At 40.4% G+C, this 144,179-nt stretch overlaps 6 protein-coding genes across 8 annotated transcripts; 5 read left to right on the top strand and 1 right to left on the bottom strand.

Annotated features, from left to right (window-relative positions):
- Positions 1-13,806: 13,806 nt before the first annotated feature.
- Positions 13,807-51,078, top strand: eif2b3 (eukaryotic translation initiation factor 2B, subunit 3 gamma). The gene is made up of 12 exons (XM_074651240.1): positions 13,807-14,111; positions 16,087-16,252; positions 18,512-18,669; positions 27,253-27,412; positions 28,442-28,553; positions 36,521-36,610; positions 39,881-40,017; positions 40,343-40,533; positions 40,861-40,923; positions 41,157-41,305; positions 46,323-46,426; positions 50,852-51,078. The coding sequence occupies exons 2-12, from the start codon at positions 16,105-16,107 to the stop codon at positions 50,902-50,904; spliced, it is 1,365 nt and encodes a 454-aa protein (XP_074507341.1). The 5' UTR covers positions 13,807-14,111; positions 16,087-16,104; the 3' UTR covers positions 50,905-51,078.
- A 15,147-nt stretch (positions 51,079-66,225) lies between these two features.
- Positions 66,226-93,849, top strand: ptch2 (patched 2). 2 transcript variants are annotated; one of them, XM_074651237.1, is made up of 23 exons: positions 66,226-66,699; positions 68,561-68,753; positions 77,518-77,707; positions 77,793-77,862; positions 77,959-78,050; positions 80,379-80,487; positions 80,593-80,679; positions 80,800-80,921; positions 81,933-82,080; positions 83,134-83,265; positions 83,366-83,521; positions 83,636-83,728; positions 83,843-83,968; positions 84,884-85,265; positions 85,358-85,882; positions 86,442-86,584; positions 86,729-86,909; positions 87,007-87,287; positions 88,595-88,732; positions 89,261-89,403; positions 92,441-92,849; positions 92,960-93,494; positions 93,674-93,849. In XM_074651237.1, exons 1-23 carry the CDS (start codon positions 66,547-66,549, stop codon positions 93,706-93,708), a joined length of 4,443 nt encoding a protein of 1,480 aa, XP_074507338.1. In that variant the 5' UTR covers positions 66,226-66,546; the 3' UTR covers positions 93,709-93,849. The 2 variants fall into 2 exon arrangements, with proteins under 2 accessions (XP_074507338.1, XP_074507339.1); XM_074651238.1 differs by lacking the exon at positions 66,226-66,699 and adding an exon at positions 68,292-68,404.
- Positions 93,850-113,855: 20,006 nt separating this feature from the next.
- Positions 113,856-123,471, top strand: kif2c (kinesin family member 2C). Of its 2 annotated transcripts, XM_074651235.1 has the most exons (23): positions 113,856-113,962; positions 114,152-114,228; positions 114,323-114,417; positions 114,979-115,083; positions 115,422-115,470; positions 115,556-115,594; positions 116,681-116,827; positions 117,143-117,265; positions 117,605-117,702; positions 117,804-117,899; positions 117,990-118,044; positions 118,183-118,345; positions 119,182-119,272; positions 119,381-119,444; positions 119,690-119,781; positions 119,871-120,013; positions 120,260-120,473; positions 121,441-121,551; positions 121,665-121,732; positions 121,828-121,900; positions 121,993-122,073; positions 122,167-122,260; positions 123,290-123,471. In XM_074651235.1, exons 1-23 carry the CDS (start codon positions 113,871-113,873, stop codon positions 123,349-123,351), a joined length of 2,232 nt encoding a protein of 743 aa, XP_074507336.1. In that variant the 5' UTR covers positions 113,856-113,870; the 3' UTR covers positions 123,352-123,471. The 2 variants fall into 2 exon arrangements, with proteins under 2 accessions (XP_074507336.1, XP_074507337.1); XM_074651236.1 differs by lacking the exon at positions 115,556-115,594.
- Positions 123,472-126,706: 3,235 nt separating this feature from the next.
- Positions 126,707-133,190, top strand: selenot1a (selenoprotein T, 1a). The gene is made up of 6 exons (XM_074651239.1): positions 126,707-126,893; positions 128,964-129,074; positions 130,891-131,017; positions 131,954-132,041; positions 132,152-132,318; positions 132,652-133,190. The coding sequence occupies exons 1-5, from the start codon at positions 126,754-126,756 to the stop codon at positions 132,274-132,276; spliced, it is 591 nt and encodes a 196-aa protein (XP_074507340.1). The 5' UTR covers positions 126,707-126,753; the 3' UTR covers positions 132,277-132,318; positions 132,652-133,190.
- A 748-nt stretch (positions 133,191-133,938) lies between these two features.
- LOC141777032 (uncharacterized) lies at positions 133,939-138,229 on the bottom strand. Its single transcript, XM_074650956.1, has 11 exons — positions 138,211-138,229; positions 138,001-138,059; positions 137,727-137,855; positions 137,551-137,637; positions 137,259-137,470; positions 136,952-137,013; positions 136,646-136,824; positions 135,591-135,673; positions 135,300-135,458; positions 134,785-135,010; positions 133,939-134,701 (listed from the first exon to the last, which is right to left on the bottom strand). Exons 1-11 carry the CDS (start codon positions 138,227-138,229, stop codon positions 134,435-134,437), a joined length of 1,482 nt encoding a protein of 493 aa, XP_074507057.1. The 3' UTR covers positions 133,939-134,434.
- Positions 138,230-140,078: 1,849 nt separating this feature from the next.
- On the top strand, positions 140,079-143,794 carry LOC141777190 (uncharacterized). The gene is made up of 5 exons (XM_074651234.1): positions 140,079-140,379; positions 140,704-140,844; positions 141,637-141,755; positions 142,579-142,859; positions 142,899-143,794. The coding sequence occupies exons 1-5, from the start codon at positions 140,100-140,102 to the stop codon at positions 143,752-143,754; spliced, it is 1,677 nt and encodes a 558-aa protein (XP_074507335.1). The 5' UTR covers positions 140,079-140,099; the 3' UTR covers positions 143,755-143,794.
- The last annotated feature ends 385 nt before the right edge of the window (positions 143,795-144,179 follow it).

Genomic DNA, 144,179 nt, shown 5'->3' with positions numbered 1-144,179 from the left:
CTGTTCTAGGCTTTATAATGTGTGTGGAATTTTAGAAACAGCACTAACTCAGTTGTGCTCTTGCATAGGTGGAAAATGTAGAGGGAAACAAGCAAACCCACCTACTTCACATCATCTTAATGACAATAAATGTTACTACTACATCATTGCAGCATCATTCTCACACCTGTCGCTCCATCCTGTACAGTATCTACAGCATGAGCCTTTATTGTCTTTTATGTGGTGCAACATTTCCATTCCCTCTAGAGCAGGAAATAAAAGTTGGTGGGTAGCATTGAAAATAATTGTCTCTGTGTATGACTTCTCCTGTCCTACTGCTCTCTGTATATGAGTGTCATTCCAAACAGCATCTGTGAATATTGCCATAGGGGAACAAAGTGAACGCGGTGGGTTTATGAACGCCTCTAAAAGTGTCTTCACTGCTGTCCAGGGGCTGTGATTTATCTCCTCTCCGATGTGAGGCGGTACTACCTTCACTGAAACACAATACTCTCAACATCTGGAGCAGACACATGTATCTCTCTCTCTCTCTATGTGTGTGTGTGTGTGTGTGTGTGTGTGTGTGCAAGCATATGCACACCATCTTCTTTTTGATACAGAAACCCTTGAAATGATACTCAGCCTCCTACTCAAAATATATTTCACAAGAAACAAAAAAGTCATTTAGATGTTGTTCTTTCCTCCCTCGGTTTCTCACTGTCTTTGAGACACACACATTTACACATATTGTTGTGCATGCTTGTGTGTTAGATATGTGTGGGCTGATAGATTTAGAGATTAACTAGCTCCTTGGTCTTCACCCTTCAGCACACACGGGATCAAACCTTTATATCATATTCTTTGGTTTTAATAAGAAGAGATTCTGACCCCGCCTCCAGACCATAACTAACCTGAACTAATCCTGATACTGTTCCTATTTTTCTTTCTGTAAACGCTGGGTCAACAGAGTTCAAGCCCAGTTACTATGGCAACTTGTGCTGGGAAACTAACCTAGTTGTTGCTTAACCAAAGTTCCTGTAACACTAACCTGACGGGAAACCAATGATTTTATCACTGACTATCTTGCATGCTGCCATGTTATTTGACTTTATTAACCACTATCAGTCAAAACATTTAAGGTTATAGAAAATCAACTAAGATAAATAAGAAATTAAATAAAATATACAATGATAAGATAGACCTACATATGTGTTTAATATAAATATTTCTATGAAATAATCTATTTACCCGATAGGAAACCATGTTTAAAAATGCATTGGTTCATATATTGGTTATTACATTTGCTTATGTTAAGGCTTTACTCTCTTTTTTGTTGCTTTTCATGTTTGTTTTTTTCCTTTCCTCTCAATTTCATTTAATTATACAAGACACACAAGTCACATAATTTGTATATTTTATTTCAAGTTGAAGCTGCCTGTTGGGGGAGAAGTCATGCAATTAAATGGTGTCAAAAAAACAAATGTGTCATTGTCTTGATTAGTTCTACTTGCATCCTTCTCCAGTTGCTGGATTTAAGTGAAGTAAGAATAGCATGCACACTCATCTTGACTACTTGAACCTGACTCAAATGAATCTGATTGCTCGGAGCTAAATGCTAATGTCAGCCTGCTAACATTCTCACAATGATAATGCTTTTATGTTGATGTAGAGCAGGTATAATGTTACCATGGTCACCATCTTAGTGTGTTAGCATGCTAACATTCGCTAATAAGCATTAAACACAATACAGCCAAGGATGATGGAAATGTCATTAGTTTTGAAGGTATTTGGTAATGAGCTAAAGTATTGGAAAAATAAAACAAATTGACCTGACGATGGCGAGAGGAAAAGTCAGTGGATCACCAAAGTCGTATGGATTTATCGTTTGGGGATCATGAATGTCTGCACAAAATGTCAAGGCAAACCAGCCAATAGTTGTTGAGATATTTCAGTCTGGACCAAAGTGGTGGTCTGACCAAACAACAGACTGACTCAGATTGTCATTCACAGAGACAGGCCGTCAGCGTGGTCAAATTAGAAACACTCATCTTTTAGCCACAAATACTTGCATTTACAGTTCTCTATTGGCATTGACAGTGAAGGATGCCATAAAAACAACCAAATACTCTGATGTTAGCCAAAGTAAAGCAAGTTAAAACAAAAAATAAAATGCAACTCATAGCATCAAACAGCATAATTTGGGTCAGAGGTTGACTTAAGTACAACATTTGTAACATCATTTGAGTGTCCTCGGCAATTGTGTGTGTGGCCATGTGTGTGTGTGTGTGTGTGTGTGTGTGTGTGTGTGTGTGTGTGAATATGCCCGCCTGTATGTGTGTTGCTATTTATTTGTATAATGGTCTCTAAATGCAAACAACTGTTTCCATGTATTTTATAGTGCCTGGCGTTACAGTCCTTTGGGGAAATAACAGAGAAGTGCTGGAAAGGCATTGTGTGCTATTTGTTACTGAGTGTCTTTATTGTTATTAGGGCTGCGTTATTATTGTTTTTACAACATGAGTCTGTTTTATATGCCAAAAGGAAACACATTGCTAGTGTCTAATTCTTTTGGTTCATACATAGTGTAGAAGTATTTAACACATTTATTTCTTCAGTTTATTTCAGCGTGTCAGATAATCGTCAGGGGGATGGGGAGTGCATCGTCGAGCTATTGTGCTGCACCGCAAAATCAACCCTTTCAGATATTCAGCTCTGAATATCTACAGTTCCATGACAACCAAGCAGCCTTCACCTAACTGCTGATGAAGATGACATTAAAAGGCTGCACAACAAGCGAGTAAGTGGACTTCAAGCTGAGATTTTTTTGTCAACTTTTCCAGGTTAAAAATGAACTGTTAAGCTCTAATTTCACAACGGTAATTGCATTTATTCCAAGTGTCATTGCAAAATAAACACTGACAACTAGCTGTGTGAGCGTATAATCAATAGTGGGTGTGCGTCTGTCCATCAGTGGCTCCACTGGGGCCTTCGTCTTTGCTGCAGCTGTATGTTATAATGTTAAAGTTGAAATGCTCCGATGTACATTTGTCCAAATCTCATCACACTTGTACACTGACTTCATGCCAAATGCGAACATGAGGGGTGCTTTTAATGGCCGACCAGTCACAGACCTCTGATCCAATTCTCTACAAATTTCATCTTTCGACTCCCACGATTTAAAGATGTCAAAATACAGCTGCTGTAGTCCAACCAGTTTTGGGAAATGGCACATATTTAAAGGACTGTGATATGTCATCAGAGATTAAGGAAACATGCTGAATTGAAATGCTGGCTTCTCCGACAACAATGCTGCAACCAGTATGTTCTCCTTTGAAATTTCCATTCCGGTTTTTGTTTTGGCCGGTGTGATCCCGTCCACTGCCCATTTCAAAACCAAGTTGCCACATGTGAAACAAATTGGCACAAACACAGCCTCCTGCAGGCATGGAAGCAAGCTAACGAACTGGATCAACAGAGATAACGTTAATGTTTCGACCTGACCTTAAAAGCTTTGGCACACCTCTCTGTGGCCCGTGTGCAGCTGGGTTATCAAGGCAGCGAGTATTTGAGATACAGCTGGTGAAGTGATTCCGACTACTGCTGGTGCAACCCACAAAATTACGTATTAAAGGTATTAAATAAATTACGTAATTAAGGTATTTGTGATACGTAAAGAAAAATGTAATCCACGGCAAAATACGTTTCCTACCTAATGTAATTCGAATACAATTTAGTTGTATGGGAACATAATTTTTAGGAGACAGGCCAGAGGCTAACACGGTCGTGTCTAGAAGGTAACTGCTATCAGGAGCAGACGGGCCACGGCTCCAATGTGTTGAATTTGTCCTGCAGTACCCAGAATTTGTACTGCAGTACTACATATTGTTCATTTAACAAAATACTAAAATGGTTATAAAACCTACTGTAAACATTTAACCTGTCACAGGTAGTTTGGTATGCTTTCTGTAAAGATTACACCAAAAGTATATAAGCTTAAATAATGGAAACCCGTGGCCGTCATCAGCCAATCAAATTCCAGCGTTCCTTTACCATCATTTTAGCGTTGGTCATTTTAACTTGACACCTACAGCACAGTATGTGCCAGCACTGCCTTCAATACCAGCCTTCAAATATGTATGTTTGACTCTTAGGCAGTATTAAAGCCATCCATTTCACTTATACTGTACAGTAGCTCCTCAACCAGTACGTTTAGAATAAAATATCTTCTTTTTATAATTTATGGAAGCATATCACGGTAGAAAGTGACTTTTTAGTTGTAGTTTTGTGTCTGTACACTTTTGTGTTTGTCTCATCATTTCGTGCCGTCTCCAACGGGTCTGCTGACTTTTTCCTTCTTTGTAGAATTTTCTTTTCAACTCTGAAAATATGAATCACAACTTATTTGACTTATTTCATCAAACATGGCTCCACCAAACGACCTACTGCGTTACCTGCCCTCCGCACTATGTCACAGTGTTCCTAAACAACCTTGGATCCAGTAAATTACTTTTTTTTCCTTATTTATCTATCTCTTTCTTCCTTTTTCAAAACTTTTCAGAAGCATGGGTGTTCCTCAGTTCATCGTGTCTCTCTGTCTGTCTCTCACTCACACACATAACCGCACACACACACATCACTGACATGCACGCACACACACCACAGCTCACACGCCAGCAGACAAACACCTTAACCTCAAACCTCATGCTAGGTGCAGACAGGACCACACATACTGTCTCACACACAAAATGTTTGGAATGCCATAAACATTTATTTCGGTTGAAAAGAAGATTTTCTTTTTTGTGTGTGTATGTGCCTGAGTGCGCGCGTGTGTGTCTCTGTGTGTGTATATGCGTGCACTCTCTCTGTTTTTGCTGAAAGGGAAGGAAAGTTTAACTACACATGTAGGCCACCAGATAGAAAGAGATCAAACATGACCAAATATTTTGGGTGTGTTGTCCATAAAACGGGACAGGTTTATACATAAAAAGAGCTAAACCCGTTGCTGAGTCATTGCTTACCCATGAACCATTTCAAAAGGAGAGAGAAGTCATTTTCCAAATCATCCTGAATTGGTGCTTTTCATCCCTTTAGAAGTTTGCTATTACAGAAGAGGACTCAGGATTTGAACAATATTTTGCACGATAGAGGGGTTTTCTCTCTGAATGTATGATGATGTATAATTGCTAATCCTAACAGCCCTTAGAGGACCAGTGTGTAACAATTAGGGGGATCTATTGACATAAATGGAGTATAACATTAATGAGTATTAGTGTATAATCACCTGAAACTAAGAATAGTTGTATTTTCGTTATCTTAAAATGAGTCCTTCATATCTACATAGGGAGCAGGTCCTCTTCAGGGAGACCGCCATGTTGCTCAGGTATGTTTCTACAGTAGCACAGATAACATTACTTGTACACGTCGCCACGGCTCTCTTTCTCTCTCTTGCTTCACCACTCGCTTCTTTACGCACTGGCTCTGCTCCAAATGACCTACGCTTTTCTTACAACCACTGGCTCTAGAGAGGGCCATTCGCGTTTTCGCATCGGCCACCATAGCAATCCTATACGCTTGGCACACGGGAGAGGCTTCATCGGTTTGCAATCTGCAACCTCACCACTTCATACCGCCAGATCCTACACACGGCTCCTTTAATTTGTTGCATCTTTTAATTATTATGAATAACACCGATGCCCGAATTTTCTATTCAAATGTATCATGTTTTTGCACCAAATTTTCTTGTGATCATGATGCAAGAAAATAATGTTCATCCAATACAAATGAATTATTGTTGTTTTGATTGTTTATATGTTCATTTAAACTAATAAAACTACCACTTCCTGTTTGCAGTAAGATTTATCTGATGAGTCCACTGAACAAAGCTTTCATTAAAACGGAATAATATTGTGACCTACATGTGTCACATCAGATTGTGACAGTATGCAGGCTTGATAATATCCCAGGTCATTCCTGTAAGGTCATTTCATTTAGAACAGTTCAACAGTATCCTGGACATACTTTATTTCATCTTTTAAATTGGAAATAAAGCCTGGAGATGTCATTTCCCAAAGCAAAGACATGCTTAACGTAACATTTATTATATCTAACTATCGATATATACAAAGTCCGTCTGTCTGTGTGTGTCTGTCTGTGGCCATATTCTGTCTGACGGACTGTCCACTGACTGGGAGGTCCCTCAACCACACAAGGCTAACATGTAGACACACACACACACACTGAAGACCTGGAAGCTGCTGGAAACGTGTGGTCAAACCACGATGAGATTCCTTTCTCTTACTTATATCTTTTCTTTCTTCCTTCCTTCTATCCTTCATCTTATATCATTCTTTATGTTCCTTATTCCTTATATTTGTCTTTCTCGACTACAAACTTTTCACATTGTGAAATATATCAACAAAGCAACAGCACTTACGCACACATATACAAATGAGGCGTATCCACACCTAACACAGAGGAAGAATATAAGACAAGCCTGATTTTAAGATGACAACCCCGTTTGCAATACCTATATTTGCAGAAAGAAAAAGCAAAAATATACTTTTTTTTAACACCACAAGAGCCATTACTCACACCATTCAATATAAAATGACACCAACTTTTTCTTGAAAAAAAGCATCATATCCTATTTGGGCCAATACAACATAGACAGGTAAGTTGATAACATAGAAATAAATGGCAGTGAGACAGACTGACAACTAATGCAAGTAAACCGAGAGGTAAAAGACAACACACACAGTTAGACAGACAAGCAGCGTATAGAGAAAAGTACCAGCGCCTTGCGGCAGGGAGTTGCCCAACTTTCCCCACTCTGACTCTTCAAAACCCAGCCCAGATATTTCCTGGTTCTGACACCAGCTTGGCTCTCAGATCCCCTCCAGCATGTGGAGAGAAACAAGAGCAGAATTAAGTGAAAAAAGAATGAATTTCAAGGTCTGGTGACGCAGAGTGTTGAACTTTGTGAAGAAAATAAAGAATGCATTTATTTGTGAAAGTCCTTGGAAAACATGCTTCATATCACAGTTGTTTGGGTCGATGACACTTAACGTTTTGCAGCTGGTTTCAAGAAGTGACGGTGAACAAATCTATTCGGTTTGGGGGTTTTGCGCCAATAAGACAATGACCCGTATCTTGTTGAAAAGTTAGTCTACTCCAAAGGCTGAGTCTTTGTAAACAATGAAGGAAACACTCACTGTAATTAAAAGCATGTACGTCTGAAAAGGAATCTCTTTTTACAGTAAAATAAATATCTGTATTGTTAAGCAGAAGTGCAGTGAGACATCTTTATCTGTGGCTTGTGTGTGTTAATCTCTGACATTGGTTGAACGGGCCTGTTTTGGTTTCCACGGCAGCGGTGAGGGCCCCACAGTGCACTGGCCCTGGAAGTGGCGCAAACACAAACCACAGTATAAGTATGTCTGTGTGTGTGTGTCTGTGTGTGTGTGTGTGTGTGTGCGTCTGTGCACATGTGTATGTGCGAGACCACATTCGAGTGCTGCAGTGCCCACCTCTAAACTCAGAGGGAGACTTCACACACGCCCATGCATGCACGCTCACACACACTCTCTGCTCTCTGCCTGGGTGGTCTGTGCTGCAAATGTTTATGATCTAAACCAAGCTAATCCAACTGGCTTGTTTCAGTGAATTGAGAATGATTTACAAGACGCATGCAGCAACGGGGCCAAGGAGGGGAGCAGGAAATCAGAGGAAATCTTAGGGCTCCATTTCAAGTCACTCCGTGTGACTGGACCTGCACACTTGTCTCCGCGTCTGCTCTCAGGCCTATCTCCATCTGTTTCTGTCTCAGAGCTGTGGTATTCTGTGTTTGTGTCTTTTTCATTTGGCCCCCCACTCATTGCTTAGACGGATGTCTTTATTTGACAAATTAGCTGGGCTTTGACGATATGCAAAACACAAGGGATCAGTGGATTTCCAATTGCCTGTGAATGCTCTCACTCTTATTCTCAGCTTTTTTTTTTCTCCTTGTCTAATTTCCCACAGAAAAGGGAGAAAGAAAGTCTTGATAACAATCTGTCCCTGTGTGTTCTCTTCTTATAATGAACATGCCATATGCAGAAAAAGATGACGCAGTAGCATTGTCTTTCCAAGGAAGAAAGGATGTGCCTATACTGTAACAGCATGTGCTGGCAAGTATATAACCAAGAAAATGTGCTTAAAGTATAAAAGTATAAGAATTCATTATGCAGAGAAATGGGCTCTTTAGATGTTACATTATCTTATATTATAATATTAGATTATTATTATTGATGCAGTAACACGTAAGATTCATTTTAATGTTGAAGCTGCTGCAAAAGAGCTAATTTTATTAATTTTCTATACTGTTGGGTGGTTTAATTCACTGTATAACAATGCACTGTATTTCATAAACTCATTATAAATAAATGTAGTGAAAAAAAAAGTATAATATTTCCCTCCTATTGGAGTAGAAAGTAGTATCAAAATTGTACTACAGCACTTGAGTAAATGTACTTAGTTACTTTCCACCACTGATTAATACCATGCTTTGCCAAAAAAAAAAGGGTGCAACCAACAGAGAAAGTTGGTAGCACTAGTGCTACCGGTGGAAAAGTGAGTCTAGAGCCCTGGCTGGCAAAAAAAGACACTCTTGCATCTTGTGAGCTTTCAGTGACACCAGTAAACTGCAGCCCAGTTCTCCCAGTTTAGTTATGTGGAATGTCTCTCACACATCGGCGCTCTGTGGTAAACCAGTCAAGCAGTAATCTCTGTGAGTGTCAGTGGTTTGGGTTTGACTTTTATTGGAGCTTCATTTTTTTTTTTTTGCCAGATCCCTCTTTTTATGACGAGCGAGAGGGATGCCACCTGCACACTGACAACACCTTGTAAACTGGCAGGTAAAGAGGAAAAACAGGAAAACATAAAGGACCTTTTGTAGCTTGAGCATATTGGAAAGTATAACCTGTTACATAGAAATCTGAGTCATTTATAATGGGGCTGTCCTCGACCAAAGACATTCTTAGTCGACTAACACCAATACCATTTTGTCAACTAATCCATTAATTGATTTAATCAACAGAGCTGTAAAACTGAGTTTCTCCACAAAGAATTACACAAAAGCACACATTTAAATCTTGTGTTTACCAGAGATGTGCTCTTAAGTTTCTTGGAAATAAGTCATTCAGCATGAAAAAAGCATAAAAAACAACTAATCGACTAAATAAATCTTAGTCCACTAAGACCAAAATCGACAGATTACTCGACTAATCAACTAATTGGGGCAGACCTATATCAATATTATTTGTCAGATAATATTTCATCTGTTTTTTGTTTTCCTTGGTTATGACAGATTTTGTATAAAAGGACTATAAAGTTACATTTGTCATGTTGCATTGGGAAATGACTTCTTCTCAGTATCTCCTGATAATAATAACAGCTTCAACATTAGATGGCTTGATTTAGGTGTTACAGTAAGTTAGAGTGTTTAATCCTCTCTAAATCAAGTTGATGTCTGTAACGTGTGACAAAAGGCTCCATAGTACTAACACTACTAATCACACATGAATAAATACGTTTCTAAATATATAAATCAAAATGAGCCAAACAATGTCACAGAGTGTGCGAACAATGAGAGAGTTAAAGTGATGTTTTCGTGTTTCAAACAAAAAATCAGGAAATGTAATAGTGAATCTACTGATTTAAAGGTCAATTTACTAGCCAGCCATGAAAATATTTGTCTTCGGTAGCCTTGAAAGAGCTTCATGTCTGAGTAAATAATGAGGTTATCTCAGTTTGGGCTTGGAGAAACACATATTTTTAAGAGAAAGCCTGCATTACTGGGAGGTGGTGGTTTATTGAAAGACTTTTACCAGAGAGGGAGGGTCTTATGAAACACAGCTATTGCTGGCATTGTGGGAAATATAGGATGCAATGTTTTATGAACTTGACCCAGGATATCTTGGCCTCTGCTGCTTCTTTTTATTATCATTGGCACAGCCAATAGGAACGCTCACTCTCTGAAATGACCTGTGATTGGTCAAAATCTCCCGTCACAGGCTAGATTTTTCTAAAGCCTGAAAACAGAGACATGAGGAGGTGCATAAGTCTAGTTATCGCTCAGAACACTTGAATTACAATATGCTGAAAGGTTATTATAGAACTTTTGCCCAATGATGCAAAAAATTGTTGCCTAATGAAGCTTTAATAGACGTGGTTAATCATCCAACCATTAATGCTTGGAGTGATTCCACTATCTGTCTGTCCTAACCTGCATCTCTGTTTTATCAACAAAGCACTGGATAATACTCTAATTATCAGGGTTAGAAAAATCTCACACCTTCATTTTTTTCAGTGAGACAGAATAACTGATGAGATTTTTTTCCTCCACGTAATTTTTAAGAAATTGAAATTGTAACTACATCGTTTTAGCTGGTTCTAATGTAATCTTTGTAGATTTCTTTTGTTCTTCCTCCGGTGTATGTTGTATACACGGAAGTCTATGAAAGTGGATGAATCACTCTCTCTATGCTATGCTGATATAATCATTCAGACATAATGAGCTTTAACTTGCCTTCATGCGTCTATTCAATGTAATACTGAACTCTTACAGGATAATATCATCAGCTGTTCATACAATAATCAAAATGCCTCTCCACTGTTTGGGACATCTTACAAGGAAACCCCACTCTCTCTCTTTGTCTCTCTGTATCTCTGTTTCTTTCACCTTTTTTCTTTTCTTTTCTCCAGCCTTCAATCACTCCTCACCCAGCTGTTTCCCTCCTCCTCATCCTCTTTTTTTCTCCTCATTACTTAAAGACCCTTTTTCCAGGAACCTGTCTTTTCTAACCTATTTTCACTTCCTCCCTCTTCTTCCTCCAACATTTCAACCCGCAAGGCTTCCTCCTTCCATTATTAACTTATTTCATGATTCTGGCATTCAGGCAACAACCGACAGACTGACAAGCTTGTTTGTCTCCTTCTCTCTTTTTCTCCCCCGCTGTCGCCTTCTTCCCTCCTTTCTCTCGCTCTTCTGGTTTCGAGCAAGCAGCAACGAGCAGTCAAGCTCATCTCCTGGCCAGAGCAAACAAAACCAAAGCCACATTCCCCGAGCTCAATTTGCTGTTACGTCTCAGCTCTGTGAATTGGGAGTTTTCAAGCTTGAAGTCTGGAGGAGCTGGGTGGCTTCTGGCTGCTAATCGGCTCACACCACTTTGTGTTTGTGTGTGTGTGTGTGTGTGTGTGTGTGTGTGTGTGTGTTTGTGTGTGTGAACCCAAGGAATTACTTGTACTATGGTCAAGAGGAGACAAAAAATACATGTGTATTTAAAGCTCTTTATTTCTTTTATAGTACTTGTTCAAAAATAGCAACTGAAAAAATTAAAAATTAAACAAAAATGTGACTAATAAAAAACTAATAAATAGAGTTAGTAAACACCTTTTCTATTATTATCATTATTAGTATGGTTACATGGTTGTGTAAGCTGATCATGAGTCTTAACTGGTCTATGGTGGTAATGTTTTTAACCATTAATGATTGGGCTGGATGGTGATGACTGGTTGCGGATGTACCAGATTTTATGTGACACCAAATTATATTTTATGTGAGTTTATGTGGTAGGTTTTTAAGCATTTCTAGCATCAAGAAAGAACTTGTTTTATGTATCTTTATTATGGCTTTTGTATCCTTTGTTCATTAACTAATGATAATAATAATAATCATCATGGTCATCAAGGTTAAATTTATGAGATTCCTTCTATGTGTTAGTGATTCTTGAGTCAATATGAGACAAATATTAACACTATTTCATGAGCGATGATGATGAATAATGTTTTCAGCTCGTATATAAATATATATATGTTCACCTTGATAGTGACCACGTCCAAATCACATACTTTTTCTTTTTACTTTCAGTACTTACTGCAGCTGCTCTTACAAAGTACGTACCGTTGCATGCAGTATGCATACAATTGGGACATATTACTTTGTCATAACATTGCACATTGAACTTTGACCCTCTTGCTCATATATCCGCATACTGCAAAATGCGACCGGATGTAGAAGGACATCCTGGTATTTTTGGCATACTGCATAGACTATGTATTGAAAGATACTAAATCTATTTCTGGTATACTAAATAGTATGGGTATTGGAACCTACAGTATATTTCATGCTTTTTGTCCTGTGTTCACCTGCCTGATACTCTCATCTGCAATGCAGTCATCTGATTTCCCTCACTTGAGCTTCCCCGCCCATGTCTACACCTGGACCTCATCATCCTCATCAGCCACTCATTCTTATAACGGCCCAGAGTCACCAACCCTCTGCCAGATTATCTAGAGTTTCATGCCTAGCTATCCAGCGTTCCCTAGCTTGTTAAATTCTGCCTGCCTGATACCTTGCCTGATTACTGGTTTGAAGTTTTTGCCTACCCCTGCTCAGTTTCGACAGCCTGATCAGACTAATTCAAAGGATTTTGTTCAATCAGCTGCTTCTGAATTTGTGCGTTTTTTAAATTTCAACTTTTTTATTTGAAAGAGCCTGTCAAAACATTGCTCATAAGCATTTTGCTTTGTTTTTAAGTGTACTTATAATTGCTTTATCGTCCTTATGATGAGTTGACATTTGCTATGTCATGCTCACTTACCATTCAATTTCTCTGACATGCTTCATGTAACACTATGCCCTGCCCATATTAGTAACCTCAGACCAATCAAAACTACTCTTACATGTCAACTAGTGTTGTAGCAACAATGTAAGATCAGTTATTGTGATTGGCTGTAACATTTTAAAGGGCTATGAGGCTCCAACCTTATCTGCCCATTTTACATGATGGACCATTTTACCTGACTCCACCCTACGTCTACTCCACTGCATTTCAGGGGCAAATATTACACTCCACTACATTTAGTTAACAGTTATAGTTAGGCCTTCTACTCTTCAGATTAAGATTTCATTTACCTAACGTACGGACTTATTGTACCAGTTTCTAAAATACGATGCATTATTATAGACTGAACTCAGATCTAGCTCCACCTCAACCAAAAAATTGAAGTAGTGCTTATATATTTATACATCATTAAAGGTCCCATATTGTAAAAAGTGATATTTTCAGGTCTTTTACATTATAAAGCAGGGATAAGTGCTGTATAAATACTGTTAAACTATCAAAACGCTCAATATACAGAGAAATACACACAGCCCGTATTCAGAAATTGAGCATTTGAAACAAGCTGTTAGGATTTCTGTCCATTTGTGATGTCACAAATATACAATATTTAGACCATTGCACGGTTTTAAACGTAAACATTCTAAATGGGTCCCAGTTTATTTCCTGTTGCAGTGTATGTAAATAACATCAGCTGACAGAAAGTACACATGGACCCAAGCTGTTGCCTAGCAACGCAATTCTGTTGGAATTCCATTGAAATGCACTAAAACGGAGCGTTTCAGACAGAGGGTGAATACAGGTATATTCAGGCAGACAGTATGAGGAAAATAATGTGTTTTTTGAACATTACAGCATGTAAACATGTTCTAGTAGAAACACAGAATACAAGTATGAACCTGAAAATGAGCATGATATGGGATCTTTAAATAATGATCCAATAATTTTGAAAGCAGGATTTCTACTGGTAATTGAGTATTTCAACGATGTTGTAGGCTATTGCTACTTTAAATTAATTGAATATTTATTCCACTACTGACTGTAAAGTCAAAGACAGATTTTCACAACTGTAGAAGTTGAATTTTAAAATGCAAATAATTAAACACAGACCTGTCCTGCGCTACACTTCTTCTCCTCTTTGTAGGAACCATTTGTACGGAAAGGAAGTAGTTTCCTACACGGACGCATTTCCCTGAACGCACCATGGTGTCATCATACGATGCTAGCTGTTAGCTTCTCTTACCTAAACTCTTGTCAAATAATTTAACGACTAATTTAACTTCTGTCAGCGACGCTTGACCGAGTGGGTGTTTGCTTCTCACCGGACGTGTCCAGCTGCTCGTGAGCTGTCGTTAAAGCCCCGGTACCGGTTGCTGCTCGGTGTTTATCGTTAGCTCAGTGCTAACAACAGTGACAGCTAACCAGCCTTACATGCGTCTACAGCTGCTGTCATTCAACAGGGATCACTGACAGGTACATTTACAATCATTATTCAACCATTGAGCGAGTCAGCTTTGGGGATTTTCTCCTACCTGTTAATGTGTCTAATTTTGACATAATAGAAAGAAATGCTGATTGCCTAATTATTTATTTATATGCCATATTTACAAAATAAAAGACCATGCTTGCATAGTATACAGCACTTACACACCAACAACTGACAATAACTGCACTATACTGTATAGTGACTGTGCAATAGCATTACTACTCAGGTGTAACTCATACTGTGCAATAAAAATGTGCTGTGCAAAAAGCAAATGTTCCAGTTTTCAACACAGCATGTGGTCTTGACAACACATTACAGCCACACAGTACTGCTGTGTATGATAAAACGATATGATGAAATAGGAGCAGTAAATACAGTATTGACAATAAACAGACTATTATAAAATTGCACAAGTGGAAAAATGATATTGTATAGTGAGAATGAAATGTAAATCCACCTGAAAATATTGCACAGTATGAATTACACCTGAGTAGTAATAATGATAATGATATTGCACAGTCATTATACAGTATAGTGCAGTTGTTGGTGTGTGAGTACTGTATACTATGCAAGCATGGTCTTTTTTGTAAATATGGCACATACATAAATAATTAGGCAATCAGCATTTCTTTCTATTATGTCAAAATTAAACAGGTCATCAACACAGCAACTACCACTGACACTTATCGTTTTTACATTTTCAGGTGGAATTTCATTTCATTCTCACTGTGCATATCATTTTTCCACTTGTGCAATTTTGTTAATAGTCTGTTGATTGTCAATACTGCTCCTGTTTTTATACTTCCTTCTATTTAAATAGTTCATATTTTGTACACTTTGTTTATCTCTTTTTACTGTGTTAGCTGATGCATCTTGTTTTTTGCACTATCCCCTTTGCTGCTGTACTCTGCAAATTGCCCCACTGCGGGACTAATAAAGGAATATCTTATTTTATCTTATCTTAACATCCAGTACTTAAATCAAGAATGGGACAATAACAACATTCTGACAATGTAATCATTGCATTTAACATCTCTTATAGAGACAGGAAACAATAAGTAAACTATATAATATTAATAAAACAATTTAAATAAAATTGCAGGGGGGTTTTGAAAAAGCACACTATGAGAAATACATTCACTTATTAAACGATATTTAGGGAGGCACATCCTGGGCAATGACTTATTATATGTTATAACAAAAGGTGATCTTTTCAGTAGTTTTATGGCTTTCGTGTTTTTTTTTTGTTTTTTTTTACAAATTTCAATGATTTGACAAAGTATTTTATTTCATTAATAAACACAGTAGAATTAGGCTTTCTGTTTTTCCATTTAAATACATGAATATGATGCTTTCCCATCAGATTTTCTCTATTAATTACAGAAGAAATATAATAGTTAAGATTTTCCATATAAAATAAGACTTCTGTCAGGCTAGTACAACATCCAGCACACAGCAGTACTGTGTGGCTGTAATGTGTTGTCATGACCACATGCTGGGTTGAAAACTCACATTTGCTTGCTGCCCAAAATACACACAGAAATTAAAAAAAACTGCACTTTTAGAGAGTGTACCTCATGTATATGTATATGTATATGTATATGTATATGTATTTAGTATTCTAATGTAGAGAAAAAAAAACATTGCTTCATTGTGTAATAATCATTTAGCTTTAGTGTTGAGTCACCAACAATGAGTTATTCAATTCACTACCAACAGATGCGTGAAGTGGCTACCTTTGATAAGATAGTTAACCTCAAAGCTGCTTCATCAAAAGTCTCACAAGAAGTTATTCACAAACGATATACAGATTATGCAAGCTTATGTCTCTATACAACATCTAACCACATACAATCATTTATATGTATATACACATAAAAAAAGATTTTGATCTGAGTTGTGGTACGTTTTTAGTTTATATAAATATGACTCTCTGTTAATCCGTGTGTCCCTCTCTCTTAGCCGTCTCCAGCAGACATCATGGAGCTCCAGGCGGTGTTGATGGCCGCTGGCGGAGGTTCTCGTATGACTGATCTGACATATAACACCCCCAAAGCAATGCTGCCTGTCGGCAACAAGCCCCTCATGTGGTACCCGCTGAACCTGCTGGAGAGGGTTGGCTTTGAAGGTGAGCGCTCAAAGTACTTCTTCTGCTACTACAACAATTACATCTAATACCCCTATTACTGCTACACCTGGCTCAATTACTGCTTCAGCTATTACTAAATAATAGGAGAAGTATTATTCATCTTTTCAGCATATCTAAGGATGCTTAAACAAAAATATAAAACAGGTTAAAACAGTAGAAAAATAAGAAATAATTAAGGTCTTTCTCTCTCAGTCTTACTTTTTGTCATCATTAAGGAATGTGTGGAGAATTTTTATTTCACCCTACACATGATTAACAAGTTAAAAGATGGCTGAAAGATTCATTTTAGAAATGCAATGCACTGTCAGCCAGGTCTGATACTGTTTCCTCGTCAGATCTTCACATTAATTGGATGTGATGGTTGTGGCTTCATGTGAGCTGTTGGCCTTCCATCCAGACTGGTGTCAGTGACAGACAGGGGTGGAAAGTGTTACAGGAGTGCACTGGCATTCTTGATTGGTTTCCACATAAAATGTAAAGAAGCAGAAATAAAGCCAGCACTTCTAGAGTGAGTTTATGTGGCCCACTGGGAAAACTTGGAACAAAAAGGTGTGCAAACTTCATTTTAGCATTAATGTGGAAAGAGGAACTTTAAGAGAGAAGATCACCTCGTATTCAAACACAAGGACTATAATTGTTTTTCATTTTAAACACAAGTATTGTATAGGTAAACCTACTGGTTTAAAGACCCAAGTCAAAATTGATGTCCATTATGAGATACCTAAAGAAAAACAGACAATATATTTATTGGAATTACCAAGAAAAACATATCAACTGTGATTGAAAAATAAATATAAATTGCAGTTGACGTTCATTGTGGGTGGCTATAAAGTAAGGGATAATGTACAGCGAGCCGGTCATTGTTGCTGCCGCTTCGCGTCGGGGTCTTGCGTCGTCCTGAAGGGGTTTATTTGACAACAATGACCCACTAGCTGTACATTATCCTGCTTATTACATGACTACTTACTTAAGATATCAATAATTTGACACAAAAATGGTCCTACAGAGTCAGAGATCAGGACTGCATCCATAGCAACGGTATGCTATAAAAATATAACACAACATCGAATGCCTTGATTGACCAATCAGAATCGACGAAGCCGTGTAACACAGGCAGAGAGCAACCAAGGAACTACAAACTATCTAATCTATTGTGATGGATGAATTGCAGAATGTAATGTTGCATGTAGATCACATTTCCTCTGCTTGTCTGTGCAAGTTTGAAACACAAGCAGCTTGGACTCTATTTGATGAGATTTCATCACTGGTGTTGAAATATACTGGAATAAAAAGGAAATAGTTACTTTAAATAAAATGTGGTACACCTTCTATTAAGCATTTTAATAACAAGACCAAATTGTAATTCTTTCATTGTCAGTACCTGGCTAGTAAAGTACGAGTACTTTTGCAAACTGCCCCCAGCAACGTTGCTCCTTTCACTGCATAAAACAAGTTTACAACTGTGCTGCTTTTTCTAGTCGTACTTTCACCAGCTTGTCATCACATCGTCAGCCATTGTCAGGTGTGCATTTCCTGTCTAGATTTACAGTCCAGATTTTGGTGCTGCAGCATGCAGTAGGTCCAGAAACTCTGGGCTTATAAAGGGATTTGTTGCAGTATGCTGTTCTTGCCAGTAAACAGGGCTGTTTGTTATAAAAGCCTGTAGGTCCTCACTAGCCTAAATAAAACTAGCTTTCTATACATAATCATCCTGTGTGGCCGGCAGTTTACTGTGTGCAGCCAGCTAGCCAAAGCCCTGCAATTTGGTTTTACTAGGCTGACACAGCTAGAGTGAACAAATGGCCGGTAGAAAACATTTAATGCAGACGAGGCTAATTAAACCAGACAGATTCTGCAATGCTCTACATTCATAAAGTGGTCTGTTAACGTTATTACCAACTTTATTAAAAAAACAACAACCCTGATTTAAGATTTAGGATGTATCGTAGTCAAATAAACATCTTATGTGGATTTCTTTTTTCTATCTTTGTACTGGTGTTCTCAAAATAAAAATATGTCTTTGTTTTAGGAGCAAACTATATTGTACATAAGACTTAAGGCTTTTATGTGATGTGTTTTAATGCTTGGATTTTATGGATTTCAGTGAGAAAATTATCATTTTAGAAGAAATGATGAGCATAGCTTATTACCAAGAAAGGAGCGCTTAACTTGGCATTTTTTGCAGCTATTTACTGTACATGATGTCTAACACCTTATTCCTGTGAACTTTGTTTTCAGAGGTGATCGTGATCACCACCAAAGAGGTGCAGAAGATGATGAGCACAGACAGTAAAATGAAGCTGGACGTGAAGATGAAACTGGATTGGGTTTGCATTCAGGAAGATGGAGACATGGGCACCGCAGACGCTCTCAGGCACATCCAGCAGAAGATCAAGGTGTGTGTATTTTTTTTATATATGTAGACACAGAGGTGATTGATCATTAACTGCTTTGGGATGTAGCTAAGGTCATGCCAGTCAAATTAAATTCTGTCCAACAGAATAGTCTTTAAAGGTTTATTTTCCCCTCTGATGATCCAGATTTGCAGTGAAAACTTGGAACACTATGTTGTACTTATTATACCTACAGTTAACAACAATTAAAAAAGGTAAGTTTTGCACAATATGATACGTTGTTTTCTATTTGAATGGCAAAAAAAAAAAAAAAAATTTAAATATCCCATTGACCCACTGACATACGAAATATATTTTCTCTTATTGATTCCATTTAAATATAGTCAGGTTTCATGAATCTGTATTTATTGATAAAGCAAATTGGACAGGGATTTATCATAGTAGATACGCAAGTACATCAACCAAAATATCCTCTGGTATTTTTTTTATTTATTAGTCAGATAATTAACTAATAAATAGCCAACACAAAAGTAGAAGAATTCAAATTCAGTACATTTACATGCACACAACTCGATCACTCTGAATAATTAGTGGGGTTTTTTAAATGGTTTGCTGTAACTCTACTACCCCAATATCCTTTATCCTTTAAATGTGCTGTTTATGTCCAGAATAATGAAGACAAAACTTTATTTTTCTACCACTCATCCTGGTGAATGCACCCATTTTCACCCTGTTCACTCTGACCTTTATGTTGTGTGTGGTGAATCAATGCTATAATAGAAAACAGACTGTTGTGAATTAATGAAAAGAGTGCCAGTTCTTCAAAAGATTGAAGTGTTCCAGCGTTGCTGAATAATTATTGTTGACTCATATGACTTTAATTTGAGCAAGATAACATGGTTAAGTTGTTTATAATGAACAACAACAGAGTCTTGCTTTATTATGTGATGCGAAGGGGAGAGCCCAACAATACCTTGTACACTTGCCAATACCAGTGTTCTGTGAGCCAGTGTTTCGTAATGAGAGGGACTTTTTCTTGTGTAACGTCGACCACCTAGAACTAAATTGAGAGAGAGGTTTGGAGGTAGAAAAATGACAAAGATTGAGGGGGAGGTTTAGGTGGGCGTTGTGTGTACTGCTGGGTGACCACTGATCCGTGCCTTTCCCTCCCCCGAATGGTCAAGGCTGCTGAAGTGCCTCATTTCACCTTTCTAAAATACACACAAACATGCACAGACGTACGCATTTACACATGCCGACATGGCATCCACGACCCCCAACCCCAATTTCCAGACCCCCCTCTGTATCCTGCCTGCTGATCCCTCCATCCCTCCCTTCATCCGACTCTCCCTAAACAGATGAGGTCATGGTTAAGACTCCAACTCCCTGCGCTGCCAGTTTACCCAGTGCACCATTTATTCTCATCCTGTAGTCATGCACATCTGTGCAACATTTGTGTTTGGGTATGTTCGGATATATGTCGTCCCTCTTTATATGCCACGGTTCTGACTGACCTCCTGAGACCGTGAAGACGTGTTTCTATGAGGTTTTGTGTAGTTTAGAACTGTTGATGTATTTCTAAAGCAATTGCTCTTGTTTAATGTTTGACTATCAATGACTGCTTAGGGTTGGCTTAGTACTGTTGAGTTTATAGAGATCTGGACTTTATAGTATAATCATTGCTTCCTGTTTAGTTTCTCTATAATTTCTAGGGGTGGGGGAACTAGGCTATTCATTTACCTAAAAATCACAATTATCATCCTCTATGATTTAAGAACAGTGTACGTGAACTACGTCATATTGAGGAAAAAACAGAGACACAACAACTACACACAACTGTGATGCTATGTAGAAGGAAAAATCAATTCAACCTGCCAATCTTCAATGAAGTCAAGCTTTTGGATGCTTTTTCTATTTAATAATCTCCTGGGGAATGATTTTGACATGACTCATTCAATATGCAAGCTTTTAGTGGTATTTCTGACTCTTACTTAGTGCAGTGCAATGTGCACTAAAACAGCAAGGATTGACTATACTGCAGTAAGAAAACATAAGCTTAATGATGTTGATCAAAGTCAACGTCTGACTGAAACATTGATAAAGAAGGCAGAGAAAAGCCTGTGTGTTTTTATTTGAATACGTCAATGTAACTGCAGTCATTTGAAACATTTTACTGGCAGTTCTCTGCAGTGACATTACCAATGCAGTCCTCGGATGAAGCATTTACAACTTTGACTCAAAGATAGATTTTGAATTATATTGTGATCCATATCGAAAATATTTTTGGCAAAAATCTTCTATCACGGCATATGTAATTTTATTTTTTTTAAATATATTTTTTATATACATATATTTAAAAATGGTTTGAAATAACCATACTGCACTTCATCACATTTGATTTTCTTCTTTTATTTGGAACTTCTATACAAAACAAAACCAACGGCCTCACATGAGACAACACTTGAGTTAAAAACAGTAAACTCTAAACAGTAAACTGCCCTGAGAACAATCATTTCAAGTGTTACAGTTTTTAAGGTTAACAGGTGCAAATATATACCAGCCTGACTTCAGTCAGTGCAACTATATAAATCACACAAATTAGTTTTTTAGAGTGTATCAAAAGAAAACAAAGACTGACTTTTCCTGCAGGGTTTGCTCATATTTCAATCAGAAAACCTGGCAAAATACTGTTTAAAGAAACTACAGTGTGCAAATGTCAGGCGAGGATTGCGACATGTTGCGAGGTCATTCGAGAATAGCTACCGCTGGACAACGGTATTGCCAAATTTCGAACAGTGGACATATTTCTACTGTCGCACGGTACATACCGGCATATCGCCTAGGGCTGACCCGAATGCGTCGAAGCTTTGACTGTTACCATAGTAATTGAACTCCAAATCAGTATTCGAATGCTTCATTTTTTTATATATGTAGTATGTTATAATTATGTATAAATCCCCAAATAGCCAATGAAATAAGGAATAATCCCACAATTCATATTCATCATTAAGTATTATTAGTTATTCTCAGATGGATATCGCTGTTTGTTGTGTGTAGAGGTGCGTGTGTGTACAGTAGTAAGACAGCGGCAATGTCTCGGGCACTGAAACGGGGGAGATGGAGACAGACAGAGAGAAGAACATGTCACCGCGCCGTGAAGCGAAGCTTCGAAGACTTTTGAATATTACACACCCAAGCTTTGAAGCTAAAAAATGGTATTCGGGATAGCCTTATCATCGCCCAACCCTACCTGATCCCGAAAATTAAGAAAAATAATAATACAATTCCTAAGAATTCCCTCTCCCAACAGTCTCAGTTGAAAAATCTCTGAAGTGTGCTTCCAGATACCGTCTCTATTTAGAGCGTACAACATCAAACGTACATTTGAAGACATAAGTGTCCTGCCACGGCGGCTCATTACGTTCTCAACTACAAAATCAGCCGGCTTTGCTTTTGAAAACAGATCTAGCAGAGACTTAAAATGCCGAATTTGTTGTGACAAGTGAGTTTAATGTTTTTTTCCTCTGGCATTTGAGTGGGTCTGTACAGATACTTATTATTCTCTTTTGCTCAAGAGTTGTTTGATAGATGCATAGTATAACTACACACACACACACACACATACACACTTAAAGAGGACTAGCTCCAGCATGCTCCCATTGAGAATAGTGGAGTCCCTAATCCTTTGAGCAGCCAGCTAGATTAGAGGCATTGAGTTACACACATACTCACACACTGGAGGGTGATGAGTGAGGAACTGTAACCATGGCCTGCCAAATCCCAGCACAGAGATCACTCAAACTGTCAAACTGATGCATGAGTACAGTAAAGACACACACACTCACTCATCTCTTTACACAAACACCCTCCCATGAGGGGATTTGGTGTAACCTATCAAACAAAATACTTACAGGAACCAGAGTACACTGTGGGTGAGCAGACTAGGTCACTCCTCTTTATTACTGAAAAGAGAGATTACGAGCAGCATATTTTATTTTGTTCACTCTTCAAACAGCAAAGTTGCACAAACATTGAGGGATGTGCCTGATTATTACGCAGGTCTTTCACAATAAGCCAAACTAATGAAAGGAGTACTTTACATGCACTTTTTGTTTTGTATGCGTAAAGCCTCTCTGACATTCGTATTATCATTCAGGCTTAATCATCTGGCAGGATGAGTGCATGCAGGCTAAAAGAACTATATATACATTACTGATTCAAAGGTTCACCTTTAGTCTACATGTGTTAGTCAGCTTGTAAGACTCGAGACAAAAGGTGAAGATGGAGAGAAGAGTGAGAGATGGAGCTGAGGCTTTTCATTTGAGAGGGACACGGCAAACATACTTTTTTTATTTCTTCCTGCCTCTTAATCATCTTGCTCTCCACCCTTTTCTTCCTTCCCGTGACACACATTAGTTTAAATTTCCTTCTCGTGTGTTATGTTAATCCAAGGTTTGGACACAGTTCATGTTAAAAGTGGCCCGCATTACACAAAGGATCCGATGGTTGTGGAAATGCTCTAGTTTGGTATTTGCTGAGACAGCCTGGTCGCGCTAAATGGCGTTTGAATGACACGATAATCGCAAGTCATTTTGCGTGCAATAAGAACGCCGTTCTTGCTTTTGGTATGTCATTTTTATGCCGGTTTATATTGACAGCAATCTCACTCCTCATGCCTAAACCTAACCAATCAAACCAACGAAGTCAGTGACCACGAGCCAATCAGAGGCAGAGTAGTGTGGGCCATGCCTTCGCTATAGCAGGATTCGTAATTTAGGTGAGGGGACATGGATGGGTCCAACAAACACAGGACTGTGAACCAGGAGGCCGCTGATAGTGTCCTAAAGTGTTGAGTTATTTTGAAGTTACGTTAGTGACGTTTTTGACGTGTTTTCCGTACTTCTTTACGTTGTTTCCGTACGGATTTTACTCAGTTTACGTACTTATTTTAAGCCCAACCATGATGTTTTTCCTAAACCTAACTAAGTGGTTTTGTTGCCTGAACCTAACTGCGTTCGTTACCGTAGTTCTCATGACTCATCCATGAATGCCTCCTGGAGAGACACATTCACTCTCATACGCAAAAGTTTTAATATATGGACAGTGCATTTGTTTATTCCTGTTCTCTACAGTTAGTGTGAGTTTATAAATAGAGGGCAGTTTGCCATGGTTTTAAACAAGGGGCAAGGGTTACAGTCGACGTTACTGGCATGCATCAGCCAACCAAAAAACTTAGAAGAAATCAACTGAAATCTGCTTAAAGCTGCAGAACTGTGTTATAATTTACAGTGGTATTAGTAAGACTACTCATTTTATTTCTTGTAAAGCTCAAAAATATTTCTCAATAGAGCTTTAATTTGAACAATTTTGTGGTTTAATATAAATAATGGAAATTATTAAGTGACTTAAAAACCCTAAGTGACAAAGGAGAGACAACAACCGTGCAAACATTATTCGATGATGTTAAAAAAGCCTTCATCAAACATTTCCAAGTATTTGTTAAAGCGGGTCGAGATTGTGTAAGCAGAAGTTTTGGACCACTGGGACAAGTGTGTCAATGTGTGTATGTGTGTTTGTGTGCATCAGTGTGTGTGGTCCTGACCTGTCCAGAGATCGTGGCTGTTGAAAGGCCAAAGTGTCTCTGTCTCTCCAGCTGACTCCACTCTGCTGTCGCCTCAGTGTGTGTGCGTGCCTGTGTGTGTGTGGGGATTGATTGAGTGTATGTGTGCGGCGCGCATACTTGTGTGCTCTGTTTCTGAACATGTGTGCTAGCTTGCCCGTGTGTGTTAGAGGGAGGAGAGAGTTGAAAGGTCTCAGAGTTTCAGTGTCAGTAGATCTCCTGCAGACACCACCAGCTTCGCCGTGGCAGCTTCCTGTCGCCAGGTCCAGACCAGGTTATGCTGGGAGTTACCTCGAGGTCAACTACACGACCTCTGACCCCACTGATACCAGCCATTTCCACACACACACTCGCACGCTCTTCAACATTCAGCGCTCGTTACTTACAAAATCAAGTGAATTCTTTAATCCGTTGTAGTTTCTACAACCCGTAATCCTCATTTTCAAGTGTTTCAAATCAACTGGCGAACAAAAGCAGGTTGAAGTGTGGTACAGGTTACAGCTTGCTTCTTCTCCAAATTCATTAAGAATGTAGAAGACAGAAAAAAAAAGATGTGTACTGCCGCATTTCAGGCTAAACGGTTAAGGCGATGGTTATGTTTTCTGAAATATCTTAAGATGCATCCTTTTACATACGCTTTATACTGTATTACACCTATATACTGATGTGTTTCAGTGAATGCAGATTTTTGCCTCCGATCATCCCTTTTCTCTTCAGTCCTTCCTGCGTCCCTCCTTCCATCTTTGCATTTTTATACTTCCTTTCTTTTCTGTCTTTGTTTTTGACAGTGGCCCCCCTCTTCTCTCACTCTTTCTTTCCCTCCTTCCCTCCGTCACAGACAGAGTAAAGATGTCTCTGTCATGAAAGCGGCTGGTGCTAATGGTGGGATTAGCTCTTATGCTGACAGCCTTCATCACTGGACAGACAGATGGATACCGCACACAGACACACAAATGCGGGCGCACCCACATGTAAACATACGTACACACACACACATGCAGTCATGTAACGTCCATGGAGGCCAGTTAATAGGATCGATGTCTGTTTGGTGCTCTCTCTGTCGTTGGTGGTAGAGTAAGTGATACGTCGATGGAATTCACAAGCTGTGTATTGCGATACAGTTGGTTCACATATTATTCTTATATAGCTGGGATGCTAAACATAGTTTGAGTTTATGATGAAGTAATCTCTGGAGGGTGAAAGACATAAAGAATATTCTTCCTCTGATGATGGAGGGTTTTGTCATTTTGGAAATCAAGCAGCAGGATCCTTTGTGTCATTGTGATGTTTGAGCAGTGCTGTTTTTGGATCAGTTCATAGGAAGATGCTAAAAGCCGGCCAGCCTAGCTTGTTGTTCTTGGTAAAAGAGGGAGGTAGGAAGTTATTTATGGGATATTGTGTCAGTGTCTGCCAGGAGAATGATAGAAAAATGAACCAGGCCTTGATACGGTTTTGATACATATTTGGATTATATTTGCAAAGTTAGAGGTGGCCTTGATTTATTTTACCCATTTCTTTTTTTCAGATATATAATCGCTGAAACAGTGAACACATCAGATATGTCATCTGTCAAGCTCTTAAATGGTCCTTAAAAACAATAAATGGAAAATTACAACTAGTGCAAAAAGAGTAGAACAAAACTTTAGGGCTGCAACTAACAATTATTTTCATTGTCGGTTAATCTGTCGATTATTTTATTGATTAATGGATTAGTTGTTTGGTCTATAAAATGTCAGAAAATGGGGAAAAATGTTGATCAGTTTTGCTCAAAGCCCAAGATGACGTTCTCAAATGTTTTGTTTTGTCCACAACTGAAAGATATTCAGTTTACTGTCATAGAGGAGTAAAGAAACCAGAAAATATTCACATTTATGAAACTGAAATTAGAGAATTTTGACAATTTTTTCTTAAAACATTACTCAAACTGATTAATGGATTATCAAAATAGTTGGCGACAACTAATCGATTAATTATTGCAGCTCTTCAAAATGTCAAATGCATTTAGCAAACAGGTGTGCAGCAGAAAGGCCAGCTACTGTTTGGTCTTTAAAGTATCCTATAAGTCGTTTTTCTGTTGTTGGAAACATTCATCTGTAATTATCGTGAACATGGATTGGTAAATTTTACCACTAGCTGAATATATAATATCTCTTGACTGCATGAGACTCAATACTGCACAACTTTTCATTTTCAGTCATTTCTTTGCATTCATTGCTGTGACGATACTGTACATATAGTGATGTTTATGCAGCATGTATTCAAACCTTTTATATTATAGTACACTTTCAAACAAAAGACTTGGATCAGCTGACGAGAAACAGACACACTCTCAAGCAAAAACAATGAAACGAAGCAGGATTTATTACTTACTGTCACCAGAGTTTAAGTCACTTTAACGCAAGCCCTACAGATGTGTGTGTGTGTGTGTGTGTGTGTGTGTGTGTGTGTGTGTGGGTTTGGCCTGTATACAAGCAATGCTAAACTTGGAGGAGCTCACTGTTGACCAAGAGCAGTTATTTCTTCATTCTCCTCTTTTTCTGTCTATATGTTTATCTCAGAATCCTGCTCAGTGAGCCAGTTTCTGTTGTGAATATTGAACATTGAACACAGTCCAAGCTCTCGTGTCCTGAGGTGTTTATGTGGAGCGTCGTCGCCACATATATTTATGTGTAGTCTACGCGCATGCCGAGATGACTGTCGTGAGTGAGCAAACCTCACTTTATAAACATGACTCGCCCTCCACTAGCTATATTTCATTCATTTCTGTGTTTTTATGGGCTTTTGTGAAGGGGTGACAGTGAAAATGTCTTTAAAATGACAACAGGTGGGAAGATTTTGTTCCAAAATAGAGCACAAAAAGCGAGAAACATCTATATGAAAGCCTGAGAGATTCCAGTATAGTATGGTCATTTTGTCATATCTTACTGTTACACAGTGAAACAAATTGGCTGGTTTGAATGTCAGTCTCACGTTACTCTCTTTGTCTTTCCAAACTCCCTCTTCAGACGGATGTCCTGGTGGTGAGCTGCGACCTGATAACAGACGTGGCGCTTCACGAGGTGGTTGATTTGTTCAGAGCCCACAATGCAACACTGGCCATGCTAATGAGCAAAGCCCATGAATTCACAGAGACAGTCCCGGGCCAGAAGGGCAAGAAAAAGACAGGTAACGGGAAAAACTAATCACAGGAGATGAGACTGTTACTGTTGACATTACATGTATGACATGATTCTGATATGATGTATGACTGGTCTTAAAATTATCATTTTTAATTCATTCATGTCAGTGAAGCTCTTATGGGATAGTTTGAGTGTTTTGAAGTGGGGTTGTATGAGGTACTTATCCATAGTCAGTGTATTACCTACAGTAGATGACGGTCGGCACGCCCCCAGCTTGGAGAAGCAGACAGGAGTTACCGCACAGAACCAAAGCAATGTACTGCTGTGGACGGGGACGACAGCAAAATGTATTTCAGCCACATAAAAAAAAAGGCCCACCTTAAAAAAATAATATCAGCTTAAGTGTACGCTATATTTAGAACATATTTGCCGGTTTACCTTGCCATCAGACAGCCGTTTGCGACGGCAAACCTAAGCCGTGGTATCCAACTATGCTCTCGCCAAAGAGAGAGCCACCAGACTCCATTGGGAAAAAACCTGTAATATTACCTCGCAGGACACGGGTGTTGCTGGTCTACCGCTGCCTCGATTGGTTAGTTTGTTTGTGCTACTGTGTGTTACCTCGGTGAATCCGAACTAACCAAAGTCACACAATAACACAGACAAACTGACCGATCGAGGCAGCGGTAGACCAGCAACGCTGTGTCCTGCAAGGTAAAATTACAGGTTTTTCAATGGAGTCTGGTTGCTTTGGCGAGAGCATCGATAACGGCTTCAGTTCCCCGTTGGAAACATAGACTGTACAGCTGTCTCACAGCTAAAGGTAAACTGGCCGACTGTCATCTACTGTAGGTAATACACTGACTATGGATAAGTACCTCATACAACCCCACTTCAAAACACCCAAACTATCCCTTTAATGTCTATCGTTGTGTTGTGCAATAGCTCCATGAATATTAAAGACAGGAAACAGGCTTCCGCATAAATTAAACCAAAGCAAAAGTGCTAAACATTTTACTTACTGTTTGCCTCCATTGTTTTGTGTTAACATTGAATATTGTGTATTTTCTCCCAGCTGAACAGAGAGACTTTGTGGGAGTGGATCAATCGGGGAAGAGGCTGCTGTTCATGGCCAATGAGGCAGATCTGGAGGACGGGCTCTCAATTAGGAAGTCTATCATGAGGAAGTAAGTCATTTTAAAAAGCCTGGCGGGTGAGTTCACCCACATTACATAAACAAATTTTGTCTCTTACCTCTAGTGGTATACATATATATAACCCATATATAAGATATCTGCTTCCATCCCAATACCATGGAGGTGAATGGAATGGAAGTTTGTGGTGCTCACAGCATTGAAAAATCACATTTTATACCAGGCCTTTGGACACCTCTAGTGCAACTTTGTGGTATATTCATGGCTAAATATCGCTGGGAAGAAAATAGTTTTGTTAATTAGGTGACCTGACCCTTTAACGATCGATGTTTTTGTTTGTCCGTAGTTTCTAGTTTGTTGTCGAGAGCAGATGTTTTGCTTTCTAATCAGTCGGTGTGTTTTACACTGAAGGCTCTGTGTGGGATTTTTGTTACAGGAAAAGTACTCTAGGTAGGTTTTCGTTTCTGAGTCCTAAAGTGCATGTATGTGTGAGAGCGGGTGTTTTGGGAGCTCGTAAATACTTCATGGAGCCAAAGCCACTGTAAATTCTGGCCAATAAGAGGGGGGCCAGAGCAGCTGCTTGCATGCTTCCCTGCACAGAGAAATCTTCAGCCACACACACACAGATACATACAGATATATACATACACACATTCTGTCTTTTTCACACACACAAAAATGCTTACATGAACACACACAGAAACACGACCTCGAGGTGGACATTGATGGAGAGAAAACACTCACACGTTGTCATCGGTGTTATGGAAACACTAGCCCACGGCTAAACATTTATGGCTTACATTGACGGACTTAAAACGTTTAAATCACCTCTGATCATTTATACACACACGTCACACAACCACACGAAACAGATTTCTCTCCACGTACTGTATTTATCGCCTAAGGTAATACATACCAGAATAAATTCCAGAGTTCTGGATTTTTATAACCCTCCACTGGGTAGTTTTACGAGATCTGACTGTTTTGCACATCAGTACCATCCAGGTCACGTCGTCATGGCACATCGTACACACTCTACAGGTGGCTTCCTTTGTAATTTGTATTTTATATGTGCACACGGTCTCATTCATGGAACATTTGTGCTCGCCAGTTTGATCCCAACTTGGGTCGTTTGCACAAAAGACTTAATGCCCAGGCACATCAAACTGACATCAAAGAACTAGCGGCGATGAAGGCCGGCCATTGCATCACCTCATGTCGCCTTTGTCTTGGCCAAAAAGTTGCACTCAAAGACTACAGCCAACGGCGGACTACCACATTCGTTGTGCCTGAGATGAAATAACTCTCCACACCAGCAATTTTGCGGTAGTCTGGATTCGTCATTTGAAAAGAGAAACCAGAAGACCGAGGACAGCGGATTTACAAGCTGTTGTTATGATACGTACATGAAACAAAGCAGCGTTTGCCGACCATTTTCACACCACCCTCACTCACTAGTGAGTGATTTCTCTCACCAAAAAGCTCCGCCGCTGATTTAACATACTGAATTGGCCGAAAAAACCCTGTCACGGGCAGACTACAGCCGAAAAAACTAGAGTGACAGACGCTCACCGACAACCCGAAATTGGTGAGTCAGGGCCTTTAAGTTTGAAATTATTTTTTTATTTTTTTTACTTCAGTACTTTTTGATTTTGTGCTGACAGAATTCACAGCTCCTACTCCTCACAGGGCCCGCCAATCAAACGTTTTATTTTGTCTCAATACAAATTCTTAATTATTTCTCACTCTTCACTTCATTCTTTCAGCTATCTCTCCCTTATTCTGCGCATCCTTCATCCATTCTTTCATTCTTGTTCTAACTCCGTCCTGTGCATTTTTTTTTTCCTCCTCTCCTTCTCTATGGTTTCCACATGGTTGAGGTGTGTTAGCTCAAAATATTCTGCACATGTGAGATAGTTTGACCTGGAAATTGCTTAAACGGTGTGAAAGGACTCCAGCAGAGCTTCCCCTCGTACATTACAGCTCCACCTGTCAGGGTCTCTCGGATACAGGCCTGCAGGAACGGTTGACTACGTGTTAATAGGCAGATTCAAAATCAAAAAAGTTCGGATCACGGGAAAGATTCAAGTAAAACCATTGAGGTTCATGTTAGTTACAGTCAGTATAAAATACATCCATACTTGGCCAGTGCTTCTGCATAATGTGCCTTTACTAACATGGTAACGTGGTTAGGCCAAAACGTTCTGTTTTGATGTTCAAATCATTACATAAACAATCAAGCAGGGAAGTTTAAATAGGCTGCATCTCATTTTTGAGAAGCATATCTAAAGTGCAGTGACCTTTTAAGATATTGGACCAGGAGATGGTTGCATCTGTTAGCAATGATGGCACAAGACAGAGAGGCTAAAACCCACCCAATCAACACAAATACCACATGCTGAACCTTCCAAACATTTAATAACTTCCATTGCAGTTCAACCAAAGGGCAGGATTGCATTAATGCAATAACACATTTCAGAAATAAAACATTTCCTACTGTTTTACAGCATAAATTATGATTATATGCAGTACTCTATGGACTGTAATCAACATATGCTACTAATGTCTATATAGACTGGAAGCCATAAAGAGATAATTTAATAATTATTATATTTTATGTATACTCTCATATATGAGTTTTTTTGTGTATCCGCTTTATTTGTTTTATGGATATTTGTTTACTTGCTGGCTCGTTATAGTTTTTTGAAAATGTCAGAACGTCTGAATCATTTGGCAGGCTCGAAAGCTAAAATCTAAATGTTGGCAGGCGTTTCAGTCTGGTTTTCATTTTCCTTTTTCTGTAGCCTTTCTTCAACATTTTTGATATTTCAAAACATTAATGTTAGGCCCCGAAACGATTACTCAATTAATCCATTAGTGGCAGAAATTTAATGAAATTATTTTGATGATCGATTTAATCGTCATTTATCAAACAAGAATGGCAAACACATGCTGGTTACTGCTTCTCAAATATGATGATTTGCTGCTTTTTCTCTGTTTTACATCATTGTAAATTAAATATTGTGTTTTTGATTATTTGTTTGACAAAAACGTAGTTTTAAGACCTGACTTTGCCCTCTGGAAAACTATTTTTTAGACGTTTTATGGACGAAATAGGATGATCTCGCATACCAAATGTGCTGCTAGGTCATCAAGAGTAACCGTACTACACCAGCAGGTCCATGTGCACTTTAGGCTTATAACACAGGTTCAAATATGTGAGTCAGGTCAATTAAGGAAGCATCTGTAAGACTAGCTTGGTATTAAGGGAATCACACACATTTTATTTTGGAAGCAATAGTTGCATGCCCTGAATAAGTCGTAAGCTCTTCAGCCCGGGTTGGCTCTGTAGTGGAAACCTGACTAATGAGGGTATTAACAGTCAATCTGCTGCGTCTGAGTCATCGTCCGCTGTGGGGTTTTAGTTGTAACTAAATAAGATATTATGCTGTGTGTATTTGAGAGAGCGAGAGAGAGAGTGTGACTCCTCTCTCCCACCGAGGACTTTGGTGGTACTTTAGCCGTCCGTCATTAATCCAAGAAGGGTTGAGTCATCCTCGCCTGCAGAGGCACTAAATTCCTGCTCCCTTTGACACCGAGCTCTACAGCACTCACAGCAACCAGAAATCACATGATGCTGCTGGAAAAGCAACATGTTTACCCTCGTTTGGGAAATGCAAGATGTTTGCTGTAGTTGGATTCTGCAAAATGTGTAAACTAATAAAGTGACATGTGGCCAGTGCTCAGTGTTTTGAATCAGAAGGACAAGCAACCCTTAAAAAATGGGAAAAAATGTTTAAGTGAATACTTTCCTGGTTTTAAAAAATTCCCATCTGATCAGGTGTTCAGGACAATTTAGTTTAGGCTTGAAGATGAAGAGGGTGTGGATTTTGGGGATTTAAAGAAAAAACAATGTTATTCAATTTTCAATTCAATTTATTTTTATATAACATCAAACAGAAGTTGCCTCAAGACACTTTTCATATAGAGCAGGTCTAGACCGTACTCTATAATTTAGAGAGCCAACCAGAGATCCCCCATGAGCAAGCACTTGGTGCAACAGTGGCAAGCAACCTGAGTTATAACCTGGGTAATGTCATCATTAAATAGAAATATACTAGAAAAAGTGAGACATTGCATTTCAGGTTGTGTTCCATTTGTATTGGTTTAGCCGGGAAAAAAAATATTTATTAAAAAAAAAAAAAAATTTGTTTTGTTTTTGCTGGTGAAAGCTAGGAGTGGGGGAAAAAATCAGTTCACCCATGTATTGCAATTTATTTTTTTACGATTTTGAAATCAAGTTTTTAATGCCAGAATCCATATAAGGCCTTCATTTGAGTCTATGCGGAGGTAGAAGGAAATTACCACTGTTATTGTTGTAGTCTGAGTATCATTTTCCAAAGTAAAAGTTCCTAGAAGTGTATGATTCAAGTTTTACCCATGGTCTAGTGACAAAAAAATTAACAAAAATCCCAATAAATCGTAATATCAAATCGCAATACTTGTAGAATCGTGATACATATTGAATAGGCAACCAAGTATTGTGATAGTATTGAATCGGGAGATAGGCGTATCATCCCAGCCCTATTGAAGACTCATATATGCTAAAGTAATATTTCAGTGAAATAAAAGGTCATATATTATCTAAAGGTTACATTGAAGTAACATTTTGGGCTCTAATTTTGATTTGTGCCAGTAGGGCCAGTGTTGGTGTTTTCCTGACCTTGAGTGAGACTTGTGTGTTTTCATGCCCTGCCTATAAGGCACGGCTCCGAGGTGAAGGTCAGAGTATTTTGGAGAAAATTGGGTGTTTTTTCTTTGCACATCTGTTCTATTTAGGTATTGAATGGGTAATTAGACTGACTTAGATCATGTCTAATCTCACTCTGAGGTACTTTCCACTTTGCCCAAACCATTTCCTACACAGGGTGCAGCACCTATACTTTGATACTCCCTCATTGTCCTCATGCATGTGACCCAGCAATTTTCCTTTGACATCATAAAAACAGGCTGTGGCATATTGTCAAATCAAACTATTTTTGCTATTGGTTCGCTTTTTGTACTGCATTAAAAAAAAAATGCTTCTGCTAACATCAAAATAAATGAATACAGTGGCTGGATTAATATAATCAATGGCTTGTAAAACTAACACTTGATTGCGAGACGACTCTGCTGTAAAACGTGTTTTTGTGATGACATTGCATCCCTTATATCTGTTCTTCACCATGCTGCCCTACACTTTTAAGGGCACCTGTTCCTACTCTCTCTCTCTCTCTCTCTCTCTCTCTCTCTCTCTCTCTCTCTCTCTCTCCCCCTCTCCCCTGCCCACCCGCAGGTGCCAAACAGTGATGTCACATGCTGGGTGTTCCCATAAATTCCACTTTAAGGCCCACGATACACACACGCAGGCACACACCTGGGAAATGTTGTATGAATAAATACATTTGACAAACACCCACAGAGCGTGTCTGTGTGTGCACGCACATGTGTTTTTATGCTTTTTAATAAAATAGCTTAACACACACACACACACACACACACACACACACACACAGTTTGATTTATGGCTTTCAGCATCTGGTTGTAAAATATGTGTGACCAAGCAATCCTCCTGAGTCCCTCTAGTTATACCGCGAGCCTGGTGAGGAGAGGGAGAGTTGAAAGGAGAAAGCTGGAAAATTGAGGAAGGAAGTGAGCGGAGGAGAGGTAGAGGTGTGGCATCATTCACTTTTCATTCAATCCCATGCCAGTTTCAATATCCTATCCTGGATCATGACAGATATTTCATTTGACATTTATTAATGCACGGCTCTGTTGAATACTCGATTCTGATTGGTCAATCACGGCGTTCTACGGTCTGTTATTTCTTCACAGCAGACCGTTGCTATGTACAACAGACCGTTGCTATGGACAGAGCTCTGATGTTGGACTCTTGCGGACAATTTTTGTGTCAAATTATCGATTTCTTAAGTAAGCAGCCGTGTAATCAGCGGGATAATGTACAGAGAGCCGGTCATTGTTGTGAAATAAACCCCTTCAGGGCGATACAAGACCACATCGCCCTGTCGGGTGTCAGTTTACTTCACAACAATGACCCACTCGCTGTACATTTATTATACATTTAAATTCTTATTTTGGTGGCACCCACAGCACACACTTGCAGTGTTGGTTCTTCTAGCAGTGGGGTAATTCGTTGTCATTTTAGTTTTTGGCTACCACCCAGATTGTTTGTAACATAACATTGAATCTCAGATTTACTTTCTATTGATTTTAGCATGAAATTATATAAATCTGCGTGCTCAGATCTGAACATCCCTGTGAACATCTGAACATCGTGTCTGCTTTTGATTTTGTCAAAGTTACGTTATTGTTGTGTGCTAATGAGACGCAGACTTTTCAAATCAATCTGCTTTTACAGCTTTAAAAAATCTAAATCAGCAGCATGCTCTGAAAGATGTTTAGCAGTAATGGAAGGTGTATGTGATTTGTAGTAAATGGACTAAAACATGTAAAAGCACTGGTATGATCCTTTTAGGAACAATGCACCCCGCAGGTTTTATTATGTAGTGATTGAAAGGGCAGAGGAAGAGGAGGATAGGTCGTCAGAGAGGATGAAGGGGTGAGCGTGGATTTGTTTATTGAAACCTGGAGGATGAAATGGTTTCCTTTGGCTCTCGCTTCATAAATGTCACATGTTGAAACTGTGTGAATGAGTGAATGCATGGGTGGGTGACGGTGTGTCTGTGTGCATGTGCCCCCCCCCCCCCCCCCCCCCCCCCCCCAGTCAACATAAACCTGTCTCGTGGCAGCAGCTCTGTGGGGCGACATCTACGGTAGCTGACGGAGGACAATAGACAGATGTCACCATCCTCTTGACTTTTATGTGATCTCCTGAATGCGTCTGGTTTTCATCAAATGTTCCAGTCCTATGTGCAAAGCGGAGGTAAATTAAAAGGGCTTTCAGTAAATGAGAAGCAAACTTGAAACATAAAAACAGCAGGTGATGAAAAAAATATCAAAGCAAACTGTCCTCAAAGTAGCAGCTGGGGTTAAACCAGTTGTCACGAATTTGGTGCAGAGCGGTGGGACTCCACAACAACATATTGTGATGAAAAGTCTAATGTTAACTTTCTGCACACATTCATTAAAAAAAGGCTTCAATAGACAACAATATTTAAAACCGTTAATTTACTAATGCATTTGCCAAATGTATTAAATAACTATGATATGTATGCCCTTTCATCCTGATCACTTATTGTCATAATGTGAAATATTCAACTATAAAAACGTCAAAGCCATAGCTTACAATGGCGTATATGAGAATGTCCACATTGAAATGCAACCGTTTTGGTTTTGATTAGTTTTATTGACGTTGTCTATAATGATCGGCTACTCCACCAATTTCTAGTGCCATGAAATTACACATATTTAGCCAATGTTCAGTCAGGAAATTCTTTTGCTCTTTTCTTTTTTCTCTTACAACAACCTCACTGCTCCATGATACACAGTCGTGGCAAGAAGAACCCACAAGTTGCGAAACTCTCGTCTCGCGAGATGGTTAAGGTTAGGCATCAACCTCGAATGGTTATGATAGGTCATCGGACAGCGAGTCTCGCAAGAGTTTCACACAGTTTCGCAACTTGTGGGTTACCATCTAGACACACCTCTAGGCCAACGTATTTCCTTATGTAGAGAAAAAGGGGGCGTGGCAGTATGTTGATTGCAAATAGCCGGCACGCGCCTGTCAATTTAGAATAATTCTGATTCACTAACATAAGCGTTGTGGTGAGAATAAAATTGGCCGGTGCGGACGTGTCAAAAATCCGGCAGTAATTTTGCGTGCACACTTGTTTTGAGCACAAAGTAAGAACATTTCTACGCACACATATTAGTGAATGAGGCCCAATGCTGTTTTAAGTGCTGTGAGTTTTTGCAAAGCAGTGATGAATTTATAAAACGTTCCTCTCTTGACTCTGTGTCTGTCTATCTTTTACCTGCAGACATCCCAGGATGCACATCAAAACAGGCCTGGTGGACGCTCACCTCTACTGTCTGAAGAAAGCAGTGGTGGATTTTCTTGTTGACAACAAGTGAGTTTTTCCAATTATTTCTGACTGTGAATATATGAATTAATATATAATTACACAATTAGCTATACATCCTTTAACCATCGTTTCCAAATAAAATGACCGGTTTATATCTGCAGTGTGAGCAGTGTTGGTATTAGATCCATTCATACACATGGACATGAACCCACACAGTCACACAGACATTCACATTCGCTGCTTAATCTGCAGCAAGTGTTAAACGTGGTTACATGGTGTGTAAGGCTTTGAAAGGACCTGTTAGCAGGGTATTCTAGCGAGGTGTTAATTTGTTTTACTACGTGTCACTGAGGCAGGCTGTTAGGCCTTTAGCCTCTGAACTGAAGCAGTGTCTGGCAATACAGTACACGCATGGTTACACTGGTTAGAAAAATCAAAGGACCTCTATGATATAAGCTTGTATTCAAATTGGTGTTAGTAATGACATAAAGGTATTAGGTAGGGGTGCAACAATACAGTCACTTCATGAGTCAGTCTTTCAATTCACAAAAGGCCTCACGGTTTGTTGCGCTCACTACATTTTAACAAAGTATGAATGAAAATAAAGTATTGCAATAGAAAATTCATTAGTTATTCCTCCTCAAAGTGTATAAAGTTAGTTTTTCTAACAGATTTGGGTTCAAAATCCAAACAATCAACTCTTAAATTAATAAATAAATCACCTTTTTTTACAAGCTTAAGAATATAAGATACGTTGACAAGAATGTCCTCATAGTATAAAGAATAAACGTTGGCTAATATGCTTCAAACTGCTTTGTAAGTGCCAAAGTAAAGTTGGTAATGTGATATTTAGAGGCGGCATGATTGGCAGAAAAAGAAGGAAAATTATACCCTTTTCCCACCAAAATTAAGGCATATGTGCAGGTTTTTTTAAACATGGGGAAACCCCGCTAAAATAGGTGACCTTTCCCATTGCGTATATGTCGTGTCGTTGCACTGGCCTTTCTGTTTTGTTTCCTGGTGTGTCACGTTCGATATCACGGAAGCAGGGTTAGTAAACAGTGAAAACTTTATTTATATCAGTTACTTATTCAGTCTCTCTATCAAACTCTCAAACCAGAGTTGGTGATCGTTGGAACGGTGGAAAGACTAAAAAGACAGTTTTGATGAGTTTTATTTTGTTTTTGTCGAGTTTGAATGAAGTGGGTTTTACAACGATCAGCAAGGTAAAATTACAGTTGTCTGACTGGAGTCTGGTGGCTTTGAGGATAGTTTTGTCATTAATATAGTATAATAATCCCAAATCCCTTTTGATTTTATTTATTATATATTCACTTCAGCCCGCGTCACATAGCATCGCACCAGAAAAGGGGCGAAAAATTAGCGCGTCCACCTGGGTGTCATGTTTCCATCACTGCCGATCAGAGCTGGAGCCGATAAATACCCGTGACTACTGCAGAGTCATTTGTCCTGGGAATGAATGCCGATTGTAACCTTTCCCACTAAAGACAAAAGCCAGATGTTAATGGGTGTTAGTTGGATTTGTGTCCAGTGGGAAACAGACTTAAGACAAAGGAAGAGTTCCTGGTAAGTTTGTAAATCAGTCTTTCTGAGCTGCTTGTCATCACAGCAAACATCAGGTTGTCCATTGACTGCTTGTGGGCAAAAAACACATAGAATAACAACTCCAGCAATGAAAGACAAACATGTTCTTTCATTCTAAATGCAGCGGGCTCATTATCTTGTTGTAAGAAAGAACAGCAATGCAGCAACTTTGACAAAAGACTCTTTATTACACTTCAGTCCACGCTGCCCATTAGGCCAACTGATAAGATTGAACTGATATTGCAAAACATGTTAAAGCAAAATATTGTTCCACAACCACGTTGAATAGTCGAAAACAGACCTGACCAGGTCTTCCCTGGTCTGCCCTCCAGAGGATGTCTTACCTCACTTCTTCCTGACCATTAATAATATAAAGTTTTTGACAGACTGTGCATACTTGAAGAGGAGATCTTGAGTAGCACAAAAGACTGCTGACAAAAATATCAAGCGTGTTTGGTAACGAATGATGATGAATGACGAATTCCAGACAAGGTTGCGAGCTAAGGAACAACGTGGCGCCACGCTTCTCAAAACAGGGTGGCGATTAGACTTGCCAACGTGTGTATTCTGAACAAATGGTCCCATTGAAAAGTGGGCGCTTGGCTAAAGATTGGATTGTGGAAATCTGTCATTACCCAGTTTTAAATCTGAACAATTTTAAATGAAGTGTGACACATAAATAAATCCAAATCCCAGCCAACAAACACAAATCGTCCAACTACGCTCCATCTCCTCGCTCCTGCTGAATAGTTTTGGTTAAGGCGAGAGGTACACTCGAACATAGTAATTTGCCACAGAGATGTAGATATAAATCTTACGTCATTACATCACTAATGCACTCTCTGCCGCCGCCATATATCACCTCTCTTGTTAGATGACTCATTTCTTTCTTCAGCTCTTTTCTTGGACTTTCTTTTAACAGCTCCTCTTTCTCTCTTCCTGTCTCCTCCATGCTGTCTCTTGCTCAAGGAGGGAAATGGACAGAGTAACTGTTGTTTTTCTCCTGTCATTCAGATGGAAATTCTAATCTCCCTTTAAAAGAAAGTAAGAGAGGGCAAGTGAAGGGGGGGTGTAGGGTGGTGGGGAGGAACACTGAGCACAGCACAGTGCAGAGAGGAGGAAAACGAAATTAAGACGGGGAAGTTACCTCCTGGTTTACACAGAGAGAGACTGGAAGTCATCATAAGAAGATGAGGTGCTGATTGTCATTATCTGCTTTTTATGACAATAACTGCATCATTCACTGCATTTGTTTTCATTGCTGTTTAGTTTCTTTTGCCTTTTCTAACAATCTACTCAAGTACAGTAATTGTATAGGAGACCAAATTGGAGAGGGCTGGAGACTAGGGACATTTAGACATCGGGTAACCAGAACAGAGGGAGATGCATGACATTAACAGTGAGTCAAATAACTGCAAGGTCGTGGCATCTCTCAGCTGTCTTCTCTGTGTTTTACATGCACAGCACCAAAAGGATACAAGAAGAAGCTCCCTCACAAACTCATTCCCTCACTTGCTCATTTAGTATTTCGCTCACAGTTAGGCTTTCTTCACCAAGTGACGATTAGGAAGTGTACCATTGTCTAACGACAGCACATTAAACCAGGATCATTGACGTATGTTGGGGCTTATGTGTGATACTGATGTCTTTGTAGGATGCTTAACATGATGTTGACATCATATTTAATCTTTCCCTCTTCTCGTATCGTAGGTCCATCTCTTCGATCCGTGGTGAGCTGGTGCCATATTTGGTGCGGAAGCAGTTTTCCAAAACAACCAACAGTCCGAAAATCAAAGACGACGCCGAGGATCAGAACCAGAAAACGAATGACGGCTCCACGAACCAGGGTCAGTTTTTGCACCGACACATCTCAACTTCATACTTCAAAATCAACAGCCACAGCAGTGTTACTCATTTAGAATACACCGATCAGCCATAACATTAAGACCACTAACAGGGGAAGTGAATAACATTGATTATCTTGTTACAATGGCACCTGGCAGTGGGTGGGAACTTTGTGTGTTGGAAGCAGACAAAATGGGCAAGCGTAAGGATGTGAGCGACTTTGTCAAAAAAGACAGCTCTGCCTAATCCCAGGGCACGCAAAATCCCCCAAAACAGTCATCATTTGAACTCCTAACTCTGCTCTTCCCGTCTATTTTTATCATCCAGAGCTCCTCATCTCATCACGAGACGAGCCTCTCCTCCAGCTGGCCCAGGAGCGCTCCTGTTGGAACGACCACCGCGGTGACATGTGCGAGGCTTACCACGGAGGAAAGCTCCGCTGCTACGTTCACATTATTGACCAGGGCCTCTGCTACCGCGTCAACACTTTAGCTGCTTTCATAGAAGCAAACCGACTGGTGAGTCAGACATGAGCCTGCTCTTTCCAGGGTTTTTTGTTAAATACACATTTGCAAGTGTGCATGTGTAATCTTGTATGATTGGAGGGAATTCAGTTTTATGTGCCTTGATGTGCACATGTATACATGGTTTTACGTTAATTACACAAAGATTCGTTGATTTAAAGGTGCTATTGATAACATTGATAACATTCAGCTACTAGATGTTGCATTCTCCCTCACAGTTACATTGCATTTACTTCACAACAAGTCGTTGCCAGGCGTTTACCATCAAACTCAACCAGTTTTTTTCTCATGTCTCACTCTCTTCCATCTTCTCCCTACTAGGCCCCAAAACTGTTTGAGGAGCCAGCAGTCCACCCGTCTGCTGTCATCTCTGAGAGATGTCAGGTCAGTGTAATGCAGTAGAAGTATGATTAGTCTGTCAACAAGTCAGATTGTTCATATTTCTCTTATCTTTCATTACTCTCTTAATTAGCAGATTTACTAATCATCCTGTATCACAGCTCACTCGTTACTATCTCTTCGAGTCTAATTTGCACTCGATCCTCATTGGAGAGGCCTGTGAATGTATTTATGTCTGAGTAATGTTACCGGTTTGTTTGTGTTCGCTCTGCCAACAGATGGGATCAGACAGTATCATCGGAGCGCAGTGCCAGGTTGCAGATAAGACCTCCATAAAGAAATCAACCATCGGAAACTCCACCACCGTAAAAGAGAAGGTCAAAGTCACCAACTCTATCATCATGCACGGGGTTACCATCGAGGAGGGGTGAGAACACACACATCTGTACACACACACATGCACACACTCGTTGATAACACATACTTTGAAGTGCTTTTGCAAACACATTCATTTAGGCTGAAAAAGAATTTCACCTTCGAGGCATGTTTATGAATTAAAGTTTTAATCGTCACGTCAGCTTTTGCGAGGTGTTCAGTTAGTACATGCATACTGTACAGTGTGTGATAAAACGGTGGAATTTAGTAAACAAAGATTTCAAAATCAGATGATTGACCTTATGCTGCCAGGAAATACTTGTCCTTGCACTACCCCAAAAAACGACCAAACCTTTCCCCCTGTTTTTCCCTGTTCTGCTTTCACATATAAAAGCAGTGGTATGCCTAGCGGTTCATTCATTGCATATCTTTCCATTGAATTCTCTAGGTGCTCCTCTGTGCAAACGTGGGTGTGTGTGTGTGAGGCAGATGCTCGTGGATGTGTGTGTCCGTTGATGGGACGTGTAACAGGTTTTGTTTTCTGCGCTCTATGGGGTCAAACGGGGAGCGCTGAGTTAACAATGCACCTATTGGTGTGCAACCAGCCAGAGACCAGCTCCAAACAAACACAAAGCTGTTGAACTGAAACACACAACATCCATATATTTCATTTAGCCGCTAATTTACTCGCCTATACCAAAGATCCCACTGGTTATGGAATTTGTGGAACACCGTGGGGGTTTGAAAGGTGTATTCCTCACAGCAAAAGTCTGGGAAGTGAGTAGCATTGAAATATTTAATTGATCAGTTTCATCAATACCAGCTAATCAAATGCCAGAAAGAAGAATGTGTCGATATTAAGTCCTTTATTAGGTTAATCCCTTAACCTACAGTTTAGTTTTCCTTTTTTTCCTATTTTAATAAGCAAGCAAACTTTATTTATTTAGCACTTTTCATTGCAGGTGGAGGCACAATGTGCTGAACAACATGTGAGCAGCCACGGAAGTTGCAGCCACTGACATTATATTGATAGTGTAAAGATAAAACATTTTACATAAGTAAACACAATATAAAACAGACACATAAAAACATGTAGGTTAAAACAATAACGAAGTAAGAATAAAATAAAATAATAATTAAGACCAGCAACCAGACTTCTGAAAGGCGTTGCTAAAAAGGAAAGTTTTCAGATTACTTTTAAAGGACGATAGCGTCGGAGCACACCTATATTCCAGCGGCTTGGCGCAGAAAAGCTAAAGGCAGTTTCACCAGTTTTCCTGGAGACCCACCGGGGAATAACCAGACAGCCTCTTCCAGATGACCTGAGGGGTCTAGCTGGTTCGTAGCTCACAAGCATGTCAGAGATATATTTGGGTGCCAGACCACGTAGGGCCTTAAAAATAAGCATTACATTTTTAAAATCAATTCTAAAATTTACTGGAAGCCAGTGTAACGACCTCAGCACAGCTGTTATATGGTCGTGTTTACTTGAAATATTCAAACCCAAAATGCTTTTTTTTTTTTATGGCTGCACCAGATGGAAATGTTCTAGAGATCTTGTACATCACTTTGTACACATTTCCCCAAAATTAAGCCCGACAGATTTGGTGTCCTATGAAACTTTGGGTTCTCTACATTGGTAATAAATTTCTGTGCATTTGAACAAAAGTTGGCTATACAGCATGAGTTTGTAAACAGTGGCTCACCAGCGGGTTAGAGAGGTTTAAGGGGATATCAAGCTTTTGATGAGAACATGAGTACAATAATATTGTTATAATTTGAGTTATTGGCTGTTTGTCATGGTTGCTAGACATAATTTCCAACAGAAAGCAGAAACTACCAAAGGATGTGCTGACAATTCTACAAACGTGCTGCTTTTCTTCTTAGAAATCAGCAAGAGAAGCCAAACTATTCGCGTCATTGCAACTTCTTTTCAACTGAAAAATCACCTCAAAGAACCAGGAAGGATTTTCAAATCCAAATTTGGTGAGGAAACTCCGAGGGACCATGCAGGACATCATGGCATTGCCCAGACCGTTCTCATTCCCAGGGCATTAGTTACCAACGCTTTGTCACGCCCATCGGCGTGTGATACCGACACACAAGGTACCCTATAGTGCCTGTAGGAAAAACACCAGGCTTTCAATTAACTACAATGAATGTAAACCCATTCGCATCAACAGTAAATGCTCAGAAAAAGTGGGCCGGGAGTGGGGTGCCGTAATTTAAAGAGCGAAAAAGAGACACACAGGGCGGATGGGTCCAACAGTCACAATCAGCTGTTTGTTTGTGTCCCTTGTTCTCAACGTAGAGTCACATTTACACTTTACAAACGTAATTTTGAGCCCAACCATGTAGTTGTTTCCTAAACCTAAGCAAGTGTTTTTCTTTAATTAATGTTAAACACGTGTTTACTGCGAACGAAAAGTGACGCCGAGGGAGTGATGTGACAAGTTGGGATGAGAACGTGTTGTATTGCCACATCATGATTTCACTTGGGGAGGGCAGTCTGAATAGTGATGCCTCATGATCAGCCACGTTATTATTACACATCACGATTGTCAAATGTAGCGAGTAGTTAAAGTGGTCAAAATTGACTGCTTTGTTGCAACAAAAGAAGACTTCTTGTACAGAGAGCGCCAGTAGCCACTGTAGAATTAGCATGTAGATTGATCTGCTCAGTCTCTTAGCCAGAAACTCCGGAGGAAAGAGACTCATCTTGGCCTCAAGTCTGGATTTTAATGCACTCATTCACGGGCTCCTTTTCTTTTATCTCAATTTCTTACTCCTCCCTCTCTTTTCTCTCCATCAACGCCATCTCTCTCCTCTCTCTTTCTGTCTCTCTCCATCTCTTCTTAAGCCTTTCAGGGACCCCAGCCAGCCAGCATGGGGACCCTCATCATGCCCATGTAGGTGCACGCACAAAGGCATGAAAGAAACGAGAGAGAAGGGGAAGAAAGAAAGCGAGGGGAAAGCAAGCTAGCACGCAAGAAAGAAATTGCAATTCTTTCTTTTTTCTTTTTTTTTTGAGGACATAAGAAGGAAGGAAGAAAGAAGGAAAGAAAGAGAGCCAGTGTGAGGGGATTAGCAGACCCCGGCCATGTCGCAGAAACCCCTCGCATTTCTGCTCTCTTTGTTTGGAGCTGACCAGAACTTGTTGACAAAGCGCTGCGTGTTTGGGAAGGGGGATAGTAAGGGTCAACTTTACAGGGGGGGGTTGGCACAGGAGGTGGGGGTTGACGTGTGTGTGTGTGTGTGTGTGTGTGAGAGGGAGGATGAGGGGGGGGTCATGGCAAGGAGGAGCCCTGGTGTTAGTAATTAGTGGTGTTTCAGCTCCGAAGCTTCTTTGGTGGTCTCTCTCCCTCCTTCTCTCTCTAATGTTACAAAACTCTGAATCTTGTAATCTCCCATCACCAACTACCACCACCACCACCTCCTAGGTAGTCACACACACACGTCCACACACTCCTTTCTCCCTCTCCCTGCAGGCCTAACCACCTGAATAGAATGAGCCAATACAAACCTGTCTGTGTGTGAGGCGCAGAGGGCCAAGTGTGTGTGCGTCACTGCCTGGGCAAGACCAACATGTGTTCTCCACCGGGCTCCCCAAGCTACTGAGGCACACATTCTCTAACCCACGCACTCACACACACACACACACACACACACACACCCTCACCCTCCACGGTTAGCTGACACAGGACACACAAGACTGTCTGTGTCTCCCCTCCAAGAATTTTATGGTGATGGTTTGGCTGAATGTGAGCACGGTGGGTTGGCACTGCCAGCTCAGGTGGGACTGTAGCACAGGGCCAACAATGTCTGAACACACACACACACACACACACGTGTGCACACAGCGCAGGCTTGCTGTTGTTCTTTAATATATATGTTAATTTAGCGTCATTAAGTTCCGTTGATTGGATATGTTTGAGTGTTCGGAGCAGGTGGGAGGATCCCTGATGGGGCTGAATGTTTCTACTGTCACTTTGACCTCCAGTACGGCACTCACTGCACAGCTGTGCGAGCGGAGACGCTTTAAACAGCAAACAGTGGAAGGTTGTGGCTGTACTGGGCAGCTCCCAGTATGAATGTTCTTGTGTGTACATAAGGTACATGGAGGAAAACTGACTGTGAACCATAAACATGTTTGAATCTCCAATGAAGCAGCGCCGGAAAATCATGTTTTTGCACTACCAAACCTCTCCCAGCAAAATATTAATCTTTAATCACTCAAGAGTTTCCAAACTATCACTTGGTACCACAAATGAGCCACTGGTTCATCGCTTTCAGACCCGTATGAGGTAATTCAAGTTACAGATATTGTTGGGTGGCTGTAAATGTTTCATTATTGATTTTTTTTTTTACTCATGAAGTTTAAACAAACTCTGAATTAGGGCTGAACTACAATTATTGTGGTCAAAAGAATTCACGATAATGACATTATAGCAATATCTATAGAACATTTAAAAAAATAATGATAATGCTATCAGTCAAATTAATCTTTAACTTTGTTTATTGTGCATTTTGTCTCTGTTTTGGCAAATTAATTACACTCCAAATATGAGTGTAGGGAGGTGGAGAGACTGTAACCTTAACTGTATTTATAAAATGATTTAAGAGGCGCTGTATTATTAACATGATATCAATATTTCATTTTTAAATATCATGGTTATCGCCCATACCGGTATATCGTGACACCCTACTCTGAACATTAAACCTTTATGAAGGATGAATTTATTACGGGTTTGTTGTATTAGACTGCATTATTGTTATTGTTTATGTGTACCTAATAAAATGAAGCACCATCTTGTGTAATGAGTAAGTGAGTTATGAGCAGAAAGATTTTTCCCTCTCAGATTGTTTCATTTGAAGTCCTAAAAGAGGTTAAAGTATTAACTATTCTACAGGGATGAAAAAGTTGTTAAACATAATAAGCATGTAACAGAATATGTTCTTCCTATTCCCTTTTATTATCTGGTGGGGAGTCCTGACCCACAGGTCGGGAACCACTGCTGTAGAAAACAAAAGAAGAATGTGATTAATGTAATCGTGTGTATGTTTTCCAGGTGTAACATCCAGGGCTGCGTGATCTGCAGTAACGCTGTCATCGGCCGAGGAGCAGACCTCAAATACTGCCTGGTGGGAAACGGACAACGGATCGAACCAGAGGGTGAGCTCCACGAGCATAAACACACACACAGAAAATAATTGATTCTATTAATTTCTTCTCAGCGTAATTATCAGAACATGATGCTCAACAACCTCTCGTCTCATTACCCAGGCAGGCTGAAAGTACATTTTAGTAGGGCTTACACGACTGCTTCGAAGCTTCGTCAAAAACGGTCCTCCATAGTCCGACATCAGAACTGCGCCCATAGCGACGGTCTGTTACACATAGCAACAGTCTGCTATAAAGAAACAACAGACCGCAGAATGCCGTGATTAACCAATCAGAATCGAGTATTCAACAACGCCGTGTAATACGTATATATATATGTGTAATAACAATGTGTAAATCCTAAATTAGACCGTGAAATAAGGAATAATCCCACAACATTATTAATTATTCATATTCAACATTCATTATTATTAGTTATTCTCGGACGGATATCGATGTTGTAGAGGTGTGTATGTCTGACAGCGCAACAGCGGCACTGAAACGGGGGAGAGGGAGATAGACAGACGGAGAACATGTCAGCGTGCCGCGCTGCGCTGTTCCGCGAAGCTTCGAATACCTTCGAATATTTCTCACCGAAGCTTCGAAGCCCGAAAAATGGTATTTGGGACAGCCCTACATTTTAGGCATTTGAATGTAGCAAAACAAACAATAAGTGAACATTTTGCATCCCGAAATTAAATCAACTGGACACTGAAAGAAAGGACAAAATAACAGAAACACCTTACATTATAACAGCATTCAGTACAACAACTTTACAAACAAACACTATCTGCTTCTCCTCAGCTGACTCAGATAAGGTGTTAATGTGTGCGTGCGTGCGTGCGTGCGTGCGTGCGTGCGTGCGTGGTATCTGTGTGTAAGTGTTCAAGCCAACTAGGAAAGTTTCTTAATTCTGAAGTCTGTGATAGAGAGATTTGTCAGATATTTTTTTATTTCCTTAATCCGCATGTCCCCAAGGCTAGCTGTGTGTGTGTGCGTGTGTGTCTTTCTATGCGTGTGTATGCATGTGCGTGTGCGTGTGTATGCATGTGCGTGTGCGTGTGTGTGCGTGCGTGCGTGCGTGCGTGCGTGCGTGCGTGCGTGTGTGCGTGTGTGTGTGTGTGTCACATTGATGGAGAGGTTAGAGAGCAGGGCCAGAACAGGACCACCCGGAATTCAACAGCAGCAGCCTCCAGCCACATCCAACACACACACACACACACACACACACACACACACACACACACACACACACACACACACACACCCACACACATATAGAGCAATAGAGACCGAGCTCGGCTACCAGACTGAGCAGCCTAATTGAGTGAACAACAGGGTGCTCTAAGTAACAACAGCGTGAATTTGAGCTAAACTCACCTACAAAATGTTTGAGACTTTTTTCTTTTGGAGCATCCAGTGAGTGATCGCTTCGTCAAAACTGATCTCGCTTCAGCTTTTTTTTTTGGCAAATGTTTTCCCCGATGGCCAGCAACGAGCTGCTAACTTTATGTTATTGAACGTTGGAAACTCAGTTGCATAATTGTTTTGCGTGCACTGCATAGCCAAAGTTCAGTCACACAATTGCAAAGTGGCAGCCTCGGTGTCTCTGATGGACAGAAAGTATCACATGAAAATGTCACTCTCACATTCATTGTTGTTTTTCTCGCTTTGATTATTATTTTATAAAATGCCTTGTTGTCTCAATCGACATTATAAAAGGGATCTGCTGTATATAGTCAAGTGAAGTCAAGTTTATTTAAATAGCCCAAAACCACAAGTTTTTCCTCAGAGGGCTTTACAGTGTGTTCAGCATACAGCAGCCTCTTATTCTCAAATTGGATACAGGAAACAAAAAAAGGACCTCAGAAAGACCCTACTGCCGTGCCTGAAGAGGGGATATAACCACATAGGTTCTTGAATCACGGAGTTGTTCATAATTATAGAAATTTGGCGCATTAACTTTCTGGCACTTACGGACACATGTGGTGGATATGAAAATCCATTTCACCCTGAGCAGCAGAGTAAGAAGGAAATAAAAACAAACCTAAACGTTTATCATAATGTTGGATAACACTAATACTCAACAAGTTGTCCACGTCAGCAAATGAGTAATGGAGGGAAGAGGGCTGCAACGGATGATTATTTTCATTGTCGATTAATCTGTTGATTATATTCTTGATTAATTGATTACTTATTTATTCTGGAAAATGTTGATCAGTGTTTCCCAAAGCCCAAGATGACGTCTTGTTTTGTCCACAACTCAGAGATATTCAGTTCACTGTCATAGAGGAGTGAAGAAACCAGAAAATATTCACATTTAAGAAGCTGGAATCACAGAATATTTCTTTTTTTTTAATTACTCAAACTGATTAATTGATTGTCAAAATAGTTCTAGAGGGAAGTAATGTATTTTTTAGTTTAATACATTTTTAAATAATTAGTTTAAAAATATAATAATAATGTTATGTAATCCAAACGCGCCTCAACAGTTTTTTTTTTAAAGTTTCATCTATATAATCCATTGCTCACCTGCGCTCTCTTGTTTTTTTATCATATTGTAAGAAAGCACAGGGTTGCCTCTAGCTACTAATCTAGCTGGCTGACCGCAGGCTGCGAAACACATTACACACCCACTCCACTGCTGAAGCTGTTAGCAGCTCAGGACCACCCTGCTAGTTCACCCTCACACACACACACACCCACACACACACACACACACACACACACACACCTGATAGATACAGGTCTGTCAGGTGTCGATATTTCAAAGATACATACCTCTCCTCTGGGTTCTTTTGATAAATACACACATATGCGTGCATTAAAACAGCAGGCATACATTGTAGATGTCTCTCCTCTTCTTCCCAGTGTCTCTTGAAGATGACACTACGTTCTTATCTAATGGTACATCTTGATAACATTTAAATATTCACCTGACAAACAGCTATAATTGCTTACAACATATGGCTTATTCTCTCCTTTATTTGTTGATTCGGGTCAGCGTTGGCGCTGTATATTGGAGAAATATGTAAATATATATAGTCTTAGTACATTTAAACACTATATTGAGTAACCCTTCCTCGCTTTCCCTCCAGTCTCTTCCTCTCCTTCGCTCTCCTGCTGTCCCATGCTCCATTTGTCCTCCCCTCCAAACTCGTTTCTGAGCAGCAGATTCCTTCACACTAAAACCTGTCTGTGTGGATGGAACATTATTCGCTGCCACCGTTTGCTTTGGATCAGTACCGATGCTCGGAGATGGAGGGATGTAGGGAGGGAGGTAGGAGCGGCGGCTGCTCTCCTCATGCTGAACCAGCTTTGGGTTGAGAGAGATAGAGAGAAAATACTGGCAGACTCCGTTTCAAGCATCATCTATTTCTTTTTGTGAGGTTCAGGGGTAGCGGTCAGGGTGACCTAAGTCTTACCACGCTGACGATTTCAAATAAATTATAGCACCGTACTGTACAGTGGGTTTGCATGTTGTAGCCTGTTAACTACAAGGCAGCCATTGTTTCCCATTCATTTCAGTATGGGATCAAAATGCAGAAATTACATAATGGGTATCCCATTAGAGTAAACACTAATGTGCCTTTAAATGTTTGGTAAACGCTAGGTTACCTATGTCCTGTAATAAACAGGTAATTGATATTTTTGGTAACTGTAAAGGTGGTCTTCAATTTCATTCCAAGTGGCATTAAAAAAGGTAAAAAAAAAACAATGTGAATTGCCTTAAGCTGTAGGAACCCTGAATAAAGTTGCGAACAAAAGACTATTTAGAAAACTTGGTGATGTACTTGAAACTACGACATCCAACAGTTGACCGTCACCTGCCAAACAACTTGTTTTTAATGCCTGAAACTACCGCATTTTTCAAGGTAAAAGTGCAAGACCATATCCAGTTATGGATGGCATGCCTTCAATATGTATATAGCGAATAAAGCTGTTAATTGATTATGTTTAACACTATATTTATATTCCAAGAGACACTGTATTTAATCGTTGCCCTGTCGAAAACGGAGAAAAATATCTACGTATAATTGAAATGGAGTCTTGTATAATAGTAGTAGGAAATGATTAAGCCTCCTGTTGGAGGTAAAGACAAGATAATGTTGCCCACAACTTGGTTGTTCACTTTACTAGCTGTTGCTAGGGGGAGATTATTATTATTTATAATACATTTTAGTGGCGCCTTTCAGGTGGCGCCTTTCAGGACACCTTACAAAGATCAAATAAATACTTGAATAGATAAAAACAGCCAACAGGGCGTTTAAAGCTGAAGGGTCTTACAGATTTCTTAACCCTGAGAGAAAAATCAAAACTTTAGATTTCAGCATAAAACACAAGAATCACCAGAGGGTTTTAAACCACACAACACTTTACACCTTTGGTATCATATTTTCTGTGTAAATTATAAGTTTCTCTCTCTCTCTTCTTCAGCTGAGAGGACTAACGAGGTCATCGTTGGAACGGACCAGCTGATGGAGATCTAGCTCCCACGAGGATAGAGAGTGGAATCCCCTCATTAACCAATCAGAGAGCAGCAAAACACAAGAGGACAACCAATTCATCGGCCGACTGACCAACCAGAAGCCTGGATGCCTCTTTGACGCTTCTTCTCATAGGCTTTTTTGTACATTGTATCCAAATAAAGACAAGTGCTTAAACCCCATGACTCTGCATGTTTTTCTTTTGTGTGCCGTTCATCTTTCAGCAATGGGTCTTCATCGCTTTGAGAAAGAAATCACTGATGACAGCTTGAATGTCACTTCTAGGTAGATCTTTGTAATTGTTTCGCCACACTAGTTATTATCAAACTGTTGCTGTCTCCGATAAAGGCAGGACTTAATTACTCAATTTACCTCGTGTGAGAGGGCGGAGACTTTGTTTGAATGTGTTAGCGTGCACCCTGTGCAGCTGTGAAGACCAGAGATGGAGGGAAAAAGCCGTGGGAGGGGTGACCACAATGGCGTGGGGGTTAAGTTTATTTGTACACAAAAATGGTGTATGTGTAGGCCCCGGACCACCCAGCTTGATCCTGTATCAGTTAACACCGACACCCCACCCTCTCACACAAACACAGCGGAGGAGGAAACTGACTCGCGCCTGACACTTTTTTCTCCTCTTCTTTCCCTCTCTGCTCCCCTTTGCTGTCACAGGATTTATTGCATTCCTTCAGCAGAGCATTTCTTAAATTACAGGTTTGAAGTTCCTTAGCCACGAAGGAAGAAGATGAGGACAGGGATGTCTGCGCGGCTGTGTTGTGTGTACGTGTGTGTGTGATTCTGTCCTCTGTTTCCTATTGTGTCTGTGGCCTTGCAGGAGTCATTTAGACTGTCTCTTGTGGCCTGATTATATGATGTTGCTCTGTGAGAGATTATGATGTCTGCCTTGCATCTCTACAGTCCATTAGATGTACTTGTTAGCCTGTCAGTTAGATGAACATGTTTTTATGATTATTCTGTAAGAAATGACAATTACTAATGTGGCTTTCATCTGTACCATACACTATTTATATTCATGTACAGTACACTGCACCAAAACTGTAATAATGCCGGGTATAGAATAAAGAATAGTCATGAACTCATACAGTTATGTTTTCATCCCCAACACTGTTGAGTGTCCAACTTTGCTGATAATTCTTGAAGTACACAGGATTTTGCTCAAGATACTCTCGAAGCAGAAATCTGTAACACATTTTCACCCTTGAAGGGGAAAACATACTTTTTGTTTATAAAGCAAAGACACTCCAGTTTTCTTCTTTCGAGGGACATTTTATTGATTTTACACATCAAGCTCAGTTTCCCCCATAGATGGACGTAGTCTTTGTGACGTCACCCATAGGTTTCAGCAGTTAGCGACCTGGTACGACACCTACCTGTCCCTCAAAGCGGCCACGCTATGCTTAACTTTAAGCCTTAATATAATTTAAACGGGTGAGTTATATAAAAACTCACCACTTGTCATGAATATGGATATTAGCTATAGAGACCAAAACCATTTATTGTACTAGGCTGTAAACATGTTTATTTCTGCTGTAAAGTTGGGCATTTTAACATGGAGGTCAATGGGGATTGACTCGTGTTTGGAGACAGCCTCAAGTGGCCATTTGAAGAACCGCAGTTTTTGGCACTGCACTTCTCTGCACCGGAAGTTGCCGCTTGGTTTGCTCATGTGGGGTACTCAACCTGTGAAACATTATAAATAATATAGTATAGTATAAAGTCTTCTGTGGCTCTGGAGGAGCTCTCTGAAGTCAAACAATATAACCCTGATGATGTCATCAGGGTTATATTGGTTTGGGATCCCAGACTGAATTTTTTTATCGGAAATCCTGTGTTAAAGTTGCATTATTGGAAAAGTAGGAACATTTTCCAACTGCGTCTCCTACAAAGTACATTTATCAATAGATTTTTGAGTGTGTTGTTGATATAGACCATTTTCCCCCACAATGCAATGCACAAAGGAAAAGGTGCTCACAGCTGGAAAAATGTAGATTGTGTGTGTGGGAGTGGGACAGCTCCACCTACAATCCAAAGATCCTGGAAAAAAAATATTTAGGGAGATATTTAGTTTCGCTTTAAGTTTAATTGGAAATGACGTGTGTTATCATTTCTCTTAAAATGTGAGAGTATTTTTATTTATTTTTTTGTATACTAACGGCATAAACAGTGATGAAGAACGAATTTGGGATAGAAGTCTGCACAATGGAGTGCAAAAACAAGGAGTCACACTCTCATTTGACTGGTTTTCTTACAAGAACACATTCCATAAATGTGAGTCCCACGCGGAAAAGACGAACTAAATAAACAAAGTATTCTGTATTACTGTATGTGGCCCCACCGCTGAATTGTCTTCCCACCGTGTTTACTCTAGATGTGGCTTCACTCCAGACTGAAATACTTCATTGTTCAGTAGTTTTCCATGCCCGTCGTCTTACCTGTGTTGATCTTCCTGTAGCATTGTTCCCATTTCATTCACTTTGTATACATTTGAAGATACCTAGTTCTATATTACAGTTATTGCAACCTGGTGTAGACTTTTTCCTCAGACGACAAGAGAAGGCGAAAAACGACATTTGTCACCTGAGTTTTGAGCTAAAAGTGATGAAAACCACAGTTAAGGTTCACTTTGTCCGTGCTCTTTGTCTTGGCTGTGTTAACCTTTTTAGCGGTCTCACACTCTGACCTCTCTCTTCAACCACATGATGAGATCTGGCAGCCGGGTGTGTTTGGGCAGAGGTTTGTATATTTACCCAAAGACCCCAGAGTCCCTTCAATACAACGCCACCATGGCGGAGCCCGCCTCCCAGCACACATACATGTGTTTGCCAGTGTGTGTGTGCACACATGTGTGCAGGCATACCTGTGTGCGACCATTGTTAATCCTCTGTCACACAAACTAATCAACGCCGTCTCACACCCTCTTTGAGTGAATGCATGCGTGTGCACACATGCGTACACAAATGTGCATGTTTGCTTTGCAGATCTGGAGATCAGATGTCGAGCCACAGATCATATATCAGGCTGTCTGACGGGCTTTGGGTTTTGTAGCCTCGTGTAATTTTTCTGACATCTCTACAGAAGATTTTCATCTAATTATGCATCCCAAACAAATCTTTCTAACATCAGAGAAGGAGAGAAGTGATCTGTAAAATACAACATTTCTATGCACAGATTATCGTCAGTTCCCCGTTTTACTGGCAGCACATTTTGCCCACATGATTTGTTTTAACAAAGATGAAAGCTAGCATAATAAATGAAGATGCTCTTGCACGTCTACGGCGACATTTTTTGTCAAAATAAGTTTTACGATCCCGTTTCTGTTGCACCTACTCAGCTCAATGTTTAGTTTTCTTGTGTCTGTGTGCAGAGTGTTTCATGAAGACATCACTTTTTTAGGACATTAATGTTGTAGACGTTGACAGAAGTCTGGAGGTTGAAAGTCTTGTTCACATCACAGTTTTTTCAGAGTCTGGGACGGGACCCAAAGGGAGTTGGAGAGAATTCCAATGGGTGTCAACATTTGGTGCTTTTAGTCAAGATAAATGCATTATATGACACTTCTGGACATGTTGTCTTGACACTCTCTCGTGTCTCTCATGAACCTCCAAAACACCCTTTTTTTATATAATCCAGATTGTTGGTTAGTATTTTAAAGGCTCAATTTTCCCAAATCATATCAGGCATATTCCCCCACTTATTATAAGTGATGTCTGGCCATGAAGAATTTGGTTTTATTGGCCACCGTTCTGAGATATTGGCCTTTGCAGCACCTGAATACACTGGAGGTGAATGGGATTTTCACAAAATATTGAAAAATTACGTGTAAAAATTCAGCAGTAATGTGTTTTTCCTGTTACTCTGGATAATCCAAATATGCCAAATGTCTGGCAATTGTTTTTATTGGAGCTACTTTCTACTGATGAAGAAGCTGCGATGAAAACCGTCCAAAGTAAAGTCTGAGGACTATCTAGAAAAAGATAGATAAAGTTGCGGAGGAAGTGTTTGACCTTCCTCAACTGTGATTTATGAAGTGAGACGTGCACTAAGAAACAACGCAGAAAAATGTGCAGCCAAATAGTTTGACCAATGTTTCTTTTATTTTTTTTCTCTCTAGTTGAATAAAACAAGCAACATTAACAGTTTAAGCAGCGCCACATTGGTGGATCAGTCATTACCAACTCAACCTTTGAAGCTAAACATTGCTCTAAACCAACAGAAGTTTATTTCAGGTTTTAATGGAGAACCCAAAAAGTTCCACCAAATATGTCATGTTGGAATTTGGGAAAATAATATGAGACTGTCAATTTGTGTAGATGGTTTTAACAACTTTTAAGGCTAAAAGGGAAAAGAAAAAATGTGTGTTAAGGGGCTAAAACGTGAACACGTTGAGCGCCTTCACACTGAGACATCCTCTGCAAACACATGACGTCTTTGCTTTTGCTTCTGCTGAACCCTGAGGGGGGAAAATAAAGAGTCCCAGATAGATAGATGGATCGGATTGGATTGATGGTGGAGACAAATGTGCGATACATAGACATACCCAGATGCACAGAGAGGTGGGGTGGAGTCTGATCTCCGGGTTGGGGTTGGTGGGGGGGGGGTGGCTGAGTAGCTGGGTGGCTTCATGGCTTGAGGGCTGATCGTGGGTGAGCGAGAGAGAGAGAGACAGACAGAGAGAGAGAGAGCAGGCCACCCAAGTGGCAGTCAGTCAGAAACCTGTGTGTGTTTGCTGCTGACCCCTACACATTAGCACAACACTTCCTCAATTTGTCTTCTGTGTTCTCCGGCCACAAATGAATTTCCTCCCTCCGTTTTTTTTCCACACACACTACCTTTCAAGATGCTCACCCCTCCTCCCCCCCACACACACACACACCAACACCACCCATCTCTAACTTAATACATACACACACAAACACTCTTTTTTTTACAAGCTTTAGAGATACAACAGTCGCTTATGTTGCTTAGCCAACAAAGAGTGTGTGTGGAGACACAGATCCCATGTATGGGATAACAACCTCAGTGACATGCCTTACACACACACACGCACACTGAGCCAGATATCCCTGTCTGTCACCGCGGAGGCCCCCCGGCTAATTAACTAAACATTGACTGGGTGGTTGATTGGGATCACATCTTAAATTGCTTTTGCAGTAAAATCACAGGAAGAAGCAAACGACTGACCTGCTTTACACCCTCGGGTGACCTTTTTCTCTCTAATCTTATTAGTTTATAACATCTTCAGCTGTAACTGCAAACAGATCGGCTTTTCCAAATCATTAAAAATAAACTTTTTCAACTGTTTCAAACGTCACTCCCCCTTTAAAATCTCTTTAATCTGTTCAATTTCACACCAAGGCTACTAGTAATGAGCTTAATGGATACAGGACATGTTTAAGTGATTCCTGAACTGTAAGCTATTAGGGATTTTATGTTATAAATGTAAAAGATAAAAATGGTTGAAGAACGTTCCTGTATAATAAAAAACAAAACAGGTTTATTGTCCTGCTACAGTTCTTCATCAAAATATAATTTCTGTGCATAAAAAGACAGCTGAATGTGGTCTCAAAGCGTTTTTTTTTTTGCTCATCATTTGTAACTGATCACAATAGTGCAGAGCTTTTAGAAAAGCTATACCGTTTCAGCCATGTTTGCTCACATATACTCACATATGCACACACACCCACACAGAGTTGTGAGGTTCTTACAGGTCTGAGTTTGCATTACCACCTGCTAGCTGCGTCTGACAATACCTCCGTTACAACCGCACAAACAAAGACTTAAAGAAAAGTGTGTTTCTCTGTCTCTCTCTGTGTTTTGTGTGTTTTTCCCCCAGAAAGGCAACCATTCATTACGATGACAAAGGGGTAAAGAAATGCATTATCATAATTAATCTTGTGTGAGACTGTGGGTGGCAGCTCCGACTCTGCTGCTCCGAGACTGAAAGTGTCTCTCTGCTACCGGGCAACTTTTAGCCTTTTCACTGATATCTGAGAAACGTGTAATTATAGACTAGTAAAGTTGAAAACCCTCTTACGGGTTTTCCCCCAACAATATGACTCTCTGAACTTTAAATCAAACACCCGAAATGTTTTATGGCTGAAAAAAGGTTTTGGTGTATATTTTTTTCCCCCATCATCAAATCCCCAAACTCTTTGTGTGTTTTTCAAACAGCTTTATTTGTCTAGTCTGCCCGGCCCATAGCCAAATATTCAGTTTGATTATCACGAAAAGGACTTGTTCATTTTGATAAGATTTGACCCGAAATGTGTTTGTGATTTGTTCCCTTTTTTGTTATATTTCAGTCTCTTTTTTTAAAGAGCTAGATGTGATGCTCTTTAGTTTTATGCTTTGGTTTGCATAATTGAATTAAATTGCCCTCACACATAGATAAGTATACACAGGGTGTAATGAGAGGGTAGAAAAATGATTATCATCAGACCACCTCAATCGCCTTCAGATTGCTCAGTGATTGTAGAATAGGGGTCTTTATCTTTATTCCAGACCTGCATCAAACATCATTTATTTAGTCTTTTTATTTCATATTCGGGGCCAGATTATTTTCTTTAGAAGTCTAGATCAAGCTTTCATTTAGAATGTAAAAGCTTTATAACTGTGTATAGGTCTCATCCCTCCTGTCTGACTGTCTTGTTTGTTGAGGCTTCCAAGCTTTAAGTCAATTTGTCATTTAGATGCTACATTTAGACAATCATAGGCAAATGTAGAAAGGCTCTTTACAATATATTTCTATAATTATGTGTGATAGCTGTTTGAGCCAGGTACTATTTATCAGGAAACTGGACCTATGAGGACACAATGATATCATATTATTCATTGCTCAATGAGACACAGACCAACATTAAAAGGGGAAAGCGGAAGCTTTGAAAGAAACCACTTCTGATATAGTGTTGTTCTTTTAAAGTGAAGTTTGGTTTCCTTCTTCTTTTTTTAGGAAAAGAGGACCATGTGACAATAGTACAAATACAACATAACATACAACAAATAGTCATCAAATGGGCACTCAGACATGTATTATAGACATTCTCATTTCCAGTTATTCCATATTTAATCAGTTAAGTTGCTCCTTTTGCATCTTGTTTCCAATTTCCAGTGGTAGACTGTAACTATTTACTCAAGTACTGCTCTCAAGTACAATTTTGAGATACTTGCACTTTACTTGAGTGTTCCCATTTTATGCTATACTTCACTACATCTTTTCTACATCTTTTCTGTCAAAATGATTTCCTTCTTGGGAATATCTGCTTCTTCCTTGTGCAACCTCCTCAATGTTCCCCAGATACACAGCCTCTGTTGTTTGAAATGGCATATCCCATCATATATTTTATGGTTTTACCTAACTTCTACTGTGTGTCCTAAATGACTCCAGTAAAAAAAACAACATTATACATATATTTTATCTCTCTTTTATTCTACTCACTCATTACTTCTTCTGAGAGAAAAAGAAGAAATGCAGTGGTGAGCAGTCTCCCAGCCTCTCTCTTCGATAAATAAACACTCTCTGGGCCGGGACCCTGGGCGTCTGGGCTGTTGTGCGACGGCTGAGTGCCAGAGCGGTTCCGTAGCTCTGCCTATAGCACATACAGAACCCCGGACGGACAGCCAGCCATGCATGCATGGATGAACGGATGGATGGATGGAGTCACTGGGGAGACATGAAATGGAGGAATGGAGATAGGAGGGGGTTTAGAGGGAAGGAGGAAGAGCAGGAGTAGAGAAGCAGATGAAACAGAGAGGAAGAAGATGAAGGTGTTGAGAAGAAAATCAGAAATAAAAGTAGGGGAGAGGATACAGAGAGGGATGGGGGGGAGAGGGACCATGTGGGACATGGAAAAGGGAAGGAGGGAGAGAGGGCTTGGGCGGTTTGTGTTTGGAGGCCGGGGCGGTGTGATGGCAGATATCTGCACAGCGCATGGTCATCTCAGATGGTTTATTTATCCAAGGCCTCCAGACCAGGCCTCGGACCTCCCTGAGTTTGTTAGGCTTGAAGGGGCCCCCTACTACACAACCCAATTCCTCACATTCCACATTAGCTCCCATTTCCAGCTGCCTGTTTCCCTCCACCACTCAACCCGACCCAACCCAGTCCAGGCAAACTAGACCCAGTTCCAGCAAAGCAGAATGAACAGGCCCGGTCAGTGCCACTCTATAGAAACGAGAGCGGGTTATAAGAACGTATGGTCGCCTCCTTTTTGGGCGAGTAAGAACTGCCGCAGAGAGCTGTGGTATGGTGTTGAATGAGAAGTTAACGATTTGTGATACTACGTTCCAAGTCAATAGATGGACTGATAATCAGTGGATACATCCTGTTTTTATCAAGATAGAACAAGAGATCTGAGGAGACCAGCAGTAATGCTTGACTCCTCCAGTATTATCTCTTTTAATTTATCACGTTCAAGGCAAGAAGATGAAGATAAAGAGATGATAAAAGAGAAAAAAGTTATTTGAACCTTTTAATTGATTTATTATCGCAGCAGCTTCTGTGGAAGTTTAGATTAATAGCCAGCAGTGGTGTCCTGACTGGTGATTTGTAGTCTTTACTCTTAACCTTGATGTCAGTGATAAATCATACAAAATTTAGAGCCTTTATCATAATTTATATTGTAATGATTGTGATTAGCCGTGGAAGAAGTATTTGGATCCCTCACTTATATAAAAGTACAAGTACAACAATAGAAAAAAATACGTACTAGCCGAGCCTTCAAGTAAAAGCCCTGTGTTCAAATCTTATTCAAGTAAAAATACAGAAGTATTATCTGCAAAATGTACTTAAAGTATCAAAGTTAAAGAACTTGAACCCTAATATCATAAGAGTGTTTATACTGATGCATCAATGTGTAAGCAGCATTTTATTGCTCAATTGGTAGAGCTCATTTGAACTATTTTATATAGTTTAGTAGCTGTCAAATAAATGTAATAGAGTAAGGAGTACAATATTTTCCTCTTACTTTTATTACCCCATGTTGTGGGGGTAGAAGTATAAAGTAACATTACATGGGTAAAGAACAAGCACCTCAAAATTATACTTAAACTTAAACAGGACTCGAGTAAATGTATAGTTACTTTCCATCACTGATAATTATTTGAATTCCTACTACTTTTATAGCTAGAGTTGGTAATCTTCTCCATCCAAAATCCAGCATGTATTTTCATATAAATATGTGGGAGTAATGATAGACCATCTGTTATCTTGGAAAGACCACATTGAATTTGTCTGTAAAAAGACAAAACAAAGAATTTACTTTCTCCGCCGCCTCAGGTCTTTCGGGGCGAGTAAACAAATTCTTCTTTTGTTTTTTACTTCTGTGATTATGAGTGTTCTACAGTATTGTTATACTACATGGTACAAGAGTTTGTCCACTACTTCAAAGTCAAAACTGCTCCACCAAATGAAAATCTGCTCAAAGATTGTAGGTCAACCCCTTGAGAAATTCTATAAATCAGCCTTATCATAATAACGTATTAAGGCTGACTAACACCATCGTCTCTGACCCCAACCATGTTTTGAACAGTGAATATGAATTGTTACCATCAAATCGGAGATACAGGGTTCCACGATTATAATAAGGTTAGACTGAAGCACTCTTTTGTACACCAGTCAATCCTAAAACTAAATGAGCCTAGTCCCAGATGTACATTGAAGGGCCCTGAATATCATCTTCTCTGATTGTAATGTTTAAATGTATGTATCCTTGTTTCTTGTCTTTGTCCTTTTTGTGATGTTGCAAATGGAGCTGCTGTGATGCAAAACAAATTTCAGACCTGTCTGACAATAAAGTATTATCGTATCATCGTATCATATTCTTCAAAAACATTTTTGTTTTATTTGTTGAAATTCTCATTTCTTCCCGACAGAAATCAATAAATCAAAAGGTCTGACAAAAAAAAAAGAAATAAATCTGGTATGTGTGGCTGTAGCAGGAATAAAGGAGTGAAATGATTGGATGGCCTGTCTGCACGCGCTCTGACGCACTTATTGCGCTTCACTTAGTCTTCCAGAAGCTGCTAGCTTGACAGCTAAGTGAGTAACTAACAATATTACCTTCATTATAATATGTTTACGTTCATAATTATGGTAATTTTGGGGCAGTAGCTTTTAGAGGGAGGCCTGAAAGGACTGACTGTCAACTGAGTAGCCGACTTAGCGGCTTTCTCGCTGGATTTAGTGACTTTTTTCAAGATTCAAGCCCTTTATTGTCATTGTGTAGTACAACCAAATTAGATTATGACAATCCCATAGGTACTAAAAAAGATAATACAATAAAAAAAGAGATAGTGCAATATAAATATAAAAAAAGATATAAAAGATAATACAATATAAAATATAAAAATACAATATGTATATTGATGAGATGACAGTTTTGCCAGATTATTGCACAAAGTGTCCGTCAGATAATTATATAATTATTGAACAGCATCATATAATTATTGCACAGAGTGGTCAGCATGTTATTGAACATATATATATATATATATATATATATATATATATATATATATATATATCATAACAGCTAATGCTGCTAGCTGCTGTCATTGGAAAAGAGTAAGCAACACTGGGCTAGGTTTGTTGGATCATTTCAAATCTAGCCTACTATTGCTGGTTCCTCAAGATTACCAAGCCTAGCTAGCTGGAAAGGAAAATACAAATCATGTTGGACACTGTTGTTTAACTTTTAATGGATGCTAATCCCAAAAAAAAAGAAAAAGTAGCCTACAATATGAGTTTTTTGTTCATGAACATAGTTACAGTCTCAGCCTAGACCAGGAGTCGGCAACCTTTACTATCAAAAGAGACATTTTAGGCAAAAAAAAAATGAATACAAAATCTGTCAGGAGTCGCAAAACATTTGAGCATTATGATGAAGGTAACACAGTTTATAGTGTAAGTATATAGTTTATAAGTCTAATGCAGTGAGGGCCAAAGTGCAAATGTACTACGGAGTATTAGGGCCACATTGAGGGAAAAAAATCTGAGATGTCCAGAATAAAGTCATAACTTAACGAGAAAAAAGTCATAATATTACGAGATTAAAGTCATAACTTTACCAGAAAAAAAAGTTGTAATATTACGAGATTAAAGGCATAACTCTACGAGAAAAAAGTCGTAATATTACGAGATTAAAGTCACAACTTTACGAGAAAAAAAGTCGCAATATTACGAGAATAAAATCATAAGTTTACGAGAAAAAAAAGATGTAATATTACGAGATTGAAGTCATAACTTTACGAGAAAAAAAGTCTTAATATTACGAGAATAAAGTCATAACTTTACGAGAAAAAAAGAAAATAACATGTAAAATTACTACTACTAGATATATATATATATACTAAACTTCTGACTTTATTCTCATAATACTACGACTTTATTCTCGAAATATTATGACTTTATTCTCGAAATGTCAGATTTTTTTTCCTCAATGAGGCCCTAATACTCCGTCGTACCGTCATACCAATGACCTACAACAATGATAAATAAAATTGAAAATGTAAACAAAAAAACTGTTATTCATTTCCACTAATTTTTTAAAAATCCACAGGGAGCCACTGGAGAGGGGCTAAAGAGCCGCATGTGGATCTGGAGCTGCAGGTTGTTGACCCCTGGCCTAGACACCTCTACACCATACCATATGTTTGTGAATACCCTAGTTTGATATGTGATACTTAAAATAGGGCATAAACAAACAAAGTAGATATGGTATATTAAACAACATCAGTTTAATGCATTTATTTTAGACATATTTGATTTTCTTTTTCTTGTTTTATGATTGTAAATTGTTTATCTTTGGATTTTGGACTGGTTGACTGTCACATTTGGGCTTTAGGAATGTGTGATGGCCATTTTCACTTTGTTCTGACTAAACATTTAATCAAATTATTTCAAAAACATTATTGACAGATTATTCAACAATGAAAATAATCATCAGTTGCAGACCTAGATATGATCTCAAAATCATTTCACTTCATCTTAGACAACAACTTTGGGTGAATGAGATCTGTGTCAGGGACACTGAATCCATTTGTCATTGCACAACTAATTTATATATATTTAATCATTATCTACTTCCTTACTTCATATAGATACTGCCCCGTGATGCTGATGCCCAGGGAGCCCCTATGACAGTAACATTACCACACACATCTACAATGCCATGTAAACAGTGATGATGGATGTAACGGCTCAGCAGCAAGCTGTGACCCTATCGATTGAACGTGCACCTACTGTAGCCATCACAAGCAGAATGAGCTCACAGCACCGACACCTACATTCAAATTGTTTTACTTCAACTTCAGATTGTTTTACAGTCGCCCAAAGGGCCTCAAATTAGCACCAGCCACCTGGCAAATGCTCTACACAGCAGCACAGGTTGGTGTAGGCAGAGGATAATCTGGTAAAGTGTTTCTTCTTCACCCCCATACTGTCATGAGTGGGGCCAATGGGGGCTTACATTAGCAAACCACCAAGACACTCCTAACCTCTTTTTTTTTTTTTAGAGAGAGAGAGATTAGAAACAATCTGGTCTGAGAACCCCCTTTCTTTCTTTTTCTTTCATTTTCAGATGTTGTTCTTTGTTGAACTGCTCTCTGAACTCATGAAACCATGCATGGCGAGACATGGAAACTTTCCAAAAAGTCTCCACAAAGATAAGGGTGTCACACTGAACCAAACTGCTCCAAGGTAGGTGTTGATGAAAAAAGGTGCATAATGTGAAATAATTCCTGTGATTTTTTTTTTTTTTTAACTTTACAGGCATTAGAGGTTATATTTTCTAGGGTGTAAAGAGGCCTATCAACCTACTTTTAGAAGAGTTGAGGTTACAGCTGTTAGCGCTAAAAACCCACACACACAGCTGCTTATAGCAAACTGCACAGGCAGCAAAGACATGAGAGGGTTAAAAAAAAAAATCCAAAACCTCATCAAACACGAGATGGTCTGATATGAAAAGTGATGAAAGATCTGTAATTCTTCCATATAAGAAAAAAATGAATCACATGTTTACATTCTTGACTAAAAAGCTGAATCAAACCTGCAGTAGGCAGAATGTTTTTGGCATCGTTGGGCAAAAATTCCATAATAACCTTTCAGCATATTGTAATTCAAGTGTTCTGAGAGATAACTAGACTTCTGCACCTCCCCATGGCTCTGTTTAAAAAAACTAGCCCGTGACGTGAGACTTTGGCCAATCACAGGTCATTTCAGAGAGAGAGCGCTACTATTGGCTGTTCATTCAACGGAGGCAGTTGTCAGTCACTCGCAAACTCTGATCAAACGGTCAAACTAGGCAACGCTGATCAAATATGAATCAGTGTTCTGTTACTGTAATGCCTATTTATAGCTGTAAAATGAGAAAGCTTGTGACCCGGCAGCAATGTTGAGATCAGTTTAGGAAACTTTCTCATTTTAAAGCTAAACAGTACACTACAAGATGTTTCTGAAAACATTTGAGGCAAGAAATATTGTATTCTGTTACTGTAATGCCTATTTCTCACCTCAAATGTTTTCAAAAACATCTTGTGTTTAGCTGTAAAATGAGAAAGTTTGCTCCGACTGGTGGGCAGTGCTTGGTATTTCCTCAACTTATCTCAACACGGCTGCCGGGTCACAAACGTTATCATTTACAGCTAAAGAGTACGTTAAATATGTTTTTGAAAACATTTTATGCGAGAAATAGGCATTACAGTAACAGAATATTGATTCATATTTGATCAGCGCTGCCTAGTTTGACCGTTTGATCGGAGTTTGCGATTGATTGACAGCTGCTCAGAGACGGCAGGCTCCAGCTCAGCTCTGATTGGTTGTTTTCCTCCGGTTTGGGAAATCTTGCAGATAAGCCATTAGGAGCACCGGAGGACACAGAGGCACATGATTTTTTTTTTCCAGATTACCTGTCTCATGCACTACAGTCAGGATATAGTGACCGTTTTATAAAAATAACTTGTTTTAATCATATTTGCTCCAATTCTACCCACTGCAGCTTTAAATAAAACCCTTAATGTCAAGATAACATTTTACAGGAGGAGATGACTGCAATGGTGTGACCTTTTTCTCTCGTAGGTCACAGTTAGAGTTGTTTATCAACCTCAATCTTGCGGCGTAATTGCATTCACTCGTATTGACTAATTGTACAACAATGTGGAAATGTGAACAACAGTGGAAACATTGCAGAACACAGTAACACAGATAAAAAAAAAAATCAGATTACCTGTCGCATGCACTATACTGTCAGGACATAGTTTATAAAGAATAACTTCTTTTAATCATATTTGCTCCATTTCATCTTTAACTTTTTTTTTTTCACTGATTGGCTTTTTGCTGAAGACAGAACAGAAAAAAGCATGCGTGCCTGTAGCTGTGATATCAATAGATGTGCATGTGCGATCTGCTTCTTCTTACAGGACCCGGCCACTGGGAATAATGTTCACAGAGCAAGTGAGGTGGGCAGCAAGCTGTGTGCGTGAATGCGCGTTTGTGTGCGTGAGCGCGCGTTTGTGTGCATGAGCGTGCGTTTGTGTGCGTGCACGGCTGTGCAGAGTTTATTGAAAGAGTTCCTCTCTCATATTTGATCAGCGCTGCTTAGTTTGACCGTTTGATCGGAGTTTGCCAGTGATTGACAGCTGCTCAGAGACGGCAAGGCTCCAGCTCGGCTCTGATTGGGTGTTTTCCTCCGGTCTGTGAAATCTTGCAGATGCCATTAGGAGCACCGGAGGACACAGAGGCATATGATTTTTTTTTTTTTCAGATTACCTGTCTCATGCACTATACTGTCAGGATATAATTTATAAAGAAATAACTTCTTTTAATCATATTTGCTCCATTTCATCTTTAACTTTTTTTTTTTTTTCACTGATTGGCTTTTTGCTGTGATATCAATAGATGTGCATGTGTGATTGCTTCTTTACAAGACCTGGCCACTGGGAATAATGTTCACAGAGCAAGTGAGGCAGGCAGGCTGTGTGCGTGAGCGCGCGGTTGTGTGCGTGTGTGCAGAGTTTATTGAAAGAGTTCCTCTCTCCCTCCTCCTCCTCCTCCTCCTCCTCTCTCCCTCCTCCTCCTCCTCCCTCCTCTCTCCCTCCTCCTCCCCTCCAGCCCAGGCAGCAGCAGCCTGGGTGGTCCCCCTCTCTCTCCACTTTGGTGAGCTGTTGCTTAGCAGCTAATAATAGGCGATGTTTGCAAAGTAATTTGCCTCTTCCTTGGCCAATGGGAGCCGGAGCACTTTTCCATCAAACCTCCCTTTTCAGGATTTGCAGAGAGGCGAACTTCTCCAAATGTTACCGCTACGGGATCGGAGTTAGACTTGACACGGACGGCTCAGACACAAGCTCCTACTACTACTACTACTACTACTACTACTACTACTACTACTCCGCTCTGAGACGTCGTTTCATGAACTATCTGGACGAATGAAGACTGAAGGATCTTTACGGATTTCGGCGCATAATGTTGGGATGGAGTTTCGAGACTTGTTTGGCTCCAGGGAAGACTAGAAACCGTTCCTCTCCTGACTTGTCGCCGGCGGTGCTGGATGCGCTCCTCTCCTATGTTGGATTATTGTCGCTTTTTCTGAACTCGCACCGATTCTCTGTCGCTTCTCTCTCCCCACTCTTTGGACTATGGCCTCGGATCGCGGGGTCCCAGGGGCCACCGGCGTCTATGGAGATTTACCCCCGAGTTATACGCGCTCCCAGCCGCCTGCTGCCAACCCAGACGTGCTCCGGAGACCCAGCTACTGCCACGCTGCTTTCGCACTTAAACAGATCTCAAAGGTGACAACAAATGCTCCCCGATATGGTGTGGAAGGCAGTTTTCATTCAGTCCTGCAAAAATGTGAATGAAAAGTTGTTTCAAAGTGCAGCTTTTTGATTTTATCTAATCTGGAGTTGAGGGGCGCATGTGGGAATGTAGGCTGAAGTAGCAGCTCCCAAACTGGGGGACCACCACAGCTCCTCCGTGGGTGTCCACAGTTTATCATTTAGAAATAGTCATCAGAAGGTGATATATAGACAACAGAAACTTAACGTTTACTGTTAAAAAAAAAGCCTGTTAGAAGTCTGAGCTTGGCGTGACATTTTTGGGAACCCCCTCTGGAATAAAAGTGATAACAATTTAACAAGAGTTTCACATTTTGGCATCATTTTTTTTTTTTTTATTATGATATGTTTATTGGGTTTTCTTATTTTCACAAACACAATAAGAATAAAAAAAAAAACAACAACAAACAAACAAACACTGGTACAGCTCAGATAAAAACAAATTTATATAGCAGGTCATATAGGAAATATTCCATAGTGCAGGGAAGTCACAGGATATATGAGTTCATGTTCAAGAGACTCCTTGTAAGATAATGGAAGAGAGATCAGGTTCAATAATCCAATATTTGGCAGCATGTTAAACGTCGCTGTTTGTTTGAATGGACACCAGACATCCCATTCATTTATGTTGTTATTAAAGCCACCGGGAGTGAGTGAGTTAGTGAGTGAGTGAGTGAGGGTTTGTTCCCACATCCCCAGCCCAGTGTTGTGCGTGTTTTTGGCTTTGTGCAGGCAGCAGGAGAGAGCGCACTGGCCCGGGGTCTGTTTGGAAATGTGGTGGGTCCTGTAAAGGAATTCACTGATTGAGTTTGATCTGACAAAGCATCTTTGGACCGCCCGGATGCTTGGACGTGTTTCAGCACTGCTGAGAGAAACCACAACACCAGTGCAATGTCTCCTGCAGCAGTGACATGTGTATAGCACAGGGACTGAATGGTCGAGATCCTGACAGATATTTTTACAAATTAGAGGGGGGAAAAAGTGTATAATGTAGATTTTTACTGCATCTTAAACTCTATTTATAACCAGCTCATTTTGATAGTATTAGTTTATACAAGGCTTCTGTACTTACCCAAATAGTTGCAGTTAACTACCAATATTCTGTTCAACAGCACTACACATATGGTGATAACTTTGTACTGCATTTACACTAAAAAACAGATTCATATAAGGCATCTAATATATAGAGTGACACCTTTTTGACAAGACAGTATTGTTCTTTTTCTAAATCTTAAACTGCAGTTATAACCTGTGGCTTCCTATGTAGATTAAGTCCTGGGTTTGTTTCTGCATGGATGAAAATAAGTAAAAAAGTGTTTTTTAAGCTCTTTTTCATCGCTGTTTCTCTGGACTCTGTACGTTTAAACTGTTATGAACTAGTGTCCCCCGGAAGCTTAACATCAGTAAAAATTGTTGCCACAACCGTGCAGATTAAATCATCTCAGATGTGGGGTGTCATGGGAGATCCTGTCCCGGGGCTGGACTGGCGATAGACGTGAGGTTTTGGCATGAATCTGACAGCGCACACACACTCAGGGGGGTAGGACAGCACTGGCATCAAATCTGTGGTTAGCATCTTAACTTGTCATCCTGTTATACAAAGCTTCACCTTGACTTCCACACACCTCTCGCTGTATACAGATGCATGGGTTATCTGGATGTAAGTCGTCACTATGCTTCAGAAACTCTTCGTGACACAGATAGAGATACAAGCTGCCTTTGTGGACAGTTGCGCAACGCTGCGTTATTTATGTGTGGTAACATGGTGATAATAATTCTGTCCTTTTCTCGCCCTCCCCTCCTGCTTTGATTCCAGGGGAAGGCGGTAGGTCAGAAAGCTCCTCTGTGGATCCGGGCGAGGTTCCAGGCCCTCCTGTTCTCTCTGGGCTGCCACATCCAGCGGCACTGTGGGAAGGTCCTCTTTATTGGACTCTTAGTGTTCGGAGCTCTGTCCGTGGGACTCCGAGTCGCAGCAATCGAAACGGACATCGAGCAGCTATGGGTGGAAGGTGAGTTTAAGAAGTTTCTCTTGATCTTTTGCAAGCAGACTCTGGGGTTGTTATTGGTTCTCTTCTGTTACACATCATTTATCCTTCAGATGGCATCTTTCTGTGCTTCTGGATTTACTGACTTTTTGTTTAGAGGTTTGTACATTTTCATGAGCTTGTTTTTCCCCACTGGGTTTAACTAGAGTTTGAATGACAATAGTGGCTGGTGGGAAGACGCAGGGTGGCCACGTTAGTGTCATCTCAGTGCCATGGGAGGGCACTGGGTGTTCACCGACTGACTGATCTGATGAACTGATGAAATCCAGACTAAAGCAGCAACAAGGATTTGTGTTAGCTGGTTTCAAGTTGTTTTTATGTTTGTCTGGATGAAAGTAAGAGTTATCAACACCGTCATCGCTGTATAAAAGGAATACAAGTACCAAATAGCTTGTACATGGAGTATTAACTTCCTTTTACGTAGTAGTTCATGTTTGTGGATGGGAATATACTGGATGTCGTATTCTACAAGCTCAGCTGATGTCTGCTCATGTCTTAATGAGTCACAGTTTACCTGAGAAACTCAAACACACGACTGCATTGCAACAGTCTCTGACTATCTGTGGCTTGTCTTACAGACTATGACTGTGTTTGTGATTCTACGCTGACTCACAAACCTTTAGATTTGCTCTCTTTTCCGCTCTCTCTGTGCGTTTTTAGATTTAAGTTATCTGTACATTTTCAGCGGTAGAGGCAGCTTTATTTGGTTTTTCACACTGGCCAAATTCCTTTTAAACCCCCAGGCTTTCAGTGCCGGGGCTGATCCCCGCAGCAGATGGACTGTGTGAATGGTTAGCCATCTTTGAGGGCTCGGACCCCTCCCCCCCTCGGCTCCCTGTGTGGTCCCTAACTATTCTTGGATTCCATTCAACAAGAGGCAAGCAGGCAGGCAGGCAAGCAGGCACCACCTCCCTAAAACCCCCCTCCCTCCCTCCTCCTCTCCTCCTCACAAGAAGAAAAAATATAAGTGAATGCAGCTGAAGTTTACCCACCTGTTTTGCACACTCTAAAAGCGCTACAGCAGTTGGTGTATATAAACAGACGCTATGGGGTTTTTTAAGCCCACCATGTCACTAGAGGACGGGGACGGGCAGCTCCCACAGGAGCTGTGCGGAGGTGTTTGAGAAATCACACGCTGCTGCTGCTGCCGCTGCCGCTGGTGTCGGGAGAAGTGTTTGGAGGTCTGTGCGCTTCACTTGCACAGGAATTTAAATAAGTTCCCTTTATCAGACACAATTTAAAAACTTCAGTAAATGTAGTCACTGACCTTGCAAAAGCCTGAGTTTGCAACAAAAGCAGGCAACAAGAGTTTGAATCTCCACAGTCTCCTTTTTCTTTGGTTTCATTCTGGTTAGTGTAAAGCTTCGGATTACCTCTTGAGCTAATTGGCGGATCCATCTCTTAAAGGAGATGTTTAGATGTTTGCGTGCCAGTTGTTTTGCTGTGGGATTGAGAGAGTTGAACAGGGGGGGTGCTGAAAAGGAATGCTGTGCCTTTAAGAGGCCGTGGCCATGTTTCTAAAGTTTCTGCCTGCCTTGTTTCCACCAATAGCCCATTGACAAAGCTGCTAGGGCCTCAATGGAGAGTAAAGTGGTTCGGTAACAAGGAGAGGTTAGTTCTCCCTCGCTCTCTCTCTCTCTCTCTCTCACACACAAACACGGAAAAACACACACACATGCACCATGGCACATGAGCCAGAAGAGGCCGGAATGATATTCTCTCTAATAAGACAGCTGATTTCACATTGAGGGACTCAGTTTTTTGAGTTTTATTGGACTGTTTTTGCGTATATTTCTTAATTTAGAAGACATTTAATTTCTAATGTAGTGTAATCTTATGAAACGGCTCTTCCAGATTGCAGCATAAACAAAGCTTTTCCCACTCGTGTCCTCATTTGTTCAGAATAACCTAGCTGTGAAGTGACACCGTATGTGTTAACACTATATATGTGTGTGTGTGTGTGTGAATGTGTTAGGGGCATATGCTTCCCATCATATATTCATACTAGAAGCTGCCCCCGCACCACCCACACACACACAAACACATCCACTTGTCATCTTTGCCACCTTTGGTGTGTGCAGTCTGCCTGGCCGTCTGTCTGCCTACGCTTTGTGTATGTGTGTTTATGTTTCTACCTGTCTGTCTGCCTGCTCTGTGAAGTTAGGCCACCAGGGCTTTTTTAATTGCTTCCTCCCCTCCTACAGGACCAAAACACTGTGAAACAGAGCACAGCAGTGCTAGAGTCTGTCTCGAGAGAGAGGAGACAGAATAGGGAGGTCGGTAAAGTTAGTGTCTGTGCTACGCGTACCTGAGTTCATAACATACCTCCATGTATACAGCCTTTATTCATATCATTTCTGTTTGTCTTAAGGATGTAAGGGGGACATGCAACAAAAGAGTAAAGGGGTTAATCATGCTTGCAGTCCTCACACCTGTGTAGGTGAGAATTAAAGACACAATATCAGGGTGTTTAGTCTGACAGGGGGATTAAGGATTATTTCTGTTTTACTGCTCAGTCACTCTGAGACAGACATCGCCAACCAAAAACCTTTGATTTCTCACACAGGTCTTGTTTAGCAAGTTTTAAATGTGTATCACAGAGTAGCATATTTGTTTGGAAAGTGTCTGAATTACATTATTAGGGCTGCAACTAACGATTATTTTCATAATCGATTAATCCGCCTATTATTTCCTCGATTAATCGTTTAATCGTTTGGTATATTGGTAATATTGAAAAATGTCCATCCCAGTTTCTCAGAGTCCAAGGTAATGTCTTTAAATGTCTTGTCTTGTTTTGGCAGTCCCAAACCAAAAGATATTCACTTTAATATCATATAAAAACAGAGAAAATCAGGTAATCTCAATATTTGAGAGGCTGAAAACAGAATTTTCAGAATTTTTTTGCGTGAAAAATTACTTAAACGATTAATCGATTAACAAAATAGATTTGAATAGTTTTTTTTTCTGTATAATCATTGCAGCTCTATACGTTATATTTCTATAGATCCCCAGTTTCTGTAGTTTCTCTGTAAATGAAGCTTTCCATACTGTAAACACACATTACCTTATCCTCTACGGTTCAGGCGTATACAGCCTGCTCACCTTTTGAGAGTGTGAAAGTTGATGTGAGCTGGGCTGCAGCGTGTGACCCAGTCTGTATTGTCCACCAGCAGAAAAGAGAGAGATCGTAAAAGAAAGAGGTGCAGGAAGAAGAGAAGGATGAGAGCAGACATTGGGGGGTTGGGGCAGGAACAGGGTGGAAGGTTTACGGCTAGCTGACACTTTTTTTTTGCCTGTGTTTTTGCCTGTCTCACTTGAACAAACATCAAGTGTGAGACTGTCTCTTGCTTGTCTCTCTTCCACCATAAAGCGCTGTGAGAGGGTGTGTTTGTTTGAGAGAGAAGCTTGAAATTTGTACTAAAATATTTCTGCAATGTGATTGAATAATTGTTTTAAGTCTTAGACGTTTGAGCTCCGATCGTTCCCCTTTTACAAAGGCCCATTTGAAAAGCTTGTTTGGGAAAAGAGAGGAAAGAAACGGACTCCATGTAAAAGTGGCGGTGTTTACTCTTACATTAACTAAACTCATCCTTCTTGGCAGAGTTTGGGTGAGGCATGACAGACATGTACACAGACTCAAGCTGTCCAAATACGAGTTCAGCGAGACAGGGCCTATCCGGATAGCAGGCGCACCACATGTCCCATAAAGAGGCCGTGTAGAAAGAGGATAGGAAAGGGGGAGGTAAAGACCATACACAGTCCACATAGCATGAATGCATAGAGACTGAAGACTAGCTTAGCCTGTTAGCAGTGAAATCAGACCAAGAAATTGATTAAATGAGAGCCTGGATGAGAGAAAAGACGTGAATGAGCGAATGCACACGTGGGCATTTTCGGTGTTTGGAGCAGTTTCTCTAAACAAACCTCCGAGCGGCACAGCAGGTAAATGCTATAATTCATCGGAGCGCACACAGCGCCCCAGTTCAGACAGAGAAAGGGAGCTCTATGAGGCATTATTGGAGGTGAATAGTGCGCGGTGGTGCCCCAGCTAGATAAATAAACTCCCAGCGCTCAGGGCCCAGGACCTCACTGGTAGAGAGAACAAACAAGACCAGAGTCAACCTGGGTCACTTCTAAATGTTTATTTCACCCCCTCCTTCCCGCCATCCTTCAATCCAAGTCTCCCTCATTCCATCCCCTTTTTCAGCATCCCCCCCAACACACACACTCTTCAACAGTCAGACCAAGACCACCCCCCAACAAATAAACACAGCTATAGATACACGTGCATATGACAGACACATGGCCCCCATGATACAGGCTGCTCCCTACCTGTCTTTTTGAATTAAAACAAATGTATTCATCATGTGGCCACATTTACAGCGATAACATAAAAGTGTAGTGTGGTGTTTTTATAAAAGCCAAAGCTTTTATAAAAAAGGGGCAACAAACTGTCAGTCTTTGCGACATTGAATGCAACATTACTGAGAAAGGCTGCAATGCAACTGAAAACGGGATAATGAAAACTCAATCAATATAGTGTGGCACCCTTTCTCTCCCAGCTGAAGAGCAACCTTTTGTCTTTGGTCTACGCCAAATAAAGCGGCACCAGTCACCTTAGAGTTTGCACCATTTGCCTCTGTCTTTAACACCGTGAAAGTATTAAAAGTAAAGGGGAGAGTGAGACAGAGAGAGACTGAACATTTTCTTGGTACTTGGGAGGGAAAAAAGAAATGCTTCTTGGGCTCAATAAATTCATTTCTCGACTGAATGAGACCAGCAACGTGGAAAAATTTTGCCTTTCAGGCGGGGATGAATGTATGTTTCAACCACACATTAAGCAGTATTAGCGGTCAGTGGAGTGTCTAATGTGACTATTTTTCACAGTGGCCAACTCTGCCCATGATTAGCATAATTAGCAGAGGCAAGCCTATACATATGGAAATAGAAAGTGCCTAAATGCCAACCCTGGTGGAAATTTATGTGTGGTGGCTAACACCACTGGCACATCTGAATAGAATGTAAGTGAAACTGAATTTTCATGTTGTTTTCGCTGTTTTATACTGTTTTTAAGGTGTGATCTCAGGGTGGTTGTTTTGGGAGCTGCAGGATTCAAACACATGGAAGTTGATTAATTTAGTTTTTCTCGCTTTCGCACATTAATTAGGATTTCTTCCTCCTAAAATAACTGTCTTTGGCGATTAATGAACAGATACAGCGTGCGTGTGAAGACAAAAACACACACACACACACACACACACTGTGTTTCTATAGGTAAGATACCAAAGTGCCAGCCTCACCCTCCCACAGCCAACTCTGGCATTGTTTTACAGGCTGGGAAAGTTTTGGTCCATTTGGTTTTGTTGTGAAAAAAAACAACCTCTTTATTTTATTCCGCTGTTTGTTGGGAAACATCTGAAAGAAATTGAAGGGTTGAATGACAAAAGGGTGTGCATTCAGTGTGGAGCTGCTGCACTGAAGGATTGTATGGAGGAACGGCCCATCTGCTGGGGGGCAGCCCGCTCTAGGCGGTGCCCTGGCTAGGGAATGCCATATAGGGCAGGGCCAGGCTGAGGACCCAAAGTTGGGCACAGTCCTGATTCTGGAGGGTCCACATGTGACAAAAGGAGGTTTTTTGTGATGCTGGGTGCCAGGCCAAGAGAATGAATTTCTCATTTGGCTCCTTTGCTGAAAATCAAAAGAAATAAAGGACCTCTATTGGAGGGGAAAAAACGTCTCAGAGAAAAAGTAAATGATGGATAGAAGAAGGCTTTCTTTTTTTATAGTGTTGCTACTCTTTGGTGGTCAGACCTCTTTTTCCCTTAAATCTATCTTTTATTAAAGGAGGTTCTGTTCAATACTCCTCATGTTGCCACGCTGCGTAAATCAGGAAAGACATAGCAGGTAAAAGCATACATGTCACTTTCAGCCCTCTTCGTCTTGGGTCTTCCTCCATAGCAGCGTGGGGCCTTTCAGAGGCCCCCTAATCCAGCTAATCTACCACACTGAACTTTGAAGGTGGCCTGGTCTGACCTAGCATGGCCTGGAACCGGGACTAGGCCTGTAAGCCACCAAGACAGAATAGAGTAGAATAGAATAAATTTGAAGCGCAGCACTTTAAAGATGGCCTTGCCTCCATCCTAGAAGCCAGATGTGAGAAGCCACACATATTTCACCGAGTTAGGGGATTCTGGGTGTTCGGCTTTCGGGTATGGAAGGGTCAGGTGGAGAGGAAATGACTGAGGTTGGTGGAGACAGGGTCCAGTGTTTAAACCGGTGTACACACACACCCACACACACACACATTCATACACAGCCATGAAACCATGTCAGGGCTTGTTGTGACATTTTTCATTTGCTTTTCACTTTCCTGATGTCGTAACTGTTGTGAAAGTGCTTTTAGTGGTGAAGCTAAATGAATTCATATGTTTCACCCAGCAAGTTAAAATTTGTGAGGATGGTGGTCGAGTTTCTCGAAAACATCCAATGAAAGAACTGCGAGTGTGATTTAGAAAGAGTTGTGATCATTTTGTGATTCTTTTTTTTTTTTTTTTTTCATTTTTGATCACGCTGCCAAACACGGACTAATATTTCATGTTACAAAATTGCTCATGTAGTAAAATTACCAGCCGCTTGGGTGTTGAAACCCCCGGGTTTCCACACTCAAAGGCGCTTTCTTCCCAGGGTGGGAAAATTTCCGGGAACTGTCTCTTTAAGGCTGTGTGGAGCGCAGCCTGAGTGCAGAGAGAGGGTAGGGGGATTGAAAAAGAGTGAGAACTAAGTAGAAAGAAGAGGGAGAAAAAGGAGAAGAGAAACCAGGAGATAGAGAGAAAAGACAGATAAGAAAAGAAAAGGACAAGGTTCCTTCTGGAGCGAGCGGTGAGCTGAGCAGAGCGAGAGTAGTCGCGAAGCTCAGAGTTGGGTGGTTGGGGCCGGACCAGGGGTTGAGGAGAGAAGGCGAGAAAGAGAGAGAGCGAGAGAGAAGAGAGAGGACTGGCTGCCTGGGTGGTCCAGATGGGAGGAACGAGACACAAATAGCTATAATTTACTTCAGGAGGCCTGTAATTACAGAGCCAGAGTCTCTCCGAGCCACCCAGTTCCTGTTGGGATCAAAACCCCACGCTGCAGAGGTTAACATACGAAATGTCAAAAAAGGTTTAACAGATGTCAAAGAGGTCCGCGAACGGAAAGGGTTCCATTTTGTAGTAGCCTTTTTTGATTGGAAATCTGTGTGGCAAGGAAGTGGAGCACCGTTTTTACACCAATCCAGATCCTTACTTGTGCTTTACAGTGTGAAAAATCAAATACACTCAAAGAACCTTTAAAAAAAACATCTTTATTTTCTCAACTACAATAGTCTTGAGGATATTATTCTACATCTATTTTTGAATAAAAGTGTTATAAAAACTTGTCGACTTTAACATTTTTGTCGGACCAGATGTGAAAAGGATATCCAGCGAGATTTTTAAGGTTGTTTTTTTTCTTTTTTTGGGATGCATCGAGCCAGACACCCGTGACTGCAAATAATCGAGGTGACCTTATATTCCAAAGCCCCTGCGTAGGTAATTAAAGCCTTGAAAAGCGAAGCCTAGACATACATATTGGACTGTGTCTCCAAGGCCCAGAGTTCTAACCTGATCTCACACTTTTGCGGCATAGGCTGAATAGTTTGTTTTTTCTTTTTCTCCCCATCAATTATAGGAGCCTGCTCCAGGCTGGGGGGAGGTGCAGAGAGCGTGAGGGGAAGAGAGAGGGTAAGAAAGAGGGAGAGAAAGACAGAGGCAGGAGCTATAGGGAGTATTAAGAGAGGAATAGATGCAGTCAGGATTGAGTGCAGCGTAGGGAAAGTGAGTAAAAGAGTGACGAGCGATAGAATTAAGAAGGAGGTAGCGCTTGTTTCCAAACTGCCCCCCTTCCCTCCCTCTCTTTCCCTCTCTGGGGTTGTCATGTAGTGGGACAGCGAGAGGGGCAGACGGGCCCTCTGTGATCCAGCGCGGCATGTTTCATGTCCACTTGGCACAGGCACAGATCCCCCCGGCTGGCAAACTCTTTTCAGGGCAACCTCCTGTAATTAGGGGGCTGGAGTCTACCGCACAGCACAACATAGCTCTCTCTCTCTCTCTCTGTTATTTTTTCATCCTCTTTCTATCTCTTTTTTTTGTTCATCATCACCTCTGACATCTAATATATCTCTCTCTTTGATTCTATTTACCTTTCTTTATCTTCGCGTTCTTTAATGTCTTTCAATCCCAAATTCTGTGAGCCATATCAACACTGTTCCCCCCTTAGCCAACTCTCTCAAGCACCCGAAATGACTGAATCGATATCTGCTGCCTCTGAGCACAGTGGCAGAGGGTTTTTTGGGGCATCAGAGGGCTGGTTTTTCCAAATGAACAGGGCACATCTGTTTCACAGGAGGAGCCAATGAGAAGCTGTATTACTCATTTCTCTTGGCCAGACGCTGGCTTGTGTGAAGTGCCTTCAAAACCAACACTGGCGAGGGCCAAGGGCGTTGGTCGATATATATGTGTGTGTTCTTCTTGTGTAAGTGTGTGTGCATATATATGCACGGAGCACACTTTGTTATAGGATCCAAATGTGTGTGTGTGTGTGTGTGTGTCTTTGTATGAGCATTAAAGAAATGTGCTAACGTATATACAGTATCTATCTATCGATCTATCGATCTATCTATCAGTATTCATTTGTTCTTTTATCCTTTGTCTTCTAGCTGGTAGTCGGGTGAGCACGGAGCTTCGCTACACCAAGGAGAAGCAGGGAGAGGAGTCAGTATTTACCTCACAGATGCTCATCCAGACCCCCAAAGAAGAGGGAACCAATATTCTTACCCAGGAGGCTTTGCTGGTTCACATGGAAGCCGCCCTGTCCGCCAGCAAGGTCCAGGTGTCACTGTTTGGAAAGTAAGTGAACCACAGACATGTTATGTGAAAACTTTTCCTCGCGTGTCGACAATAAGAGTTGTTAATTAAATTTTCTCTCTTGTAGGTCGTGGGATCTTAACAAAATATGCTATAAATCAGGAGTTCCTATTATAGAAAATGTCATGATTGAAAGGGTAAGTGCACAACTTCATTTTTTTTATTTCTGTACATAAATATTTTCCCTGATTTGTGGTGTGTAATCGTGCTTCCTTTCTATTTCCTGATCCCAGATGATTGACAAGCTATTCCCCTGTATGATAATCACCCCATTGGACTGTTTTTGGGAAGGGGCCAAACTACAGGGTGGCTCCGCCTATTTACCGTAAGTCTTGGAATATTTGACCCAACTTACTTTACTTTTTTTTTTGCATATTAAAACATTTCATAGAAAGTCTTGGCTCTCCCTTTGCTGTCATTGCTTCCATCTGACTTGCGTTGCAGACTAGAGGCTTTTGGAGAGGTCCGTAACTTTTAACACATGCTCGATGGAGACATACAGTTGGGCTTTCAGGGTTCTGTCAGTGGGTGCTGTGACTGACAGCGGCGGTCAGTAATAGAGTTCTTTTAGGGCCCAGAGAGGGACCGGAGGGGGGTGTCCTGACAGAGAAATTCAAAGAGGGAGAGATGCAGCGAGGGAGGGATGGAGAGAGAGAGGAGAGATGGCTGCAGCAGCAACTGGGTGGTGGGTTGGTAGAACGGAGGGCGGGGAGGCGGCGGCGGTGGCGGTGGTGGTGGTGGTGGTGGTGGCAGGGGAGCCCTTTGGGTCAGACAATGGTAAGCATTCTTTCAGTTTACGAGTGAGTGTCCATCAGTGCAGGGGCCCCGGAGGAGGGAGGGGGGCCGGCTTTGTCAGCTCACGGCTAACACTCGGCATTCTCATGGTAATGCCCCGGGCTCCCAGCTCCCAAGTTGTCCAACAAATAAAATGGGCAGTATTCAAGCCTCAAGTCCCTCGAGAAAGACAGAGAGAAGCTACAAGACGGTTAACAGTGGAGTCTGGGCATATTTTAGTTTTTTTTCTTCTCCTTTTTTCAGGACGAAGTTCTCTTGAGAAATTAAGTCACTGAAAGAGAGCTTTTTTTTTTCTCGTCGTCAGAAGTGATATTTCAATTGAGTCCTTAGTTTATAAAAGATAGTTTAGATCATAGCAGATGTTTCTCAGCAAACAAATTATTTGTTTATATTTCTGTCCAGAGCTGACAGCGATATGTTGCATGACAAAGCCAGCACATACAGAAACAAACATCCCATCCTTAGCATCTCCCAGTTGGCTTGTGTGAAAGCAGAGCCACAGAGAGGATCTTTGATGATTCACACGTCTCCCAAGTATTCCTGTAAATCACACTAAGTGTTCAGCATCTGTTGTTGTTTATTAATAGTTTTCTTTGCTCCTTTTTTCACATGGAGCTGTTGAAGGGAACTTGTGGCGGTCACTGAGGCCCGTGTGTCCCCCTCAGCTTCCGCTTCACTTCAGTTTTAAATGCAAAAAAAAGAGTGAGATGGAGAGAGAGAAAGGGGAAGAGGGAGAAAGGCAGATTGGGAAGAGTGAGCGAGAGAGAGAGAGAGAGAGAGAGAGAGAAAAAACTTGGGAGAACAAAGAGCAGCAATCTATGAAAAAACAAAAGGGCCCAGGCCCGGTTCACTCAAGCAAAAACTAGCTGATAAAGGAGTGTGTCTTTGCGAGCAGCAGCAAAAGGGACCCTGGTATGTGGGAATAGGAGAGGAGCTCTCTTCATGAGCCGTTGGAGGGAGATTGAGATACTTTGGGGCTCTTTTATTTCCATCTCTTTCTGTCTGTCTTCTTTCTTACTTTGTCTCATTGCAGAAATGTCCATCTTAAATGTTTTATTGCATGGAATCCCAAAATCTTGCCAATAATGTAGCAGCCGTCGATAATATTAAAGTGGATCGGTTCATTTTCTGAAAGATAAACACAGCAAAAAGTTTCCAAAGCAGGATATCTAGCTATAAATTGATGCTAATTATTGGTCAAGACATGTAAAACACTCCAGATAGACATTAGTCTCTTCAGCAAACATACCATGAAAGCCAAAAGCACGAGAAAGCAGTTAATTTGGATAGTTTAGAATCGATTTATAGACCTTTATATGGAACACATTATGAATTTATCTCAAGGAGAAGGAGGATGGCGGTACAGTCGAGGCTCAAAATAGAGTTTATTTGCCCGTGAACATCACACAACAAACAGTGCGAGCGTTCCCCCTTTGCTTCTCCTCTCATCCCTCACCTATTTCCCTCCCAACCTCTCCCCTTCCCTCCCTCCTTATCAAGATGTTTGGGAGGCAGAGGTAATCGTTATGACTCAGTGCAGGACATTGAGGAATGGAAGCGAGCAGGCAGCCACCGTGCCTTTTCCCCGGGCATTGTGGCAGCGTGAAACAGGATAATAAACGCTATTTTATCCTGTATCTGCAGCTAGCCTCCTGCGTAGCCCCGGCACAACCAGAAAGAGAGAGCGCATTAAACTGAACTGAAAGAATCGTACTTTTTCTGCTCACAGTAGCAGGAATGCGAAGCCACACAGCCTCGCAGGCACAAAGCGATAAAAGCTATTTTACAGTTACTTCTTCAAGTTATTTTCGATTATGTGTTGGTTGATGCTCATCGTGTGTGTATCTTTGCTCTCCAGGGGTATGCCAGATATCCAGTGGATGAATCTAGATCCAGTCAAGCTAATGGAGGAGCTGAGTCAGTTCACTTCACTGGAAGGATTTAAGGAGATGTTGGATAAAGCCCAGGTAGGACACACAGACACACACAAACCGATTTTCTGAATGAAAGACTTGTCTAGTTGCATACTTTTTTTCCATCTACTGACACTTTTGTAATGTTTGATTCCTTAGGTGGGACATGCCTACATGAACAGGCCATGTCTAGACCCCTCAGACCCTGACTGCCCTCTCAGTGCACCCAACAAGGAGCAAGGAGAGGTAAGCTCACACCTAAGTTTAGTTGTTATAAACAACAAGACGTTGTAGATGAAAACAGCACTAACACCTCACATATTTCTCTATTTTTCCCATCTGCTCCTCTGCTGCTCGTCCATTCAGAGTCCCGACATTGCCGGGCGTCTCCAGGGTGGTTGCCATGGTTTCAGCCGGAAGTTCATGCACTGGCAGGAGGAGCTGATCCTGGGAGGGCGAGTCAAGAGTAGCCAGGACGCTCTGCTGAGGTGTGTGTTTATTACGACGTGTAGAGAAAGATTAGACACTGCACTGGTTTTACAGAGTGTGTCATAAGTTTGTCTTATTGGAGGATGTGACTGTACGGGTGGGGCGTTGTGTGATCGCTGCCAGCCAAGCAGGGCAAGCAGCCCGTCAGCTTGCGAGCCGCCGTGACTGTGGAATCTGTGTAACCCCTAATAACCCAACAGACACATGCTAGGAATGCCTGGTACCGAGAGGGATCGGTTTCCTGCATGACCCCGGTCCAGGATAGGCCAATTAAAGATGATTGACGGCCACATAAAGCCCCCCCCAACCCCCACACACAGACTGTTACACATTTTTTGTGTAAGGGACCAAAGAAGACGAAGATATAGAAGGAAGGAAAAAACACTCAAATTCATATTTTCCTTAAGCTGACTTGTCTCTTAAGAAGACACGTTCCAGAGTTCAGTGTTTTCCTATTGACTCCAACTGGATTTAAAAGCATGGCCAATACTAATGGAGTGACAGCGTTGGGTCAGAGCCCAGATCCTGACCCACGCAGGCCCAACAGAGCCTTGAATGAAAGAGGATTCCAGTCCCATCTGCAAGAGCCACACTTTTAGGCTACTCCTGGATGTGATTTATGATCATTTCTTTCACATTTCGAGCAGCACCGCTGCTCACTGTGTCTGTGCCAAGAAAAAACCTGAGGACATCTGGGATCCCAGCCGAGAGACCGGCAGACAGGCAGACTAGATAACACCTGCTTTTAGCTGTTTACATTGGCAGACAGACAGGCGGACAAGTCCTGGAAGAAAAGGCACCTGCCTTTTAGCCATTCACAGAAAGGCATGCTCCTGTGTAGGTTACCAAGAACACCTAAACAGTCAGACTGGATGATTTTTAATGTGCTAGTCGTGAGATGGATGACGCAGTTGAGGTTTCAACTCAGCTCAACACACAATAAAGCATGATTTCAGGGGGAGCCAGACATCTCTAAGGTGTCTTCAGCTTACATCTGTGTGTTTTTGCAGTGCGGAGGCTCTCCAAACCATGTTCCTGTTGATGAGCCCGAAGCAGCTGTACGAGCACTTTAAAGACGACTACGAGATCCATGACATAAACTGGAACGAAGATAAGGCTACCGCCATCCTCGAGTCCTGGCAGAGGAAGTTTGTGGAGGTGAGAACACGTCACACATTTCATGTATATTCAAATACTCGCATAAAGATGGACAGAAGTATAGATTTGTATCGTGACCACCAAGAAGAAGTGGGAGGAGAATGAGAAAAATGGGGAGGCATTTCCTTGTCCCTGTGCAGTCTTGTTTTGCTTTGGTACACACACACACACACACACACACACACACACACAAACACACACTTATTCTGCAGTGTCTGAATTCCATCAGTCTTCAGCTCCCTTGTAAAGCGAATCACGGGGCAGATCAGGGCAGTAGGTGTGTGTGTGTATGCATATGTGTGTGTGTGTGGTAGGCCAACCATCTCTCTCTGTCAGAGCCCTAGTTATAGGAACAAGCTGTTGCTGTGATAGCTGACACCCACCATGGTGAGGGAGCGAGGGAGGGGAGGGGAAGGAGGGACATATGCAAGGAAGGAGGAGGGGTAACAAACTCTAACGTAAACTGACATGAGACATGACACCTCCTCGTGACACATTAAAGAACAAGAACAGATCTATCTGAAATTGCGAATGATGACTAAATGCGGAGCGGTAAACAGCTTTTGGGGGAGCGTTGGTCCATTCGGGGGGCACAGAGTAGAGCACAGCCTCCCGAGCCATGTGATCCCATCCCTTTCACCTTTGACCTCACAACCTCTGGCATCTGTGCTCATTACTCCTCAGTTGTCATACGTACACACGCACTCACACACATGCTAGCACATGTAAAAACACACACACACATACTCACTTTCATACACATTTCAAAGGGACAGGGTGCTTTTTTTCTGTAAGAGGGCCCTGAAATATGGGGCTGTAGGAGAGGCTTGGGGTAGCATTGGTCAGAGGGAGGAAATGTGTTTTCATGTGCAAAAAACAAGTTACTCTGCAGTTCAACCCCTCCAATGTACATTTAACTATCACTCCAGTGCTTCCAGTATCTTATTTTTGTCAGTCCACTTGTTAATTATTTAGGTAATCTGCTTAAGAAAGTATATTGGCGTATTTTATTTAGCTGAACTCGTTGATAATTAATTGATATTTCTCCCTCAGGTGGTCCACCAGAGTATCCCATCCAACTCCAGCCAGTCCATCCACGGTTTCTCCACCACCACCCTCAACGACATCATGAAATCCTTCTCCGATGTCAGCGTCATCAGGGTGGCGGGAGGATACCTGCTCATGGTGAGCATGATAATTGATTTAAATCGGCTTGCAAGTTCATGAGAAATGTGTAACTTTACTGTAAAATTACTAATATTTAATATGGATGTCTCCTCTCTAGCTGGCCTATGCCTGTGTGACCATGCTAAGGTGGGACTGCGCCAAGTCCCAGGGGGCCGTGGGGCTGGCCGGGGTGCTGTTAGTGGCTCTGTCAGTGGCTGCAGGACTGGGTCTCTGCTCCCTGCTTGGCCTCTCCTTCAACGCCGCCACCACACAGGTACAACACAAAGGAAGCTGCACACATAAACTGTGTAACATTACTGTATGATTAAGGGGGGGTCTTTCGGTGGTTTTGATGTGAAATGTTCATTGTGACCTTTTCCCATCCCAGGTGCTTCCCTTCCTGGCACTAGGGATTGGTGTGGATGACATGTTTCTGTTGGCTCATTCCTTCACAGAGGGTGGAAGTAACATCCCCTTTAAGGTACATTTAAGTCTCCTCTCTTCTCCTCTCCTCTCCTCTCGTCTCCTCTCCTCCTCTCCTATCCTCTCGTCGCCTCTTTTCTCTTCTCAACGTTGTCTTGTTTTTGTTTCGCAGGACCGGACAGGAGACTGTTTGCGTCGCACCGGCACCAGCGTGGCTCTGACTTCCATCAACAACATGCTTGCGTTCTTTATGGCCGCTCTCGTACCCATCCCTGCCTTGCGAGCTTTCTCTTTGCAGGTATGTTTTGCACACACACTCTCACACACACACGCATGCGCACAGACATAAACACATGTACACAATCGCACACCGAGAGGCCGGAGGCTCCTTTGAAAATGAAAGGGATAACTTAAGAGAGGTGACATTCATTCAGAGCAAGGCAAGCCTTTGTTCCCAGTTTTATTGCCGCTGCACCTACGGGGCCAACATTTTTGTGTGTGTGTGTGTGTGTGTGTGTGTGTGTGTGTGTGTGTGTGTGTGTGTGTGTGTGTGTGTGTGTGTGTGTGTGTGTGTGTGCGTGACTCTGCTTCTGTGTATATGTGCATAAGTGTGTGTGTGTGTGTATAATGTGGAATAATCAGAGCGAGAGAGAGAGAGCGATGAACAGACAGAGAGAGGCAGACAGAGAGAGAAGGAGAAGCAGAGGGAGGGAGGAGTGGATCAGTATATCACTGGCCCGTCAAGGCGGTTTGCTCTGATCTGTGACTAACTGTGGGTGGTCTGTAACACACAAGCAAACACACAAATACACACACATAGACGCACACACACACACACTGGAAACCACAGCCAGTTAGAATGTCAGCTCCAGGGGCTGGGGAGAGTAGGGAGGCAGCGGCGGTGGTGAAGGGTGATGGTTTTGCTCAGACTCGCAACATATATGTACCCTTCCTGCTCCTTTCTCTCAGTCTTTCTAGCACTTCTTTCATTCTGGCTCTCTTTTCTTTCTTTTCTCTCTCTTCCTCTCCCCGTCTGGCTCGCTTAGTATTCCTGGCTGGTGATTTAGAGTAAGGCTTTTCTTTACTTTCTGGGCTGTGGTCTGAGCCCTGACTCTCCCCAGCTGGGTTAGGGTGTCTGTAATTTTACATACTGTTCTCTGTCTTTTCTCACTTTGTTGTTTCTCATTTCGTCTCTCTGTGTTTCCCTCCCCAGGCGGCCATTGTGGTCGTGTTCAACTTCGCCATGGTGCTGCTCATCTTCCCCGCCATCCTCAGTTTGGACCTCCACCGGCGCGAGGACAAGCGCTTGGACGTCCTCTGCTGCCTCTACAGCCCCTGCTCCGACCGCGTCATCCACCTCTCTCCGCACGAGCTGTCGGACGCCGGAGAACAGCCGCACACGCCTACGACGGCGCACACGCACCAGTACTCGGCGGGATCGACAATCACCACCAGCACCCAGATCACCACCACGGTGCAGGCGTTCACGCAGTGCGACGCAGCCGGCCAGCATATCGTCACAATCCTACCACCTACCTCACAGATCTCCACCAGCCCGCCGTCCATCATCGTCTGCCCCACTTCACAGCCTCAAGGTAACTAAAGCGTTCAAAGCGTTCTCTAAAGTCAGCACGAATAAATCACAATACCAAAACACTCATTATCTGCTTGTATGATCTTCCCCTAGCTATCACACCTTCCCCACCCACCACCTCTGTGCTGGACCCCTACGGCTCCCAGCTCTTCACCCCGACCTCCAGCTCCACACGTGACCTCCTGGCTCAGGTGGAGGATTCCAAATCAGGAAAGAAGTGCGTCCCGCTCCCTTTCCTGCACTGGAACTTGTCCAGCTTCGCCAGGGATAAATACGCCCCTCTGCTCCTCAAGCCCAAAAGCAAAGCCATCGTGGTGGTTCTCTTCCTGGGCCTCCTGGGCCTCAGCCTGTACGGGACCACCATGGTGCACGACGGCCTCTACCTAACCGACATCGTGCCACGCGACACCAAGGAGTATGACTTCATCGACGCCCAGTTCAAGTATTTCTCCTTCTACAACATGTACCTAGTGACCATGGATGGATTCGATTACGCCCGGTCACAGAGGCTGCTGATCCAGCTGCACAACGCCTTCAACTCTGTTAAATACGTGGTCAGAGACAGCGACAGCAAACTGCCCCGCATGTGGCTGCACTACTTCCAGGACTGGCTAAGAGGTAAGACTCAGTCATGTTGAGTGTTTTTGAGTGAGTCATGTAATAAGTTACTCTCTGTTCTCCTGGGAGTTTCTGATAATGATGTCAGAATCCAGTAGAGGGTGCAACAGGTTTTTTCAGGTGTGTTTTTTTTAACTAAGGACAAGCGTGAATGGGTGTGAAGTGAGAATGTGCGAAGGGTGAATGAAAGTTCAGTCGTGCTGTTTACCCCCATCCACCTGGGCTCAGGGGTGGTGCGGTAGACGGGGTTGGGGTCATAGGTTATCTTTGCATGTGTGTGTGTGTGTGTGTGTGTGTGTGTGTGTGTGTGTGTGTGTCCTCAGGCTAGAACATGTCAGAGGCCCAGTCAGGAGGAAGTGATAACTAACAACTTAATCAATCAGAGCCAGATGAAAAAAAAAAAGGAAAAGGAAACATGATATTTCACATTTTCAACATCACTGCCCACACAGACAGACAACTATAATTTGATGATAACAGAAATCATAATATTTATAAATGACAGCCGCAATAATCCTTTCTCTTCTTTTTTTGTGTGTGTGTTTTACCTCACACGCAGGTCTCCAGGCTGCTTTTGATGCTGACTGGCAGGCAGGCAGGATTACAGCTGACAGCTATCGCAACGGCACAGAGGACGGAGCGCTGGCGTACAAGCTCCTCATCCAGACCGGCTCCAAGAAAGAGCCTTTCAACTACAGCCAGGTATGTCTGCAAGAGCTACACCAAATACTTTAAAACAGAATCCACATGTCATTGTGAATAACTACATTATCAGCTGTCTTTTTTTTTTTTTTTTATCATTTATTCTATTCTTAAATCTGAATTTTTGTAATCCCTTTTCTCTAGCTGACTTCTCGTCGGCTGGTGGATGCAGAGGGTTTGATCCCCGCGGAGGTGTTTTACATTTACCTGACAGTCTGGGTCAGTAATGATCCTCTGGGCTACGCTGCCTCCCAGGCCAACTTCTACCCTCATCCTAGAGAGTGGATTCACGACAAGTACGACGCCACAGGGGAGAATCTGCGCAGTAAGTATCTTATCTTAATGCATCGTTTTGGCCAAAGAGGACGCACCAGAAAATGCCTTGCAATACAATCTTTCTTTTCTCTTTTTCTCTTTTGCAGTTCCAGCTGCAGAGCCCCTGGAGTTCGCCCAGTTCCCCTTCTACCTGAACGGCCTTCGCCAAGCCGGCGAATTTGTGGAGGCCATCGAGAGTGTGCGGGCCATCTGCGACGAGTTTACCCGCAAGGGTGTGTTAAATTACCCAAACGGATACCCCTTCCTGTTCTGGGAGCAGTACATCGGCCTCAGACACTGGTTCCTGCTGGCGATCAGCGTGGTGCTGGCCTGCACCTTCCTGGTCTGTGCGATGCTGCTGCTCAACCCCTGGACCGCCGGCATCATTGTAAGCAAGCCCTCTTCATCATACCTCTTCCTATTGCTCCTACGTTTTCCACCTCATGCTACCTCAACAACATCATTAGCCCCTTCCTCCTCTCACTTTCTTCTCACCCTTCTCAGCACAGCTCAATAACGCTGTCTAGGGGGCCCCTTTTTCTCTGCGGAGGGCCAGTACGCACACACACACACACACACGGGGACCTTTGTCATTCTAATGTAGGCTGGGCCGGCCTTAGAAAAGGAAATGCAAAGGAGCAAGAAAGGCTTTGCCCTCCTGAAGCCTCTACCTCCAACTCCCTCGCTGCTTTTGTCAGAGGGAGAGGGAGAGACTTGGGGACAGGACAGATCTGCCCAGTTGCGACCTTGGCCTGCTCAACCCATCCATCAGGGATATGTGTGTGTGTGTGAGAGAGAGAGAAAAAGTCTGAGTGTTCAGCGGTTGGAAAACATTTCACACACAAGCTGGTGGGACCGGTGGTCCTTAAGGGCCCCCCAAACTCACACAAATCCACATATCCCCGACCATTGGGGGGGCCGAAGTGTAGCACAACAACAGTGCCAGTTTCAGTTGGAATGTGTTTAATTTAAGTACCGATTGAGACAGCGACATAACACCGTCTCACAGCTACATGCATGTACGGTTTCCAAGCATCGGCCCGCCTGTGAAGGTCTCACCCTGCCTGTATGTGGTCGAGCAGTAAAACGGCTTTTATCATTTCCAATTTAACCGTGCCCCAGCTCGCAGCCCCCGCTGGGATCAAAAGCCCCCGTTGGCCGGGAACCGTTTTCTCCTCCTTGTTTTCTAAGACTTGTTGTTTGCGTTGCGGTTTACAGTAACATTGTACGTTCACTATTAAGACATTAACCGAAACACTGAATTACACTGCAAGATGTTGCATTAAAACATATCGGAAACAATAAAATAAGGCAAACAGGCGGGAAGATAATTTGTTTTCCACGTACACAGACAGATGTGTATGGTGTTCTGGTAGTGACGCTCTGTTGTCTCAGGCCCTGTCAATCATTTCAACCACCTCTGAGAAGGAAGAGGAGAAAGAGGAGGAGGAGGGGGAGGTATTAGCCTCGGGGTGGGTAATTTGATGCCATGTGGCTGAGACCCTGAGCACAGGGTCAAAGATTGTGTGGGGTGAAGAGGCAAAAGGGCTCAACTCAGTCACTAAGGAAAAGCATGTTCGCTTTTATTGTTTACATGCTTTTATTTGAGTTTTATTGCATGTTTCCTCATCATCCCATTGTTACTGGAATACTGGCAGTCGATTGTAACACTTTCTTTCTGTGTCTTCTTTTCAGGTGTTCATCTTGGCCATGATGACGGTGGAGTTGTTTGGCATCATGGGTCTTATCGGCATCAAACTGAGCGCCATCCCTGTGGTCATTCTGATAGCTTCTGTGGGCATCGGAGTGGAGTTCACCGTTCACATCGCACTGGTAAGTCAAGACTTGGCACAGAGCGAGAGCACGCAGATGGATTAGCTGTTAGGGGCACTGAGCTCCTACAATTAAACACCTACTTTACTTGAAACCTGATGCTTTGGTCCAAATGTTGAATACCTTCTACAGACAGTATTTGCCTACCTCAGGGAAGCATTACATTTAAACAGTAATATTATTTATTATTATTTATTATTATTCATTAAATGTATTTTTTTCTTGTTGCAAAGGATTGCAAATTGCATTGCAAACATTTGAGTTGTTTTTAAAGTCAGTGCAAAGCACAGACTTCTGTGGCTTAGTGCCTGAAATGGAAAGTGAAAAAGGTAAAATAAGTGTGATTAAAGATTTACGAGGAAACTTTTGGCTTCCTGATTCACGCTGGCAGCGTTCTAGCTCAGTGTACTGTCTTGTAGTGCAGCGTAGTGATCCCCAACAGAACCGTATGCCAAGCCTCGCCGCAAGCACAAGTTCTGTGTGATCGGCAAGATTTCCAACTCATTTATCCTTTCCCCTCTGCCGCAGGGCTTCCTGACAGCGATTGGCAACAGGAACAAGCGCTCGGCGGTGGCTCTGGAGCACATGTTTGCCCCGGTGGTCGACGGAGCGATCTCAACGCTGCTGGGCGTTCTCATGCTGGCAGGGTCAGAGTTTGACTTCATCATGAGGTGAGATGCTGTGTGTGTCTGCATCTGTGTGTGTGTGTGGTGTGGCGATGTATGTGCTGACTTTGTGCTAATATGTGTGAGAGAGTGACGGTACTCCACAGCCCATTTGTTACCTCCAGAAGTAGCAGTGTTTTGGTTTTACGCCATTAGTGTATGTGTGGAGCCAGTTGTCTATCCTCACTTGAGGAAGCCTTGTGGGGGGTCAGTGGTGCATGCAGGTGGAAATGTTATACCCCTATTTATGCACACACACACACACACACACACACACACACTGACAAATATGCACCTGGTTCTGTCACTCTGGGAGCACACACCCGTCTCCCCAACCTCAGAGCACAACAAATGGGGAAAACATCAAGGGTGTGTAGCAGCTGCTCGTAAACATGGAAGTGTTCTGCTACCCACTGGGTGATGTGTCTCTCTCTCTCTCTCTCTCTCCCTCTCTCTCTCTATCCCCCTCTCTCTCTTTCTCTCTCTCTCTCTCACTCACACGCACACAAACACACACACATACAAGAGGGAATCTGTAAAAATTCCTATCATCCGTTTGGCATTCTGTTCTTCCGCGTCGGGTGCCGTAATAAAAAGCGGAGCTAAATTTGAACTGGTCAGCCAGTCAGATGGTCTGAAGCCCACCAACAGACATCACTCCCCTCTATGTGTGTGTGTTTAAATTGTGTGTACTTGTGTGTGCGTGCGTTTTCTACCACTGTTTCATGGTCAGAGTGGAAAAAAAGGCGAATAGCTCGATGTTTTTCAGCCGAATGTGGTCTAGGCCCAAACCCGAAACCACAACCTTGAGCTCACAGACAGCAACAGGCCTCCGTGACATAAAAAGCGCCGTTTTTCTGCAGAAACAGAGACTGAAGCCGAGAGAGAGAGGAGGAGAAGTACGCCGAGGGTGGCTTCCTTGCAAGGATATGAGGTCCTGGTGGGTGGGTGGGTGGATGAACGGATCCTCCACGGTGATGGATTGGAAAGATAAGGAGGTGTAAATAGGGAGAAATTGAGAGTAAATAGGACGTTGGACTGGGAAAAAGAAAGTCAGAGAGAGCTTTTTTGTTTTCTTTCTTTTCTCCCATGATTCTTTGAGAGATCATTTTCAGAGGACGGGGGTGAGATGGAGAGACAGAAGGGTCTAGTATCTCTGTTGGAGGTCTTGTTTAGCTGTAGCTGTAGCTGTGGTCGGGTGAATGGGGCAAGCCAGAGCTGGCTAGCTGGGGAGCAGCATAAATATACTGCTGTAAACATCTCCTGGCCTTGTAACGCACTGAATAAACAGCAAGCCTAATTCAGCTCTGCTCAGAGTCTCTCATGCACACACACACATGCAGGATACATATGCATACACACACACACACACACACACACACACACAGGGAGAAATGCACATATGTACAGGCATGTAAACACTCTCGTTCTCACACACATATACACACACACACAGCTCTCCCCAGGCCCTGACAACGAATGGAAAAGATTACAGTTTATATAAACAACAGAATTCCTAACAGTGAGACACTGTTGGAGGTCCCACCAACGTCTCACTCTCATTCTTTCTGTCTCACTCCTCTCTTGTTTTGTTTTTAAAGACGTTGTTTTGGAAATAAAGCCAGCGAGTGAGGCTGAAAAAGCGGAGGCCGATGCCGCGCCGTTAAAACACGATGACATCCTATTTGTGATTTCCGTGCTTTGATTCAATAAAGCGTACAGATGAAACATCTGCGTGCGGTTTGAAAGACAGTCGTGGTTTGAGCAGACAAAAAGAAATTGAAAATATCTCCCCGAAGTGTTTTTTTGTCAAAAGTGGTTAGGATGACACGCGTTGTGCTTCTGATAAAAGGAAGAAAACAGGGACAGAGGTTGAAGAAGAAAATATGGCTCGTGAAATCACACCCAACATGCAACTTTTTCCTAGAGAGCGACCTTTGTCGAGTAAAGTAGTAGTAATAGTCGTTGTAGTAGTCAATTCAGAGGAGAGAAGCATGTTTCCAGAACACCACGCAGCTATTATCCCTGTCCTTTTTGCCTTTTTTTTCTCTCTTCATTCCAACTATCCTCCCCCTTTTCTTTTACCTCTTTAAGTCTGGCTGGTGGTTAGCATCTCACTGTCTCTCTCTTTCTGCTTTCTGTTAGTGTTTAAGTGGAGTCCTCTCTAATTTTCTTGGGTAGCTCTTTCTTGTGGCCTGCCTCCACCCCTGGCCTCCTCAGCGCTCCACTGAGATGCACGCACACACACACAAAAAAAAAACGCACACGCTGTGTGAGTGAAAAACAGAGCGAGAGAAAGTCTTGTAGCAGCAGCAGCAGCAGCAGTGGAGGCATCAAAGCATGTTTTAGTTGGACTGAGCGGGGAATCAGATTTGCCCTCCCTGCCTTTGATACACAAACACTGGGCTTTCCCTGACTTCTTCCCCTGAGCTACTTCCCCTCCTCATGTGCCAACTATGTGTGTGTTTGGAGTTGTGCACGCGCATGTGTGTTTGTGTGTCCATTTCAAACATCAGGCCACTGTCAGTGGTCCTGTCACATTTTTCTGTCACATTAAAAGAAAAATTGCGTGAAATTAAGTTGCATGTCAAACGTTAAACGTTGTCACACTTTGTGTAAAAAGTGTCATGAGTTTGGCTGAAGCTCTAAATCCAGCTGAACTTTAGCCAAATCCCTAAAAACCTTAAGATGCAAAAGAAAACAAGATTAAAAGGATTGAAGCTCTGTGTGATTGAGTGTGTGCATATGTGTATGCACTTTCAAATGTGTGTGTGTGTGTGTGTGTGTGTGTGTGTGTGTGTGTGTGTGTGTGTGTGTGTGTGTGTGTGTGTGCGATCTAGCTGATGCAGGCAATAGGTCAGAAGAAGAAGGGTCAAGCAGACCTGTTCAGTGTAAACACAGAAGTGCTTTGGTTTATCCTGACCTCAACGGAAATCTAACTAAGTTAACCAGCTAACAAGAAACTTCTTCTTGTTTCAGATAATAAAAGAGAGATTACAAGTTCATGTTCAAAACTAACGTACCTCCTCTGTCCATCCTTCAGGTATTTCTTCGCTGTGTTGGCTATCCTCACTGTATTGGGGATGCTGAATGGCTTGGTTCTCCTGCCAGTCCTCCTGTCCATGATGGGCCCCCCGGCCGAGGTCACCCCGGTTGACAACGCCAGCCGCCTGCCGAAGCCTTCCCCCGAACCCCCGCTGCCCCCGCCGATGACCCACCATGGTTACTACACGGGCCACCACAACCCGCGGTCGACTCATCAACAGGCTTTTTCGGAGTCGTCGGACTCCGAGTATTACTCGGAGGTGACCACCACGTCAGGGATCGGTGAGGAGGATTATAAGTACTGTGACCGGAACGCGTACATCGCATCGCACGGCAGTGTTCCACCATCAACAACATCTCACATACTGCTGGAAGCCAGCAAGAACCCCAGCTTCCCCAAGCTTACGGTACGCCGCACAACCACACAGATGTGATAGAAACCTTTCCTGTGTGTTTTAAATGTTCTTCACGTGTTTGTTTTCGTGAAAGTAAAACGATGAATCTTTATTTGTTGTAGGTGGTGAAGCCATTCAAAGAAAACACAACGGGCACTGGTGGAAGGATAGAACCCTTAAATGAATCCCAGGTTACGTGCTGGGACGGAAACAAGCGGGAGCAGCAGCCGGGCCTCCAGAGGCTCCAGGCGCAACACTTACCCGGCGACAGACCTCACATCCCCGGGAGGACTTGTCCGAGTGGCCCCAGGCTGCAGAACGGCAGAGGGCCTCAGCCAAACAGGACTAAAGGGCCGAGCTACAGCAGTAGCAACTCCGCCCTGCCGACGCAACAAGTCTGCGTGGGAGGACCCGTTACCATGGTAACGGCCACAGCCTCCGTGACGGTGGCTGTGCATCCGACCTTGCCGGGGGCGGCGTACCGAGGCTACATGCATGAAGGTTTTGACACGGACAGTGAGTCGGACTGTTTTGAGGCTGCTAAGAGGACTCGTGGTGACAAAACAAACTTTTCTTCATGTAAGAGAGACTCTCTAGAGCTCCAGGACCTGGAGGCAGCACAGAGCCAGACAGAGCATCAACTCGGCAAGACACAAGGTGAGCCCCTAAGCAGTCAATCTCAGGTTTACCAGACTTTTAATCTTCTATTGAGACATTTAAACAAAGAACATATCAAGAAATAAATTTTTTTTTCAATGACATTTTCCAGTCTTTCTAGCCTTCATTTCTCTTTTAGCAATGTCTGACCCATCTTTTCTCTGTTTTTTCTGCTGCAGGTGGGTTGAGGATCCAGGCAGCCAAAGATTGCTAGACTCTCTCACACCTTCTCTCTTCGAGCCTCTGGCTGCTTCTCTCCGGAGCACCTTGACGCCTCGAACTCTCAACTGTACATAGACTTCACACAAAAAAGGAGAGGATTTATTTCAAGGACATATTAAGAAAAAAAAAGACATTTTAAGAATTATATAAATCTATGAGTATATATTTTAATACTAAAAAAAGAAGGAAGCTATTTAAAAGAGTACTGTATAACTTGGGTATACTCTTGTGTAAAAGTTCAGATGTAAAAGATTATTTTTTTTGTGGGGCGGTTGATTTTTGTTTTTCCCCTCACAGTGTATAGAATAAGAAATGTGCTATATGTAAAAAGTGTCCACAGAAAGTGAGATGTTATTAAGATATTAGGCTATTGAACATACATGGTCAGTGTTTTATTTGTATTGTTGTGTTCTTTTTTTTTTGCTGCTACACTTCAAAATAATTTTAAGTGATTTGCCTTAAAACAAATGCAGTACCCCTCTTCCCCCCCCGGGTTTAAGTCAGAGTTACACAGTGTTATACTGTGAGATATTCTGCATCTGACACACTCTTCGTTGTATTTGAATTATGGATGTTCTCTGTCACAGTGTGCTCTGAGAATTACACAGCAGATACTGTTTTCTTAACAGTAGTAACCGTCGTGCCTTCAATTTGTCCCCTCTCCTCGTCATCACAGCGCTCAGTATTATGTCCTCGCTTTGGTGTTAATATGTTTTGTCTCGTCCAGATACAGAATGTTTGTCATAAAGCAGTAGTAGACTGATGTTATCACCATCATCTATCCATTTATATGAGTAGTGTTGACTGTGATCAGTCACACCTAATTCATATTTCATGTTTATTAATCTTTGTCTGGGTGTCCCAACGTCCTCTGCAGTTTTGAAACTACTTGAAGGAGCTGTGTTCCTCTGCAGTTTTTGTAAGCTCAACAGTGGGTGGCATTTGTCACTTTGTGTTTGACAATTGTTCACCTTCTTGTGTTATTTTGAAAGGGAATTATGAAATCCAATGCAAAGGGAGTGATTTTTATTTTATTATTATTATTATTATTTGTCCTTTGCTGGCTGCTTTAGGGTTGTAACACGTCCATGTTGTTGAAACCCTGTGCAAATAGTTCAGTCTTTACGACGCTCCAACCTGCTCTGACTTCTAATTTCTCACTCTTCTTGCTAATACAAAACCTTATACATGCCACATTACATTTTCTTTCATTCTTCCGTTTTTCCATGTAATTTGCTTTACAAAGTTTCCATTGTTGATGTTATTGTTGTTGTTCAGTATTGGTCTCATCACTGCCGGGTTAAAATTGCAGGGAAAAAAACTTGCGGATCTATTTTTTAATTTCATTTTTGTTAAAGTGGCAGCTTTGGTTTCTTTTGTACATAATGAAAGAAAAGTTAAGTAGCTACTGTGCAGTTGTGAATAATTAAACATGAGAACGAGCAAAGCACCATTTTACAGTTTGATCGGACCGTAGAGCGCCAGCAGGTGTTGTCAGACAGCGGCGAGGAGTTTAAAAAGGGAGGGGGGGGGGTTGGGGAGCTCCTGCATTGGTTTGTAGTTTATTTCGAAAAAAAATGTTAATGTCATGCCATATAAATTATTTATATTAAAATTTTATTTTTGTAGTTTGTACAGATGTTAGTATCTAGACTGAAGTTCTATTTTTAAAGAGTGAATATATATTATATATAAATATATCTATTTGTTGCCGAGTTTGTTTTTGTTGTTTTGTTTGCGTTTTGGGATGGGGGGGTGGGGGGGTCGTGGGAGGGAGGGGTTGACAACACTTTAGAGCAGAGGCCTTTTTTTTTTTTTTTTGGTGGAGCAAAGGTTGGAGGAGCATGAAGGAGAAGGTGCGTAGGATCGTGTCACTGTTACACCTTGTTTTTAAGTTTTCCTCTTGGCCCTTCCTTCATTGTCATTTTTTAAAAAAATGTTCTTGTCCATGTCTAAAACACTGTGACTTCTGAAAACTATGCTCAAGAAAAACCCTCGTGTGACCGTTATGTTCCCTCACCTGCTATAGAAATCTAACTAACAAAATAAATTGAATGAAAAAAGTGCTCCTGTGGTCTTCGCCAGTCTTTTCGAGTGTGTGTGTGTGTGTGTGTGTGTGTGTTTACCTATGACCCTGCAAAGAGCTGAAGGGGTCAGGACTGTTAGCACAAATGCAGATGAGCAAACTTACAGAACTGACAATGTTTGCTGGTTAAATATACTGGTTAAATAGGCCTACTCTATTATCAAAGTGCATTGTTAAGGGGTCAAACAAAAGGTTTATTCTTAGGCTTAAATCTCATTGAAACAATGAAAATTTGGTTAGATGCTCGAGACTCTTATTAAGATCTCTCAGCCTCATTAATCAAACCCAAACTATTCCCACTCAAGAGAAGTTATACAGGACAAATCACACACACACGTGACAATCAATGGGCCATCGGTATTAAGGTATTACTGCACCAGCAAAAGTTTGAAAGTATATCCTTGCTAGATCAGCGGCCCATTAAGAATTAGATATCAGTTTACACTGATAAATGCTATTGGTGCCATTAGAAATTAAAAACACACAATGGGGAATGGCTTACAGAAAAAAACTGTGCTGATAAAAATGCTGATTACCCAGTTCACAAAAATCTGCTGAAATCTGCATTAATTGTACGAATCCCCTGAAGAATATGGAGCTGTTACTCAGCCATTTGTAACTCATTACCTTATAAAGTTGGTGTGCAATGCCTGGTTCCTTTTTTGTACATCAGCCATAATTGTAACTGAACTCTTGAGATGGTATCAAAGTAGATTTCATCACATTCAGCTCTCATGCAAGCTGTTTCAGCAAGTCTCAGCCTGAACTTAAAAATTTGATCCACACAGAATCCAAACCAAAACTTATTTCCCCCAACTAGCACCTAGATACCCAGAGATGGCAACGTCAGTTAGTCTATCCATATGGAGGTTTTGCTTGGTCATGTCACCGTGACGTCACCCATTGGTTTGTGGACTATTGTTTTGAAGCCTCGAGTTCAGCCTTCGCTATCATGGTTTTTGGAACCAGAAGTGACACGAGCTAAGTACAACCGAACACTGAATAAGACATTTTTAGGCGATCAAAATGTTACAGTTAACTTTTATGAACTGAAAACACACTGTGAAAGGGTTAACGTTTTACGATGAAAACACAACATGACCATGACAACTCCCAGACCGGACAACGCCAATCACAAGGTAGCTACGCCCTAAAGCATACTCTGCTTTATGGTCTATTTGACTCTAAATGGGACCATAATTTACCAAATGAACATCATGATGTATTGAAGAAGACTTGAAACTAGCGATTGAGACCATAAACTCATGTTTACAATGTTTGCTGAGGTAATAAATCAAGTCAGAAGTAGGCCAATTTTCTCATAGACTTCTATACAATCAGACTTCTTTTTGCAACCAGAGGAGTCGCCCCCTGTTGGATATTAGAAAGAATGCAACTATAAGGCACTTCCGCATTCGCTTCACTTTTCAGACCCGATGTTACCACATGATCTTTTACCTTTTGTCAAGTGCAACTATCAAAATGTTTCCCTTGACCAACACTTTGAGCCATCTCTAAATCTAATTATCAAATTTCTATAAAAGTTTTACTGCTGATATTCATAGTCACCAGAGAATTAACCATTTCCGTTTTGGACACTCTAAACTGAACTTAAATGTCAGCTTTACACACAAGATATCTCATTGTATATCAGGCAGATTACCGTCATGCTGCCTGCCTACACTTTATGATATGGCATTTCCTCTAACTCAACCATCAGGATACATTTCATATTTATATTTCCAGCACCATTCAGAATACCAGATTTGTCATGTTTGTCTGTTTCATATTGTGGGTTGCGATGAACACTGCAACATCAAATGACTGCTAGCTGGCTTGAATTTTGTCTGTTTTTTGTTAAATGCAGTCAAGAGACCATATGACACAAAGTCAGGATTATTGTAATATACCGTTTTATGAGCATTGCCTAAGACATATGATTATAATCATTTAGATAGCACATAATTAAGTAGATAACTCATTGCAGGATAGAATTACAGTTTTAGTTGGTGTTTTATTGTTATTTCGTTACGCCTGAGGTGAGTGTTTTTCACATTGTGCAACGCTCTGCTGAAAGACCCTAGGAAATAATCACTCAAAACGTGTTACGTCACACACTTCACTGTCACATTCCTGCTTGTTTAATTAGATTTCTTATTAAAGTGATAAATGCAAACGTTTGGCAAACGTGTGTTTTCTTACTGCAGAGTTTGAAACGTCTCCACTTCACGAACAATGAATTAACTCTGAGAACCACTGAACTGGAGCGCTGAACCACCTGGAGAGTGTCTGGGATCACTGGCTTCCTGGATCATTGTTGTGACTCGCCTGTCTAAATCTCCGCCATTGTGAATGCACACACACATACACACACTAAGCATACACACACACACATATCACTACTATGTGCACTACACATTCTTAAAAACTCAACCACAAAACAAACTGCTCACACTCATACACACATATATATACAACCCCTTGCCAACTCATACACAAATACACACAAACACACACACCCACACACACACACACACACGCACAGGCCCACCTGTGTAGATGAAAGGTAGATGCTGTAAATTCCTTCGCTTCTCACACAACAGCTCCTCGTTTGTCAGCCCAAGCAAAGCAGCCCACGTCTGAATCTGATACCTCAGTCTTTTGAAGTTACTGTCATGCACGTCCACCTCTAAACCAAAACCTCACACACACACACACGCACACATAAAAGCTCAACACACCTGGCTTCAACACAAGCTAAACTTAAATCCATTTATTTAGTATGTAATCACCCCCAAAGCGGTAAACAATAGGCTACCGGTGAGATTGATTTAGTTTTAAAAGTCGTAGGTTAATGAGAACAAATTTGCCCCTTTTAAGTGATGTCATCCTGGGAGCACACGCTGTATTTAATGTCACAGCTCAGTGACAAGAAAATGGAAACATGCTTGTCCAGTTATGGGTCAGAGCAGCGCTGGAGCCTATCCCAGCATGCATTTGGTGGAAAACTGTTCAGAATAATATTCACAGCTGTGAACAAAGTAGCATCTGAAAAATACCAGAGGAGCATGTAAGAAACCCGGAGAGAGAAAAAATGCAACATTCTCCCAAAAAAAGGAAACCTTAGTTTGGTGTGTCTCGCTAATCACTAAGCCACTGTACCACATCTTTATAATCAAAATACTTATCCTGTTTTATGTGGTTGTAATATGAAAACATTTTAATTGAAGAGTACACTGAGGCCAGACATAAAAATTGGAAAGCACCCATTAATTTTCCTCTAAATGCCCAACAAAGAAATTAATGAAATAATCAGAAGCAAATGTGACGACACATGCTGGTTTCAATAGATTTAACACACGCACGCACACATGCATGCACGCTCACACATACACACACACACACACACACACAGAGACCCTCCCTCAGGCATTGGGTATTGTTCAGAGGTATATCAGATAAGAAAAGAGAGATAACTTTACAGTTTTATGGCGTTGACCTGAACTTTTCTTTATGTTGGGGTTAGGGAGAGGATATTCAGGTTTTTGAAGGGACAACAGGACGGTGTAATGAGTACAAAGAGACCTGAAATCAACCTCACCAGTTCCTGGGGGCTTGTTCTTAATGTCCAAATGACCTCTGACCTCTGTGTGAAGGGATTGGTTAAAAATATAATCGACAAATAAAGAGATATTGACTGTAAATTGAAAAACAAAGTATTAAAAAGCAAGGGAGGAGAATGAATGGTAATGGTAATAATAATACAAAATAAATAAAAGGGAGGAGAATGAATGGTAATGGATATAATAATACAAAATTCATAATGCTGATAATAATAATAATAATAATAATAATAATAATAATAATAATAATAATAATAATAATAATAAATACAAATACAAATATAAAATATAAAATATAAAATATAAAATATAAAATATAAAATATAGATACAAATATAAATATAAATATAAATAAACTAATAAAATAAATTCACACACCAGATTCACTTAATCTGCATTCTCAAGATTAATTAATTAATGTGTGTGTGTGAAGCAGTTTTGGTTGCATTAGTGTTTGCTGGAATTGATGGAATTCAGTTCTTGTTGTGACTGAGCAGTAAAAAAACAATCAGACACATTTTTTCAAAAGTGAAAGTAGGGTAACACAGACAGAGAAAGAGTGACATAAAAAGTTCTACAATAAGTATATACATTTATCTGCAAAGGAATGTAGGGCTAACAACAATAAAGGAGCATCATCAGCGTCACTGTAAATCTCCCGCATGTGTGCTGTTTCAACACAGTAATGCAAGAGCAGTGGATGTGACCGTTGTTCACAGAGCTCGCTCCCTCCTCTCTCCTCTCTGTGAGTGAGTGTGTGGGCCCAGATAGCAGCTGATAGTCCAGATAACACCATCTCCCAGTGCCAACTCCTGACCTGAGTGTGAAGGTGAGATCAATGGAGGAAAAGAAAACACAATGAAGGAACAAAAGACTGAACTCGTGATCTGGTGATGCTGGTGTTGGTGTGTATGCATGTGTGTGTGTGTGTGTGTGTGCACTGCTTGGGTGGCCCGAGGATGAGCGCCCATTGTTGCTGGAATTCAATAGGGCTGATTAGTAAAGAAAAGTGTGTGCGTCTGTGTGTGTGTGTGTGTGTGTGTGTGTGTGTGTGTGTGCAAAAACATGCACTGGCATGCGTGTCTGTGTGAAGCAGGGGGTGGTGTATGTGTTTGTACTTTAGCACTAAGCGCAGCAGAGAAGAATGGGGGAATTAGCTGTAAAGCCAGTGAGAAAGCAGACTTCAGGGTGACATACCACACAAATCCGGGGAATGGGGATTGTTTCTCTCCACATCCACAGCAACGCTTTGTTTCAATAGAATAACTCTCTCGCAGGCCTCCATACAGTGATAAATATATATATATATATTATTTTGAGAAGCAATACAGATGTGTCTGTTGAAGAGTTCTCGTAGGAAATTAAAGCCGCAATAATCCAGAAGTTGGTCCCCAGTTTGAAACTCAAACCATTACTGGAATTTTAATTAACTTTCAAACCCATCAAGTGACCCCATTTCCAAGTTTAGTATAGCACTCATTTTTCTCTCCCAGCTTACACTTGAAAGAGGATGAGTGTACTACCTCAAAGTGAAACGAGGAAAGGCAAGGCAGGTCTTTATATATATAGAGCATTTCATTAACTCCATGTGCCATGTGCGTATGTCGGAAAATACAGGTTTTGTCATACGTGTGCCAAAGACTCTGAGCCCAAGTGTGGCCTATCACATAAAATTAAAGGAATAATTCAACTTTTTGAGAAAATGCGCTTCTTTGCTTTTTTCCTGAGAGTTAGACGAGAAGATTGATACCTTTCTCGGATATTAGAGTGGTATTGATCTTCTGTTTTGAAGAGCAGGTCTGGAGGTCTGGAGGAGCTTGGCTTGATCCGAACCTTTATATTATGGGATTGAGTTCAGGTGTGAGCCCTTTACCTGCAGCTGAACCCACTACTGGCTACAATCGTTTGAGTGAAAACGTGAGTTTCCTTGCTCTTAGTACATTTATGTTTGCAGTACCTCGATGCTTGAGTTAGAATGATGATACAAGGTACACATTTTCTGTTGAAGATAAAACCAGCATCGATTGTGTCAGCCTTACCTGCCCTATACCACCTGTCCATGACTACAATAAATCACAATTGAAGTGGACTCATTGTGCCTGACCGCACATTCGTATAGTCTTAATCACAGTACCTGGTAATCAGCATACCCCTCTATAGTCCTGATTGAGTATTCTACAATGAGAATAATTGTATTTTCCAAAATGTCAAACTATCCCTTTAATATTAATGAATAATTAATAATCCTGATCAGTAATTACTATTCCTTAAAGGGACTGTTTGTAACTTTCAGAAATGCTTGTTAACAGCGACACCTGTGGCCGTTAAGTCAACGAAAGTCAGCGTCGGGCTCGCGCTTGCTCGCTCTAAATAGACATGAACGAGCATTGCTCAAAACAGTGAGGCGACACACGTCAGCTAAAACCACAATATCACTCTATATTTCACCTGCTTGGCAGTAATGTTAGCTGACCAGATGAAGGTCTCTCCATGAATCACTGCTGATCCTTAGTGTTGACTTTTCCTGCTTCAGCCTTCCGGGGCTGAAGCAGGAAGAGAAACGTCATCGTCTCCGACCGGGTGCCGGTGTCTCCCTCCGGCACCCGGTCGGGGACGATAACGGTTCTCGCTGCGGAGCCCCGTCACTTCACAAGAAATGGAAAACCTCTGTTGGTTTGGAGGAGCTGCAGCAGTTATTTCTGCCCAAACGTTCACTGTACATTCACTAGATATTCTCAGAGCTACTAACTCTCCTGCAGTGTGTAGTGAGCGTGCATGCACGTGTGAGGTGGAGCGAGACAGCGAGAACGCGCGCGGTGTGTGAGTGAAGGCAAGCAGCCAGAGGAGCAGAGACTCTGGCCACAGGCAAGCGCGTGTATGCAAGCGCGCATGGGATCCCGACCCGGTAGATTTATACGTGTAAAAAGTTACAAACAGTCCCTTTAATTGATTTGTGGTACAGATGTTGGCTTTATAATGAAACATGTCCTATTAAATCCTCTCAGGCTGTACTGTGTAGCTTGCATACTGTTTGACAAACTTAGTGACATTATATTTAATAACACTGCTGTTATACTGTAATATACTGTATATCTACAATCACTCTTAAGGAACATTTTGAATGCAGGACTTTTACTTGCAGCAGAGTATTTCTACACTGTGTTAGTATAAGATCTGAGTACTTCTTCCACCACTGGCCTGTTCTCTAAAATGGAAATTACCTTTGAGAGTTGAGTATTTATGTGTGTTCCTGCTGTGATTGCACACTGACTTCTTCTAATCATCTCTCGCAGAAACAGAGGAAGTACGAGATCAATATTTATTGAAAACGCTCTTCAACATAACAGATGTGTTTGTAATCTATGCCCAGTTTGTGTGTGTGTGTGTGTGTGTGTGTGTGTGTTTGATATACCTTGGCCGTGACCGGGCCTACTGAGGGGTGGCAGGAGGAGGAGGAGGAGGAGGAGGAGGAATACTAAGTTCCAGGCAATCATGCAGACAGGCGGGAGGGCCCGTATAGTGTAAACATGTTTTAAATAAACAGGAACCAGCGTAATGCCCTTTTAATTGATTCATTCTGTGCTTTGCTGTTTACAGAAGGGCCTAAATATGAGCCTCGTAAGGCAGAGGCCTTGTGTTTATAAGTGGTTTGTTTAGTTCAAACAATAACAGTTCGAACACCAGACGTAGTTGTGGATACGTCCCGATGCGTTGTGCTGTAGTGCTCTGCGGCGTTGCATTTTTTTGTTGTTGTGTTTTTTCGTGTTCTCCCTCTTTCTCCTCATCACTCTCTTTTGTACGTGTTTGAGAACTCCATTTTAGGGGAGAATAAAGGAGCTAAAGCAGCTCTCTACAGTACCCCACTGTCTCCTCTTTACAACTCACAGGCCAGCCGGGGTATGCTGGTGTGTGTGTGTGTGTGACTGAAGTTTAAATTGTAGCCACAGTGTAATGATATGGTGGCATGGCATTGAGGGGTACTCCAAAGGGAGGGCGGGGGTTGGTAATTAAACATATGCAGACACAGACACATACAGAGGGTGAGACACACACACGCAGTCAGACGCACAGAGAGGCAAAGAAAGAGAGCAAAGCTAAACACATCCAAGTGGGGTAGTAAAAGCTAATGAAGGCTCAGCGCTAGGCTGGCACAGACAGCCATTTCATGTGGTGAAGAGGAGAGGAGGAGGAGGAGGAGGAGGAGGAGGAGGAGGAGGAGGAGGAGGACCGGGGCAGACTGGGGAGCAATAAGGCAGAGCCGGTTCTCTAAAGCAAGTTAGGCAAACCAGAGGATAAACTATAATTGACACCATGCATACGCGTGGTTTTTCAATATCGTTTGTCACAGGGTCTGCCAAATGATTGTCAATATGCAATGGAAAAGGCAAACAATGGCATTAACACATTTGGGGAGCACTAACAATAAAACTAACACTACAGTGGAGCTTATTAGAGTACTGTAAGGGTTAAGTACAACCAGCTCAGGTTCACTTAAGAGAGGCAAGCACCCAGTAATGATCACAAACAACAGTGGCAGTGTTAAACCTGCAGTAGGCAGAACGTTTTTGGCATCATTGGGCAAAAATGGCATAATAACCTTTCAGCATATTGTAATTCAAGTGTTCTGAGAGAAAACTAGACTCCTGCACCTCCTGATGGCTCTGTTTTCAGGCTTTAAAAAAAATCTAGCCCGTGACGGGAGACTTTGACCAATCACAGGTCATTTCAGAGAGAAAGCGTCCCTCTTGAGTGTTCCTATTGGTTGTGCTCTGGCTGATGGGCGGTGCTTGGTATTTCCTCAGCAGATCTCAACACGGCTTCCGCGTCACAAACTTTCTCATTTTACAGCTAAACAGTACACTGCAAGATGTTTCTGAGAACATTTTAGGCGAGAAATAGGAATTACAGTAACAGAATATTGATTCATATTTGATCAGGTCTGCCTAGTTTGACTGTTTGATCGGAGTTAGCGAGTGATTGGCAGCTGCTCAGAGACGGCAGGCTCCAGCTCAGCTCTGATTGGTTGTTTTCCTCCGGTCTGTGAAATCTTACAGATGCCATTAGGAGCACCGGACGACACCGGGCACTTGATTTTTTTCCAGATTACCTGCCTCATGCACTACTGTCAGGATATAGTGACTGTTTTATAAAAACAACTTTATGTAATGCTCCAATTCCACTGCTGCTTTAATGTTTGGATGAATTGTAAATTTGGAAATAATATAGGAAAGTGAGGTCATTCAATAAAATTCAACTTTGCATAAAATGCCTTGATACAGAACACTAAAATGATTGTGTCACTGTGAAGTTTAAGTGGTAATGTGCAAGATTACTATTTCCAATCTCTTGTTTTTAATGATGGTGACCGCTTTGATGATCAACCAAAGTTTGCTGTGGTGTTTTTGTTAACCACACTTCAGAACTCACAGTGTGGCCAGTGCTGTGGTTTCTTTATTTCTCTAATTTTTGTTCATAAAGTTTGACTTTTTTTTCTATGTTCGTTCAGCTTTCTATCTACTAATCCTCTATTTGTCTCAAACTGAAGGCTGTTGCTGTTTTTCTTAACAAACAGCACATTACTTATCATGAGCCAGAGCAGTTTGTGCCAGAAATGATGCAGCTGAAACGGTTTTGTTTAACAAATCATCAATGCAGGCACATTTTATCCAAGCCTAATGAGTCAGCATTCACAACCTTCTTGGAAAGGTGACTCTAAGTTTTAATTCCACAACATATTATCCTGCATGTAGGCTCATTTTGCATTTTTCTCTCCGCGCTGGCAGATTTCTTTCACTTATTATGGGAAAATATGGCTTTTGGGACTCAATAATAAACAAAAATGATTTGACAAGATGGAAATGCTTGCAGTGCATCCCATCGCTGTGGTTTCAGAGCGAGGCTGTAAAACTCTGGGTATGAGTGTAGTTTTTCTTTGAGTACTTCGGGGTCCACATGTTGTACCCTGCACTATGCAAGCAAACCTCCTCTGGTGAGCCCCGTAAAAAGAAAAAAGAAACTGGTGGGTTTTAGGGATTAATTCAAAAAGCACACTGACACATTTCTGCGCTATTCATGGTTTGTGGTTTCGATTGGTGTTCCCTTAAAGAGGCTGTATGCAGGCCTGCAACATCTCAATCTTTACGGTTCATATAAAGAAACTGATTGAATTCAAGAATTTATGGGCCTAATTTTACAGTCATGGATAAAACGTTGTTTCTGATGCATTTTATTTTGTCACTGAAGTTTCAATGGAAAAGGTTTGAATTAAGTTTTAAGCTGAAAACCTTATTTTGTTTTGCAGTGAAGTAGCCTATTCTGCTCTCTATGGTTTCAAATGGAAAACTGATGAAGACCAACTGGGAAATTGTGAGTGACAGAGTGGCCCTGTGGACTAGTTACTGACCAAATGGAGAAACAGAGAAACCAAGAGCTGCACTCTGTGACTGAACATGTGTGTGTAAAGCAATAACACTAATGGCATTCAATACTGTAGCCCACAAGACCTTAATGTCCTAAAATGTCCTAAAAGTGTCCTACATGTCTTAACACGTCAGATTATATCATTTTAAATGTCAATATTGTTGTTGCCTACTTTGTAATTGGTTATAAAAGTTCTTACTTGTGCACAAATTGCTTTTTTTTAATATATATATATATATATATATATATATATATATATATATATATATGTATATTGTTATACATATTTATTGTTGAGTGAAGCTCTTGCATTGGACATACAGTGCTGAATGATTGTGTCCTCCAACATCTGCACCATGCTCTGACCAGCAGGGGGCAGAGTTACAGCAAAACAAATATTGGACTTGATTATGGTCTTTAATAAAAGAACATGTTAAATTACAAAAAAAGACAATATATTTATTAAAATTGGTAAAAGGTGGTCAGTTGATCAATGAAGAATGCATTTTATGCCGCTTGTAGTAAATGAACGTGAAGGCCACGGAGGAGGATTAGTCATATGGCAGGTTTTGAAATGGGCTATAATTTAACAGGCATTAAAGCTGCAGTAGGCAGAATGTTTTTGGCATCATTGGGCAAAAATTCCATAATAACATTTCAGCATATTGTAATTCAAGTGTTATGAGAGATGACTAGACTTCTGCACCTCCTCATGGCTCTATTTTCAGGCTTTAAAAATGAGAAAGTGTGCTCCGGCTGGTGGGTGGTGCTTGGTATTTCTTCAACTGATCTCAACCTGGCTGCCGGGTCACAAACGTTCTCATTTTACAGCTAAACAGTACACTACAAGATGTTTCTGAAAACATTTGAGAAGAGAAATAGTCATTACAGTAACAGTATATTGATTCATATTTGATCAGCGCTGCCTAGTTTGACCTTTTGATTGGAGTTTGTGAGTGATTGACAGCTGCTCAGAGACGGCAGGCTCCAGCTCGGCTCTGATTGGTTGTTTTCCTCCAGTTTGTGAAATCTTGCAGATACCATTAGGATCACCGGAGGACATCAGAGGACAGAGGCACATGATTTTTTTCAGATTACCTGCCTCATGGACTACTGTCAGGATATAGTGATTTTTTAACGACATTGGCTCCAACAATTCTAGTTTTAAAAATAATAACTATATTAATAAATAGCACAGTGTAGTGGTTTCCAATGTGTGAGGTTGGTGGACGTGATGTGCAAAAGTTAGTCTGTATCACTTTTGTTTAATGAAACATTTAATCCCTAAATGGGCAGACTGTTGACAAAAACACTGTTCTCTGTTCTCACTAAACTGATTCTATTAATCTCATAAATCAACTATGTTTTGCCATGTCACAGTTTCAATTGCTCCCTATCAGTAATGTTGTGGTACCGTTGAGGTAACCGACTTGTGGACAAACATTCCCGTAGTGTAACTGCAGCTGTGTGCACTACCAAGACCACTCTTTACTGCAGAGACCAAATAAATAAACAAAATTACAGTTGAAGAAACAAATAAAATTTGCCAGCTGGGCAAACTGGGTTCTGGTGTGTGTGGCAGAGCTCATACTGAACTATTTCACGGCTTGAAATGATGTGTTTGAAGAGTAAGCTTAAGTCTATATGGCAGCTTTTCTTAAATGATGGGCTGGGAACCAAAATGGGTCACTGGCATGTTTCAGTGGATCCCCACATGCCAAGAATACTAATATGCTTTAATGAGAGAATGTTCCAGACTCACTCAGTATTTGCTCAGTTTGGCTGCTTGGCTGGAGACGTTTTAAATCCCTGCTGTAGCTGAGTTGGACGCACACTAAGTTTAGTTATAAGAAACAATAAATCACACCAGACCATCAATTGGTTGACACTAAAGAAAAGTACACATAGAGAAGTTATATTCTAATATTGGCCCAGTTGGTGCTCTTATTCCCAAGTCCAGAGTTTGCTGTAACTGCATGTATGTTGCTCTTTCTGGTTGTTGCTATATTGCTCTCTGCTGGACATTTTGTTTAATGCAACACAGACCTCCTGATATTACAGAGATGTGAGATATATATATCTACTTTTTGTATTTTTTTTGGTATAAATTTGGTAGGAAATTAATTTTATAGAAATTGAATGATTAAATCAGTAGAGTTATACCAGTTTTTCAAGCTTAACCCATTTGTGCCCAAAGACTATATTTAGTATGAAAAGGAAAAATGTCACAACATTTAATCTGATTGGTCAAAAATCTTGAGATTCGGTATGGACATACTTTAGGCAAGTATTTAACATTAAAACTTTGAAAGAAAAATCGAAAAATCACACTTTTATTAATAGTCCAAAAACAATTTATACTGCATATGTGTGCATATGATTTGATATTCAACTTGTTATGAGTTCATAGATACAAAATACTCGATTGTGATCCTTATATTTTCTGAGATCAGCCATTTAAAAAAAAAAATCTTACTATATACTACTGTCTATTGCAAAAACAGTAGTCCCGTGTGCCCAAATAATATAAGAAAAACTCTCTTTTCAGCCAAATGGTTTGATCAATTATACATTTCTTCACATTTGTGCGTAAGCCCAGAGAACACTTTCACCAAAGGAAATTAAAAATTTCAGTTGCGGGCACAAATGGGTTAACAACATATACTGTATGTTCAATCTTTCCTTACCACCCTATTGGTCTGTATTCCAGCATCACTGTGAGTATTGGCTGTCAAAAATCAAATGACTACAGTTCATTTAAGAGTTGCTTCATCCATGAGCCAAAATGACTAATGCTGGCCCATCTAACCCTTTTTGAGACCCCAAATATTGAAGTCTAAAGACATAAAGTAGCTAATGGATATCAAATGCTATGTTTGTCAAAGCATTACATAATTAAAAGTATTTACTGAAACCAAAAAAGTGACAGTAGAGTAGAAGAATCTTTTCTTTTTTGTTCCTCTCACTGCTCCTCTCCGAGTCTGTCAACCTTCCTGGGTGGTTCGTAAGTGTGCTCAGCTCACGTACTGTATGCATATGTGTTTATTTAGTCTGTATAGGGGAACAGAGCCACGGGCTCTGCCAATTTTCTCTATACACTGAGAAAATATGCTTGTGGACAGATGGAAAAAAGGGGAGCAGTTAAACAGACTCAGGGCCAACAGATACAAGACCCCTCCTTCTTCAAATCAACCACCACAATTACCGAGCTGCCACACTGAGAAACAAGCACCTCTTCCACCTTTTCCATGACTATTACCTCCACACAGCACGGTGGTGTAGTGGCTCGAGAGGCTACCGTTTAAATCTACAGAAGCCACAAGGTTTTTGGCATCATTGGGCAAAAATTCCATAATAACCTTTCAGCATATTGTAATTCAAGTGTTCTGAGAGATAACTAGACTTCTGCTCCTCCTCATGGCTCTGTTTTTAGGCCATCTAGCCCGTGACAGGAGACTTTGACCAATCACAGGTCATTTCAGAGAGAGAGCGATCCTATTGGCTGTGCTCCGGCTGGTAGGCGGTGCTTGGTATTTCCTCAGCAGATCTCAACATGGCTGCCGGGTCACAAACATTCTCATTTTGACAGCTAAACAGTACTACAAGATGTTTCTGAAAACATTTGAGGTGAGAAATAGGCATTACAGTAACAGAATATTGATTCATATTTGATCAGTGCTGCCTAGTTTGACCGTTTGACCAGAGTTTGCGAGTGATTGACAGCTGCCTCTCAGAGACGGCAGCTGGACGGCAGACTCCAGATCAGCTCTGACTGCTTGTTTTCCTCCAGTCTGTGAAATCTTGCAGATGCCATTAGGAGCACCAGAGGACACAGCGGCACATGATTTTTTGCAGATTACCTGTTTCATGCACTACTGTCAGGATATAGAGACCGTTTTATAAAAATAACTTTTTTAAATCATATTTGCTCCATTTCTACCCACTGCTGCTTTAAGAAGACCTTCTTCCTGGTGAAATATTGAATCCTTATCAGCATGAGCAAAGCATTGTGTAAAAGAGTTGGTCTGCGGGAAAGATGTATAGACCAAAGGAAATGGATAATTCAAATTTATGAACGCACACAAAACCTGACAAAACCAAAAGCTACAGCTGTTGTTGTGACATAGCTGTAGCCCAAATATATACATGCACGTTGACAACTGAAATTGTTATGCCTATAAATTCATCTTTTTTTGGTTTGTTATGTATCATGTCACGCTCTGAACATCACCTTGTTTTCACTCTTTTTTTTGGATATTTCTCCCATGTTCTCATCATTGTTGTACCACCTGTAAAGTCATAGCTGTTTTGTTTTTGCACCAATAAAAAAAGAAAAAATCAGCTGAGAGGAATACCTGAAACATTCATCATGCCACTTCCCATTGTGTGTCCCTGCGAACTGGCCTTCATGTAGAAGAAGCTGTGATAAGATAAGGACCACCAGAATACTCAGATGCGATATAGACTCACCAGAGACAGACATACACATGGAAACACTTAAATGACTAACTTGAAACCAATAAAGATATCAGGAGGAGTTACATAAATTCAAATACCATCGAAGTTCAAAGTGTCATAACAACATTTAAGGATGCACACACATCCACAGCTGTTTAATCTCTCTCTCTGTAGACTATAATTTAAAACAGGAAGTTGGAGTTTACTGCCAGATTTCATTGGATATGATTTCAAAGAGGGATATAAAAGAGAAAAAGATTATATTAAAGCTTGTGTAGGCATATTCTGTGCAATACTCTGTCATCAATACTGCATTTATACTGTACATTTCAAGAAATATTCTTATTTATACCATTCTTGCGTTTTATTTAACACACTTAATAGATCCCACTTCTCAGCATTTATATATTATTTCTTATATTCTCATTTATTCTTCTTATTTTCATTATTTACTTATATTTCTCTACATATATTGGATTAAATATTGTAACATAATGTACATAATTTACACGTTACATACTCCTTTATTTCTATTTTCTTACATTTATTTATGTTTATATAAGGGCAACTGTAACGCCCAATTTTTTTCCCCGTAGATCAATAAAGTATTTCTGATTCTGATATAAATGACTTTGATAACACCTGAGAAAATAAAAAAATAATAATAAACAAAATTAATTGTAATGATCAAATGTTTTCTGTGGATGTGATCAGGCAAAAAAACAGTCCTCATTACAATATTTAATAACTTGAGGTAAATGGTGAATGTATACTGAGCTCAAGTGCCCACATGGCATCATTTTAACAATTAATGTCATTATAGAACTGACACGTGTACAAAAATATGCAGACAGGATAAAGTAAGCACACAGACGAGATTTTTTTTTTTATAATGTGGCACACAGAAGTTTAGTTTAGCCTACTGCATCCACTCAAGGCCACTGAGGAAGTGTTTAGCGTCAGACTGTAAAGCTGTGAGAATGGACGGAGTGACTGAGTTGAAGGGAGGAAAAGGGGGGAGGAGCGTTTGGAGTATTGAAGGGGAGAGGAGGGTGTAGGAGTTCGGGGTGGGGGGATGTAAGGAGGATAAGGAGGAGGAGGGGAATACCACCCACTAAGCCAGTTGTGGAGAGGTTCTGGGGGTTGGGCTGCTCACAGGAAACAGTTGTGGCTCCATCCCAGGCCTCACACCGAGCAGCCCTGGGCCACCCAGTCACCGACAGACAGACCCACCAAATGGCCTGGCTGGGCCAAACCGACAGGGATTTGTTTATTTTTCATCCTTTGGCGGTGGGGGGAAAATTGTTCAGCACAAGCTGTTTATTAGACCTTTGATTTGTCATGTGTCAGCGTTGGCTTGCGGGGGAATGTGTATACATAAGTCCAGCTTGTGTATAGTTAGGAGGTTTTGGAGGCTGAGAGGGTGTGGGCACGGAGGAGTGGGGAGGCTGGGGGGGGGGACAAAAAAAGAAGAAGAGAGGAGAAATGGGACGCCTCCCACGCTGGAGGCAAGTCTGAACTGCATTATGGGTCATTCTCCAGCTGTCCCTGATTGTTGATGTCATGCAGGACTGAACTGTGGTGTCCAGTGGGTGTGGGAAGAGAGGGAGCATGTGGACAAACACAGGATTCCTGTGGTCACATGGATGAAATGCAGTAGGCTAAATAGATCAGCGTTTAGCAGAATTTGGGTGTAACTTAGGCCTGATCATTTGATGCTGTGTATCAAGTCATGGCAGTCCTGTGGATGTTCTATTGTCATCATGGATATTAAAAAAGGGATAGATAGCGTACCTCATGTACAACATAGCAGAATCTTTGACAGTTGACACATTTCTATTGTCTCACCGTATATATCACCCAACCCTAGATATTAGTCAGCACTGATTTATACAAAGAATACTTGTTATAATACGTGTTATGTTATGAAAACGTATCTAGGCTATTTCAATGAATGTGCCTTCTTCTTTTGCAAATGCCAACTGAAAAATATATAGAAACAGCACATTTAAAGCTGCAGTGGGTAGAAATGGAGCAAATATGATTAAAAAAAAGTTATTTTTATAAAACGGTCACTATATCCTGACAGTAGAGCATTAGACAGGTAATCTGAAAAAAATCATGAGTCTATGTCCTCCGGTGCTCCTAATGGCTTTTCCCAGACCGGAGGAAAACAACCAATCAGAGCTGATCTGGAGTCTGCCGTCCAGCTGCCGTCTCTGAGCAGCTGTCAATCATTCGCGAACTCTGACCAAACGGTCAAACTAGGCAGCGCTGATCAAATATGAATCAATTTCTGTTACTGTAATGCCTATTTCTTGCCTCACATGTTTTCAGAAACATCTTGTAGTGAACTGTTTAGCTGTAAAATGAGAAAGTTTGTGACCCAGCAGCCATGTTGAGATCAGTTGAGGAAATACCAAGCACCGCCCACCAGCCGGAGCACAGCCAATAGGAACGCTCTCTCTCTGGAATGACCTGTGATTGGCCAAAGTCTCCCGTCACGGGCTAGACTTTTTAAAACCTGAAAACAGAGCCATGAGGAGGTGCAGAAGTCTAGTTATCTCTCAGAACACTTGAATTACAATATGCTGAAAGGTTGATATGGAATTTTTGCCCAATGATGCCAAAAACATTCTGCTTACCGCCACTTTAACTGAGACCGCAGTGCAGTAACAAGAGTACAATATAATTATATCAGGCAATGATGTAATAACTGAGAAAAAGTCTGTTCTGTGATGCAAGCCAAACTTAATAATATCAATATTTGATTTGACAAAGTTTCAGGACACTGGTCTTCATCAGTTTGACTGAGGCTTGAAGCTTTTATTTATATATATATATATATATATATATATATATATATATATATGGGAGCAGTAGAGGTTGCATACTATAAAAATATTGCACAGGCATTTCTTTTTTTTTATATTGCATATATTGCATTTATTGAAATATTGCACTTGTTTATTGCACTTTTTGTGAGGGAAAAGTGTTTTATGATTTATCTGTTTAAGAGTCTGATTGCCTGGGGGAAAAAACTGTTCTCAGTCTGTTGGTGAGAGTCCTGGGGGTCCTGTATCTTCTACCAGAGGTCAGGAGAACAGGCTGTTGTGGGGGTGGGTGATGTCCTTAATGAATTTGTTTAGTAGAATATATTTTTTATTTGTTTCTTAATTTATTTCTTAATTAATTAATTTCTTAATTTCTTAATTTCTTCGATCTTTATTTCTTTATTAATTTATTAATTTATTTGTTTCTTAATTTATTTATTCATTTATTTATTTATTTAATCATTCATTCAATCATTTATTCATTTATTTATTCGTTTGTTCGTTTCTTCATTCATTCATTCATTCATTTATTTATTTATTATATTTATTTATTCATTTATTTATTCATTTATTTTTTCATTTATTTATTTATTTATTTACAAACTAAAGTAAACTAGATCCCGCTCTACCTCGTCCAGTCCGGTAGGTGGCGGTATGCACCTCCTGAAATCCACCAAAAAAACACACAAAGAAGAAGAAGAAGCTCTCTTGAACTTTGATCAACCAATCACAGATGGAGAACATCCAACGAGCCAATCAGATCCTTGAACACCCGGAAATAACAGCAGTTTCAAACTTTCGGGCGGCGGTGAATTTGGCACGAAGGTAAGTGTGAGATGTTTGACGTTAGTTTGTGATAAAAAAGATTGAATAAACTAATACAAAATGACGAATACCATTACGGTTCTATTATTTAATAGTTAATGTATCGATGAAAGTATGATATTGTTGTTTTAGCGGGCATACTTGATAGAGTTAACCAACGTTACCTGGATGTTGATTTCACCGTTACAGAGCAGAAGGAGCCAAAATGGAGACCGGTCTGTCCAGACTTCTTGTTGGACTCTCTGTCAAAATTGGTCGCAGCGATGGTGAGCTGCGTGTTTTCTATTGGTTTTACCCTTCAAATAATAACGGTGTGTGTCTTTTAACAAAGCTTGACTGGTTTGTTTACGTGTAAACCAGGTCGAGTGCATCTGGCAACGGTGAAGTCCGTGGATACTGTGAAGTCCGCGGTGATGGTTGAGTGGAATGAAAGAAAGATCTGTCGAGGAAAGGAGGTCAGTAAGTCCATGAAACACGGGATATAGATGTGTTTCGTTAGGGATAAAGATATGCTGGTGCATGTCACAGCTTAAGAGACAACCACAACAACATATAATAGACGTAACTCACTCACACTTTTATTTACTCCTCTACTTCATGTTTTTTTATTTTATATTGCAATATATTTTTATTAATTGTTTTTTTTTATTGACACAACAAACATTAATTACTTCTTTATTGTTTTCTTCCATTTACATACATGTTTTTTTAAATATCTATATATTGCAATTTGCTTAATTAATTATATGTTTTTGTTTTTATTTTGTTCTTTTATTTTATTTATTATTCAATTGACGCTTTGGCAATATTGTTCACCTGACAGTCATGCCAATAATGCAAATTGAATTGAAATGAACCAGCCAGGGTCGCTGGAAGTCAATCAGTATCATTGTTTTTACATGACTTTGAATGGACATGATAAGTTATACTGTACATATCCACCTACGTCATGTATATAAAGCAACCTGTTGCATTAGTCAGTCAATATTTATTCCAGCGTTTGTTTGTGGTTTTAGGTTGAAGTGAGTGAGTTATGTACACTCAACCCAGAGCTTTTGGACCATATAAAGGCTGTCACCAACAACCACCCTACTGACCCACCCCCTTCTGCTACAGACAAGGTACGGTAAAGAAGTAGAGCAGCTTGTTGTCAACGCCAACAGGCTGGACCATCTTTCTAATATTTCTTTACACTTTCAAAGTGTAACCTCACAGTTATAATCAAACAATCCTATCTGAGATGCTTCCATGTTTTGTCTCTCATAAAACAATACTACTCTCAATAAATGGCAAGGAAATGTCAAAGTAGAATGGTAATTTAACTCATCCTTTGGATCTGGAAACATGGGTTCAACATTAGTCCTGGATGGAAAGGGGACATCATTGTAAAGCATCTAAATAACTGATGCAATGAGCAATTTTCTCCCTCCCTCTCTCTCTCTCTCCGATTGTCTCTTAGAAGTATGAGGGTCGACTGCGCTCATCCAGGATTCCTGCCCCTTGCTCCTGTATGTAAATATATTGTTCAAGTTGTTTGTCTTAGATTGCCATGTCCTGTAGTTTGGCTCCTAACAGCTTGTTTCCTTCCAAAAGCCTCTGCTTCTCCAGCAGTCATTAAGGCTGAAGATTCAGGTCGGCATGGCATGCATGTTTCTCTCTCTCTCAAGCAAATGAGTTGTATTTTCTAATCACTCCTTTGTTAATGGGATAAGGGTGTAAGAGCAAAAGAATCCACCATCCTTGGAGAGCTGAACTCTGCTCAGGCCTGGCCACTGATAATTCATAAAGAATCATCTGCTTTAGTTTAATGATTAGTGGTACAAAGATTCAAATGGGCAACTTTGAGTATTGGGATATTCTGGGCATGCAGCACTTTTCTATTTTTGTCCATTAATCCGCTTTAAATTCTAGGTAGGAATAGGAACTAGGAATAAAAGATAGGAATAAAAAAAAAAAAAAGGAGTGCCCAGTGTCATCACTGATAACAAATGTACAGCATTTGTACCAGCATGTTTATCCATTTAGGATAGAGTGGACTCTTATGATGCAATGCACTGCTTTTTATTTTTCAGAATTGACTGAAAGTAACACTATTAATCTTCAATCATTCAATCAAAAAAAAATGTAATCACCTGCCGCACTTTTAGTTTCATCACTTTTCTGCACCTGTGTTGATCTCTCATGGCTCACTTTTCTGTCACTCTGGGTCTCTGAAGGATCTTGTTTCATCTTCGAAGGGCGAATTTGTTGCTGGGGTCACTTGATTTGGCAGATCACAGCCATGTACAGTTTATCCTTCATTTGTACCTGAGTTTGGATTACATTTAATCCCAGAAAAACATGCTAAGTAGCTAGAGCTGGGCAATATAGATATCGCCTTAATTTTGGATATCGTAATATGGCATAAGTGTTGTCTTCTCCTGGTTTTAAAGGCAGTATTATAGTAAAGGGGATGTCATTTTCTGAACTTAGCGGCCATTATATCCACATTACTGATGATTATTTATCAAAAATCTCATTGTGTAAATATTTTGTAAAAGCACCAATAGTCAACCCTACAATAATCGTCGCAATATCAATATTGAGGTATTTGGTCAAAAATATCGTCATATTTGATTTTCTCCATATCGCCCAGCTCTACTAGTAGCAATGCTTGACAATACTTACTTTAGGACACTCATACTGCAGCTTTTTGACTTGGATTTGTCTTCCTTTCAGTTGTCAATCGGTCTCAGAACAGGCAGACGTGTTTGTTCCAGGCTCCGGCCCCGGTCCTATCACCAGTCTCGACCTCGGAGTCTTCTCAGGCAAACGTGGAGACGGTCCACCCTGATCTCCCCTCTTCAGCAGTCATCACAAACTCTGGTTGGTAGTGATCTTCTGAAAATATATTCACAAAACATGAGACTACTGATGGAAGCCACATATCTGTTTCATTTTACATGTGGGTATTGTTCTCAGTGACGGGGAATTTGGAGACCTGAGAGTATATTTTGCACATCCGCACTGTGTGTCACATAACACATTACTGGTAGTATCACAAGATATGGAACATGTTGTTGCATGCACTAGAGTCGATTTTCCATGTACAACTTAAATCTTTTAGTGCTTTCTTTGTTCCGTAATTTCAAAATATTTGTCATGTTGATAAACTCAAGTGCACTCTTTTCCCTTATCTAGTGCTTCCTAATCAGGAGCATAGAAAGAATGAGGCCAAACCAGCACCGCCGGTGTCTTTTGTTCGTGAGGCAGTAAAGGAAAATGATGGGCCCGAGAGAATGCCTCCTCCGTCTTCAGCCAAAGGTCAGTAACACATTTCACATCAACATGATATCATGTGTATCACTTAGATCTATAGACGCACCACATAACACAAAGAGAGACATCTCTACACGTTAATGTCACAAGAGCAGCCTCCCTTTTCTCCTGCAGGGGATTGTTTTTTGTTTTTTTTACTTTAGACAAAAAGATGTGTTGATTAGGCACACATAGATCATATCAACTCCTTGTTCTACGAGGAGTATGGCCAGGTGGTGCAGGATCTGAGACACCTACTCATGCTGTTATTATATTTGTTGGATATTTGCAATGATGACAACTAGATGTGAGGTCATTAGGTGTTAACATCTCTATGCACTTCAGGCAGAAGAAAAACTGTGGCTCCCCAAGAGCTAAACAAAGGCAGTAAAAGGCTGTCTTGTGTTGCAAAGCCCAACGACATGCAGGGGAAGAGGGGAAAGGTGAGATTTGTTTTTACTCATTTATATACATACTTTTTATTGAAAAAGTGTGGGGATGTTCCATCTCACATTTTATTTGCATTCCCTTTGTTTCCTTTTAGTTTGGAGAGGCTCCTCGACCAAACCAGAAGTTCTACGAGATGATCCAAGACTTCAGAGAGACCTTGGAAATAACCCCCTTATCATCAGCTGACCATGTAAGTTTGGACTCAAGAACACTGTGCCTTGTGTGAAGTGCTGGTGTGCCTTTTATAGCCATACTTACAGCACATGTTGTGTTTTTACAGATTGAACCTCACAGGATCTGTGTGTGCGTTCGCAAGCGGCCCCTTAACAAACAAGGTATATACATTTGGAGGGATTTCTATTGTTCTGTATACAGTATCATCTGAATATAAAGGAGTAATTAATGGCAAAAGTATTGGCCATTGTAAGTTTAAAAAAAAAAAATGCTGACTTTGACATTCTTGTGTATTCCAGAGATTAATAAAAAGGAGATAGATGTGGTGTCTGTACCTGGAAAAGGTGCTCTGCTGGTCCACGAGCCAAAACAGAAGGTGGACCTCACAAAGTACTTGGAGAACCAGGTCTTCCACTTTGACTTCTCCTTCAATGAGACCGCCACCAACGACCTGGTCTACAAGTAATGACCTCATGTGTCCTTTTTATTTAGCACCAAGGTGGATCTGATTACAGTTTTTCTAAATAGGATGTTTTAGTGTTTACACTCTTCCTGGGGGATATGATTTAAGGCAGTGTAGACATTTTTCCAAAGACCCCTTCATAATCGTAACACAGATTTAGCATATGCTGCTTACTACCATTTGTACTCTTGATGCCATCGGAACTATTTGTATTCTATAACTTCAGACCTGTTTCATAGTGATAGATAGAAACACATTTTAATTTGAGTCATGTTAAGATGAGATAGTCATTTATTAGTCTCACAGTGGGGAAATTAGCAATGTTATCGATTGTTCATACCATTTATATTCCTTTTATTCAAATTGCATTTGGACTCAACTTGACAGCATGTAGAGCCAACATTTCATGTAATTGATCTTAAAAGCTTTCAGAAAATGAACAGTAGGGAGACTGGCATAGTCCTAATAAATCCAGCTATTTATAATTACCAGTCTAAAGATGACTTTCAGTTAAGTGCTTCAACAATCAAGTTATTGCCTTACAGAGTGCCACTGACCTCACTTTGAGAATCACTGATTTAAGGGATTTGTCATCTGTCAGTGTTTTTTTTTCTCATTTCCCAGAAGCTGTAAATAACTTGGTGTGTAGGAAAGTGTAGATGGCTGTGTTTAATACTGTAGTATCTGTTCAGTAATGTCTGGACTATTGAGCGGGAGTTAAAATGTTGGAAACTCGAGGTACTTTTCTTTACTTGTACTTTACATGCCACTATTTTCTTTTTTTCTTGGCTTGAAAAAGAGTTCAATTTATGACCGATGCTATTTTTTTCTTTAGGTTCACAGCCAAACCGTTGGTGCAATCCATTTTCGAGGGTGGTATGGCAACCTGTTTCGCTTATGGCCAGACTGGAAGTGGAAAGACTCATGTAAGCCTCTGCTTCCTGTGTGGTGTTGACTCGTCTTGAAGCAGTACTTTCCATTTGTAGAATTTCACTTATTTATTTCTTTGCTTGTTTGGCACATTTTCTCCGTAGACGATGGGAGGTGACTTCACCGGGAGGCAGCAAAACAGCGCTAAAGGAATCTACGCCTTGGCAGGTAGATGCACTTTGTGTAGAAGGAAATGCTTCATCTGGGTTTTCACATTAAGATGACTAACGGGAATCAATCAAAAGCATGTCCTCTTTTTTTTTTTTATCTGTATAATTTGTATTTGTTCAAATTAACTCAGGATATGAGTCCCATTGCTTCACTCATTAAACTTCAGAACATTCAGGATTGTCTAAACTGGCCACTTACATGGGAACTTTACTTTGAATAATCTTTGAGTCTTTCCCTTCTAGCCCATGATGTTTTCACCTATCTGAACCACAGGAGGTTTGCTCACCTCGATCTCTCTCCCTATGTCAGCTTCTTCGAGATTTACAATGGAAAAGTAAGAAAACACATTTATTTATATTATTTGACCTAAGAAAATCAGCTTATTCAAGTTGTCCTAAAAGTGAAATATACTTTTTGATTTAGGTGTATGACCTGCTGAATAAGAAGGCCAAGCTGCGTGTTCTGGAGGATGAGCGGCAGCAGGTCCAGGTGGTGGGCCTGGAGGAGGTCTATGTGTCCACAGCAGAGGAGGTCATCAAGATGATCCAGCTGGGCAGCGCATGCAGGTACTTGTGTGTTATGAACATGTATGTTGCAATCTCTTAGTACATGCTGCTTCAAAGTTATGTTTCATTCCTCTCTTTAAACTTCTGGTAAACTTCTGGCCAAGCAGTTACAAAGACATAGCATGTAATGTTAATTCATGACATGAATGTTCTTATTTTTCTGATATTTGTGTTCGTCAGCTAAGAAAAATATATAACATTAACTTGTCTGCTTCCCCTTTCCTTCCATCCTACTGTCTCTCCCAGAACATCGGGCCAGACCTCTGCCAACGCCAACTCATCCCGCTCTCATGCCATCCTTCAGATTGTCCTGCGGCGCAACAACCGTGCCACCACGCTGCATGGCAAATTTTCACTGGTTGATTTGGCCGGCAATGAGCGTGGCACTGACGTCAGCAGCAACGACCGCAACACTATAGTGGAGACCTCCGAGATCAACCGCAGCCTGCTGGCTCTCAAGGTAGATCAAAGCTGTGGCTGCTGTAGAGGTGTGCACACCAGCGTTATTATAGTAAACTTGAAGGAAAATAAGCAGTGAAAAAATATTTTTGGTAAACTGAAACAAAATAAAAACTATATCCTTTAAGAAAAACTAAACCGAAATGATATTGGCGGGGTAAAAAAGTAATAAAATAAGAATAAATATAAATACATTTCAGCTTTAGTTTTTTAGCTATAATATATCACTACCGAAAAAAAGAGATTAAATAAACCTTTATTATACTGTATGTTGTTACAGCAGCAGAAGGACCTGCGATATCTCTCTTTCACACACTATTTAAGACCGCATTGGGCAAACAGATGCCTTTTGTAGTTCATCTTTGGAACATTGTAGTTTCACCACGGCAGACCCACGTCAATAACATCCGCCGCATCCTGATTACGGAGCATAGTGAAAGTGCAGTCATGACGTTTTTCATCGAGGTCAAGGAAAAGGGGTTATGAAAAGACTTTAGTACGTAATTTTTTGACTTTTTAACCGCGGCCTGGCTCTAGAAAAAGGCTTTTTACGTTACCTGAAGGCCACCGTAGTTCTCCTAAATGCTTGTGAAATGCTTGTGAAATGCTTGTGAAATGCTTGTGAAATGCTTGTGAAATGCTTGTGAAACTGCGGTAACGTGAGCCGCAGAGTATAAAAAATAGTGTTATTATGGTAAGGATGGTCTCTGAGCGAGGCGAACAGCGTTACCACGGTTTTGCACTCGGCAGCTCACATTTCCTCAGTCTTGGAAAGAGAAGAGTGAGCAATCAGCAATCTGCAAACAAACTACACACCACTAGATGCCACCATATCCTACACACTGTACCTTTAACTTCTCTGACATTCTCAGAACTTTGTCCAAATATTAAATATGCATGCACAGCATCTAAAAGGATGTTGAAAATCACACCTAACATGCCAGTGTGTCTACTCTTGTGTCCTGTAGGAGTGTATTCGTTCACTGGGAATGAACAGCGATCACATTCCGTTCCGAATGAGCACTTTGACCAAAGTCCTCAGGGATTCCTTCATTGGAGAAAAGTCCAGGACCTGCATGGTACGTTAAAACTCCAAACTTGGCTTACCCTCAGTTTGGCATACGGTGTATTGTGGTCTGATTACATTGAATGTACTCTATGTACACATATTTTCTCCTCTCTTATTCCATAGATTGCTATGGTGTCTCCGGGCATGTCTTCATGTGAATACACGATGAACACACTACGTTACGCTGACAGGTACATATTTAACTCATGAAGTTTAACTTTTAACTTTTTAACTTTTTTTTCCTTTTTGTAATGGAAATACTAACTTTTTATTATCTTCTTTTCAGAGTGAAGGAATTGAAGGCCAAGACCAGTGGAGCAGCTAAGGCACAAGAGCCAATAAATAGCTCCGCAGAGGAGGTTAGCTCGCACACGATCAGTCCAAAAATCAGAATTAATATTAATTATATCATATGTATGATTTGCTAAAATTTTGCTTTTGTGCGTTGTAGGACTCTGTTGAGGAACCCAGTGTCTTTGATGCCATATCCCAAGTGGCAGAGCTGGAGGAGAAGGTTTATGAACAGTTGCAGGTAGAGTTTTGCTCTTATTTACAAGACAAGTGATAATGTCTTTTTTTAATTGGCTTTGTAAGTCCTCACACTTGTATCACTGTTGTTTCTTAGAGGGCCAATAAGCTCTTCAATGGAATGGGGCAAACCTCTTACAATATTGAGGAAGGACTTCCCGACCTGGTGGATCATGCAAAGACATATTTGGGTTTGTACAAACACACAGCTTGATCTTGTTTTTTCTGTCCGTTAGTTTAGCAATATACTCCAAACTTAATCGAATCAAACTGCTGTTGAATATGATGCGGTAACACTTTATAATAACCATCATTAATAAATGGTAAATTCATAGTTAATTCAACTTTTGTTAATTGTTAATTACTGTTATCAGACAATGAAATAATTAAGAAAGTTTACTAATATTTAGTGATGCTATAATTTATTTTAACAGTTTATTTTTTTATACATAATATTTGATATACTATATTAAGTTGTTTTTAATGATTACCAAATCATTTGTAAACCTTTTAAGAAATCATTTGTTAAACATCTATAAACATTACATAGATAGATGGACCAGATATTTATAACACTTTAATGGTTAATAATTGGTTTGTAAAACATCTATAAAGATTATTTGAATGGCTATTATAAAGTTGCAACTGATGATTATAATACCTTGTTAAATGGTTAATAAATACTTTGTAAAGCATCTATAAACATTATTTGGATAGTTAAACTTTGTCAATGGTTAATAATGGGTCTCTGGTCCATCTATATGTTATGTTTATAGATGTTTTACAATCAATTTCTTAAAGGTTTACAAATCATTTGGTAATTATTAACAAATACTTATATATACAATGTTATAATGTGTTTAACAGTAAACTGTTATTAATAGTTTACTAATGTAATCAGAATGTAATTATTATCGTTTCCTATTAGCTATGATAAAATATATAATTTATATACTAATTATTTCATATTACACAAACTAATGATAAAACAACATAAATTATAGCGTTATGAATAATTAGTAAACATTATTAATTATTTTATTGTTTAACTATCAATTTACCATTTATTAATGATGACCAGAGGGAGACACAGGAGGAACCTTGTGCTGACCAGATCAAATGTCACGACAAGTGCCAGCACAAGACTGCATTACATAACGGACCAAAATCTGTGTGGATAGATTTACCTTTATTTATTGTGGTTTATCTGTCATCCACAGACACGGTACTGGCTCTGCAGACTGCTGTGAACCAGGAGAAAATGGCGAGGCAGAGCTACTGAGAGAGAAGAACCCACCGACCCACTCACAGAGTGTGTTTTATTGAAACCGTCTGCTTTGAAGCAGCTTGATTTGAATGTGTTTATGACTGTATTAAATAAATAAAATGTATTCAGACACTAGCTTATTGAAAATGTTTCAAGTCTTATAAGAAACCACTGTGGGAACTATTTGTGTATATTGTTGGATGCAGCGCTTTTTGCTGTGGATGTTTTCATGTCTTACCAGGACTTCCAGTGGCAGATACTGGGTTGTTTGAATTTATCCAGGCGCCCAAAACAATAACAAACGTTAATGTGGAAGCAGAAATTCAGTTAAAATTATTTATTTTTGGTTTAAGTTGTATTCTAAAAAACTGGCGATGGGTAACTAAGTACATTTACTCAAGTTTGAGATACTTAACTTTATTATTTATTTTCTATTTTCTGTTGCTTTATACTTCTACATTTCAGAGGCAAGTTACTTTGCACGTTCAGATTAATAATACAAAATATAATCAAGAAATAAATGTTGATGTAATCATATAGATTAAGATAAAACTTTATTTCCCCCAAGGGGAAATTTACAAGCTACCCAGCAGATAAAGTACTTAAAATTAGCCCTACCTTTACTAGTTTGAACATTAAAGTGATGTACACATTATACATAGATAATTATAATCTAATAATATAACATATAAACTCTGCCTAATGAGTACTTTTACTTTAGGTACTTTTAAGTATATTTTGATGCCAATACCTTGTGTACTTTTAATTGGGTCAGAATTTGAACTCATGACTTTCACTTGAGTATTTCTACACTGGTATTGCTACTTTTACTTAAATAATTTAAGGGAAACACAGTTGAACACAAATAAATCCGCAATTGAACACAGTTCTGTCTGAATATATGAACAGAAATTAAAATTACCATTACCATCCAATGGCACAATGGCTGATTGCATCTCATCTCAAAGGTTAACTTGTGTTATATTGAACTAAAAATAAAACATTGATTTGTCATTGGTTGGGGCATTTCATAGGCTTTGGAAATAATAAACTAAGGAAAGCACTGTTATGCTATTGTTTTTATACTACAGTACTTGAACATTAAATATTGTTTAGGTGGGTGATTATGAATGTGTCTCCTATAGCTCAGGTTTGTTAGAGAGGAAATAACTTCATGCTAGACTAAGCTGTTCATTTATTATTTATTTAAATCACTTAAATGTACACTTCCAACACATACTTTTACACAAAACAAGCTACAATCTGTAACAACATGATAACACATATCGAAAAGCAGAAGAAAATGGCCTAAACCAGAGGTCAGCAACCTTTACTATCAAAAGAGCCATTTTAGGCAAAGAAAAAAAAAAGAAAATCTGTCTGGAGACACAAAACATTTGAGCATTGTGATGAAGGTAACACAGTTTATAGTCTAAGTATATAGTATATAAGTCTAATGCAGTGAGGGCCCAGGTGCAAATGTACTGCGGAGTATTAGGGCCACATTGAGGGAAAAAACATCTGAGATTTCCAGACTAAAGTCATAACTTCACGAGAAACAAAGTTCTAATATAACGAGAATAAATTCAGAACTTTACGAGAAAAAAGTCATAACTTTATGAGAAAAAAAGTCGTAATATTACAAAAATAAAGTCATAACTTTATGAGAAAAAGTCGTAATATTACGAGAATAAAGCCATAACTTTACGAGAAAAACTCGTAATATTACGAGAATAAAGTAATAACTTCATGAGAAAAAAAGTTGTAATATTACGGGAATAAAGTCATAACTTTACAAGAAAAAACTCATAATATTACAAGAATAAAGACATAACTTTATGAGAAAAAAAGTCGTAATATTACAAGAATAAAGTCATAACTTTACGAGAAAAAAGTCATAACTTTACGAGAAAAACTCGTAATATTACAAGAATAAAGTCATAACTTTACGAGAAAAAAGTCGTAATATTACGGGAATAAAGTCATAACTTTACAAGAAAAAATTCATAATATTACAAGAATAAAGACATAACTTTATGAGAAAAAAAGTCGTAATATTACAAGAATAAAGTCATAACTTTACGAGAAAAAAGTCGTAATATAAAGAGAATAAAGTCATAACTTTACTAGAAAAAAGTCGTAATATTACGAGATTAAAGTCATAACTTTACGAGAAAAAAGTCGTAATATTACGAGAATAAAATCATAACTTTACGAGAAAAAAGTCGTAACTTTACGAGAAAAACTCATATTACAAGAATAAAGACTTAACTTTACTAGAAAAAAGTTGTAATATTACGAGAATAAAGTCATAACTTCACGAGAAAAAAAGTCGTAATATTACGAGAATAAACTCATAACTTTACGACAAAAAAGTCGTAATATTACGAGACTAAAGCCATAACTTTATGAGAAAAAAACTTGTAATATTACAAGAATAAAGTCATAACTTTACGAGAAAAAAGTCATAACTTTACGAGAAAAACTCGTAATATTACAAGAATAAAGTCATAACTTTACGAGAAAAAAGTCGTAATATTACGGGAATAAAGTCATAACTTTACAAGAAAAAATTCATAATATTACAAGAATAAAGACATAACTTTATGAGAAAAAAAGTCGTAATATTACAAGAATAAAGTCATAACTTTACGAGAAAAAAGTCGTAATATAAAGAGAATAAAGTCATAACTTTACTAGAAAAAAGTCGTAATATTACGAGATTAAAGTCATAACTTTACGAGAAAAAAGTCGTAATATTACGAGAATAAAATCATAACTTTACGAGAAAAAAGTCGTAACTTTACGAGAAAAACTCATATTACAAGAATAAAGACTTAACTTTACTAGAAAAAAGTTGTAATATTACGAGAATAAAGTCATAACTTTACGAGAAAAAAGTCATAACTTTACGAGAAAAACTCGTAATATTACAAGAATAAAGTCATAACTTTACGAGAAAAAAAGTCGTAATATTACGGAAAAAAACAACACGTAGAATTACTACTTTATTATATATAACTTTATTCTTGAAATCTCAGATTTATTGTTTTTTTCCTCAATGTGGCCCCTAATACTCCGTTGTGCCGTCGTACCATAAACCTACAACAATGATGAATAAAAATGAAAATGTAAACAAAAAACAGTTATTCATTTCTACTAATGTTTTTATAAATCAAGAGGGAGCCACTGGAGAGGAGCTAAAGAGCTGCATGTGGCCCCAGGTTGCTGAACTGAGATAACATTCAGTATACTTTAGGTTTAGTTGAACATCCAGAGCAGTAGGTGTCGCTATAGATAGTATCCAGTTAGATTAGAGCAACAGGAAGAGGAGGGACTAACCAGTGAGGAACCAGATGAACCTGCCTCTCTCTCCCCATCTATCTCACCATAGTGAGGGAACGAGCCGTAGGACGGATGGCGATGAAGTGGTTGCGGTTGTCGCTCCTCGTCTTGGGGGTTATCTCTCTGTGCTGCTCCTCGTCTGGTGACAGCAGCGGCGTGAAGAAGATGAAGATGCAGTTCGCGACGGGACCTCTTCTCAAGTTTCAGATCTGGTGAGCGAAATATAAGCGATCAAATCTGGCGAGTCATTCCGAGCTAAGCTAAAGCTAAGCTCCCAGGCTAACAACACACTGTAGGCCGAAACGCTAGTGACAGGAGGGTTTAGTTTTATAGCATATTATATTATAGGACACGTTTTACTATTTATTTCATCGCAATATTACTCTGACTAAACACACGAGGAGAATACATACAGTAGTAGTTCCTGTTTTATGTCACTTCGTCGAAAGCATGGCCACACTTCCGCTGTCAAACATGTTGCAACGTTAAACCCAGATAGTCATCTCTTCTTTACAGGTTAAAGTGAGTTTAACGTGTTTATCTGTATTGTCTGGAACTATTTTATGCAATTTAACAGTTTATCTTTGATTTTTTTTAACTGGAAAAGTTAAAGCTAACCTAGATAGTTAACACTAATCAAACATTAACAGTAATAGTGTTCATAGTTAAAGCAGCTGTGGGCAGAAATGGAGCAAATGTGATTTAAAAATAGTTATTTTTTATAAAAATAGTCTCTATATCCTGACAGTAGTGCATGAGAAAGGTAATCTGAAATTACCTTTACCAGTTTGAACATTAAAGTGATGTGCACATTATGCATAGATAATTATAATCCAATAATACTACTCAAGTTTGAGATACTTAACTTTATTATTTATTTTCTGTTGCTTTATACTTCTATCTCTCTACATTTCAGAGTCAAGTTACTTTGCATGTTCAGATTAATAATACTAAATATAATCAAGTAATAAATGATGGTGTAATCATATAGATTAAGATAAAACTTTATTTACAAGCTACCCAGCAGATAAAGTAGTTCAAATCAGCCCTACCTTTACCAGCTTGAACATTAAACACATTATGCATAAATAATTATAATCCAATAATATAACATATAAACTGCCTAATGAGTACTTTTACTTTAGGTACTTTTAAGTATTTTTTAATGCCAATACCTTGTGTACTTTTACTTGGCTAAAAGTTTGAACTCATCACTTTTATACTTGAGTATTTCTACACTGGTATTGCTACTTTTACTTAAGTTACTCTGCTAAAAACACAAAAGGCACCTATCAGTGGCATTTGTTTGATCAGATCTTTGAAAAGACAGACTAGAGAACAACACATGCACATAAACCCCAGTGAAAGTGTGGCATGTCAACAGTTACGTAATTTAAGGGAAGCACAGTTGGACACAAATAAATCCATAATTAAATTAATAAAAAAAATAAAAAAGTCATGTGCCTCTGTGTCCTCCGGTGCTCCTAATGGCATCTGTAAGATTTCACAGACAGGAGGAAATCAACCAATCAGAGCCGAGCTGGAGCCTGCCGTCTCTGAGCAGCTGTCAATCATTCGTGAACTCCGATCAAACGGTCAAAATAGGCAGCGCTGATCAAATATGAATCAATATTTTGTTACTGTAATGCCTATTTCTCACCTCAAATGTTCTCAGAAACATCTTGCAGTGTACTGTTTAGCTGTAAAGTGAGAAGGTTTGTGACCCGGCAGCCATGTTGAGATCAGTTGAGGAAATACCAAGCACCGCCCGCCAGCCGGAGCACAACCAATAGGAACGATCTCTCTCTGAAATGACCTGTGATTGGCCAAAGTCTCCCCTCACGGGAGCCATGAGTCAACAGAGCCATGAATAACAATTGAACAGTTGAATTACAATATGCTGAAAGGTTATTATGTATATCGGCACATCACATGACATCACTAGTGGCAAACGTAAACAACACAAAACAAACATTTGCATCGTAAATGGTTGCTTTTCTCCAAAGCAAACATGCCATGGGGAATGTAACGTTAGCATTGTAGTACAAAGTTGAATGTAAAGTGGGCTAACATGCTGCTAACTGGAATTTCACAATACCGTTAAAACTTTCCACTGAGAAGAAAAACGGATAACAGCGGGATTCACATGTGCCGGATCTCAAGGCTAAACTCACAATGTACCCTAAACTGTAATGTTGTGGCTGCCTTTTGTCTCTGTTTGATGTCACAACTCTACACTGACTGTGTTTGCCTTTTCTAACAGTGTGTTTGTCTTCTCACAGCATTTCCTGAGGGTACAAGCGGGTGTTTGAGGAGTACACGCAGGCCTTGTACCAGCGGTACCCAGACATCCGTATTGAAGGGGAGAACTATCTTCCTGTGCCCCTCTATCGGTAAGAGAGAAAGAGAGATTGTCTGCCTTGTTACAAGTGGATTATATCCAGCTTTATTAAAGCAGCCTGAAAGCTGCCTGGGATTAGCTGCGATTGGTCTGAGGAAATGTAATTCTCATGCAGTCAGGCTAATCTGGCATGGATTTGTCTTGGGTAGTTTAGGTAGACAGAACTACTGGCCCTAAAAATTACAAAATCTAGGTCATAGATGCATCATGTTATTTAGTGTGGATTATTATAATAATTGGTCACTCATCAATGGCTATTGTTTTTGCACTCTGTATTATTTGTGCTACCACAATCATTTGTTTTCATGCTTCAGAATACATCCCACAACACACAGTGTAATTATTCACTAAATTACAGTGTCTTTTTTTGTTATGTATTTTTAAATGTATCAACAGGTACCTATTATTATAATATTACGGGGTACAGTCTAGGGGTGGGAATCACCAGAGGCCTTACAATACGATATTATCATAATACGATCTTATTGCGATTTTAAACATTTTGTGATATGCTGAGTATTGCGGTAAGATGTATTGGAAATGGAGTGTATATTACTGACGCCATGAATTTGTGGGCTACATAAAAGCTTTGTCACTAATGCTTTGAGTTCTAACAAATTGTCACACACACCACTGTATCACTTCACAATTATCTGATATCTTATAGAGCAATGATTAATTGAGAAAATAATCAGCAAATTAACTGATAATGAAAATCATAATTAATTGCAGCCCTAGGATTGATAGTCCTATTTTTAGTATTTGTCTTTAATGTATTCCTCCCCTCATTATCAGAACTGTCCAGGAACTATTTCCCCTGCAGATACAGACTAGACTTTTGACTCTAATGAAACTTGAATACATGTTATGTAATAAATTCAGTGGGTTAGTGAAGCATCAGTGGCTGTATTTGGATCAGTGGCTGAGTCCCTATGTGAGACTGGTTTTATGCACCTGGGACAACCAGGTGTTGTAAATAAGGCGTTGCGTCACTGAGACCCTCAGGTCCTCATCAGTTGGACTCTTAATAAACACACCAGAGACTAGCTCATTTAAAGAAAGACAGTATCACACCCTGGGGTTTTAATCTCCACAGTGAGTTTTTGCTGTGTCTATCTCTGGTTCAGCCACCAGAAGAAATAAGCTTGTGTACACATGCGGGTCGTAGTTCAACCAGTTACACATGTTAAAGTTTAAAGGTAGTTAAACAGGATGCAGGCTCTGTGTTGCAGGTTGATCATTATTTGTATGGGAGGAAGCCAGCGCTACACGGTTGACTCCCATCTTTTTCTGTTTATTCTAGTGTGAAGATGAATTATTAGATATACTTCTATACCATTTGATGTTTGTTTTTTTAGGACAATGTTAGATGTATCTTACTTTTTATGCCTCCAAGCTGGCGACAGCTGTGGTTTATTGAACATGACCAACCTACTTTAAGACAAACTACAGGCTCACATCTATCCAGATAGAATTGTAATGTATCTTGAAGGCTTTGGATTGATTTGATAATAAGAATAAAATAAGAATCATTGTGTTTTTGTTACCTTAGAATGAAACGTTTATATCGACATAGTGAGCCGGTCCTCTCCAAGTTTCTACAGTAGCTCAGCGCCGCCATGTTTCTACAGTAGCTCAGAACGGACAAACCAAACACTGACTCTAGATAGGACCATTCGCCTTTTTGCGCCGGCCACGCTTGGCACAAGAAGTTTCAGTTGGTTGCATTCTGCAGCCGCACCGCTAGATGCTGCCTCATCCTACACACTGCACCTTTTAAAAGCCATTTTCTTGTTTTGTTTCCTCAGACATGTTTCTTCCTTCCTGTCTGTGTTCAAACTGCTGGTGATTGGGCTGATTATTATCGGCAGGGACCCATTCACCCTCATTGGTATGCAAGCCCCAGGCATCTGGGAGTGGGGCCAGGGAAATAAGGTAAGGCTTACTGGAACTATGGGAGTCATTATAAGTCAGATCATATGGGAGAGTTAGCACTGTCATTTTCCCGTGTAACAGTGAGTAAGAGGGTGGAGCCATGATTGTCAGTGATGATGCAGCTGAGCATTTGTTTTGCAGGTTAACACCACAGATATCGCACAAATAGTGAGCTTTAGTTTGGCTGTGTTTTAATACAGTTGTGTACATACACACTGCCAAGACAAACCCATGGGATTTCATTAGCTCATTCAGTGTCTTCAGGCTGTGTTGTTGAGTATTGTTTTGCTTAGATGCGTTATCCCCAGGGTTACAGGCATGCACGAAAGCTCAGTCACTGCTAACATCAGATATTTGCAAAATACAACCAACTTGCATTTTAACAGAAAGCTGAGGCGGATAAAATGTGGTGTGGTTTTGGTTGCCAAACAGATAATTAACAAACAAACTTGAAATGTATGAGCTATGAAATCTTTGATCACAATATAGGTCATTTCATATCTCAAGATATAACGATATACATCACGATATAGCATGTTTTCTGGTTAGTCAATAAAGTAATTGTCCATATGAAATAAGGTAAAGCCTATTTGTGTATACTCCTGTGTGAATTAAATACTTGACAAATGAAAAGTACTGCGTATTTTGTCATTTTAAGAACTTTTGTGCAAAATTAGCATGTACAGTTTTAAGTGAAATTATACAGAAAAAATAAATAAATATAGGCCTAGCCTATATCGGGATAGAAACGATATAGAAAAATATATACAAGACATTTTTATATCGTTTTCTGTCGCCTATCATGGATGTATCATGGCTGCAACTGGCGGAAAAATGGTATCGGAACATCTCTAAACATAACTGCTAGTAAAAATGTGGGGAAAGTAGTTTTTGTGCAGAGCCTTTTAACTCAAGTTTCTCTCATGCTTCTTTCAGATATATGCCTGCATGATGGTGTTCTTCCTCAGCAATATGATCGAAAACCAGTTAATGTCTACAGGAGCTTTTGAAATCACGTTAAATGGTGAGTGTGTGTGATTCACAGAGTCTTTAACATTATAATATTAATAAAGTTGTGCGGTGATGGAACAAAATGCAGTGATTTACAGTGAAGCGAGTGTTGTCTTTCCGTAGATGTGCCGGTGTGGTCAAAACTAGAGTCCGGTCACCTGCCCTCCATGCAGCAGCTCGTGCAAATCCTGGACAACGAGATGAAGATGAACGTTCACATGAACACAGCACCACACATCCTCTCCTAACCCTACTCGTCACATCCTGGCTGGAGCTAAAAGCCCCTCCATGTAAGTACAGTAGTGTTCACAGCACTATCTTGTTTATATTCCGTTCTTTGCTTATAATCCTTTTTTCCTTACTTGTGATCCATATTGGCCAGTGGGAAAGTATGTATGTTTTAGCATCAAAATACTGTTTCCCCAAGCCCTTCTAAAAACTGTTCCCCATGTGATCTGACGTAGGTTCCTGCATGATGACGCTGCTACATGTACAGTGTGATTAGCTTTTGGTAACCTATGTCCCTGCTTTTTGCAACGGCTGAGTAGCGTTACCATTTGAAAAAAACTGAAAAGAACGCAGATGGACCTGTTTTTTTATTCGTTCTCTCTCTTCCTGTCTAGGTTTGAGGTGGGTTTCTCACTGGGCTGTGAAGTGATGTTTATGAAGGTCTGCGCTGAAGGCAGGAAGACTGCTAGCACAGACTGGATGTCCCCATCAATCTTCACCATGCCCCTTGGAGACACCCCGCCCCTGACGCCAGAGTGGGAGCCATGGCAACAGTGCCGGACATTTTTTTTATTTTATTTTTTGTTATATTCTTGTACTATTCATACTACTGCAGATTTCATCCAGGTGACATCAGTGGTCCAATAAAGAGAGATTTAACATTGATTCTTATAGTCTTTAACTTGTTGCATATGATTGATCTATGTGAATTAAAAAAAACGGTGTAATTTGTTACCACTGAGCCACATGTAGAGTTTTAAGTTTATTGTTCTAAAACGTAGCTTAGCCGTGTAGGAAATGCAACACTTACAATCTGTCATCACTGTTGTGAAAATAACATTGGGGAATTGTGTCTTGGTATGATTTCTGAATAATTTTTATATTTGCATAACTTGAAAGACGTGAAGAAGATTAATAAAACATATTGTAACTATTTAACTGTGATGGTGTGGTGTTGAGGTTTACTGACTGATGTGGAATCTGTGTTATAAATGAGCTAAATGAGGGGGGAACATTTTACTATTAGAAGAGCTGGTGGATAATGTGCCATCAAGGTAATAGCCAATAGGAAAAGTAGGAAATCTGTATGGGTTGGAGATGCTGCTCATGTTCTTTGTGACGGAGTGGACGTCTTTTAGCCATCTGCTAATCCTAATGTTATTAGGAAGACTTGAGGATCTACACTGATTTGATTAGAAGGCACAAAACGGATTAGGCGCGAGTACAATGTAAGACTAAAACACAGTGATGTCACAGTGCCAGTGAATTTGGGATATTCCTGACAATGAGGTCACATCCCTTCATTATGTGTTCTAGGGAAGTAACTGAAGGAAATTTGGGGGATAAAATTACACCTTTATTTTGATGCAGATTTTAGTTGTTGGCAATGTAATCCAGTATGTACAAAAGATTATCTTTGAGACCATTACTTGTAAGAAACCCAGTAACTCAGAGTAACTATGGAGACATTTGGTGAAAAAATATAAATTAAACAACTTTTTCACTTTTACTTGTAGTTATTTATAGTTTCTTTGACCCCTAGATGAGTGAAAATCAGTGAATGCTATGTTTGAGGTTGAAATATTGTCATGTAAATTAGAACTGCAGCTATTAATATATCATAACTATTAAAAGAATCGCCAACTATTTTGATAATTGTTTTTAAGAAAAGTCAAAAATTCTCTGATTCCAGCTTCTTAAATGTGAATATTTTCTGGTTTCTTTACTCCTCTATGACAGTAAACTGAATATCTTTGAGTCGTGGACAAAACAAGACATTTGAGGACGTCATCTTGGGCTTTGGGGAACACTGATCAACGTTTTGCACCATTTTCTGACATTTTATAGACCAAACAACTAATCGATTAATAAAGAAAATAATCGACAATGAAAATAATCATCAGTTGCAGCCCTAATGTAAATTATATCATACCTCCTGAAATCCCACTAAGAGCTATTAACTTATGTAGAAGGAACCAGGTCTTTGCTTTTTTGCTAAAAGACAATAGCAACACACCCAGTAAATTATTATTTTTGTCCCTTAGATTCTCCTTAATTGCTGTGGAACTCCTACCAAAGTCGAAATGTGACCTGATATGTGGAGCATGACTTCATTATAAGCCTTTATGCCATAGAGAGCTGCTGTCATTGTGTGTACTTTATTAGTGGTACTGCACATCAGAGACAATCCTGAAGGCACCGATGGATAAAGGCTCTTTCATTCTCACTCATCATCACATCAGCACTGACTTCCAGAAGCCTTTGGGCAACAACATGGAGGTGAGGGTTTTGTGTGGTGTTCGGCAGCCGGGGATGTGAGGGCGTCACCAGGTACTGGTGGAGACGCTGAATGGCCAGGTGAGTCTTGATCCTGGCTGCCGACACAAACAGCTCCTCCTTTAATATGGATGGCCGTGAAGCAGCCCCGTCTGCTTTACATTCACCCTGGAGGGGAAAATAAAGTTACTGAAGCAGAGCTGGAAATGCTGGCAAAAAAAGTTGGTTAGAAATAGAAAACAATGCTTCACCTGAACGCAGCAGGAACCCACACTGAACTTTGCCTGTTGACCTCTTGCCAGGAAGGAGACAAACACCTGTTCCTTCCCGAGGACTCGGACCCCAACAGTTTTGTTTAGGGACAGGAAGACCGGATGCAGGGGAGTGGGAGTGAGACTCAGACTGCTCCAGCTCCACCGACGAACCCTGGCGCCCGTCTCATCCAAACACTGACCGCCTGAACTGTCTAATGTCAGCCTGCAACACAAACACACACATCACATGTTATAGGTTAGTGTTAAACCATAGATTAGATCAGTGGGTCCCAACTGACGCCCCTGACTGAGGAACATTTTATAGATATTTCATATTATATTCAATATATAACAATAATGATACAGAACAACTGATAAACTGTACAATTAACTATATATTATACTATATTATGTTAAATAATGAATATTGTATTCATATCATTATTCATATTATTTATTACCAATATAATACTAATTATAAACATTTTAAATAAAGAAATGATATATTGTACCATATGTTTCCATTGCTGTGATAACAAGTCGCCCTGCCATCAGACTGGAACATGGCTCTAATGGGTTGATAGGCGGCATCGCTGTCATCATACACGATGCAGACCCTTCCATTTTCCTCAGTGACCACGACAACCAGAGCCAAGAGGCCTGAGGGATAGCTGTTACCATGACAATAAGGATGGGAACACGCACTGCAGAGTACATGTTGTATTGCACTATACAGTCTCTTGGTCACTGAAAATCTAATAATGTGATAAAAAATCTACAAACATGGCATTGTGAGTGGATACAAGACCTGAGCAGAGCCGTCAGGGAACACAGTGAGAAATTTGATGCCATTGGAATAATACTTCTGTAGAAATTCTGCCCCATCCTGTGAACATATATGAGGTTAAACAAAGTCAGAAGACGTTAATGTTGACCACAAATTCATGAAAGAAAGCCTCTATTACAAAATGTGGGCATTTAGAGGGAGCAGAGTCTAACAAAAGAAGCTACTGCACTGTCGGAAATGTAGGATCAAGTATTTTTGGAGCCTGACCTATAGGACTAATATCAGGAGGATATCTCGACCTCTACTGCTTCAATCTTGACCATATACATTTATATAAACCTATAAACATACACATATACATACCCATACCCTTATAGATATAAAACACACACACACACACACACACACACATATATATATATATATATAATTATATAATTATATATAATTAATTTCATCTGATTAATAATTAATATATATAATTAATGTCATCTGAAGAAAAAAAATTGATTATTATTATTTCATTATTTTTATTATTTCTGATAGTGTGTGATACTTTAAATTAGGACCCATGGCAAACATATTATCTATCTATTCTATTGTATTTATTAAAACTACATAGGCTGCAATTGGGTGCTTTTGACTGGGGTCCCCTAGGACGCCATTACATTGCTCTTTAAAATCATTATTTAAAAAGCACAAATTAAAAGAGAAACAAATCAAATTGATTGACAAAGTCATGAAAAATTGGAATGATAGAATAAAGCACCTGAGAGATTGACAAAAAGTATTATACCTCCGGGGTCTGCGGGGACACCAGTCGGTAGGGTGAGGGTTAATAACCATGAATGTTTATAATCATAAATATTTAGCCTATTTACAATAACAAAAAGCTTACATTTGTTAAGAACAGCTATTGTATGGTTTTATGCACTGATCAGACACGTGTGACCACATGGGGGCAGTGTATTCATGTGTAAAGATTGATATTATACAGGCTTGTATGGCTTCTATTAAAATAAATAATGATTATAGGTGTTGATAACAACATTACTTTAATAGTGTGGGTACCTGATGATGACATATGCCAAACTGAATTGGTTTGTGGTCACAAACATGGACCAAGACCTGCTCCTCTTCATCTTTTATTTCCAAGTGCTTCTCAGTTGCGATACAAGGATACACTGTCCAGCATCCTGTTCCTTTAGCACAAGAGAGCCGGAATCTGAGGACCTTTGAAGTTGAGGCGACTAAACAATAGCACAGAACAAACTGTATCAGTCTCAAAAAGTCCTTTTGCACACTGTAAGCCAGTTTGTGTTTGTTTATAATGACTGTCTGAACAGAGTGAAAGTTGTCAATGTGTCCTTTACTCACCGGTTTCTGCTGCAGGTAGTTGGGTTAAGTAATCCTCATGGATTCTCAATTCTGATAGTTCTCTAATGAAGGATATAGATTACATTACTCTTGATTTAAATGCTGTAAAGTTTCATTTATTAAAGGTACAGTGTGTAATATTTGGCAGCATCTAGTGGTGTGGTTGCAGATTGCAACCAACTGAGTACCCGTCCGCTCACTCCTCCCTTTCCAAGAGCCACTGAGTGCAAAGATTAAGATTATCATTTTACTATAGTTGTTTGTCTGTGTGTTGGAGAAAACACATTTTCAGATGTAAAATTTGTACCCAAGTCCGATCGGTAAGTCCATGGTAAACTTGTTGTGATCCTCCATCTCCTTGCCTTGGAAGAAAAGCTCCTCCGTTTCTGCGGCCAGCTTTTCTCCCGGTGATGTTGGAGTACCGGTTCTCAGGTCATATCTCCCCTCAACCAAACATCTCTGCTTCACCAGCATCTTCCACAGCTGCCGACGCTGGGCACAGCAGAAGAGTGGCACTGTCTATACAAAAAAAAGGATACAAGGAGGTCAGCAGTGCATCCGGTATATTTGGGGAATTTTGTTTTCACTTTCTTCCTCACCTTAGGCCCCTGTGCCCACATTAGATTCAGTGAAGGCTGGGCCTTTTCTCCACAGTACTCACATTTCACTGCAGTCAGAGGCTGGGACTGGACAACAGAGTGTTAAATCAGTAGCATAGAGCCATGTTGCTGTAAATGGGAGTTTATAACAGTAGGTAGAAATTTGATCTTTGTACCGCTTGAAGAATGGTAGTTAGGTTCATCCTGTGGTTGTCAGACTCGCGATTGTACCTCAGAAGTCCTGCTGCTCTGATACAATAGGTGGGTGGGTCACTGTAGGACTGTGGACAGCCCTCTGGTATCCTCTTACCAAACCCAGAGAAAAACACAGATCAAATGAAGTAAACAAGTAAATAATGAAAGACTACAGTAAATGAGATATGTATTGATTGAAAACAGAGCTGAAAAGGAAAATAGATTGTGTATTGTCCACTACTTCATGTGTCTTACGTGGTCATCCAGGACAGATAGCGTCTCACTGAGATCACGCTCTAATGCAACAGCAGCATCTAATGGTAAAACAAAAGTTACTGTTGCATCGTTGAATCAAGTCCCATTGAGAGAAATAAACACTGGCCTGAATAAGGTAGGAACTTTAAGATTTTCCTTCGCAGTAAGTTTCTAATGATTTAATTTGAATTGTGCTTGGAGCAGACTCACAGGAAGAGCTGGACCTCATCTTTTCGTCTGTCCTTCTGGCTGGAGTAAAGTCAGTGCATATTTGTCCCAGGACGAGAATATCAGCATTCACTGCTTGTTTAAGGTTTCTGTCATGCTAAAGATGAATATATACAGTAAATAGATTGGGAAGCAATCAGATGGAAAACATCTCAAATACTCCAAACCACATTTTATCTCTATTATACACACTTATACATTCAAGTAAGTGAATCAGATATTTTCCAAAATATAAAATCAATTATCATGTAGAAAAGGAGACAGAGAAATGTCAGATTAACAGAAAAAAAATCCATATATCTATTACATTTATCTACTTGAGAGTTACAAAATATTGACTTTAGATCTTAATTTGAGTGGTATATATTACAATAAAAATAGCACACCTACAAAAAAGCAATAAAATAAGTACACACAAGGTAATGCACTCACCTCGTCACACTTGCTGGTGTTGTCAGTAACCGTGGAGATGAATTAATGTGCACGTACAAGCAACCTGATTTTGGCCGCTGACTGACTGGTTTTAATACCCACGATTATTATGAAACACAGTTACAGTACACTATATAATACTGTATAAGTGCAGACTGTGTACTCCATCAGTGTGGTCTGCAGAAAAGAAGTAAACTTTATGTCAAGGCACCAGTTAAAAAAAGACAACATTTATTTTAATTCATTAATCAAGTTTGAATGTTTGACTGTTATTTCTATTTTTTTGCAAAATATCTAAAAACTAGGTAGTGATGCCAAAATCAGATCAGGAGCTAATGTTTCAGTGGATTTGGAGACAAAAAAGACAAAACTGTCTCACTCCAAGGTCCAAAGTGCTGACTGTATGCCATCATGCCATCAATGTGGTCTGCAGAAGAGAAGCAAACTTCGTCGGCTCCAGTTAAAAAAAAAAAGATACAATTTCAGATCTTGTTAGACTGAATCTGGATTTATTTATGAATATATCTAAATTAGATTTTCTTTCAATATGTGAATTTAGTAATCCAGTGCTATTAATTACCTTTTTTTTTAAAGACCTTTTTTAATCTATATGGAAAAAATGGATACCACTGACATTGAAGTTCTAAACTGCTGACCTCATATTACATATAATTCACAACTTATACTTAGTTTGTTTGTTTTTTGTTTGTTTATTTATTTATTATTATTGTTTTTAGTTTACTTATCTTTTTGTGTTTTTGGTCTTTTCCTTTTCTTTTTTTTGGTATATGGTTTATTTATGTTTCTATCGGATTTAATTCATTTATATGTATAAATGTAATCATTTATGAAATTAACTCTGCTTATTTAATGGTGCAGTAATATTGCTATATGGATGGGGAGAATAACAATAAAAAGACTTTGAGCAAAAAAAAAAAGAAAGAACTTTGAAGCTCAAAGTAATGTGTAAATTCTAATGGGGAACACATCCTATCGTGAAAGTTTATAAGGTGCATTTTGAACATTTTTGAAAGGTTTTGTAAAGTAATGTGCTTTTTCAAAACACTCTTTATCCATCCACCTTTTCATGCAGTGACATGCTTTCACACAATTTCTCCAGAAGATGGCAGAGTGGGTCAGAATGAGTCTCTCCGATAGTTTACTTTATTTATTTATTTATTTAATTATTAGTGGTGAGATTAGTCTGGTTCTGAACTGAAAAACAAAACCATTGACAGTGAAATCCTTTAATAAGCAGCTCACCTCTCCCACCTTGCTGTCTCGTGACCTCACCCAGGTGCAACCAATACCAGGTGATTAGAGGACAATCAATTAGCCCGTCCAGCGCAGCTTGTGATTGGCTGTGGCAGCCACCGCGCGCAGAGCACGTCACAGTTCAAATAGCTGCAGCACACCTGAGTCTGTCATTCCCAGGAGTCATGCACGACACAATGATGCGTAAAGGAAAGAGGAAAAGCGCTACTGTTTACCTGGCTGCAGCGCTTATTCTGGCGTGTTATTTGGCGCAAACGATAGACTGTTATCGACTGAAGAAAACAGAAAGACGAGAAGGGCGAAAAGAAGCAGCTGCAGCCAGAACTAGAGGCGTCCAAGAGGGTGAGATTGTGTTTGGGAGAGCTTATGTGAAAGGATCAGGCCTCGAGTCACCAGCTGCAGACGGGACCAAGGATGAAGCTGCTTATCAAGCTGACTTTGCAGGTAAATCTTTTAAGGTCAAATACTTTTTTACTGTTTACTGTATTTGGTGGTCATATCATGGATGTTAGGCGATTATCACAATCCTGAGTTTCCCTTTTTACTACTGATTTGCACCCATTTTAAAAAATAGTTTTTTTTTTATCAAGATTTCTGCTTAGAGATTTCTACAGGTGGTTGTACTTTTATATACTTCAATGGTTATGCTTTAACTAAGGTTATACTTCTAGTTACTCTTCCATCTTGTGCTGTATTGAATTAAAGTGGTGTGCAGTTAAATTTCTGTTTACAACTCCTAAAAAAACTAATCCCAATGTTTCCTTTCAGGCTGGTCTAAAGGACAAACACAAGACACCAGTTCCAGAGAAGCCTTTTGGAAGCGCATGGCGACCTCCCTGCAGTGTGGTGGAAACCAGCTGAAGTTCAGAGCAGTGGGACCAGGAGCTTCTCAGTTTGCAGTGGAACAAGGTGAATTAATAAGTCTTAATAAGCTTTGATTTAAAAGAACTAGAACAAAAGAAATGCATAAATAATTGCACTCTTCCATAGTAGCTCTAGGGGTCATCATCATATATGTTCAGTTCTTCATAAGCTCTGAGGAGAGATTTTGCATGTTGTGCTTTATATAAACATTCAAGAACATTGCGACAAAGTGCAAAAGAACATCAAGACATATTTAAAACAGTTATACAAACATAAATCATTAAAGATTAGAAAATAAAAGCTAGGATAGAAGCTAAACTAGAATATAAAAAGCTCTAGTGCAGTGTGTATATAAGATCATTATCTGGTTTAATAAAAGGCAGCAGCAAAACAGGAACGTTTTAAGCTTTGCTTTAAAAGAAATTGGTGGTGGAGTTGGTCCTGCAGTTTTCTGGGAGCTTGTTCCAAATATTTGGTGCATAAAAACTGAATGCTGCTTCTGCATGTTTAGTTCTGACTCTGGGGACACTAAGCAGACCTGATCCAGATGACCTGATCATCAAACTATTTAGTTCTTTGTAAACCAGCAGGAGTATTTTGAAATCAATTCTCTGAGAGACAGGGAGCCAGTGTAGACAGCTCAGAACTGGACTGATATGATCCACTTTCTTGGTCTTAGTGAGGACTCTAGCAGCAGCAGCATTCTTAATCAGCTGCAGCCGTCTGATTTTTTTTTTTTTTTTTTTAGGAAGACCAATTAGCTATCTTATCTGTTACAATGTGCAATGTAGTCCCACTGATTTCATATAGTCACATTGAGTTTTTCTTCCCCCACAGGAAATGCCCCTCCAGTGCCTCTGGCCCAAGTCCCTTCCACCTGTGGCTACAACATGCAGAGGAACCCTCTGGGGCTCGTCATGTTGGTTCCCTTTGATGGCTGCAACATTGTTCAAGAGGTAATGCTGTTTAATGCTAATTGTTGCTACCAATAGTTGACAATCTCTGGCTAATCCTGGCAATTAAACCTACAGTAGGCAGAATATTTTCGCATCATTGGGCAAAAATTCCATACCTTTTCATCATATTGTAATTCAAGTGTTCTGAGTGAAAACTACACTTCTGCACCTCAAGGCTCTGTTTTCAGGCTTCAAAAAAATCTAGCCTTGATGGGAGACTTTAGCCAATCACAGGTCCTTTCAGAGTGTTCCTATTGGCTGTTCATTCAATAGAGGCAGCTGTCAATCACTGGTGAACTCCGATAAAAGTCAAACTAGTCTAGGCATTACAGTAACAGAATATTGTTTCATATGATCAGCGCTACCTAGTTTGATTGGAGTCTGCCAGTGATTGACAGCTGCTCATAGATGGCAGGCTCAAGCTTGGCTCTGATTGGTTGTTTTCCTACTGTCTTGCAGATGCCATTAGGAGCACACAGAGGCACATGATTTTTCAGATTATCTGTCTCATGCACTACTGTCAGGACATAGTAACTGTTAAATAAAAAACTTTTTGCTCCTATTTTACTTCAGCTTAAAAGTATTACTGTGGTGTAACAAAGGGCTAAAATTATAGCTTCTCAAATGTGAGTGTTTTCTGCTTATTGTTTCCCATATTAAACTATGCTGTAACTTTGGTTACACCATTATTTTCAGATTTTTTAAAATGTATTTTTATTGATGGTTGTCTATACAGTACTGAAACTAATTGTTTACAGGCAAGTGTAACCTTAACTGGTTTGTGATGCCCTGGTTTCTAATTTGTTTGTTTTCTCCTCCTTAGGGTGGAAGTTATGTGCTCCCAATGCGTTGGCAAGGAATTCCTGTCTCACTCTGGTGTCCCAAACCTGCAGCACCTGCTCTCACAACTGCTGCCCCTGTACCTGAGACCAGCCAGGCCCCAGTACCCGAACCTACAACAAACACAAAGAAACCAGGAATTCCCCAACTTCCACAATACCCTTTCTTCCCACCTTTTTACCCCTACTTTCGACCCCCTTTTCCGGTCACAACAGCTGCACCAACCACCACCACCAACCCGACTACAACCACCACTGCAAAGCCAGCAGTTGGAAAGCCAGCAGCTCCATCTGCAGCTCCATCTGCAGCTCCAGCTCCTCCATCTGCAGTTCCTTTTCCTTTCTACCCACCTTTCTATCCTCCCTTTCCTTGGCCTGGCCCTTCGCCAGCAGCTGCCAAACCCATGCCTAAACCTCAGCCACCCCAGTTTCCACCCTATATGCCTTTCTATCCTCCATATCATCCTTTACCTCAATTTCTCCCTCCCTATCCCCAATATCCAACTCCAAAGCCCATAACGACGACTACACCAATTACAACTAAACCAACTACGACTAAAACTACAACCACTACCCCGACCAAACCAAAGCCAAAACCTCAGCAACCGCAGTTTCCACCCTATATGCCTTTCTATCCTCCATATCATCCTTTACCTCAATTTCTCCCTCCTTATCCCCAATATCCAACTCCAAAGCCCATAACGACGACTACACCAATTACAACTAAACCAACTACGACTAAAACTACAACCACCACCACGACCAAACCAAAACCTCAGCCACCGCAGTTTCCACCGTACATGCCTTTCTATCCTCCATATCATCATTTACCTCAGTTTTTCCCTCCCTATCCCCAATATCCAACTCCAAAGCCCAAAACGACGACTACAACCACTACCAAACCAAAACCTCAGCCACTGCAGTTTCCACCATACATGCCTTTCTATAATCCATATCAGCTTTACAATTATAGGGATTTTATACCTCCCTATCCCCAATATCCAACCCCAAAGCCAAAAACTACAACGACCCCAGCTACGACTACAACAACTGTGAAACCAGATCACCCGCCGCCACCGCCGCAACATCAACAACATCATCCCCATTTTCATCCTCAACTTCGCTATCCATTTATGCCAATTCCCCCTCCTCGAGGCTAGCCTGCTGAAATGTTTCTAATAAATGGTTTGAATAACATAAGTGACCTGTTGTCTTTACTTGTTGACTTTTACTTGAATCTGTTTATCAAGAAGTGGCCTTAAGTGTGTGTAGTCATATTGGAAGAAAAATTGGTCTTTACTCTTGTCAAAATGTAGAGCTTTGTATATGAAACTGCTCCATTGTAATCTGAACAGCTTCTTAATTGGGCTGTTTGGAGACTGTCCACATGGTGGCGCCATGGCTAAACCATTTCTTGGTGAGTCCCTAGTGGGAACATTTTGTCTGGATCATTATATAAAGTTGTGCTTGTGTGTGCACAAGCTTTACTGAAAGGACTTGGTTGTATTTTTTTATATATTTCAGTGAAAAGTAAAGCCCTTTTAATGAGATTCCTCATAACATTTAGCAGGTGTGAAGGAGGTTG

The sequence above is a fragment of the Sebastes fasciatus genome, chromosome 11 (assembly GCF_043250625.1).
Source record: "Sebastes fasciatus isolate fSebFas1 chromosome 11, fSebFas1.pri, whole genome shotgun sequence".
Classification (NCBI taxonomy): domain Eukaryota; kingdom Metazoa; phylum Chordata; class Actinopteri; order Perciformes; family Sebastidae; genus Sebastes; species Sebastes fasciatus.
The sequence above is the reverse complement of the archived record's forward strand: the minus strand, read 5'-3'. Positions and strand labels throughout refer to the sequence as shown.

Bases quoted from the DNA above. Each gene is read 5' to 3' on its own strand.
- eif2b3 (XM_074651240.1), top strand. From the start codon at position 16,105: ATGGAGCTCCAGGCGGTGTTGATGGCCGCTGGCGGAGGTTCTCGTATG. The intron at 40,924-41,156 runs GTCAGTGTAATG...CTCTGCCAACAG, and splicing joins TCATCTCTGAGAGATGTCAG to ATGGGATCAGACAGTATCAT. The intron at 46,427-50,851 runs GTGAGCTCCACG...TCTCTTCTTCAG, and splicing joins ACAACGGATCGAACCAGAGG to CTGAGAGGACTAACGAGGTC.
- ptch2 (XM_074651237.1), top strand. From the start codon at position 66,547: ATGGCCTCGGATCGCGGGGTCCCAGGGGCCACCGGCGTCTATGGAGAT. The intron at 80,922-81,932 runs GTGTGTGTTTAT...GTGTTTTTGCAG, and splicing joins AGCCAGGACGCTCTGCTGAG to TGCGGAGGCTCTCCAAACCA. The intron at 86,910-87,006 runs GTAAGTATCTTA...TCTCTTTTGCAG, and splicing joins CACAGGGGAGAATCTGCGCA to TTCCAGCTGCAGAGCCCCTG.
- kif2c (XM_074651235.1), top strand. From the start codon at position 113,871: ATGGAGAACATCCAACGAGCCAATCAGATCCTTGAACACCCGGAAATA. The intron at 113,963-114,151 runs GTAAGTGTGAGA...TCACCGTTACAG, and splicing joins GCGGTGAATTTGGCACGAAG to AGCAGAAGGAGCCAAAATGG. The intron at 122,074-122,166 runs GTAGAGTTTTGC...GTTGTTTCTTAG, and splicing joins AGGTTTATGAACAGTTGCAG to AGGGCCAATAAGCTCTTCAA.
- LOC141777032 (XM_074650956.1), bottom strand. The intron at 137,856-138,000 runs GTAAGACACATG...GGGTTTGGTAAG, and splicing joins TATCTGTCCTGGATGACCAC to AGGATACCAGAGGGCTGTCC. The intron at 137,014-137,258 runs GTACAAATTTTA...ATCCTTCATTAG, and splicing joins GACTTACCGATCGGACTTGG to AGAACTATCAGAATTGAGAA.
- LOC141777190 (XM_074651234.1), top strand. From the start codon at position 140,100: ATGCACGACACAATGATGCGTAAAGGAAAGAGGAAAAGCGCTACTGTT. The intron at 140,380-140,703 runs GTAAATCTTTTA...GTTTCCTTTCAG, and splicing joins TTATCAAGCTGACTTTGCAG to GCTGGTCTAAAGGACAAACA. The intron at 142,860-142,898 runs AGCAGTTGGAAA...TGCAGCTCCATC, and splicing joins ACAACCACCACTGCAAAGCC to TGCAGCTCCAGCTCCTCCAT.